The sequence below is a fragment of the Acipenser ruthenus genome, chromosome 57 (assembly GCF_902713425.1).
Source record: "Acipenser ruthenus chromosome 57, fAciRut3.2 maternal haplotype, whole genome shotgun sequence".
NCBI lineage: Eukaryota > Metazoa > Chordata > Actinopteri > Acipenseriformes > Acipenseridae > Acipenser > Acipenser ruthenus.
This window is the reverse complement of record NC_081245.1, coordinates 2,781,921-2,925,804: the sequence shown is the minus strand read 5'-3', so window position 1 is coordinate 2,925,804 and position 143,884 is coordinate 2,781,921. Positions and strand designations below refer to the sequence as shown.

General features: G+C 44.6%; 10 protein-coding genes and 1 pseudogene across 12 annotated transcripts in view; 9 read left to right on the top strand and 2 right to left on the bottom strand.

Annotated features, from left to right (window-relative positions):
- LOC131724799 (zinc-binding protein A33-like) overlaps positions 1-3,761 on the bottom strand; it is a 6,555-nt gene extending 2,794 nt beyond the window's left edge. Inside the window, exons 1-2 of the mRNA XM_059017575.1 lie at positions 3,296-3,761; positions 1-31 (exon numbers count right to left, since the gene is read on the bottom strand). The exon at positions 1-31 is cut by the window's left edge and continues 65 nt beyond it. Of these exons, the coding sequence (XP_058873558.1) occupies positions 1-31; positions 3,296-3,697 (433 nt within the window). The 5' untranslated portion in view covers positions 3,698-3,761. The remainder of the gene's footprint in view (positions 32-3,295) is intronic.
- A 7,857-nt stretch (positions 3,762-11,618) lies between these two features.
- Positions 11,619-15,737, bottom strand: LOC117407703 (zinc-binding protein A33-like). Its single transcript, XM_059017571.1, has 6 exons — positions 15,003-15,737; positions 14,416-14,511; positions 14,092-14,322; positions 13,695-13,717; positions 13,491-13,609; positions 11,619-12,865 (listed from the first exon to the last, which is right to left on the bottom strand). The coding sequence occupies exons 1-6, from the start codon at positions 15,405-15,407 to the stop codon at positions 12,330-12,332; spliced, it is 1,410 nt and encodes a 469-aa protein (XP_058873554.1). The 5' UTR covers positions 15,408-15,737; the 3' UTR covers positions 11,619-12,329.
- Positions 15,738-21,778: 6,041 nt separating this feature from the next.
- LOC131724879 (E3 ubiquitin-protein ligase TRIM35-like) lies at positions 21,779-26,761 on the top strand (annotated as a pseudogene).
- A 3,945-nt stretch (positions 26,762-30,706) lies between these two features.
- LOC117407722 (zinc-binding protein A33-like) lies at positions 30,707-35,691 on the top strand. The gene is made up of 6 exons (XM_059017568.1): positions 30,707-31,038; positions 32,715-32,810; positions 32,904-33,134; positions 33,508-33,530; positions 33,616-33,734; positions 34,474-35,691. Exons 1-6 carry the CDS (start codon positions 30,874-30,876, stop codon positions 35,046-35,048), a joined length of 1,209 nt encoding a protein of 402 aa, XP_058873551.1. The 5' UTR covers positions 30,707-30,873; the 3' UTR covers positions 35,049-35,691.
- Positions 35,692-47,571: 11,880 nt separating this feature from the next.
- On the top strand, positions 47,572-51,079 carry LOC131724798 (zinc-binding protein A33-like). The gene is made up of 6 exons (XM_059017567.1): positions 47,572-48,070; positions 48,498-48,593; positions 48,687-48,917; positions 49,097-49,119; positions 49,205-49,323; positions 49,950-51,079. Exons 1-6 carry the CDS (start codon positions 47,669-47,671, stop codon positions 50,492-50,494), a joined length of 1,416 nt encoding a protein of 471 aa, XP_058873550.1. The 5' UTR covers positions 47,572-47,668; the 3' UTR covers positions 50,495-51,079.
- A 4,208-nt stretch (positions 51,080-55,287) lies between these two features.
- On the top strand, positions 55,288-58,239 carry LOC117967287 (E3 ubiquitin-protein ligase TRIM35-like). The gene is made up of 5 exons (XM_059017566.1): positions 55,288-55,501; positions 57,244-57,339; positions 57,433-57,663; positions 58,038-58,060; positions 58,146-58,239. Exons 1-5 carry the CDS (start codon positions 55,337-55,339, stop codon positions 58,222-58,224), a joined length of 594 nt encoding a protein of 197 aa, XP_058873549.1. The 5' UTR covers positions 55,288-55,336; the 3' UTR covers positions 58,225-58,239.
- Positions 58,240-62,387: 4,148 nt separating this feature from the next.
- Positions 62,388-67,269, top strand: LOC117407723 (zinc-binding protein A33-like). Its single transcript, XM_059017565.1, has 6 exons — positions 62,388-62,682; positions 64,319-64,414; positions 64,508-64,735; positions 65,109-65,131; positions 65,217-65,335; positions 66,079-67,269. The coding sequence occupies exons 1-6, from the start codon at positions 62,518-62,520 to the stop codon at positions 66,615-66,617; spliced, it is 1,170 nt and encodes a 389-aa protein (XP_058873548.1). The 5' UTR covers positions 62,388-62,517; the 3' UTR covers positions 66,618-67,269.
- Positions 67,270-78,298: 11,029 nt separating this feature from the next.
- LOC131724796 (zinc-binding protein A33-like) lies at positions 78,299-81,631 on the top strand. Its single transcript, XM_059017564.1, has 6 exons — positions 78,299-78,731; positions 79,159-79,254; positions 79,348-79,578; positions 79,758-79,780; positions 79,866-79,984; positions 80,612-81,631. Exons 1-6 carry the CDS (start codon positions 78,330-78,332, stop codon positions 81,154-81,156), a joined length of 1,416 nt encoding a protein of 471 aa, XP_058873547.1. The 5' UTR covers positions 78,299-78,329; the 3' UTR covers positions 81,157-81,631.
- An 11,715-nt stretch (positions 81,632-93,346) lies between these two features.
- On the top strand, positions 93,347-96,886 carry LOC117967292 (zinc-binding protein A33-like). Its single transcript, XM_034914742.2, has 6 exons — positions 93,347-93,779; positions 94,207-94,302; positions 94,396-94,626; positions 94,806-94,828; positions 94,914-95,032; positions 95,660-96,886. The coding sequence occupies exons 1-6, from the start codon at positions 93,378-93,380 to the stop codon at positions 96,202-96,204; spliced, it is 1,416 nt and encodes a 471-aa protein (XP_034770633.2). The 5' UTR covers positions 93,347-93,377; the 3' UTR covers positions 96,205-96,886.
- Positions 96,887-101,831: 4,945 nt separating this feature from the next.
- LOC117967294 (uncharacterized) lies at positions 101,832-105,694 on the top strand. Its single transcript, XM_034914746.2, has 2 exons — positions 101,832-101,970; positions 103,639-105,694. Exon 2 carries the CDS (start codon positions 103,651-103,653, stop codon positions 104,446-104,448), a length of 798 nt encoding a protein of 265 aa, XP_034770637.2. The 5' UTR covers positions 101,832-101,970; positions 103,639-103,650; the 3' UTR covers positions 104,449-105,694.
- Positions 105,695-109,646: 3,952 nt separating this feature from the next.
- On the top strand, positions 109,647-140,120 carry LOC117962880 (uncharacterized). 3 transcript variants are annotated; one of them, XR_009320317.1, is made up of 2 exons: positions 109,647-109,955; positions 111,597-111,637. XR_009320317.1 is itself a non-coding variant. In XM_059017577.1 (2 exons), the coding sequence occupies exon 2, from the start codon at positions 139,050-139,052 to the stop codon at positions 139,854-139,856; it is 807 nt and encodes a 268-aa protein (XP_058873560.1). In that variant the 5' UTR covers positions 109,647-109,955; positions 139,038-139,049; the 3' UTR covers positions 139,857-140,120. The 3 variants fall into 3 exon arrangements, 1 of the variants encoding a protein (XP_058873560.1); XR_009320318.1 differs by lacking the exon at positions 111,597-111,637 and adding an exon at positions 110,807-110,876; XM_059017577.1 differs by lacking the exon at positions 111,597-111,637 and adding an exon at positions 139,038-140,120.
- The last annotated feature ends 3,764 nt before the right edge of the window (positions 140,121-143,884 follow it).

The following is a 143,884-nucleotide window of genomic DNA, read 5'->3' as shown; positions in this document are numbered from 1 at the left end:
GCAAGGGCTGCAGCGCAGTCTTGAGTTCTCCCTGAAATGCAATGAAATCCAGAGCTTGCACATCACTGTTAACACATGCCTGGCTAGTAGCAATATGAATGCAGTGTGTGAGAAATCTCCTGTGTGAGGGTTTATAAGGGTTCAGGTGTGAATTCATTATTGCACACAGACACGCTCCCCTCCCCATTCCTATACAGCACCACCCCCACTCTGCACCCAGGATCTCTCTCTCTCTCTCTCTCTCTCTCTCTCTCTCTCTCTCTCTCTCTCTCTCTCTCTCTCTCTCTCTCTCTCTCTCTCTCTCTCTCTCTCTCTCTCTCTCTCTCTCTCTCTCTCTCTCTCTCTCTCTCTCTCTCTCTCTCTCTCTCTCTCTCGGCTTCCAAGCCGTAGGCTTTGGAAGCCTATTGTTTTTGTTAGGATTATTATTATTATGCTATACATGTTGAGGGATAGTCCATGATTAGCTGTTGTTAATATGAAGCTGATTGGTTGTGTGGTTTTAGCAACCACATTGATTAATGACATAAAATTACCATAAAATTGAAACCGCTTATCTGATTGAAACTAAAATTGGAATAAACCATCTCAGTATGGTCATCTGTTACGCTTGGTCAAGGGAAGTTGCTACTGTGAAAATCATGGCGTCCACGCTGCATGACATCATCAACATACGCAACTGGCTATAAAACTACGTATAACTTCTTATCGGCTGCACCAGAATGTACAAAATTTGACACGGATGTAGAGGACTATGGGATGTTGTGTCGTGGTCAATATGCTGCCTTTTGTAACATAGTGTGGCAGCCATATTGGATTTAATGAAAAGTTTGGACAATATTCAAGTCTTCTTCTCATGAACGGTAAATAGTACAGCTGTGAAAAAAATTGTACATAGTGCGCTCATGTCCACGATTGATTCTACTTAAGGAAAAATGGATCAGTCACATGGTGTGGCAGCTATGTTGGATTTTGCATAAAACATTTAAATAACAACTCCTCACGAGCCCTTTGGCTGATTTACACGAATCTTGGGTATACGTTATCTTTGTGCTGTCCTCTAAAAACGTTAGTCAGGAAAAGTTCATACATCAACAAACATGACCGCTATGAGCCAATCAATATGGGTGACATGCCAGTTTTGCATATATTTCACCTTGAAATTACACATTCCCACCACTGGGGACAGCTGTTAACACGGTACAGTCAACAAGCTAGGGAAAAAATCTTTCTTAAAACGGCAATTTTTTTTGCTGATGTTTAAAGAACAGTTTTACTAACTCATGTAACTTAATTACAGTGGAAAGGATGATATTAATTCACACGTACACACAGTATGCAGTATATAAAGACACATACTGTGAACTACTGTTGCAGCTGCATCCACGCAAAAAATAAATAACCTGCACTCTGCTTTTTAAACCAGAAGACAATCGAAACAAACACAAAAATACATAATAAATGAGCTTTACAAGTCACATGAATTCAGTTTGCTTAAAAATCGTTATATAATTATTTTTAGGACTGAACTGTGGTCAAACACAGTCACAAATTCTGAATCTGTTGCAACAAAGCCGCGCGTGTAACCCAAAGACGCATGGGGGGGGGGGGGGCGGCTTTGGGGCCGTATATTTCATTGAAATATTTATTTATGGTAATTAAATGTATAGACAGAACGCTTCACAATCGCTTGCTCTTTAAAATAACGTTGTAACTGTAATTATTAGTTATTCATGGAGAATCCCCCCAAAAGCAGACATTTTAGTATAATTCGAGTTTACCAGCTTCTCAGCCGTAATGCTGTTTGTTTACTTATAACCTCGTGGACATGCAGGCAATACTGATACACACAAAGAATTTGAAAAAAATTACGGTCTTCTCAGGCTGTACAAAAATGTTCTGCAATCGCATTTTTTTACAACGCTGTCGTAGCTGAACAGAAGCCAAAAAAATACAATACTGTTCACTTTTTATTTTATTTCATAACTACAGTGACAGATACAATTATTAAGACTAAATTGATAAAACAACAAATCGCAAATTCTGAATATGTGGCAACGAAGCCAGGCACCCCAGATAGACAATTGTTACACTATTATCACTTTCTATTGCTTTACGAATGCACATTAAATGATAGTGGCATTAAAATATACAAGACCCAGTACTGTCTCTCTGGGTTCCGTTCCAGCTTCTTCTCTGCTCTGTCCTGTTTATAATTCCTTAGGATTTGAGTGGTGTTACTCATAAATCGTGCACAAGTCATTGTATTTATCTTGCTCTTATTGTATTATTACTTGTACTGTAATACTTGAAATGTATTTGCTTACGATTGTAAGTCACCGTGGATAAGGGCGTCTGCTAAGAAATAAATAATGAATAAATAAATAAATAAATTAATTAATAATAATAATAATAATAATAATAATAATAATAATAATAATAATAATAATAATAATAATAATAATAATGTCCTAGTAGCGGTTTGGTCACAATTAAATATGGTGAATTGTGTATTTGCCAGGCACCCCTGATAGCCAATCATTACACTATCACTTTCTATTGCTTAAAAAATGCACATTAATTCATAGTGGTATTAAAATATACAAGAACCAATACATGCTGTAGACTTTATTTTATATTGCAAAATGAAGAATAGGTCACCACACGCATACGCAAACTCAAACAGAGCCATTTCGAATTTAGAACAATGTTAGCCTCTTATATGCATTATTTGCAAAGTATATGACTGCATACTATTTAGAATTTTGTTTGCATCCAAATAAAATTTAAATTGGCTACTAACCAATGATTCCAATATTTGTGCCAAAATTAACACAGTTGTGATGATAACGCTTCATTTATAATAACCAATGCGCTTAAATTTCACGATAACTGCTTGGAAGCCGTAAAGTTGCCCGCAACTGTAGTTTTCAATGATATTGTAATATTATTATTTGTTTATTTAGCAGCCGCCTTTATCCAAGGCGACTTACAGAGACTAGGGTGTGTGAACTATGCATCAGCTGCAGAGTCACTTACAACTACGTCTCACCCGAAAGACGGAGCACAAGGAGGTTAAGTGACTTGCTCAGGGCCACACAATGAGGTGAGGTGGGATTTGAACCAGGGACCTTTTGGTTACAAGCCCTTTCCTTTAACCACTGGACCACAGACTTTGTTTTTCGCTAAGACTTGTTGGATCTTGTTGTTTAAACTGCCTCATTATAATAACTCTGTATAATATGCTGTGAAAAGAGAATACTGTGTTTACATTTTCACATGAATATTGTTTCCATACCTTATATTCCTGTGCAGCCTCCTGAACAGGAATGAACGTGTGTTTTGCATGTTTCTTTGAAGTTTGACACACAAGACAGACAGCCTCTTTATCATCCACACAGAACAGCTTCAGTTTTTCATCATGCAGACTGCATATTCCAGTAGGTGCTGGAGGATTCTGACTGTGTTCCTTTAAGAAGGACTCCACAATATTCCTGAGCTTGAAATCCACAGGAAGCTCCTCCACTGAACTTCTCCTCCTGCACACGGGACACTCCCGAGCTCTCTTCTCTTTCCAGCACAGATCCAGAAATGCTTTACAGAAGCTGTGGTTACAATGAAGAGTTACAGGATCCTTGAAAATCTCACAGCACACAGCACAGGAAAGATCTGCCTCCAGAGCAGAAGTGTTTGCTGCCATTTCTGCACAAAGCCGCTCCTGCCTTGCTCTCTGTAAGGACTCCTTTTAAAGTCCAGAACCTCGAACTTTGTCCCTGCAGATTAGAATCACGAGTCAGCAGTCATGAGGCTACATTAGCAGCACTACCTTACCACTGACTTTAAACTGCAGAGAAGTTTATTTTGTAGAATTGCTGAGTCTGCACTCTTTTCATTAACATGTCTAATACAATGTGGTGAAATGCAGCAGTCATGTATGGAACACCTCCACACAAGAGCTGTAGTTTATAATGAAAATAAAAACTCCTCGAAAAGCAAAAAAACTACATTGCAAAAAACACTATGTTACTGCAGAAGTTAGGGTTGAACCCATTGCCACAGAAGGAAGGAAATGTGATGTTGGTGTTTTAATTAGTGCTCTAAGCTTTGATTAACTAATCCAAACTACAACCCTGTGAGCTCCACACTGGCTATGATGTGCTGAACCACAGCTAAACTCCCACCACAGTGGAGAGAAAGACTCACCCCGATGAGGGAGCAGGGCTGGTCTGTTCAGAGTGCTAATCTAGGGGAGGTGGGGATGTCTTCACTGTGTCTCTGTGCAGGGCTGGTCTGTTCAGAGTGCTAATCTAGGGGAGGTGGGGATGTCTTCACTGTGTCTCTGTGCAGGGCTGGTCTGTTCAGAGTGCTAATCTAGGGGAGGTGGGGATGTCTTCACTGTGTCTCTGTGCAGGGCTGGTCTGTTCAAAGTGCTAATCTAGGGGAGGTGGGGATGTCTTCACTGTGTCTCTGTGCAGGGCTGGTCTGTTCAGAGTGCTAATCTAGGGGAGGTGGGGATGTCTTCACTGTGTCTCTGTGCAGGGCTGGTCTGTTCAGAGTGCTAATCTAGGGGAGGTGGGGATGTCTTCACTGTGTCTATGTGCAGGGCTGGTCTGTTCAGAGTGCTAATCTAGGGGAGGTGGGGATGTCTTCACTGTGTCTCTGTGCAGGGCTGGTCTGTTCAGAGTGCTAATCTAGGGGAGGTGGGGATGTCTTCACTGTGTCTCTGTGCAGGGCTGGTCTGTTCAGAGTGCTAATCTAGGGGAGGAGGGGATGTCTTCACTGTGTCTCTGTGCAGGGCTGGTCTGTTCAGAGTGCTAATCTAGGGGAGGTGGGGATGTCTTCACTGTGTCTCTGTGCAGGGCTGGTCTGTTCAGAGTGCTAATCTAGGGGAGGTGGGGATGTCTTCACTGTGTCTCTGTGCAGGGCTGGTCTGTTCAGAGTGCTAATCTAGGGGAGGTGGGGATGTCTTCACTGTGTCTCTGTGTGTCATCATGTAAAGAAAGCATCTCGATTCATCGACACACAGTGAATCTGTACAGCCCTGGCTAGGACTACAGCACCCAGCATTCCTCTGTGTCCGTGGCAGTGATGAGGCATGCTGGGATCTGTAGTTCTTTATGCCGTGGTCTTGGTTCTTACCTGGCTGTGTGTGTCAGTGTCTCTGCAGGGGCTCAGGCAGCGTCTCTCTCTTCAGATCCAGGTGTATGTGAGTCTCCTCCTGCCTCTCTCTCTCTTATAGAGTCTGTACAGAGCCGAGCAGCTCCATCTCTCCCACACAGGGACTAGAACCCTAATCCCCTCCAAGATCCACTTCCTTTACCCTCCCTCCCACATACCACAGAGAGAGAGAGTCCTGAGACAGGCAGGGCAGTAATGGGGAGGGGAATCACTCAGTCAATGTGAACACTTTATTCCTTGACTTTCACTCTCCACTGCTGACTATATAAGCAGGCATTGTGTTTCCCATTGAATTGCCTCCTCACACTGTCTGCTTATAGACAGCGATGATTCTATTACAGCACCAAGGTCTTTCTACTGGCACGCCTGTGCTGATCCAAGCCCTTCTGAAAGATGCATTATATGTAGGGCTTCTGTTTTTCGGGTTTTATAAATTGTATTTTTCGGTGCTTATTTTGAGCGATTTTCGAGTTTTATGTAAATTGTTTTTTTTTCGGGGCTTTCCTTTTTGATAAACTGCATGAAATTAATTTTCATTTCTTTCCTTTGCTGTTTTCCTCAGCGAAATCCCTCTGGTCTCGGCACATTCTTCTGGGGTTTTTGTCTGGAGCCATTTTGCCACAATCCTGTTTTAAACTCTCTGTATCTTAACTGTAATACAGTTTGAAATCCCGCTAACAAGCCTCCATCCTGATTGTAATCTCGTTTTTAATCTCGCAAGCGGAGTCTCCAATAGAAATGGAGGAATCTGCTGTCACTCAGTAGTTGGGTCGGGTTTAAAGTATTCAGAACGAATCACTGATAGATGTAAGTCAGGAAGGCGGGACATTGGCCAGCAGCACTGAGAAATGCATTTATTATTATTTTTGTAGTAGGTTTTATTTTTTAATGGGAAAAGGGTAAAGTCAACGTGAATTGATGAAACATTTCCACAGTTTTTCCGATGTTTTCCGGTGTTTATTGGCTAGCCACAGATTTCATTTATTTTGTATAGGAGGTGTTTTATTGGATTTATCGGTGAAAACCGAAAATCAGAAGCCCTAATTCTAAGCAGCACGTGATGTTCGTTTCTTTAGTATTTGGAAATAATCTTTTTGCTTCACCTTTGAAAACGTCGCGGCCCCACGAGTCTCTTTCTCCTCCTTGGCACTTTTCTGTCGGAGTGTAGACTTTGCGGTGGTACTCGGTATAAATAACTAGGACCTCTTATCTACACCGCCCCCGCTTGTTCTGATTTGATGTAGTTTTGCTTTGTGTCATTTGTTTCTGTGTCAATACCTGGAAATCTGCGAAGCTGTACAGGAATTGTTTTATGATACACGGTGCGGTACAGAGTTCAACATTCATTAAAGAGACGGCACACACCACCAAGCAGCCCTTAAATTAACATTCCAATAATTAGTTATAAATTCCTATGAAGAATGGACTTGTGTAACACAGTTGTATAGCAAAATATAAGTATTAAATTCATATACAATAATTACGCTGGTGGAGGACGACCTCTCACCTGCGCAAAGGTGTGCAAATGGGAGTAGTACTGAACCTCCAAGTGGTGACGACAGACGCTTCCAGCCTGGGCTGTGGAGCGGTCTAGGAAGGCAGAGGAGTCCCCGGATCCTGGCCGGACCGCTGGACATCCCTGCACAGGAACATGCTGGAGTTGCCAGCGGTATTCCTTGCTCTCCAACACTTCCTCCCAGTGCTGAGCAGCACACATGTGCTGATCCGGACAGACAGCACAACGGTGGTAGCATATGTCAACCACCAGGGAGGCCTACGGTCCCCGGGTTTGCATCGTATAGCTTTCAAGCTATTGAGATGGGCTCAGAGGAACCTGCTGTCCCTGCGAGCGACGCACATTCCAGGAGCGGTGAGCTGGGCAGCGGACCTTTCCCTTTCTAGAGATTCGCTTGTGTTTTCCCTGCTCCCCGCACATCGACCCAATGTTAATGCTATACAAAGTGTTTCTAGTATTGACGCTAACGACTATTTATGTTGCTTTACTACACCTAGTGTGTGTTAAACTGTCTATATTAAGCTGCTACTAGTGCTAATGTGCCTTCTGGAGTTTACCTTTATTTTAATGTAAAAAGGCGTTTTTTGAAGGAATGTAAGGTCATTTCCCGCAGTACCTAATTAATGAAAGTTACCGTAATATAAAATAAGGCATTTTACCGTCACCATTTTTACTGTTAAAAATACAGATTTATTTTAGTGTACTTCACACAAAAGCAGTTCATTCTAAATGGTGCCAGTTTTTTTCCCCAAAACAAATTCCCTGAACTGTGAGTGACCTTTACGAGAATTGCTTCCAACTGTTCATATATGCAGTATCAGTCCTCACCTTTGAACTTGACCAATATACGGGATCATGTTGCCAGGAAAGTCTAATCTTATCTTTGCTTTATATTGAATGGCAATGACCTTCAGAACTGATCACGTGCTGAGCGTCACAAGAATTGATGAAGAAATGTGACACCAACAGGAATCCACAATCTCAATAACACTGAGGTGGCAAAATGTCATTGTGATTTTTGTAAAGGTCTGTGTCTATGGATTATATTTGGATATGATAGCCATGGCAGAGTGGCAGCTTGGTGGTAGTTTACAGCATCTGAACATATCCACCCTCAGAGTGACTTTTTCACAACTGGATAGGCATTATGATGTATGAAAATGTATGAAACGACCAGTCTGGACTTTTGTGGCTATCATTGCACATACGCTAGATCAAGGAAACACATGTGTTGACATGATCAGACTATTAAATGTCATGATTTCCATTACACGAGAGTAGATGTTAAAACTTCATGCTGATTTGAACTCGGCTCTCGCCAAGATAAGCACCAACTAAGACGTAGCTTGACAGTAAACTAATGTGATCCACATGTGTCTCCATCCATTTACGTTTCCATCCATATGATGATGTAGATATCCTTCTGTCTGGTGTTAATGGCTGAAGTGTAATGCTGGCTCCAGGGATCAGCTTATTTTGCCTTCCTGGCGCATCAGCACACACAGCGGCTGCGATGCTGGCTCCGGGGATCAACCAAAGTGCGGCCTCCCCAGCGCATCAGCATGACAACCGTCTGGATTGAGCTAAGTAGGGTACATCTCTGGGGTTTTCAAGTGGGCACCTTCCATCCTCAGTGTTTCGTCGACTAGCCCACGACACCTCAAGAGGGCTCGACGGTGATTCTGGCGTCCCAGCATCACCCCCCTCCATCCCCCACTCAACTCAGCCCAGCTTACTTACCTGTACATCAGCGTTTCTTTCTTTCTATTGTGCTTGAGATCCCCAGCCAGAATCTTTCCGTCTCAACCACAGCCAGATGCTGCTCCTCTCTGCTGCTTCAGATAAGTTCTTCACTGTGTGACGCAACTCTCAAAATAGTCTTGGAACTGAAATGTGGTCATTTAAATATGAAATCGCACCCTGTTTTTTGACATTTTTCCAACACTGTTGGATTTATTTTGTTATAAATTCAACAGACATATGGAGGATTTGTGCCAAAATTAAATAAATAAAATTCGATACTAGGGAGAATCTATATTTGGTTGACTGGGTTCATAAATATTAAATATAGTTTGACAAAAAAAAAAATGTATATTTACAATCCTTGAGATAACATAACAGTTTGAACCATTAGCATTGTTTAGCCATCAGTATCAATCTAATTTAATTTCATCTAAAAAAAAAAAATAGTCAGTTGGAGTCACCCATTGTTTTTTACAACATCAAAAAAGAGAGGCTCGAACGAGTGGTATTTGTGGAACTAATCCGTGGTATTTATTCAGCACAGAGCAAAACACTGTTTGCCCAATTTCTCTTCGAGAAATAGAACCTCACATAACCTTATTAATCTAGCAGCAATATTTGGGTACCCCACACAGAGCCCCTCTCAAATAAATGAAAAGACCAAAGAATGGAAATTGGTTGTGCCAACAAAATCTTTATCATCAACAACAACACTAAAACCCACAATTGCAGCAGTGCATTTACACACAATCCTAACCATATATCTTGCACAATAGAATTGCTTATTTATTGTCCCCAGCGACACCTAGAGGAGAGATAGAGAAACGTCCATCCAATTAATAAATATTTGGCTGCTCCACCCATCAAAGCTCAGAAGGGCAGTCAACCACCACCTGTGAAAATAAACAAAAAGAAACCACACGTGAATTAAAGTAAATATATTAAGTGCAACTATAAACAAAATCACACCAAACATAAGTGCACAATTCAAAAAGAAAACACAACCCAGCACCTTACTTGACTAAACATTCAATGCTCTGTAGAGCAGAGCAGCTACAATAGCGACGCTCTCCCTCGCAGCTCCTATAGACACCCACTAAAAGCTAGCTAAACGCTGCACGATACTATTAAAACTGTAAAGACAAATCAAAACGTGCGTACACAAACTAAAACAAACAAGGGACAATAATAAGCAAAAACAATGTGCAAGATAAACACAGGGAAAGACAACTAGCAGAAACAGTGGCTGGCGGCGTTCCACTTCCTACAATAACAAAAGAAATCTTGTTAAGCCACACCACCACAACAAATCTAACACAGCAGTTACATTGAAAACACAGTTTACATTACCTCGGGAGAGTCCGGAATACTGACGTCCAAAAGTATATCCGCCGACTCGCCCTACAATATACCAATAACAATACCATAAAACCAGGACACCAAAAGAGTACTGCACATAAAAATTAAGAGGGAGCAAAACAATAGTGCAACCGGCTTACCTCGTCACAGGGGGACCCACGGGAACACAGGAACACCAAAACACAGCTGCACATCGACTACCTGGTTCTCTTGCACCCTTATGGTGCCGATATTTATAATGCCAACAATTAACACTTCCTGGTTCCCGCGGTCCCACCTGTTACATACAGATATTCTGTCTGGAGACACACGGCTTGATGAACTTAACAAATAGCAAACATGTAGAATTAACAAAGAAACCACTTGAAGTGTTAATTATCTCACGTGTTTGCATTAAAAGGGGCGCTATTTAAATTGCAATGCGGGGATACAGAGCAATGAACCTGTAAGCAATGGAGCGAGTCGCGTTGCTTTTATCTGGGAGTAATTCTTCAGAGTGAAAGACAGATTGAAGTCAGTGTCGTTGTAAATGGATTTGTTTAGATGTTGTTTTTATTTGAGTTGTTTTCTCTCTTAGTAGTTTCATCCCAACCTCCTTTATAAACGTCTTGCGTCCCTCCTCGCCTTCCTTTATAAACGTCTTCAGTTTCTTTTTTTCAATTACAAAATATTCAACTCAAAATGTAACAATCAACAGCGATCAATGGAAAAGCTATTTTCTACTGGAAGCTAAAAATGAAACCGGTAGTTTGTCATGCCGTGGCAAGAAACACAGTTATACACCCATTAAAACAGACGCAAGATCACCTTGTTAATCTGCCTTCATTAACGATTGAACGCCTCTTCTGAGTTCTTACCGAAAACATAAAATGTCACATTCTACTTGAATCCATACTAAAAAAAAATATCTCCCATTCCAAATCCAGTCCCAGCATGAGGGTATAATGGAAATGATGGTGCCTCACTGGCCTGGGCTGCTGCAGTCACAGTTATAAAAGGGCAGAGTGAATAGAAAACACGACACAGAGACAGCACCACTACAAACACACTTTAGAGCGCGATTTCTATGGTTTAATTCAATTAAAATCAGCGGCATACAGAGCGGGACTGGTTCTTACTGCCAGTAAATAGAAACGCAGCGAGGTTATGATTTGTTTATTGAGAGATGTATTGACACATGTTAACAGTGAAATATCCTTTCTTCTGGACGGTTTAAATGTGGTTCTGGAAGTTACAGAGATTCATTTGTAATGTTTTCCCATCCCACACAGTTAAACACACAGTTATCACAGCGAAACCAGGGAAGAGACACGTCTTCACACAGAGACACAGAGACAGGAGGGGCTGGGATGGGTTACCTGGCTCAAGCACTAGATGGCGCTAGCTCTTTGAGAGAGATTGTGAAATAATTAACTGTATAATCCACCAAGTATGTAGTAAAAAAATAAAATGAAATTAATATTTGTTACAAGTCACTGGATCTTTGTCTCTTGTAGCAGCACTGCTTCGCTCTCAGAAAACAAGGAGGCACTCCGGTCTGAATGAGTTTGAACCTTGAAGTGCTTCTTCATGTCGCTGTCTTCACCCTTCAACACAGCCGTGAGACTTTCACTGATGAGCCACGGAGTGGCTTCTCTACACCTGGAGACGCGCGTCACCGCCAAGCGCCGCCTCACTAACTTTCCTAACCGCACTGCGCCCCCTGGTGGCAGTGACCTGTCAGTACTCCTTTAACTTCTTATGCGAATGCTTTCGGATTCCTTCACACAGCTGCTGTGAGCGAGATCCACACGGAGATGGACAGACACCCCACACGAGGTCCAAATTAAAATATACACTTTTTATTATTATTAAAAAAATCATTCATGAAATCAAAGGGAGGGCAGCGAACCGATCCTTTGTGATCCGGGAGCAGTGATTTGCGGGACCGTTTCACAGCGGCCACAAAATACACACATCCACACGATCACAATGTGCAGCTTCCAAGTTATTACAGCGATACATTTACCAATTAAATGATACAATATCCTGATCGATTCAACAACGCCGCTGACCAGCCCAGCAATCATTATTCATTCATTCATTCAGCATTGAGGGAGTTATTATTGCCAGAGCTTGCAAAGCTGTAGATGGTATAACACATCAATAGAGCATTGTGTTTAATTGAATATTATTCCAGAATGCATATTCTTTATTCAGTGTTGTTCTTTAACCAGTTCATGTTCTAGTTTTTGTAATTGTATTTCTACATGGATTCGAGGAGCAAAGACCAAACACCCGCGTCACGTGACGAGGGAGAGGGGTGGAGGAGGGTGAACATGTTCTGTTAGAATATATTTAATAGTTTTCTAAACATCGTTACATTTGTCACTTTGATCATCATTTTCTATTTAAAATGTTTCCGTTCCTTTTCAGTATTAATAGATAGTTATTATTATTATTATTATTATTATTATTATTATTATTATTATTATTATTATTATTATTATTATTATTATTATTATTCATCCCTATTGTTTATGCTGAAGACATTGGGCTAGTCCACTTTTATAACTGTCTTCACAGAGCACACTCTGAGAGGGGCAGAGCCAGGCCAGAAACATGGAAACATTCTCTCAGTAAATCTGTGTTTAAAAGTGTAGAGAGGTTTTCTCATATCACTGGAGTCAAAGAATGCCACCTCCCCCCCGTCACAGTCCAGCTGAACTCTGATCTTCTGGGGTTTCTTCTCCACAGTGAGTCGTGTCGGTGGTGAGGTCCATCCCCAGTACTGATCCCCACCCATCAGGTATATAACCCAGTATCCCGCTTCTGGGTTCAGAGGGATGATCCCTTTCCTCTGGCTGGACTCTTTTGTCACACCCAGATACCATTGATTATTGCTTCCCAGTTCCACGTCCCAGCAGTGTTTCCCTGAAGTGAACCCCTCAGAGCCCAGCACACCAGTATAGTTAAGACACCGTTCTGGGTTGTCAGGAAGCTGCTGTCTCTCATCGCCGCGTCTCACACTTATTAGATCCTCAGACAGTATCAGATCAGGGTGTGCTGTGTTGGGATCCAGAGTCACTGGAGCTGAGAGAGGAAACGAGAGACAGGGTTAGAAATGAGAACATCTACCTGCAAGCACTTTAATAAATCACATGCTAAGAATTGTAGATTTCTTTACAATAAACATCTCAAATATTATTATTCAATATCAAACATAACTTTTAAAAGCAGCTGTTTAAAATGTACCCGTCAAAATGACTACTGCTGGCGGTTATAGTGTTAAATGAGATGCATTTAAATCTAAATCACAGAGCTCTAGAACAGAACACTGGGACACTGCTCAGCACTAACATTCTTAGAGCTCTGGGAGCATTCCAAGACAATGGGCTGAACTCAGAGAAGTCTGTGTTCTACTGCAGTGGTTACTTTACAAGGAGTTTCAATGCAGACCAACATGGGATCAGAAAGCCTTTTGCTCTCTTGGAATGCTCTTCCAGCTCACCTCAATACTATGAGCAGCTCACAGTGTTTAATATTGAACTGAGAGATGATCACTCTGATGGATACAAGTGTATTTGCTGCAGGTGTGTGCATTTCATTGTGTATTATTATTGATTGTAGAGAGCTGTATCTTGCTGCTTAGAAACATTGTGGATTGTGGTTATATGCACCCCCCCTCCTCCTTTGTGATGCTCCCCACAGGACTCACTGTATTGAACAATCCCCAGCATCTTCTCCCACACTTTGTACTTCAGAGAGCCCAGGTGCTCGGCTACATCTATCAGCGCTCCTGAAACACACTGTGGATCCTGCAGTGTGCACTCGGCTCTGCAATCATATTCAGGAGTTAGTGCTGCTCTGTGTTTGCATTCAATACAATACAAGAGAGGAAGACAGGCCACATCTTACATACCTTCTCTGTGTGTCTTTGTTCTTCTGAAACAAACAAGGACATGAATTGAGACATTATTAAAACACAAATACCACTTTGATAGAAAACAGCAACACCGCTGTCCAGCTTTACATTTTGAACTCAGTGTTTATCCATTAACATATTCTCTGGAGCACCAAACCAATGAGACCCCTCTGCTGGTTTGTGGGGCTGGAGGAGGGGCATTTGCTGCCTGTTTTACCCATTTGTGGGGTAAACTTAAGAACAAACAGCAATACACACCATGCTTGAAAAATGAATGTTAAAAATGAAGTTCAAATGTGTACTGACATAAATGCTTGTAAAGTCCCATTCATAGTGTAGTAGTGAGTGTGCATTCACAATAAGATCATGTCACACACAGTTAAACAATGACTACCTGCAGGAAGAAGATGTCTTCAGCTTCCAGCTCCTCTTCTATCACTCTGATTTTGTCTGAAAGGGATGAGATTTCTCTTGTAAGTTTTTCAATCTTCTTTTTCATGATTCTTCCCTTTTGTATCCTTTCCCTCCTCAGTGCAGCTATCCTGGCCTTTTCTTCATCTCGTAGAAACTGGTGAAGTTTCTCAAACTCCTCCTTTATCTGCCTCTCTGTTTGCTGGGCTTGTTTCTATACAAGAAAAGGATCATTTTAGAGTTAGTTTGGGTGTCCAGTGAAAATGTATGTTGTGTATTGTTTCAATCACTAATCTAGTTCTCTTACCTTGATGTGCTCTGCTGTTTTATCACATTCATTTTTAACTTTATTAAAGGATCCCAGCTTGTCCCTCAAGGGCTTCAGCGCAGTCTTGAGTTCTTCCTGAAATGCAGTGAAACCCAGAGCTTGCACATCACTGTTAACACATGCCTGGGTAGTAGCAATATGAATGCAGTGTGTGAGAAATCCCCTCAGCACTGGGGTTGCCACTGGGGGCTCTCATAGCAACAAACCCCCCGCTCTGGAGATTCTCTGATAGGGGCTGTGTGAGGGTTTATAAGGGTTCAGGTGTGAATTCATTATTGCACACAGACACGCTCCCCTCCCCATTCCTGTACAGCACCACCCCCACTCTGCACCCAGGATCTCTCTCTCTCTCTCTCTCTCTCTCTCTCTCTCTCTCTCTCTCTCTCTCTCTCTCTCTCTCTCTCATAGGGTCTGTGTTAGTTTTAATGATATTGTAATAGGATTTGTTTTTTGCTCAGACTTGTTGGATCTTGTTGTTTAAACTGCCTCATTATAATAACTCTGTATAATATGCTGTGAAAAGAGAATACTGTGTTTACATTTTCACATGAATATTGTTTCCATACCTTATAACCCTGTGCAGCCTCCTGAACAGGACGGAGCTTGTGATTCTCATGTTTCTTTGAAGTTTGACACACAAGACAGACAGCCTCTTTATCATCCACACAGAACAGCTTCAGTTTCTCATCATGCAGACTGCAGAGTATTCCAGTAGGTGCTGGAGGATTCTGACTGCGTTCCTTTAAGAAGGACTCCACAATATTCCTGAGAGCAAAATTGAGTGGAAGATCCTCCACTGAACTCCTCCTCCTGCATATGGGACACTCCCGAGCTCTCTTCTCTTTCCAGCACAGATCCAGACATGCTTTACAGAAGCTGTGGTTACAATGAAGAGTTACGGGATCCTTGAAAATCTCACAGCACACAGCACAGGAAAGCTCTGCTTCCAGAGGAGAAGTGTTTGCTGCCATTTCTGCACAAAGCCACTCCTGCCTTGCTCTCTGGAAGGACTCCTTTCAAAGTCCAGAACCTCAAACTTTGTCCCTGCAGATTAGAATCACGAGTCAGCAGTCATGAGGCTCCATTTGCAGCACTAATTTACCACTGACTTTAACCTGCAGATAACTGATGACTGAGATTCCTGAGTCTGCACTCTTTGCATTAACATGTCTAATACAATGTGGTGAAATGCAGCAGTCATGTATGGAACACCTCCACACAAGAGCTGTAGTTTATAATGAAAATAAAAACTTCTCGAAAAGCAAAAAACTGCATTAATGCAGAAGTTACGGTTGGACTCATCACCACAGAAGCAAGGAAATGGTATACAATATGCCTGTAATATACCTATAGATTTGTTTTCTAATCATTACCAGTCTTTATTTAGTCCGTTGTGAATTTCATTGAAAAGAGAGAAAGGTTGATGAAGAGAACACTGTTAAGTGGCTGAGGTACTCGCTCACTGTCGTATACAGAAGGTGAATTACGTGCTCTGAATGGCTGAAACATCCAAAGCAATCTATAATATAAATTTACAAAACATGTGTTTTAATTAGTACTGTAAGCATTTGATCAACTAATCCAAACTACAGAGCGGGTCTTGGGTTATTCTGAACCAATGAACAACAAATCTAAACATTCTCAACGAATGCCCAATTGTTTGGGGAGGCGGAGCGTTAGGATTTGATTAGCTCAGTTTAGCCGCTCTCTCATATGCTGTGATAATATTATCCAGTGTCTACCTAATAACCAGCTCTGTGTTGCACACGGATGGGCTGTGTTCTTTGGTTGAGCATCCCATCCATGTGTCCTTATGAGAAGCGACAAACAGGAGAAGAGTTCCTGGAAACGCTGTGGAGTTAATTATTATGCAGCCTCTCCTTAATGATACTTTGATCTGAGTTCAAGACCAAGCAAAGAGCTTTTCACAAGGGAGCAGCACTGGAACACTGAACCCATGACGAGTTCAGCTTCAGCACAGCAATTCATTTTTTTAGGGACTCTCATGAGAACAGGGAGTCTTTTATTCAGATGCCTTCATTGTGACACGCATCGGACCTGGACTCATACTCTCACACTCACCTCATGAAATGTTACACAGCATACATCAGGCAATGGTGTGAACAGGTTTTCACAACAGGGAGAAAAACTTCCATATTTATGTGAAGGAAGCTTCCAGGACCAATATTTTCACATCGTACAAGAAAAACACAAATGATTGTTTAGTATAGTTAACAAAATAAAGACATACATGCTAGTTTCAAATTGTGCATTTAACAGTGATCAGAGATTAGTATATTGAAGAGCTTGTTTAGCTAATCTTATTGTCGCTTGGTTTGTATCAGTTTTGTGATTGGGTGTCACTTCACTGTTCTGAGAAGCAGCTGCTCATTTACAGGGTCTTCATGTTGACACAGTCACAGCACGGTTCAGTGTCTTAACTGAATCAACCTGATTCAGAAATCTACTGTACTGCTGCCCTTGCAAACAAAAAAATAGTGCTTGTGAGGGACGACCCAGAGGTGTGAGATCGCTGCTGAAAGCACAACAGAATCCAACAGCTAAACTTTCATTTCAGGATCAGCTGAAATGTAGCTCTTAGGACAAAGTTGGAATCAAAATCAGCTCCAAGTCATTTTCAAGGGAATCCATTAATCAGAAGTCATGCCCAGCACCCTTCTCAAGGCACAGTGCAGGTGCTCGGATGATGTTATCTGTGTAAGATAATGGCTCCAGATTTCGCAGTGCATTGTTCATGTTCTGGGATATCACAGGCTAGGCTAGGTAATAAAATGCTAAATAAACAAGATAAGGTTTACTGGAAACGTTGTGAAGTTAATCATTATTATAACATGGCTTTGGGAAACTTATCACAGACTAAAAAAAGAAAAATAAACTATCTTTCAAAGTCTGTTTGAAATGTATCCGGGTATGAATAGGAAATCTGAACAGACAGCGAGTCGGGTGCGAGATCGTGAAGGATTAGGGTGTAAGTTTGTGAAGGGTTAGGGTGCGAGATTGTGAAGGGTTAGGGTTAGGGTGCGAGATTGTGAAGGGTTAGGGGTGTGAGATTGTGAAGGGTTAGGGGTGCGAGATTGTGAAGGATTAGGGTTAAGGTTAGGGTGTAAGTTTGTGAAGGGTTAGGGTGCGAGATTGTGAAGGGTTAGGGTTAGGGGTGTGAGATTGTGAAGGGTTAGGGGTGCGAGATTGTGAAGGATTAGGGTTAAGGTTAGGGTGTAAGTTTGTGAAGGGTTAGGGTGCGAGATCGTGAAGGATTAGGGTTAGGGGTGCGAGATCGTGAAGGGTTAGGGTTAAGGTTAGGGTGTGAGATTTCTGTCACAGACGGTTCTGGCATGTCCCTTTTGTGCTATAAGTCAAGGGTGTGCGGTTCTTTGATGGACCCAAATTCAGTTAAAATGTGTTTGCTCACTGACGATGGGAATGAGAATGCAGAGATGGGAGCCCAGCTCACAAGATTGAAGTTTCTGCAGGTATCAGGCTTGTAAAGACTGTCACTCACACCTGAGAGCAGAAACTGACCCAAGACTGTCACAGCTACTAGAAGTAGGCTGATCTTTGGGAAATTAATTGAACATTTGTGAAACTGCAACAAATATTGTAATGACTGTAAAGTGTTTTAAAGAATATAAAACCAGTAGAAAATATTATTAGCAGATCTGTGTAAGGCCTGTGAAGAGGGGGTCATTGCATTGAAGGTCAGGCTGACCTGATTAAAGTTCCAAACCTCCCTTATCAGGCAAAATTAGACTCAGAGTCTCAAAACATTCTGATCCAGCGAGAGCAGAATAGCAGAATCTATGGAGCACAGTTATTATACAAGAAGCAATCAAACTAGATTTGACTATAGTAAGAAAAAGCAAAAGTATTTAAATAAATAAGAAACCTAATATAATAACATTAAGTAGATGTATGAACAGTCCTAAGTTTAAATATTCAAGATTACATTTTCTGCTAATTAAAAATTAACCTCTTGCCTTCTGTGTATATCAATGGTGTAAAATAGAATTGCAGTTTATAAGTGATTGCTATATTGAAGTATCTGACTTAAAACGACATGTTATAAAGTCATTTATAGTATAAACTGTAACGAACAGTAAACTTGTTGAAGGAATACAAGTAATGTTGTAATCTCGTTCTCAGCTGCTCGTGGTACAGGCGGTGCTGAAGATGGCTCGTTTGGTTGATGGGCTGAATGGCCTCCTCTCGTTTGTAAACTTTATTATGTTCTTATCCACCCCCAAAAACTCCGTCTTTCAGTTTCTCTCTGTCCGCTGCATTCACTGTTGCTCTGGACTCCAGTAAAAACAGTTCAAGAAAAACACATTGCTTTAGTAAAGGAAAAAAATGAGCGACCCCACTTCCCTTTCTCGCCCTCTCAAACTCTCCTCTGCCGCTGCTGTAGTTTGAAAGGGCTCCGTGCTCGCTCGTGCTTTCACTTTAGTGCCCCTTCTCCATATCACGTGCAGAGTCCTTTCATCTGAAGCGAGGGGCGTGTCCCGAGGAGCAACACCTGGCCACGTGATTAACAAAGACAGCAGGTGTGTTTAATAAGGGGCGAGGGGCGGGGGGAGCAAACCACCGGCGTAGATTTAGCTAGGGACGGTAGGGACATGTCTCCAGTTTCAATTTATTTTATGCATATAGCGCCTTTCATAGCACAGTCTCTCAAAGCACTTTACATGTCGGGTGAGACAGAGAGAAGCCTGCAATATCACGAAGTAGAAAATTACAACAATAAATAACACGACTAATAACTAATAACAGCAATAATAATATTAATTATTATGAAGCTCTCGTCATATTCTTAACGGAGGCAGTCCTGGTAAGCAAGCTAGGGGAGGAGGGGTTTCGTGTGCAGGGGTCACTGAGTGAAGTTTCAGCTTTAGTGACGCCCGGAACAAAAGTCCTCCTGTCTCATGCCCCTCCCTTCTTAGAAAACGAGACTTACACTTTATAGTAAGGAGCTGCTTATCAAAGCTGTATAAATATATAATAGATGCTTAATAACTATGTTATAGAGTGTTAATAAAACATTATAAATGGTTTATTACCATGCAATAGCCATAGACTGAATTACATTTAAACATCTCAAACTGGAATAGAGTGAGGGTTAGGTTAAGGGTTAGCCACCAAGTCTACTTTGGAATGTTTAAACGTAATTTCAGACTGAGGGAAGACACGTGACACGTGCCTTAACACAGAGAGAGAGGAGTATGGGCTACCAAGGGCTTTACAATGCTTCCTTATGCTTTACCAGACCTCTCTGTGCTTTACAATGCTGCCCTATGCTTTACCAGACCTCTCTGTGCTTTACAATGCTTCCCTAGGCTTTACCAGACCTCTCTGTGCTTTACAATGCTTCCCTATGCTTTACCACACCTCTCTGTGCTTTACAATGTTTCCCTAGGCTTTACCAGACCTCTCTGTGCTTTACAATGCTTCCCTATGCTTTACCAGATCTCTCTGTGCTTTACAATGCTTCCCTATGCTTTACCATACTTTATGCTTTACTATGCTGTGCTGTGGTTTTACTGTGGGACACTTTTATAAGGGTGAGTTTACCCTGTTTTTTAATATGCTATATTGTGCTTGTGACGGAGCACTGCTTATGAAAACTCTAGCGAGGGCGATTATTAATTAAAACTTTCCATGCCTCACGATGTTCTGTGTGGATTCACTGTTCATTTGTAAAAAAAAACACATGTTCTGTTCTGAAAATATTTCTGAGAAATATACAAATCCACCATTTAGTGTATTTATTGTTCTGTGTGTTCGGCGATGCACTGCAGGTTTGTGTGACAGGTGCCCATTGTGAACAGACCAGCCCTCCACAGAGACACAGTGAAGACATCCCCACCTCCCCTAGATTAGCACTCTGAACAGACCAGCCCTGCACAGAGACACAGTGAAGACATCCGCACCTCCCCTAGATTAGCACTCTGAACAGACCAGCCCTGCACAGAGACACAGTGAAGACATCCCCACCTCCCCTAGATTAGCACTCTGAACAGACCAGCCCTGCACAGAGACACAGTGAAGACATCCCCACCTCCCCTAGATTAGCACTCTGAACAGACCAGCCCTGCACAGAGACACAGTGAAGACATCCCCACCTCCCCTAGATTAGCACTCTGAACAGACCAGCCCTGCACAGAGACACAGTGAAGACATCCCCTCCTCCCCTAGATTAGCACTCTGAACAGACCAGCCCTGCACAGAGACACAGTGAAGACATCCCCACCTCCCCTAGATTAGCACTCTGAACAGACCAGCCCTGCACAGAGACACAGTGAAGACATCCCCACCTCCCCTAGATTAGCACTCTGAACAGACCAGCCCTGCACAGAGACACAGTGAAGACATCCCCTCCTCCCCTAGATTAGCACTCTGAACAGACCAGCCCTGCACAGAGACACAGTGAAGACATCCCCACCTCCCCTAGATTAGCACTCTGAACAGACCAGCCCTGCACAGAGACACAGTGAAGACATCCCCACCTCCCCTAGATTAGCACTCTGAACAGACCAGCCCTGCACAGAGACACAGTGAAGACATCCCCTCCTCCCCTAGATTAGCACTCTGAACAGACCAGCCCTGCACAGAGACACAGTGAAGACATCCCCTCCTCCCCTAGATTAGCACTCTGAACAGACCAGCCCTGCACAGAGACACAGTGAAGACATCCCCACCTCCCCTAGATTAGCACTCTGAACAGACCAGCCCTGCACAGAGACACAGTGAAGACATCCCCACCTCCCCTAGATTAGCACTGTGAACAGACCAGCCCTGCACAGAGACACAGTGAAGACATTCCCTCCTCCCCTAGATTAGCACTCTGAACAGACCAGCCCTGCACAGAGACACAGTGAAGACATCCCCACCTCCCCTAGATTAGCACTCTGAACAGACCAGCCCTGCACAGAGACACAGTGAAGACATCCCCACCTCCCCTAGATTAGCACTCTGAACAGACCAGCCCTGCACAGAGACACAGTGAAGACATCCCCACCTCCCCTAGATTAGCACTCTGAACAGACCAGCCCTGCACAGAGACACAGTGAAGACATCCCCACCTCCCCTAGATTAGCACTCTGAACAGACCAGCCCTGCACAGAGACACAGTGAAGACATCCCCACCTCCCCCAGCACATCATAGCCAGTGTGGAGTTCACAGGGTTGTAGTTTGGATTAGTTGATCAAAGCTGAGAGCACTAATTAAATCACATGTTTTGTAAATTAAAAACACCAACGTCACATTTCCTTCCTTCTGTGGCAATGAGTTCAACCGTAACTTCTGCATTAATGTAGTTTTTTTGCTTTTCGAGGAGTTTTTATTTTCATTATAAACTACAGCTCTTGTGTGGAGGTGTTCCATACATGACTGCTGCATTTCACCACATTGTATTAGACATGTTAATGCAAAGAGTGCAGACTCAGCAATTCTACAAAATAAACTTCTCTGCAGGTTAAAGTCAGTGGTAAGGTAGTGCTGCTAATGGAGCCTCATGACTGCTGACTCGTGATTCTAATATGCAGGTCCTTACAGAGAGCAAGGCAGGAGCGGCTTTGTGCAGAAATGGCAGCAAACACTTCTCCTCTGGAGGCAGATCTTTCCTGTGCTGTGTGCCGTGAGATTTTCAAGGATCCCGTAACTCTTCATTGTAACCACAGCTTCTGTAAAGCATGTCTGGATCTGTGCTGGAAAGAGAAGAGAGCTCGGGAGTGTCTCGTGTGCAGGACGAGGAGTTCAATGGAGGAGCTTCCTGTGGATTTCAAGCTCAGGAATATTGTGGAGTCCTTCTTAAAGGAACGCAGTCAGAATCCTCCAGCACCTACTGGAATACTCTGCAGTCTGCATGAGGAAAAACTGAAGCTGTTCTGTGTGGATGATAAAGAGGCTGTCTGTGTTGTGTGTCAAACTTCAAAGAAACATGAGAATCACAAGCTCCGTCCTGTTCAGGAGGCTGCACAGGATTATGAGGTATGGAAACAATATTCATGTGAAAATGTAAACGCGGTATTCTCTTTTCACAGCATATTATACAGAGTTATTATAATGAGGCAGTTTAAACAACAAGATCCAACAAGTCTGAGCGAAAAACAAATCCTATTACAATATCATTGAAACTAACAGAGAGAGAGATCCTGGGTGCAGAGTGGGGGTGGTGCTGTACAGGAATGGGGAGGGGAGCGTGTCTGTGTGCAATAATGAATTCACACCTGAACCCTTATAAACCCTCACACAGCCCCTATCAGAGACAGGCAGGGCAGGAATGGGGAGGGGAATCACTCAGTCAATGTGAACACTTTATTCCTTGACATTCACTCTCCACTGCTGACTATATAAGCAAGCATTGTGTTTCCTATTGAATTGCCTCCTCACACTGTCTGCTTATAGACAGCGATGATTCTATTACAGCACCAAGGTCTTTCTACTGGCACGCCTGTTCAGATCCAAGCCCTTCTGAAAGATATATTACATCACACACTCTTTCAGAGCCCATCCTTGCACTGACTTCTTCAGAGAAGTCTAAGGGCATTGTCAGTTAACTATTCTCTACTGTGACATAACTGGGGTGATGTGACTTTTGATTTCCGCATGATAAATAACTGACTCTTCAAGATATTAGATTCATGCACAGTGCACTGTGTCTCCTCTCTTACCCCCTGTGTCTCCTCTCTTACCCCCTGGCTCTCCTCTCTTACCCCCTGGCTCCTCTTTTGCCCCCTGTCTCTCCTCTCTTACCCCCTCTCTCCTCTCTTACCCCCCTCTCTCCTCTCTTATCCACTGTGTATCCTCTCTTACACCCTCTCTCCTCTCTTACACCCTCTCTCTCCTATGAGGCTGATAAGGCTGTGGCTGCCCGCTTCTGCCTCATCTCCATTCTTAAATATCAGTCAGTCAGAATCTTTATTGATGCGTCACAAATCTCCAGAGCGGGGGTTTTGTTGCTATGAGAGCCCCCAGTGGCAGCCCCAGTGCTGAGGGGATTTCTCACACACTGCATTCATATTGCAACTAGCCAGCCATGTGTTAACAGTGATGTGCAAGCTCTGGGTTTCATTGCATTTCAGGGAGAACTCAAGACTGCGCTGAAGCCCTTGCAGGACAAGCTGAAAACCTTTAATGAAGTTATAAAAGAATGTGATAAAACAGCAGAGCACATCAAGGTAAGAGAACTAGATTAGTGATTGAAACAATACACCACATACATTTTCACTGGACACCCAAACTAACTCTAAAGTGATCCTTTTCTTGTATAGAAACAAGCCCAGCAAACAGAGAGGCAGATAAAGGAGGAGTTTGAGAAACTTCACCAGTTTCTACGAGATGAAGAAAAGGCCAGGATAGCTGCACTGAGGAGGGAAGAGGAACAAAAGGGAAGAATCATGAAAGAGAAGATTGAAAAACTTACAAGAGAAATCTCATCCCTTTCAGACACAATCAGAGTGATAGAAGAGGCGATGGAAGCTGAAGACATCATCTTCCTGCAGGTAGTGATTGTTTAACTGTGTGTGACATGTTCTTATTGTGAATGCACACTCACTACTACACTATGAATGGGACTTTTCAAGCATTTATTTCAGTACACATTTGAACTTCATTTTTAACATTCATTTTTCAAGCATGGTTTGTATTGCTGTTTGTTCTTAAATTTACCCCACAAATGGGTAAAACAGGCAGCAAATGCCCCTCCTCCAGCCCCACAAACCAGCAGAGGGGTCTCATTGGTTTGGTGCTCCAGAGAATATGTTAATGGATAAACACTGAGTTCATAATGTAAAGCTGGACAGCGGTGCTGCTGTTTTCTATCAAAGTGGTATTTGTGTTTTAATAATGTCTCCATTCATGTCCTTGTTTGTTTCAGAAGTACAAAGACACACAGAGAAGGTATGTAAGATGTGGCCTGTCTTCCTCTCTTGTATTGTATTGAATCCAAACACAGAGCAGCACTAACTCCTGAATATGATTGCAGAGCCGAGTGCACACTGCAGGATCCACAGTGTGTTTCAGGAGCGCTGATAGATGTAGCCGAGCACCTGGGCTCTCTGAAGTACAAAGTGTGGGAGAAGATGCTGGGGATTGTTCAATACAGTGAGTCCTGTGGGGAGCATCACAAAGGAGGGGGGGTGCACATAACCACAATCCACAATGTGTGTAAGCAGCAAGATACAGCTCTCTACAATCAATAATAATTCACAATGAAATGCACACACCTGTAGCAAATACACTTGTATCCATCAGAGTGATCATCTCTCAGTTCAATATTAAACACTGTGAGCTGCTCATAGTATTCAGGTGAGCTGGAAGAGCATTCCAAGAGAGCAAAAGGCTTTCTGATCCCATGCTGGTCTGCATTGAAACTCCTTGTAATGAAACCACTGCAGTAGAACACAGACTTCTCTGAGTTCAGCCCATTGTCTTGGAATGCTCCCAGAGCTCTAAGAATGTTAGTGCTGAGCAGTGTCCCAGTGTTCTGTTCTAGAGCTCTGTGGTTTAGATTTAAATGGATCTGATTTAACACTATAACCGCCAGCAGTAGTCATTTTGACGGGTACATTTTAAACAGCTGCTTTTAAAAGTTATGTTTGATATTGAATAATAATATTTCAGATGGTGTATTATAAAGAAAACTATGCAATTCTTAGCATGTAATTTATTAAAATGCTTGCAGGTAGATGTTCTCATTTCTAACCCTGTCTCTCATTTACTCTCTCAGCTCCAGTGACTCTGGATCCCAACACAGCACACCCTAGACTGATACTGACTGAGGATCTAACAAGTGTGAGTCTCAACAAGGAGAGACAGCAGCTTCCTGACAACCCAGAGCGGTTTGATTTCTGGCCTTGTGTGCTGGGCTCTGAGGGGTTCACTTCACTGAAACACTGCTGGGACATGGAACTGGGGAGCAATACTGACTGGGCTCTGGGTGTGACTAAAGTGTCCAGCAAGAGGAAAGGGAAATTCTCTACAAGCCCAGGAGCAGGATACTGGATTATATCCCTGGAGAAGGGGGAGTACAGGGCATGGACCTCACCACCGACACGACTCACTGTGGAGAAGAAACCCCAGAAGATCAGAGTTCAGATGGACTGTGACGGGGGGGGAGGTGGCATTCTTTGACTCCAGTGATATGAGAAAACCTCTCTACACTTTTAAACACAGATTTACTGAGAGAATGTTTCCATGGTTCTGTTCTGCTGCTCTCAGAGTGTGCCCTGTGAAGACAGTTATAAAAATGGACTAGCCCAATGTGTTCAGCATAAACAATAAGGATGAATAATAATAATAATAATAATAATAATAATAATAATAATAATGAATGTCTATTAATATTGAAAAAGAACGGAAACATTTTAAATAGAAAATGATGATCAAAGTGACAAATGTAACGATGTTTAGAAAACTATTAAATATATTCTAACAGAACATGTTCACCCTCCTCCACCCCTTTCCCTCGTCACGTGACGCGGGTGTTTGGTCTGTGCTCCTCGAATCCATGTAGAAATACAATTACAAAAACTAGAACATGAACTGGTTAAAGAACAACACTGAATAAAGAATATGCATTCTGGAATAATATTCAATTAAACACAATGCTCTATTGATGTGTTATACCATCTACAGCTTTGCAAGCTCTGGCAATAATAACTCCCTCAATGCTGAATGAATGAATGAATAATGATTGCTGGGCTGGTCAGCGGCGTTGTTGAATCGATCAGGATATTGTATCATTTAATTGGTAAATGTATCGCTGTAATAACTTGGAAGCTGCACATTGTGATCGTGTGGATGTGTCTTTTGTGGCCGCTGTGTAACGGTCCCGCAAATCACTGCTCCAGGATCACAAAGGATCGGTTTACTGCCCTCCCTTTGATTTAATGAATGATTTTTTTTAATAATAAAAAGTATATATTTTAATTTGGACCTCATGTGGGGTGTCTGTCCATCTCCGTGTGGATCTCGCTCACAGCAGCTGTGTGAAGGAATCCGAAAGCATTTGCATACTAAGTTAAGGGAGTACTGACAGGTCACTGCCACCAGGGGGCGCAGTGCGGTTAGGAATGTTAATGAGGCGGCGTTTGGCGGTGACGCGCGTCTCCAGGTGTAGAGAAGCCACTCCGTGGCTCATCAGTGAAAGTCTCACGGCTGTGTTGAAGGGTGAAGACAGCGACATTAAGAAGCACTTTAAGATTCAAACCCGTTCAGACCGGAGCGCCTCCTTGTTTTCTGAGAGTGAAGCAGTGCTGCTACAAGAGTCAAAGATCCAGTGACTTGTAACAAATATAATTTTTTTTTTTTTTACTACATACTTGGTGGATTATAGAGTGAATTATTTGACACACACACTCTCTCTCTCTCTCTCTCTCTCTCTCTCTCTCTCTCTCGAAGATCTAGCAGCTAGCGCCATCTAGTGCCTGAGCCAGGTAACCCATCCCAGCCCCTCCTGTCTCTGTGTCTCTGGGTGAAGACGTGTCTCTTCCCTGGTTTCTCTATGATAACTGTGTGTTTAACTGTGTGGGATGGCAAAACATTACAAATGAATCTCTGTAACTTCCAGAACCACATTTAAACCGTCCAGAAGAAAGGATATTTCACTGTTAACATGTGTCAATACATCTCTCAATAAACAAATCATAACCTCGCTGCGTTTCTATTTACTGGCAGCAAGAACCAGTCCCGCTCTGTATGCCGCTGATTTTAATTGAATTAAACCATAGAAATCGCGCTCTAAAGTGTATTTGTAGTGGTGCTGTCTCTGTGTCGTGTTGTTTTCTATTCACTCTGCCCTTTTATAACTGTGAATGCAGCAGCCCAGGCCAGTGAGGCACCATCATTTCCATTATACCCTCATGCTGGGACTGGATTTGGAATGGGAGATGTTTATTTTTAGTGTGGATTCAAGTAGAAAGTGACATTTTATGTTTTCGGTAAGAACTCAGAAGAGGCGTTCAATCTTTAATGAAGGCAGATTAACAAGGTGATCTGTCAGGACTGCCCAGTCCCTGACCACATTCCGGCGCCTCCTTAAGACTCACCTCTTCAAAGAGCACCTGTAGAACTCCTCTGTTTGTATCCTGGGACACTATCACCATTCATGTAAATGCGCTTTATTTTGCTCTTATCTGCCTCCTATTTTACTGCATTTAATCCTGTACTTCAGAATACTGTAATCTGCCAAGTGTTTAAACCTGTAGTACTTTGTATTTAATCACATCCTGATGTAACTATCACTATTTAATCATATCCTGATGTAACTATCACTATTATCTGCTGTATTGAATTGTGGTTTGTCACACTTGTACTTTGCTTGAACAAAAGTTATTGTATTTCTTGCTCTTATTGTATTACTTGTATTGTAACACTTGAAATGTATTTGCTTACGATTGTAAGTCGCCCTGGATAAGGGCGTCTGCTAAGAAATAAATAATAATAATAATAATAATAATAATAATAATAATAATAATAATAATAATAATAATAATAATAATAATAATCTTGCGTCTGTTTTAATGGGTGTATATCTGTGTTTCTTGCCACGGCATGACAAACTGCCGGTTTCATTTTTAGCTTCCAATAGAAAATAGCTTTTCCATTGATCGCTGTTGATTGTTACATTTTGAGTTGAATATTTTGTAATTGAAAAAAAGAAACTGAAGACGTTTATAAAGGAAGGCGAGGAGGGACGCAAGACGTTTATAAAGGATGTCGAGGAGGGACGCAAGACGTTTATAAAGGATGTCGAGGAGGGACGCAAGACGTTTATAAAGGATGTCAAGGAGGGACGCAAGACGTTTATAAAGGAAGGCGAGGAGGGACGCAAGACGTTTATAAAGGAAGGCGAGGAGGGAAGCAAGACGTTTATAAAGGAAGGCGAGGAGGGACGCAAGACGTTTATAAAGGAAGGCGAGGAGGGACGCAAGACGTTTATAAAGGAAGGCGAGGAGGGACGCAAGACGTTTATAAAGGAAGGCGAGGAGGGACGCAAGACGTTTATAAAGGAAGGCGAGGAGGGACGCAAGACGTTTATAAAGGAAGGCGAGGAGGGACGCAAGACGTTTATAAAAGGAAGACGAGGAGGGATGCAAGACGTTTATAAAGGAAGGCGAGGAGGGATGCAAGACGTTTATAAAAGGAAGGCGAGGAGGGACGCAAGACGTTTATAAAGGAAGGCGAGGAGGGACGCAAGACGTTTATAAAGGAGGGAGAGATGAAACTACTAAGAGAGAAAACAACTCAAATATAAACAACATCTAAACAAATCAATTTACAACGACACTGACTTCAATCTGTCTTTCACTCTGAAGAATTACTCCCAGATAAAAGCAACGCGACTCGCTCCATTGCTTACAGGTTCATTGCTCTGTATCCCCGCATTGCAATTTAAATAGCGCCCCTTTTAATGCAAACACGTGAGATAATTAACACTTCAAGTGGTTTCTTTGTTAATTCTACCTGTTTGCTATTTGTTAAGTTCATCAAGCCGTGTGTCTCCAGACAGGATATCTGTATGTTTTGAATTCAGCAGCGTGTCGTGTAGTGACTGCATCCTCCTCACAGTGAGAGGAAAGCCATCAGTTTTTATTAAGGAACGTAGAGCTACAAAATATCCGAGCTCGATTGAATCCAGCCCCTGGTTAAACGATGCTAATTATAGCTTAACAGACAGGTAGAGAGATCAGAAATAAATGTAACAATCTACCAACCCCGTATTAATAAGAAACAGCTGCTACCCAATGCCAAGCTGTACCGCGCTGTCTTTAAAACAGTAACTTTGTCTCCCAACGCGTCTCCACACGAATGAACGAAAGACGGAACTCTCCCGGTTAGCACGGGTGTGTGTGACGTGTTTTCAAGTGTGATCTGTGTTACTGTAGAGACCAGCACAATTTATACAGTGTGAATAGACCTATTAAACGCGTCGAACACAATGAAAGCATTTTAGTGCCGAAGATCGATGTATTGTATTTGTGTTTATTTTAAAAAGACCTCTAAGGACAGTGCATCTGATCTGCAGCGTAGTTCACACGTGGTCTTGTTGCTTGAATCTTACATGAATATTTTTAGACTTTGTGCCTCTGTGTTATTCCTCATTATGAAACTCACTTGGTCTGTGCATATTTTGATGGTGAAATGCACGCATAATGACGAGTTTGTATGTATTTAAATATTGCCCGAAGGTCTGCCTTTCTCCAGCGTTGTTCGACATTGTGTGAGAATACGCTGTGCTCCAGCAAGTTTGAAATTAGCATCAACAGGTAGTTTATTTGTTTTACCGGCGGACGAGGAGGGCTTATCGACGCGCATCACAGGTGGTCAACTATGTGAGCCCCCCCCCACCCCGTGTTTCCCAGCAGTGTTTCCCTGAAGTGAATGTAATTGAATACCCCTGTGTTATGAGGTGAGTGTGAGAGTATGAGTCCAGGTCCGATGCGTGTCACAATGAAGGCATCTGAATAAAAGACTCCCTGTTCTCATGAGAGACCCTAATAAAATGAATTGCTGTGCTGAAGCTGAACTCGTCATGTGTTCAGTGTTCCAGTGCTGCTCCCTTGTGAAAAGCTCTTTGCTTGGTCTTGTAACTCAGATCAAGGTATCATTAAGGAGAGGCTGCATAATGATTAACTCCACAGCGTTTCCAGGAACTCTTCTCCTGTTTATATCGCTTCTCATAAGGACACATGGATGGGATGCTCAACCAAAGAACACAGCCCATCCGTGTGCAACACAGAGCTGGTTATTAGGTAGACACTGGATAATATTATCACAGCATATGAGAGAGCGGCTAAACTGAGCTAATCAAATCCTAACGCTCCGCCTCCCCAAACGATTGGGCATTCGTTGAGAATGTTTAGATTTGTTCTTCATTGGTTCAGAATAACCCAAGACCCGCCCTATAGTTTGGATTAGTTGATCAAATGCTTACAGTACTAATTAAAACACATGTTTTGTAAATGAAAAAAACAACCCCACATTTCCTTGCTTCTGTGGTGATGAGTTCAACCCTAACTGCTGCATTAACATAGTTTTCTGTGATGAATTTCCTTGCTTTTTTGAGGAGTTTTTATTTTCATTATAAACTACAGCTCTTGTGTGGAGGTGTTCCATACATGACTGCTGCATTTCACCACATTGTATTAGACATGTTAATGCAAAGAGTGCAGACTCAGGAATCTCAGTAATCAGTTATCTGCAGGTTAAAGTCGATTGTAAATTAGTGCTGTTGATGGAGCCTCGTGACTCGTGATTCTAATCTGCAGGGACAAAGTTCGAGGTTCTGGACTTTGCTGTGAGATTTTCAAGGATCCTGTAACTCTTCATTGTAACCACAGCTTCTGTAAAGCATTTGTGGATCAGTGCTGGAAAGAGAAGGAAACTCGGATCGTCCACCCAATTTCACGCTCAGGAATATTATGGCTTCTAAAGCACATACTGGAATACTCTGCAGTCTGCATGATGAGAAACTGAAGCTCTTCTGTGTGGATGATAAAGAGGCTGTCTGTGTTGTGTGTCAAACTTCAAAGAAACATGAGAATCACAAGCTCCGTCATGTTCAGGAGGCTGCACAGGATTATAAGGTATAGAAACAATATTCATGTGAAAATGTAAACGCGGTATTCTCTTTTCACAGCATATTATACAGAGTTATTATAATGAGGCAGTTTAAACAACAAGATCCAACAAGTCTGAGCGAAGAACAAATCCTATTACAATATCATTGAAACTGAGAGAGAGATCCTGGGTGCAGAGTGGGGGAGGTGCTGTACAGGAATGGGGAGGGGAGCGTGTCTGTGTGCAATAATGAATTCACACCTGAACCCTTATAAACCCTCACACAGCCCCTATCAGAGACAGGCAGGGCAGGAATGGGGAGGGGAATCACTCAGTCAATGTGAACACTTTATTCCTTGACTTTCACTCTCCACTGCTGACTATATAAGCAAGCATTGTGTTTCCTATTGAATTGCCTCCTCACACTGTCTGGTTATAGACAGTGATGATTATATTACAGCACCAAGGTCTTTCTACTGGCACGCCTGTTCAGATCCAAGCCCTTCTGAATGATATATTACATCACACACTCTTTCAGAGCCCATCCTTGCACTGACTTCTTCAGAGAAGTCTAAGGGCATTGTCAGTTAAGCATTCTCTACTGTGACATAACTGGGGTCATGTGACTTGATTTCCGCATGATAAATAACTGACTCATCAAGATATTAGATTCATGCACGGTACACTGTCTCTCCTCTCTTATCCCTGTGTAGGGACCTTGGAATAGACACCCCCAAGTATTTTTGCTTGGGTTATTATACCGAGTAGTCCTGTGGAGGAAAGTAACCTGAAACTCTTATCTAATAATATAAGGTAGTTATGACGGCCTCCAGCCACTAGGGAGCAACAGCAGGTGCACTGGAGGTTGGGTTAGTACATTAGACCTGATAGTGCAGTGTAGGTGAGTGAATAAGAGTGAGACTGCTTGTAAAACACATATCATTGTTATCTGTTTCAGAAATTAAAGCTGGATAATTGAACAGCAGTGGTACCGTGCTTTGTGTCTTAGTTTTAAGCATTGGGAAGAAACTCACAGTAGAGAGCCATTCAAGTAAACATCCAGATCAGCTATATATAACACAAACTTGCCCCACCCACCATGTGTTTTACCCCCCTCTCCTCTCTTACCCCCTGTCTCTCCTCTCTTACCCCCTCTCCTCTCTTAACCCCTGTCTCTCCTCTTACCCTCCTCTCCTCTCTTACCCCTTGTCTCTCCTCTCTTACCCCGTGTCCCTCCTCTCTTATCCCGTCTCTCCTCTCTTACCCGTGTCTCTCCTCTCTTATCCACTGTCTCTCCTCTCTTATCCACTGTCTCTCCTCTCTTATCCCTTGTCTCTCCTCTCTTACGCCCTGCCTCTCCTCTCTTACACCCTGCCTCTCCTCTCTTACACCCTGCCTCTCCTCTCTTACACCCTGCCTCTCCTCTCTTACACCCTCTCTCTCCTCTGAGGCTGATAGGTATGTGGCTGCCCGCTTCTGCCTGATCTCTATTCTTAAATATCGGAAGCACGTTTGAATCTGCCAGTCAGTCACAATCTTTATTGATGTGTCACAAATCTCCAGAGCAGGGGGTTTGTTGCTATGAGAGCCCCCAGTGGCAACCCCAGTGCTGAGGGGATTTCTCACACACTGCATTCATATTGCTACTAGCCAGGCATGCGGTAACAGTGATGTGCAAGCTCTGGGTTTCATTGCATTTCAGGGAGAACTCAAGACTGCGCTGAAGCCCTTGCAGGACAAGCTGGGATCCTTTAATAAAGTTAAAAACGGGTGTGATAAAACAGCAAAGCACATCAAGGTAAGAGAACTAGATTAGTGATTGAAACAATACACAACATACATTTTCACTGGACACCCAAACTAACTCTAAAGTGATCCTTTTCTTGTATAGAAACAAGCCCAGCAAACAGAGAGGCAGATAAAGGAGGAGTTTCAAAAACTTCACCAGTTTCTACGAGATGAAGAAAAGGCCAGGATAGCTGCACTGAGGAGGGAAGAGGAACAAAAGGGAAGAATCATGAAAGAGAAGATTGAAAAACTTACAAGAGAAATCTCATCTCTTTCAGACACAATCAGAGTGATAGAAGAGGAGATGAAAGCTGAAGACATCATCTTCCTCCAGGTAGTGATTGTTTAACTGTGTGTGACATGTTCTTATTGTGAATGCACACTCACTACTACACTATGAATGGGACTTTTCAAGCATTTATGTCAGTACACATTTGAACTTCATTTTTAACATTCATTTTTCAAGCATGGTTTGTATTGCTGTTTGTTCTTAAGTTTACCCTACAAATGGGTAAAACAACCAGCAAATGCCCCTCCTCCAGCCCCACAAACCAGCAGAGGGGTCTCATTGGTTTGGTGCTCCAGAGAATATGTTCATGGAAAACACTGAGTTCAAAATGTAAAGCTGGACAGCGGTGCTGCTGTTTTCTATCAAAGTGGTATTTGTGTTTTAATAATGTCTCAATTCATGTCCTTGTTTGTTTCAGAAGTACAAAGACACACAGAGAAGGTATGTAAGATGTGGCCTGTCTTCCCCTCTTGTATTGTATTGAATGCAAACACAGAGCAGCACTAACTCCTGAATATGATTGCAGAGCCGAGTGCACACTGCAGGATCCACAGTGTGTTTCAGGAGCGCTGATAGATGTAGCCGAGCACCTGGGCTCTCTGAAGTACAAAGTGTTGGAGAAGATGCTGGGGATTGTTCAATACAGTGAGTCCTGTGGGGAGCATCACAAAGGAGGGGGGGGGGGTGCATATAACCACAATCCATAATGTGTGTAAGCAGCATGATACAGCTCTCTACAATCAATAATAATACACAATGAAATGTACACACCTGTAGCAAATACACTTGTATCCATCAGAGAGATCATCTCTCAGTTCAATATTAAACACTGTGAGCTGCTCATAGTATTGAGGTGAGCTGGAAGAGCATTCCAAGAGAGCAAAAGGCTTTCTGATCCCATGCTGGTCTGCATTGAAACTCCTTGTAAAGTAACCACTGCAGTAGAACACAGATTTCTCTGAGTTCAGACCATTGTCTTGGAATGCTCCCAGAGCTCTAAGAATATTAGTGCTGAGCAGTGTCACAGTGTTCTGTTCTAGAGCTCTGTAATAGAACTCTGTGAGCAGCTACAATTCTCACTGACCAGAGTTCCGGAGCCAGAGTTCTACTCAAATCATCCAGCCGGGCATCAGTTCAGCATTTTTATACTGTACACCCTCTCAGCCAATCAGGGCTGGGTTTACACACGCTGTGAATGGATCTGATTTAAACAGGTTCAGATGCTGTTTCTTTGATATTTTTAAGGGGATTTCCGTTTTTAAAAGTTATGTTTGATATTGAATAATAATATTTGACAAAAATATACAATTCTTAGCATGTAATTTATTAAAATGCTTGCAGGTAGATGTTCTCATTTCTAAACCTGTCTTTCATTTCCTGTCAGCTCCAGTGACTCTGGATCCCAACACAGCACACCCTGCCCTGATACTGTCTGAGGATCTAACAAGTGTGAGACTCAGTGATGAGAAACAGCACCTTCCTGACAACCCAGAGCGGTTTGATCCCTATGCTTGTGTGCTGGGCTCTGAGGGGTTCACTTCAGGGAAACACTGCTGGAACGTGGAACTGGGAAGCAGTACTTACTGGTATCTTGGTGTGACTAAAGTGTCCAGCCAGAGGAATGCGATATACCCCTGGAACCCAGAAGCGGGATACTGGGTTATATCCCTGGAGGATGGGGATCAGTACTGGGGATGGACCTCACCACCGACACGACTCACTGTGGAGAAGAAACCCCAGAAGATCAGAGTTCAGCTGGACTGTGACGGGGGGGAGGTGGCATTCTTTGACTCCAGTGATATGAGAAAACCTCTCTACACTTTTAAACACAGATTTACTGAGAGAATGTTTCCATGTTTCTGGACTCTCTGTTCTGCTCCTCTCAGTGTGTGCCCTGTGAAGACAGTTATAAAAGTGGACAAGCCCAATGTGTTCAGCATAAACAATAGTGATGTGTAATAATAATAATAATAATAATAATAATAATAATAATGACTATCTATTAATATTGAAATGGAACGGAAACATTTTAAATAGAAAATAATGATCAAAGTGACATATGTAACGATGTTTAGAAAACTATTAAATATATTCTAACAGAACATGTTCACCCTCCTCCACCCTTCTCCCTCGTCACGTGACGCAGGTGTTTGGTCTGAGCGCCTCGAATCCATGTAGAAATACAATTACAAAAACTAGGACATGAACTGGTTAAAGAACAACACTGAATAAAGAATATGCGTTCTGGAATAATATTCAATTAAACACAATGCTCTATTGATGTGTTATACCATCTACAGCTTTGCAAGCTCTGTAAATAATAACTCCCTCAATGCTGAATGAATGAATGAATAATGATTGCTGGGCTGGTCAGCGGCGTTGTTGAATCGATCAGGATATTGTATCATTTAATTGGTAAATGTATCGCTGTAATAACTTGGAAGCTGCACATTGTGATCGTGTGGATGTGTGTCTTTTGTGGCCGCTGTGAAACGGTCCCGCAAATCACTGCTCCCGGATCACAAAGGATCGGTTCGCTGCCCTCCCTTTGATTTAATTAATGATTTATTTTAATAATAAAAAGTATATATTTTAATTTGGACCTCGTGTGGGGTGTCTGTCCATCTCCGTGTGGATCTCGCTCACAGCAGCTGTGTGAAGGAATCCGAAAGCATTCGCATACGAAGTTAAGGGAGCACTGACAGGTCACTGCCACCAGGGGGCGCAGTGCGGTTAGGAAAGTTAGTGAGGCGGCGCTTGGCGGTGACACGCGTCTCCAGGTGTAGAGAAGCCACTCCGTGTCTCACGGAATAAAGAAAATAAAGAAAAGGAGACTCTCACTCTCTAAACTAGGAGGTCTATCCTTGCCTGTTCTTGAGAAATATTTTTTCACTGCAAGGCTGTCGGTGCAACACTGGATTTTCAAAAAATACATAAAATAAACCTCCAGCAAGGATTGCAGTGAGCGTGTCTGCCCCCTGCAGATCCACACAGTGTTTAAATACAGGGTAACACTTTGGAATTTAAGTGTGGTTAAGATCAATAAAACACCCAGATCACAAAGTAGAAATCCAACAATTGTACAGCAATTTAAAAGAGTCCTCCCCTGGTTTCTCATCAGAGTCAGTCCCCTTACAGACTCGTCACTCCAGTGCTCACACAGAGCACTCTATCCCGGTCAGGCGGGCGGTGTTGCGCGCTAGTCCCCTTTTTAAAGTCCAGGCAATCCAATCGTGATCGCCGGCACCTGCCGACCGACTGCTTTACCTGAACAAACTCAGGTGTGCGTTGATAATGCTAATGGGCAGTCAGCAAGGTCCATTACAGTACACTGCAATTACAAACTCGATGTGATGATTATTATTGTGACAGACAGTACACTGCAATTACAAACTCGATGTGATGATTATTATTTTGACAGTACACTGCAATTGTAATAAGTGTGTATTTTTAATATACCGGATTGGATGTCATTAGCGGCACGTTAATGGCTTTGTCTTCACGGTTTGGTTTGTTCTCCACTAGGATTATTTTTGCTCTGCTTGTCGCTGAATTGATCGGATGTGTAGCGGGGTGCCACGTTACGCACGCAGGCAGCAGGTCACTATAAACCAGCTCCACACGCCAGTGAATGCTGGCTCAGAAATGATCTCGACTGCGCCGCCCCTTCGGTTTGCAGGAGGAGCCCCGAAGCAGCAGATTCAGAATGATATCGACACGGTTAAACACTGAAGCTCCTCATGCAAACACGTTCAAGAATATAAAGGAAGTCTCCCCACACAGAGCCTGATCAATTCAATGAACACCCCGCAGCCAGACATTACAATACAAAAACACACACGTGTTTCTGAAGATCCGCAGCGTCAATACTGAGAACCCGAACACGAATAAAAGCAGACACGATCACAAATCAAAACAGGTCAGGCAGCTGTAGTACCGCTGTGCTCCACTAGGTGGAGTAGCTTGGCTCACCGATAGGAACACGGTGTATTTTTTTGTCAATTAGCGTGTGTTTGCTCCCCCCTCCCCCCACCCCTTATTAAACACACCTGCTGTCTTTGTTAATCATGTGGCCAGGTGTTGCTCATCAGGACACGCCCTTCGCTTCAGATGAAAGGACTCTGCACGTGATATGGAGAAGGGGCACTAAAGTGAAAGCACGAGCGAGCACGGAGCCCTTTCCAACTACAGCAGCGGTAGAGGAGAGTTTGAGAGGGCGAGAAAGGGAAGTGGGATCGCTCCTTTTTTTCCTTTACCAAAGCAATGTGTTTTTCTTGAACTGTTTTTACTGGAGTCCAGTGCAACAGTGAATGCAGCGGACAGAGAGAAATTGAAAGACGTAGTTTTTTGGGGGTGGATAAGAACATAAGAAAGTTTACAAACGAGAGGAGGCCATTCAGCCCATAAACCAAACGAGCCATCTTCAGCACCGCCTGTACCACGAGCAGCTGAGAACGATAGGTTGCGGATGCAACCCCGGTTCCCTGAAAGAGAAAATAACCATCAAGGTATGGGACATTGCCGTCAGGCAGTAGGGATTGGCTGAGCTTTATGTCAAAGCTGCCGATAGGCCTCCGCGCAAGCTGCCATGTAAGCCCGCCCCCTTGGGAGCTTACTATACGCAGCGCGCGGAGAGTCACTTCCTCTTTTGCCCTTCAGGCCGTGAAGGCCTCCAGAGCGACCTCGCGGCTTGATGGTTATTTTCTCTTTCAGGGAACCGGGGTTGCATCCGCAACCTATCGTTCCCTTTCAAGTCGAAAATAACCATCAAGGTATGGGAACAGTGTACCCAAGCCGTCGCGAGGGAGGATTCTCGGCAGTAGGACAGACTTACGTCATAACGCAACTGCGTAGGCAGTACATCTACACATATGCGGAGCTGCGCCTCAGCGTCTATGCTCGCAATGACACCTGTCCCAAGGTGGAATAGTCACACCATATTGTCACCTACTCTAGACGTCCGCAACCTGAGGCGTCATAGAGTGCAACACAGATGCTCCAAATGACGGAGCAGAGGATTCCAGCACATTTAGCCTGTAAAACCTCATGAAAGTATGCGGCGTAGCCCAACTGGCTGCCGCGCAAATATCAGACACCGGCACCCCTCGAAAGAGGGACCAGGATGTCGCCATACCCCTGGTAGAATGCGCCTTCAACTGCCCTGGTGGTGGAAGGCCTGCAGATTCATACGCTAATTTAATAGCATCCACTATCCAGTGGGAAAGGCGCTGTTTAGACAGCGGCTGACCCAAAGATCTAGAACCATGGCATATGAACAACTGTTCTGTCTGCCTCACAGTCCTTGTGCGGTCAATATAACACCTCAATGCCCTCACAGGGCAGAGCATGTGTAACCGCTCTTCCTCTGGGGAAGAAAAAGGAGGAGGATGGAACGCCATCAACTTGACTGACTGGTTCATGTGGAACGGGGATATAACCTTTGGTAAAAAGGCCGGATTAGGGCGCATGGAGACCTTAGAACCGTCTCCTGCAAAACGAGTACAAGAAGGATGCACTGACAGTGCATGTAACTCGCTCACGCGTTTTGCTGATACTACAGCCAGCAAAAACACAGTCTTAATAGATATGAGCTTCATATCCACGCTGTGGAGAGGCTCAAACGGTGCCTTGGCAAGGGCTTCCAGCACCACATCAAGGCTCCACAACGGTAAACTGGTCGTTCTTGGAGGCCGCAAGCGTCTTGCGCCTTTCAGAAACTGAGATGCCAAAAAATGGCAACCAGGTGATAACCCGTCAATGCGTACGTGGCAAGCCGAAATAGCGGCCAAATACACTTTAAGTGTAGAGGGAGACTTACCCTCGTCTAACAGCTTCTGCAGAAACTGTAATATCACTGCCATAGGGCAGGAGACCGGGTCATGGCCCTCAGCCAGACACCAACTCTGAAATAATTGCCACTTATACGTATATTGCGACCGAGTAGAGGGCGCTCTCGCACTTTGAATGGTCGATATAACCGCCGTCGAAAGCCCTAAGGCTGACAGGCGCTCCCGCTCAGGGGCCAAGCCCATAGCTGCATGAGCTTGGGGTTCGGATGCCATAGCCCTCCTTGGGCTTGGGACAACAGGTCCGCTCGCAGAGGGAGCTCCCTCGGGCGACCGTGCAACAACTGCACTAGACTCGGGAACCATATCCTCCGAGGCCACCGAGGAGCGATCAGAATCACTGTCGCTTGCTCTACCCTGACCTTCTCCAAGAAGGCGGGGAGCATCGAAATCGGTGGAAATGCGTACAGGAGCCCTGGCGGCCATTCGTGAGCCAGTGCATCGACTCCTAGGGGGCTGTCGAGGTCCTTCACCGAGAACCATAGGGGGCAGTGCGTGGTCTCTCGCGAAGCGAAGAGATCGACTTGCGCTGTGCCGAACCAGTCCCAAATGCGCTCTACCACCCGAGGGAGAAGACGCCATTCGCCCGCAAGAGGACCTCCTCTGGACAGGAGATCCGCTGCGTAATTGACTCTGCCCGGCAGATGAACTGCACGCAGAGAGGCTAACCGCGGTTGAGCCCAGAGCAACAGCCGCGTTACCATCCGGTGAAGACCTGGGGACCGCAATCCGCCCTGGCGATTGATATACGCCACTACTGTGGTGTTGTCTGACCGCACTAACACGTGCTTGTCTAGAAGCACTGGCAAGAAGTGCCGAAGGGCGAGGTCCACTGCTCTGAGTTCCAGAGCGTTGATGTGGGCTGACCTCCAGGGTCCTGACCACACTCCACGGGTCCCTGTCCCGTTCCAGACTGCTCCCCAACCTTGGTTGGAAGCGTCGGTTGTGATAACTTCCCTTCGGAAGATGGGACCCAAGCGCACGCCCTGGCGGATGTTCGACTGAACTTTCCACCAGCGTAATGCTTCCCAGCAGGTTCGGGATACCCTCAGCCTGCGGTGCTTGTCTCTCCGCGGGTGCAACGCGAAGGCATTGAACCAGGCCTGCAGAGGTCTCTGGTGTAGTAAGCCCAAAGGAAGGGCTTGCGAGGCGGCAGCCATCAACCCCAGCATGCGCTGACAGAGCTCCATGCTGACTGTTTCTCTCAACCTGAATAGGGAGAGACACCGCTCTAATGAGGCAACTCTTTGTGTCGATAGGGTCGCTTCCATGGACACTGAGTCCAGATGCAGACCCAAAAACTCGGTCTGTTGGCTGGGCACGAGGCGGCTCTTGTCTGGATTGACCTTCAGACCTAGCCGCTGAAGATGGTCTGTAACCATCACTGTGTGCTGTGCCAACTGCTCCTTTGACTGCGCGCAGACGAGCCAGTCGTCCAGATAGTTCAGCAGTCGAACGCCTTGAACCCGCAAGGGGGCTAAAATGGCGTCCATACACTTCGAAAAGGTTCGAGGAGCTAGAGACAGGCCGAATGGCAGGACACAAAACTCGTAGACCCTGCTCTGAAATGCGAAACGTAGGTACTTCCTGTGACCCGGACAGATGGGAACGTGAAAGTACGCATCTGTGAGGTCTACGGTGGTAAACCAGTCGCCCTGCCGGACAGACTGGACAATGTGCCTGTGCGTGAGCATCTTGAACGACAACACCCGTAGGTATTTGTTCAGTACACGCAGGTCTAGAATAGGGCGGAGCCCGCCGTCCTTCTTTGGCACAAGGAAGTATTTGGAGTAGAACCCCTGGTCGGTCAGAGCAGGGTCTACTTGTTGAATGGCACGCTTCTTGAGCAATGCCTGTATTTCTGCATTTAGAGCTGAGGACTGAACCGAGTCCTTCACTGCAGTTACCACCACTCCCCTGAAGGGGGGGGGGGTTTAACCGGAATTGAAGGGTGTACCCGGTGAGTATAGTTTTGCGCACCCAGATGTCGTTGGTGCATTGTTGCCAGAACAGGAGCTGTGGAACAGTGTAGGGGTGGGTTAACGGCTGCCGGGGTTTCTCAGGGCTGCTTAGGCTGCGCTCGCTCACGAGGGGCCTGACCAGAGCCACGAGGGCGTGGTCTGCTACCTCCTCTGGGGCGCCACCCTCCGCGCTGCGGTCTTGCAAACGCGGGTTGGCTGCGTGCTGCAACCCCCGAAGGGGCGGTTTTACTGCCCTGTGGGTGCGCCTGCTGCTGCGGCAGCGCCCTGCGCCATTGGCGCTCCTGCGGCCGCCTTGGCTGGAAAGGCTTGCTTGGCCACATCTTAGCCAACTGCTGCGACGCCTCACGCGCCTTGACGGAGCGTTGCAGCATCTCCTCCACCGCTGGGCCAAACGTGTGCCCCGGGGATATAGGAGCATCTAGCAATGGGGCCTTATCAGGCTCCTGTACCCTGGCCTGTGAGAGCCATAGCTGCCTCCTTGCTACTACGAGGGAAGCAATGCTCCTGCCCTGTGCTCGCGCATTTAGCTGAGCCAGCCTGACCAAGAGCTGTGCAACTGCACCCAGCTCGGTTCTGAGCCCGACGGATGGGGACTCAGGCAGGTCGCGAATCAGCGCCGCCTGGTAGACTGTCAGGAGGCTGGCCACGTTGGACAGTCTAACTGCCTCTGTAGCCGCGGCATAACCCTTTTTTAGGTGGGCCTCCGTAATCCTACACTGCCTGTTAGGGCAGGAAGGGTCCTTAGCCAGCCCCGAAAGTGTCGGCGTCTTTACTAGCGCGGCGAACGCGGCGCCCACTGGCGGAAACAACGCCAGCCCAGCTTCGCTCGCCCCGTGCATGGTGAAGGCCGAAGCCTTGCGAGAAGTCGCAGGGGTGGAGGCCGGTGCTCCCCAGGTGGACTGCACCTCCTTAATAAAATCCGGGAATGCCGGGAGCATCCTGGACTGAAGGGGCAGAGCCGATGGCAATTCAAATAGAGAGCGACGTGTTGGCTCTGATGCAGGCCAGTCCATGCCCAGATGACGGGCTGCCCTCTCCACCACTGACCAGATAGGGTCATTAGTATCCAGCACTTCAGGGTCGTCCTGCCCAGAGTGCTGGGATGCCACCTCAGGCTCTGTGTCTTCAAAGAGCGGGTCTGCATCAGATGCGTCCCTTGAGACAGCATCGGCGTCCCACTCTACTTCCTGGGGAACTGGTGGAGGAACCATCGGCTGACTAGCGCTGGGTCCGGTAACCATCTCTGAGGCCCGAGGCGCCACATTCGCTAGAGTCATGAGGAGGGATTGTTGTCCCATCATGAGCTCCATAAACTGCGACATCTTGGAGGTGAGCTCAGCCACCCCAGATGTGTCTTGATGCCGTCTACCCCTTCGAGGGGAGCGGGAGTGCCTTCTCCGGCGAGGCGATCGAGATCTGGATCGCGACTCCCGACGGGGGCGAGCCCCGCGAGAGGAGGGGCTGCGGGAACGTTCCCGAGCACGCCTAATTGGAGACCTTTGACCAGCTGTAAGCTGGGAAGATGGGCTCATAGGCTGAGACGTTGCCGGCAGCGACACGATAGACGATGGTGGGGCCGAGACGGTGTGGGACGAGCCCGAGGATGGGGAACGACCTCCCACCGCCTTCCTAGCTCTATGGCGCAGGGTGCATGTTTGAAACCCCGCACATAGCTGGCAGTATGCCCTGTCTGCCAGGGCAGATGCTGCATGGTCCGGCCCTAAACATGCGACGCAGTCCTCGTGAGGGTCGCTGGCAGGCAACTTGGCCTGACAGGTCACACAACGGTGGAACCCAGACATATTGACGTCAATGACGAAGAGCCGAGGTGCGCGCGTCGAGCGCCGAAGCGCTGGGCACCAAGCGTCAAGCACCTGAAGTGCGTGCGTCGAGCGCCGCCGCGTCGAGCGCCGAGGCGTCGAGGGTGCGTGCGTCGAGCACCGAGCGCCGAAGCGTCGAGCACCGAGGTGCGTGCGTCGACGTCAAGGGTGCGCGTGTTGAGGCGTCGAGCGCCGAGCACCGAGCGTCGAGCGCCGAAGCGTCGAGCACCGAGGTGCGTCGAGGGTGCGTGCACCGAGCGTCGAGGGTGCGTGCATCGAGCGTCGAGCACCGAGCGTCGAGCACCGAGCGTTGAGCGCCGAGCGTCGAGCGCCGAGCGTCGCGCATCGAGCGTCGAGGCGCGTGCGTCGAGCGTCGAGGGTGCGTGCGTCGAGGCGCCAAGCGCCGAGCACCGAGCGTCGAGCACCGAAGCGTCGAGCGTCGAGCACCGAGCGTTGAGCACCGAGCGTCGAGCACCGAGGTGCGTCGAGGGTGCGTGCACCGAGCGTCGAGCACCGAGCGTCGAGCACCGACGTTGATGGAACGTGCACCGAGCGTCGAGCACCGAGCGCCGAAGCGTCGAGCGTCGAGCACTGAGCCCCAAGTGCAGAAGCACTAAGCACCAAGCGCAGAAGCGCTGCACAAAGCGCCGAAGCGCTGCACCAAGCGCACAAGCGCTGACACTAAAAGCGCCGGAGCGCGAGCGCCGAAGCGCGAGCGCCGAAGCGCGAGCGCCGAAGCGCGAGTACCGAGCGTGGAACGCTAGCACAGACGCCTAAGCGTCAGCTGACCCGCCAAGCGGAGACGCAAAGTGCTGGTACAGTGTCTGATGCTGTGCAATACCTACCTGAGCGTCGAGAGTCGAGCGCGTGCATCGAGGGTGCGTGCATCGAGGCGCCAAGCGCCGAGCACCGAGCGTCGAGCGCCGAAGCGTCGAGCGTCGAGCACCGAGCGTCGAGCACCGAGGTGCGTCGAGGGTGCGTGCACCGAGCGTCGAGCGTCGAGCACTGAGCGTCGAGCACCGAGGTGCGTCGAGGGTGCGTGCACCGAGCGTCGAGCGTCGAGCACTGAGCGTCGAGCACCGAGCGTCGAGCGTCGAGCGCCGAGCGTCGCGCATCAAGCGTCGAGGCGCGTGCGTCGAGCGTCGAGGGTGCGTGCGTCGAGGCGCCAAGCGCCGAGCACCGAGCGTCGAGCACCGAGCGTCGAGCACCGAGGTGCGTCGAGGGTGCGTGCACCGAGCGTCGAGCACCGAGCGTCGAGCACCGACGTTGATGGAACGTGCACCGAGCGTCGAGCACCGAGCGCCGAAGCGTCGAGCGTCGAGCACTGAGCCCCAAGTGCAGAAGCACTAAGCACCAAGCGCAGAAGCGCTGCACAAAGCGCCAAAGCGCTGCACCAAGCACACAAGCGCTGACACTAAAAGCGCCGGAGCGCGAGCGCCGAAGCGCGAGTACCGAGCGTGGAACGCTAGCACAGACGCCTAAGCGTCAGCTGACCCGACAAGCGGAGACGCAAAGTGCTGGTACAGTGTCTGATGCTGTGCAATACCTACCTGAAGGTGCTGGGGATTTTGCACGTTGGTGGTTGTCTTCCTCTGTAAGTGAAGGGAAAAACTTTTTTTATTTATTTATTTATTTATTTATTTATTTTTTTTGTGGACGCTGCAGAAGGAAAGGGAGTGTAGTGCAATACCACGTGGCGGGAACGCGCCGCGGGGGGGGACACTGCAGAGCAGACTACCCGCACACACACACGGTTAGCCTAAGCTAGACCGAGGATGCAATTGCGCGTGGCCAAGGCCAACGCAACACGCGTCCGACACACAATGTAAATATATATAACAATATAATTACACAAAAAATATAATATATATAGAAAATATATATATACAAAAAACCCACACAGTAAATATAAGGAACAGAGGAAAGACGGGGAGACCACGAAGAACGCAATGCCGAAGCAAAGCGAAAAGGAATATATAATGTAGACACAAAATATATCCTAAAATAATACAAATACACAATAATAATAATAATAATAACTGAAATAAACTCGGAGAAGGGGATAAACCAGCTTCTCAAGCCTAAGCTTAGTGAGTACAATCAGTCAAAATAGCTCTAAGTCCTACCGCTACCGATGCTGAAGGCAAAAGAGGAAGTGACTCTCCGCGCGCTGCGTATAGTAAGCTCCCAAGGGGGCGGGCTTACACGGCAGCTTGCGCGGAGGCCTATCGGCAGCTTTGACATAAAGCTCAGCCAATCCCTACTGCCTGACGGCAATGTCCCATACCTTGATGGTTATTTTCGACTTGAAAGGGAACGAGGTTACAACATTACTTGTATTCCTTCAACAAGTTTACTGTTAGTTACAGTTTATACTATAAATGACTTTATAACATGTCGTTTTAAGTCAGATACTTCAATATAGCAATCACTTATAAACTGCAATTCGATTTTACACCATTGATATACACAGAAGGCAAGAGGTTAATTTTTAATTAACAGAAAATGTAACCTTGAATATTTAAACTTAGGACTGCTCATAAATCTACTTAATGTTATTATATTAGGTTTCTTATTTATTTAAATACTTTTGCTTTTTCTTACTATATTCAAACCTAGTTTGATTGCTTCTTCTATATTAACTGTGCTCCATAGATTCTGCTATTCTGCTCTCGCTGGATCAGAATGTTTTGAGACTGTGAGTCTAATTTTGCCTGATAAGGGAGGTTTGGAACTTTAATCAGGTCAGCCTGACCTTCAATGCAATGAACTCCTCCTCACAGGCCTTACACAGATCTGCTAATAATATTTTCTACTGGTTTTATATTCTTTAAAATACATTATAGTCATTACAATATTTGTTGCAGTTTCACAAATGTTCAATTAGTTTCCCAAAGATCAGCCTGCTTCCAGTAGCTGTGACAGTCTTGGGTCAGTTTCTGCTCACAGGTGTGGGTGATAGTCTTTTAAAAGCCTGATACCTGCAGAAACTTCAATCTTGTGAGCTGGGCTCCCATCTCTGCGTTCTCATTCCCATCATCAGTGAACAAACACATTTTAACTGAATCTGGGTCCATCAAAGAACCGCACACCCTTGACTTATAGCACAAAAGGGACATGCCAGAACCGTCTGTGACAGAAATCTCGCACCCTAACCTTAACCCTAACCCTTCACAAACTCACACCCCTAACCCTAATCCTTCACGATCTCGCACCCCTAACCCTAACCCTTCACAATCTCGCACCCTAACCCTTCACAAATTTACACCCTAATCCTTCACGATCTCGCACCCGACTCGCTGTCTGTTCAGATTTCCCATTATTCATACCCGGATACATTTCAAACAGACTTTGAAAGATAGTTTATTTTTCTTTTTTTAGTCTGTGATAAGTTTCCCAAAGCCATGTTATAATAATGATTAACTTCACAACGTTTCCAGTAAACCTTATCTTGTTTATTTAGCATTTTATTACCTAGCCTAGCCTGTGATATCCCAGAACATGAACAATGCACTGCGAAATCTGGAGCCGTTATCTTACACAGATAACATCATCCGAGCACCTGCACTGTGCCTTGAGAAGGGTGCTGGGCATGACTTCTGTTTAATGGATTCCCTTGAAAATGACTTGGAGCTGATTTTGATTCCAACTTTGTCCTAAGAGCTACATTTCAGCTGATGCTGAAATGAAAGTTTAGCTGTTGGATTCTGTTGTGCTATCAGCAGCGATCTCACACCTCTGGGTCGTCCCTCACAAGCACAATCTGGCTGGGACTATTTTTTGTTTGCAAGGGCAGCAGTACAGTAGATTTCTGGATCGGGTTGATTCAGTTAAGACACTGAACCGTGCTGTGACTGTGTCAACATGAAGACCCTGTAAATGAGCAGCTGCTTCTCAGAACAGTGAAGTGACACCCAATCACAAAACTGATACAAACCAAACAACAATAAGATTAGCTAAACAAGCTTTTCAATATATAATATCCGATCACTGTTAAATGCACAATTTGAAACTAGCATGTATGTATTTATTTATTTATTTTGTTAACTATACTAATCAATCATTTGTGCTTTTCTTGTACGATGTGAAAATCTTTGTCCTGGAAGCTTCCTTCACATAAATATGGACGTTTGTCTCCCTGTTGTGAAAACCTGTTCACACCATTGCCTGATGTATGCTGTGTAACATTTCATGAGGTGAGTGTGAGAGTATGAGTCCAGGTCCGATGCGTGTCACAATGAAGGCATCTGAATAAAAGACTCCCTGTTCTCATGAGAGTCCCTAATAAAATGAATTGCTGTGCTGAAGCTGAACTCGTCATGGGTTCAGTGTTCCAGTGCTGCTCCCTTGTGAAAAGCTCTTTGCTTGGTCTTGATGATAATGATTATGATTAACTAATGATTAACTTCAGAGCATAATGATTAACTTCACAGTGTTTCCAGGAACTCTTCTCCTGTTTATGTCACTTCCCATAAGGACACATGGATGGAATGCTCAACCAAAGAACACAGCCCATCCGTGTGCAACACAGAGCTGGTTATTAGGTAGACACTAGATAATATTATCACAGCATATGAGAGAGCGGCTAAACTGAGCTAATCAAATCCTAACGCTCTGCCTCCCCAAACGATTGGGCACTCGTTAAGAATGTTTAGATTTGTTGGATCATTCAGCCAATCGGAGCACACAATGTAAATTAAACCCAAACGCCACATTTCCTTGATTTTGTGGCAATGAGTTCTACCTTAATTTCTGCATTAACGTAGTTTTCTGCGAATAATTTTTAGGTTAAAGTCAGTGGTAAATTAGTGCTACTTATGAAGCCTCATGACTCCTGACTCATGATTCTAATCTGCAGGGACAAAGTTCGAGGTTCTGGACTTTGAAAGGTGTCCTTACAGAGAGCAAGGCAGGAGTGGCTTTGTGCAGAAATGGCAGCAAACTCTTCTTATCTGGAGGCAGATCTTTCCTGTGCTGTGTGCCGTGAGATTTTCAAGGATCCTGTAACACTTTATTGTAACCACAGCTTCTGTAAAGCATGTGTGGATCAGTGGTGGAAAGTGAAGGAAGCTCAGGAGTGTCCAGTGTGTAGGACGAGGAGTTCAATGAAGTATCTTGTCAATTTTGCTCTCAGGAATATTGTGAAATCCTTCTTAAAAGAACGCAGTCAGAATCATCCAGCACCTACTGGAATACTCTGCAGTCTGCATGATGAGAAACTGAAGCTGTTCTGTGTGGATGATAAAGAGGCTCTCTGTGTTGTGTGTCAAACTTCAAAGAAACATGAGAATCACAAGCTCTGTCCTGTTCAGGAGACTGCACAGCGTTATAAGGTATGGAAACAATATTCATGTGAAAATGTAAACACAGTATTCTCTTTTCACAGCATATTATACAGAGTTATTATAATGAGGCAGTTTAAACAACAAGATCCAGCAAGTCTGAGTGAAAAACAAATCCTATTACAATATCATTGAAACTAACAGAGAGAGAGAGATCCTGGGTGCAGAGTGGGGGTGGTGCTGTACAGGAATGGGGAGGGGAGAGTGTCTGTGTGCAATAATGATTTCACACCTGAACCCTTATAAACCCTCACACAGCCCCTATCAGAGAATCTCCAGAGTTGGGGGTTTGTTGCTATGAGAGCCCCCAGTGGCAACCCCAGTGCTGAGGGGATTTCTCACACACTGCATTCATATTGCTACTAGCCAGGCATGTGGTAACAGTGATGTGCAAGCTCTGGGTTTCACTGCATTTCAGGGAGAACTCAAGACTGCGCTGAAGCCCTTGCAGGACAAGCTGAAAACCTTTAATGAAGTTAAAAACGAGTGTGATAAAACAGCAAAGCACATGAAGGTAAGAGAACTAGATTAGTGATTGAAACAATACACAACATACATTTTCACTGGACACCCAAACTAACTCTAAAGTGATCCTTTTCTTGTATAGAAACAAGCCCAGCAAACAGAGAGGCAGATAAAGGAGGAGTTTGAGAAACTTCACCAGTTTCTACGAGATGAAGAAAAGGCCAGGATAGCTGCACTGAGGAGGGAAGAGGAACAAAAGGGAAGAATCATGAAAAAGAAGATTGAAAAACTTACAAGAGAAATCTCATCCCTTTCAGACACAATCAGAGTGATAGAAGAGGAGATGAAAGCTGAAGACATCTTCTTCCTGCAGGTAGTGATTGTTTAACTATGTGTGACATGTTCTTAATGTGAATGTACACTCACTACTACACTATGAATGGGACTTTACAAGCATTTATGTTAGTACACGTTTGAACAGTGCTGCTGTTTTCTATCAAAGTGGTATTTGTGTTTTAATAATGTCTCAATTCATGTCCTTGTTTGTTTCAGAAGTACAAAGACACACAGAGAAGGTATGTAAGATGTGGCCTGTCTTCCTCTCTTGTATTGTATTGAATGCAAACACAGAGCAGCACTAACTCCTGAATATGATTGCAGAGCCGAGTGCACACTGCAGGATCCACAGTGTGTTTCAGGAGCGCTGATAGATGTAGCCGAGCACCTGGGCTCTCTGAAGTACAAAGTGTGGGAGAAGATGCTGGGGATTGTTCAATACAGTGAGTCCTGTGGGGAGCATCACAAAGGAGGGGGGGGGGTGCATATAACCACAATCCACAATGTGTGTAAGCAGCAAGATACAGCTCTCTACAATCAATAATAATACACAATGAAATGTACACACCTGTAGCAAATACACTTGTATCCATCAGAGAGATCATCTCTCAGTTCAATATTAAACATTGTGAGCTGCTCATAGTATTGAGGTGAGCTGGAAGAGCATTCCAAGAGAGCAAAAGGCTTTCTGATCCCATGCTGGTCTGCATTGAAACTCCTTGTAAAGAAACCACTGCAGTAGAACACAGACTTCTCTGAGTTCAGCCCATTGTCTTGGAATGCTCCCAGAGCTCTAAGAATGTTAGTGCTGAGCAGTGTCCCAGTGTTCTGTTCTAGAGCTCTGTGATTTAGATTTAAATGGATCTGATTTAACACTAGAACCGCCAGCAGTAGTCATTTTGACGGGTACATTTTAAACAGCTGCTTTTAAAAGTTATGTTTGATATTGAATAATAATATTTGGGTTGGTGTATTATAAATAAATATACTATTCTTAGCATGTGATTTATTAAAGTGCTTGCAGGTAGATGTTCTCATTTCTAACCCTGTCTCTCGTCTCCTCTCTCAGCTCCAGTGACTCTGGATCCCAACACAGCACACTGTGTTATGATACTGTCTGAGGATCTAACAAGTGTGAGACGCAGCGATGAGAGACAGCAGCTTCCTGACAACCCAAAGCGTTTTGATATCTATGGTTGTGTGCTGGGTTCTGAGGGGTTCACTTCAGGGAAACATTGCTGGGACGTGGAACTGGGGGGCAATACTAACTGGTATCTGGGTGTGACTAAAGAGTCCAGCCAGAGGAAAGGGAGATTCACCTGGAACCCAGAAGCAGGATACTGGATTATATCCCTGAAGTATGGGGATCAGTACTGGGCATGGACCTCACCACAGACACGACTCACTGTGGAGAAGAAACCCCAGAAGATCAGAGTTCAGCTGGACTGTGACGGGGGGGAGGTGGCATTCTTTGACTCCAGTGATATGAGAAAACCTCTCTACACTTTTAAACACAGATTTACTGAGAGAATGTTTCCATATTTCTGTCCTGGCTTTCCTAGCTCTGCCCCCCTCAGAGTGTGCCCTTTGAAGACAGTTAGAAAAGTGGACTAGCCCAATGTGTTCAGCATAAACAATAGGGATGTATAATAATAATAATAATAATAATAATAATAATAATCTATTAATATTGAAAAGGAACAGAAACATTTTAAATAGAAAATGATGATCAAAGTGACAAATGTAACGATGTTTAGAAAACTATTAAATATATTCTAACAGAACATGTTCACCCTCCTCCACCCCTCTCCCTCGTCACGTGACGTGGGTGTTTGGTCTTTGCTCCTCGAATCCATGTAGAAATACAATTACAAAAACTAGAACATGAACTGGTTAAAGAACAACACTGAATAAAGAATATGCGTTCTGGAATAATATTCAATTAAACACAATGCTCTATTGATGTGTTATACCATCTACAGCTTTGCAAGCTCTGTAAATAATAACTCCCTCAATGCTGAATGAATGAATAATGATTGCTGGGCTGGTCCGCTGCGTTGTTGAATCGATCAGGATATTGTATCATTTAATTGGTAAATGTATCGCTGTAATAACTTGGAAGCTGCACATTGTGATCGTGTGGATGTGTGTCTTTTGTGGCCTCTGTGAAATGGTCCCGCAAATCACTGCTCCAGGATCACAAAGGATCGGTTCGCTGCCCTCCCTTTGATTTAATGAATGATTTTTTTTTAATAATAAAAAGTGTATATTTTAATTTGTGTATATTTTAACCTCGTGTGGGGTGTCTATCCATCTCCGTGTGGATCTCGCTCACAGCAGCTGTGTGAAGGAATCCGAAAGCATTTGCATACTAAGTTAAGGGAGTACTGACAGGTCGCTGCCACCAGGGGGCGTAGTGCGGTTAGGAAAGTTAATGAGGCGGCGCTTGGCGGTGACGCGCGTCTCCAGGTATAGAGAAGCCACTCCGTGGCTCATCAGTGAAAGTCTCACGGCTGTGTTGAAGGGTGAAGACAGCGACATTAAGAAGCACTTTAAGATTCAAACCCGTTCAGACCGGAGCGCCTCCTTGTTTTCTGAGAGTGAAGCAGTGCTGCTACAAGAGTCAAAGATCCAGTGACTTGTAACAAATATATATATTTTTTTTTTACTACATACTTGGTGGATTATAGAGTGAATTATTTGACACTCTCTCTCTCTCTCTCTCTCTCTCTCTCTCTCTCTCTCTCTCTCTCTCTCTCTCTCTCTCTCTCGAAGAGCTAGCAGCTAGCGCCATCTAGTGCTTGAGCCAGGTAACCCATCCCAGCCCTTCCTGTCTCTGTGTCTCTGGGTGAAGACGTGTCTCTTCCCTGGTTTCTCTATGATAACTGTGTGTTTAACTGTGTGGGATGGCAAAACATTACAAATGAATCTCTGTAACTTCCAGAACCACATTTAAACCGTCCAGAAGAAAGGATATTTCACTGTTAACATGTGTCAATACATCTCTCAATAAACAAATCATAACCTCGCTGCGTTTCTATTTACTGGCAGCAAGAACCAGTCCCGCTCTGTATGCCGCTGATTTTAATTGAATTAAACCATAGAAATCGCGCTCTAAAGTGTGTTTGTAGTGGTGCTGTCTCTGTGTCGTGTTGTTTTCTATTCACTCTGCCCTTTTATAACTGTGACTGCAGCAGCCCAGGCCAGTGAGGCACCATCATTTCCATTATACCCTCATGCTGGGACTGGATTTGGAATGGGAGATGTTTATTTTTAGTGTGGATTCAAGTAGAAAGTGACATTTTATGTTTTCGGTAAGAACTCAGAAGAGGCGTTCAGTCGTTAATGAAGGCAGATTAACAAGGTGATCTGTCAGGACTGCCCAGTCCCTGACCACATTCCGGCGCCTCCTTAAGACTCACCTCTTCATAGAGCACCTGTAGAACTCCTCTGTTTGTATCCTGGGACACTATCACCATTCATGTAAATGCGCTTTATTTTGCTCTTATCTGCCCCTATTTTACTGCATTTAATCCTGTACTTCAGAATACTGTAATCTGCCAAGTGTTTAAACCTGTAGTACTTTGTATTTAATCACATCCTGATGTAACTATCACTATTTAATCATATCCTGATGTAACTATCACTATTATCTGCTGTATTGAATTGTGGTTTGTCACACTTGTACTTTGCTTGAACAAAAGTTATTGTATTTCTTGCTCTTATTGTATTACTTGTATTGTAACACTTGAAATGTATTTGCTTACGATTGTAAGTCGCCCTGGATAAGGGTGTCTGCTAAGAAATAAATAATAATAATAATAATAATAATAATAATCTTGCGTCTGTTTTAATGGGTGTATAACTGTGTTTCTTGCCACGGCATGACAAACTGCTGGTTTCATTTTTAGCTTCCAGTAGAAAATAGTTTTTCCATTGATCGCTGTTGATTGTTACATTTTGAGTTGAATATTTTGTAATTGAAAAAAAGAAACTGAAGACGTTTATAAAGGAAGGCGAGGAGGGACGCAAGACGTTTATAAAGGATGTCGAGGAGGGACGCAAGACGTTTATAAAGGAAGGCGAGGAGGGACGCAAGACGTTTATAAAGGAAGGCGAGGAGGGACGCAAGACGTTTATAAAGGAAGACGATGAGGGACGCAAGACGTTTATAAAGGAAGGCGAGGAGGGACGCAAGACGTTTATAAAGGAAGGCGAGGAGGGATGCAAGACGTTTATAAAGGAGGGAGGGATGAAACTACTAAGAGAGAAAACAACTCAAATATAAACAACATCTAAACAAATCCATTTACAACGACACTGACTTCAATCTGTCTTTCACTCTGAAGAATTACTCCCAGATCAAAGCAACGCGACTCGCTCCATTGCTTACAGGTTCATTGCTCTGTATCCCCGCATTGCAATTTAAATAGCGCCCCTTTTAATGCAAACACGAGTGATAATTAACACTTCAAGTGGTTTCTTTGTTAATTCTACATGTTTGCTATTTGTTAAGTTTATCAAGCCGTGTGTCTCCAGACAGGATATCTGTATGTTTTGAATTCAGCGGCGTGTCGTGTAGTGACTGCATCCTCCTCACAGTGAGAGGAAAGCCATCAGTTTTCATTAAGGAACGTAGAGCTACAAAATATCCGAGCTCGATTGAATCCAGCCCCTGGTTAAACGATGCTAATTACAGCTTTACAGACAGGTAGAGAGATCAGAAATAAATGTAACAATCTACCAACCCTGTATTAATAAGAAACAGCTGCTACCCAATGCCAAGCTGTAGCGCGCTGCCTTTAAAACAGTAACTTTGTCTCCCAACGCGTCTCCACACGAATGAACGAAAGACGGAACTCTCCCGGTTAGCACGGGTGTGTGTGACGTGTTTTCAAGTGTGATCTGTGTTACTGTAGAGACCAGCACAATCTATACAGTGTGAATAGACCTATTAAACGCGTCGAACACAATGAAAGCATTTTAGTGCCGAAGATCGATGTATTGTATTTGTGTTTATTTTAAAAAGACCTCTAAGGACAGTGCATCTGATCTGCAGCGTAGTTCACACGTGGTCTTGTTGCTTGAATCTTACATGAATATTTTTAGACTTTGTGTGCCTCTGTGTTATTCCTCATTATGAAACTCACTTGGTCTGTGCATATTTTGATGGTGAAATGCACGCATAATGACGAGTTTGTATGTATTTAAATATTGCCCGAAGGTCTGCCTTTCTCCAGCGTTGTTCGACATTGTGTGAGAATACGCTGTGCTCCAGCAAGTTTGAAATTAGCATCAACAGGTAGTTTATTTGTTTTACCGGCGGACGAGGAGGGCTTATCGCACGAGCATCACAGGTGGTCAACTATGTGAGCCCCCCCCCCCCCCCCCCCCCCGTGTTTCCCAGCAGTGTTTCCTTGAAGTGAATGTAAATGAATACCACTGTGTTATGAGGTGAGTGTGAGAGTATGAGTCCAGGTCCGATGCGTGTCACAATGAAGGCATCTGAATAAAAGACTCCCTGTTCTCATGAGAGCCCCTAATAAAATGAATTGCTGTGCTGAAGTTCAACTCGTCATGTGTTCAGTGTTCCAGTGCTGCTCCCTTGTGAAAAGCTCTTTGCTTGATCTTGTAACAAGGTATCATTAAGGAGAGGCTGCATAATGATTAACTCCACAGCGTTTCCAGGAACTCTTCTCCTGTTTATGTCACTTCCCATAACACATGGATGGTATGCTCAACCAAAGAACACAGCCCATCCGTGTGCAACACAGAGCTGGTTATTAGGTAGACACTGGATAATATTATCACAGCATATGAGAGAGCGGCTAAACTGAGCTAATCAAATCCTAACGCTCCGCCTCCCCAAACGATTGGGCATTCGTTGAGAATGTTTAGATTTGTTGTTCATTGGTTCAGAATAACCCAAGACCCGCCCTGTAGTTTGGAATAGTTGATCAAATGCTTACAGTACTAATTAAAACACATGTTTTGTAAATTAAAAACAGCAACGTCACATTTCCTTGCTTCTGTGGTGATGAGTTCAACCCTAACTGCTGCATTAACATAGTTTTCTGCGATGAATTTCCTTGCTTTTCGAGGAGTTTTTATTTTCATTATAAACTACAGCTCTTGTGTGGAGGTGTTCCATACATGACTGCTGCATTTCACCACATTGTATTAGACATGTTAATGCAAAGAGTGCAGACTCAGGAATCTCAGTAATCAGTTATCTGCAGGTTAAAGTCGGTGGTAAATTAGTGCTGTTGATGGAGCTTCATGACTCGTGATTCTAATCTGCAGGGACAAAGTTCGAGGTTCTGGACTTTGCTGTGAGATTTTCAAGAATCCTGTAACTCTTCATTGTAACCACAGCTTCTGTAAAGCATTTCTGGATCATTGCTGGAAAGAGAAGGAAACTCGGATCGTCCACCCAATTTCACGCTCAGGAATATTATGGCTTCTAAAGCACATACTGGAATATTCTGCAGTCTGCATGAGGAAAAACTGAAGCTGTTCTGTGTGGATGATAAAGAGGCTGTCTGTGTTGTGTGTCAAACTTCAAAGAAACATGAGAATCACAAGCTCCGTCCTGTTCAGGAGGCTGCACAGGATTATAAGGTATGGAAACAATATTCATGTGAAAATGTAAACACAGTATTCTCTTTTCACAGCATATTATACAGAGTTATTATAATGAGGCAGTTTAAACAACAAGATCCAACAAGTCTGAGCGAAAAACAAATCCTATTACAATATCATTGAAACTAACAGAGAGAGAGAGATCCTGGGTGCAGAGTGGGGGTGGTGCTGTACAGGAATGGGGAGGGGAGCGTGTCTGTGTGCAATAATGAATTCACACCTGAACCCTTATAAACTCTCACACAGCCCCTATCAGAGACAGGCAGGGCAGGAATGGGGAGGGGAATCACTCAGTCAATGTGAACACTTTATTCCTTGACTTTCACTCTCCACTGCTGACTATATAAGCAAGCATTGTGTTTCCTATTGAATTGCCTCCTCACACTGTCTGCTTATAGACAGTGATGATTCTGTTACAGCACCAAGGTCTTTTTACTGGCACGCCTGTGCTGATCCAAGCCCTTCTGAAAGATATATTAAATCACACACTCTTTCAGAGCCCATCCTTGCACTGACTTCTTCAGAATAGTCTAAGAGCGTTGCAATTAAGCATTCTCTACTGTGACATAACTGGGGTCATGTGACTTTTGATTTCCGCATTATAAATAACTGACTCATCAAGATATTAGATTCATGCACGGTACACTGTCTCTCCTCTCTTACCCCTGTGTAGGGACCTTGGAATAGACACCCCCAAGTATTTTTGCTTGGGTTATTATAGTGAGTAGTCCTGTGGAGGAAAGTAACCTGAAACTCTTATCTAATAATATAAGGTAGCTATGACGGCCTCCAGCCACAAGGGAGCAACAGCAGGTGCACTGGAGGTTGGGTTAGTACATTAGACCTGATAGTGCAGTGTAGGTGAGTGAATAAGAGTGAGACTGCTTGTAAAACACATATCATTGTTATCTGTTTCAGAAATTAAAGCTGGATAATTGAACAGCAGTGGTACCGTGCTTTGTGTCTTAGTTTTAAGCATTGTGAAGAAACTCACAGTAGAGAGCCATTCAAGTAAACATCCAGATCAGCTATATATAACACAAACTTGCCTCGCCCACCAATTGTGTTATCCCCTCTCCTCTCTTACCGTCCTGTCTCTCCTCTCTTACCCCCTGTCCCTCCTCTCTTACCCATGTCTCTCCTCTCTTACCCCCTGTCTCTCCTCTCTTATCCCCTGTCTCTCCTCTCTTACCCCCCTGTCTCTCCTCTCTTACCCCGTGTCTCTCCTCTCTTACACCCTCTCTCCTCTCTTACCCCGTATCTCCTCTCTTATCCCCTGTCTCTCCTCTCTTACCCCCTCTCTCCTCTCTTACACCCTCTCTCCTCTCTTACCCTGTCTCTCCTCTCTTATCCCCTGTCTCTCCTCTCTTACCCCGTCTCTCCTCTCTTAACCCATGTCTCTCCTCTTACCCCTTGTCTCTCCTCTCTTACCCCTTGTCTCTCCTCTCCTACCCCTCTCTTACCCCCTGTCTGATAGGTCTGTGGCTGCACGCTTCTGCCTCATCTCTATTCTTAAATATCAGAAGCTCGTTTGAATGTGCCAGTCAGTCAGAGTCTTTATTGATGCATCACAAATCTCCAGAGCGGGGGGTTTGTTGCTATGAGAGCCCACAGTGGCAACCCCAGTGCTGAGGGGATTTCTCACACACTACATTCATATTGCGACTAGCCAGGCATGTGTTAACAGTGATGTGCAAGCTCTGGGTTTCATTGCATTTCAGGGAGAACTCAAGACTGCGCTGAAGCCCTTGCAGGACAAGCTGGAATTCTTTAATAAAGTTAAAAAAGAGTGTGATAAAACAGCAAAGCACATCAAGGTAAGAGAACTAGATTAGTGATTGAAACAATACACAACATACATTTTCACTGGACACACAAACTAACTCTAAAGTGATCCTTTTCTTGTATAGAAACAAGCCCAGCAAACAGAGAGGCAGATAAAGGGGGAGTTTGAGAAACTTTGCCAGTTTCTACGAGATGAAGAAAAGGCCAGGATAGCTGCACTGAGGAGGGAAGTGGAACAAAAGGGAAGAATCATGAAAGAGAAGATTGAAAAACTTACCAGAGAAATCTCATCCCTTTCAGACACAATCAGAGTGATAAGAGAGGAGATGAAAGCTGAAGACATCTTCTTCCTGCAGGTAGTGATTGTTTAACTGTGTGTGACATGTTCTTATTGTGAATGCACACTCACTACTACACTATGAATGGGACTTTACAAGCATTTATTTCAGTACACATTTGAACTTCATTTTTAACATTCATTTTTCAAGCATGGATTGTATTGCTGTTTGCTCTTAAGTTTGCCCCACAAATGGGTAAAACAGGCAGCAAATGCCCCTCCTCCAGCCCCACAAACCAGCAGAGGGGTCTCATTGGTTTGGTGCTCCAGAGAATATGTTCATGGATAAACACTGAGTTCAAAATGTAAAGCTGGACAGCGGTGCTGCTGTTTTCTATCAAAGTGGTATTTGTGTTTTAATAATGTCTCAATTCATGTCCTTGTTTGTTTCAGAAGTACAAAGACACACAGAGAAGGTATGTAAGATGTGGCCTGTCTTCCTCTCTTGTATTGTATTGAATCCAAACACAGAGCAGCACTAACTCCTGAATATGATTGCAGAGCCGAGTGCACACTGCAGGATCCACAGTGTGTTTCAGGAGCACTGATAGATGTAGCCGAGCACCTGGGCTCTCTGTAGTACAAAGTGTGGGAGAAGATGCTGGGGATTGTTCAATACAGTGAGTCCTGTGGGGAGCATCACAAAGTAGGGGGGGGGGGTGCATATAACCACAATCCACAATGTGTGTAAGCAGCAAGATACAGCTCTCTACAATCAATAATAATTCACAATGAAATGCACACACCTGTATCAAATACACTTGTATCCATCAGAGAGATCATCTCTCAGTTCAATATTAAACACTGTGAGCTGCTCATAGTATTGAGGTGAGCTGGAAGAGCATTCCAAGAGAGCAAAAGGCTTTCTGATCCCATGCTGGTCTGCATTGAAACTCCTTGTAAAGAAACCACTGCAGTAGAACACAGACTTCTCTGAGTTCAGCCCATTGTCTTGGAATGCTCCCAGAGCTCTAAGAATATTAGTGCTGAGCAGTGTCCCAGTGTTCTGTTTTAGAGCTCTGTAATAGAACTCTGTGAGCAGCTACAATTCTCACTGACCAGAGTTCCGGAGCCAGAGTTCTACTCAAATTATCCAGCCGGGCATCAGTTCAGCATTTTTATACTGTACACCCTCTCAGCCAATCAGGGCTAGGTTTACACACGTTGTGAATGGATCTGATTTAAACAGGTTCAGATGCTGTTCCTTTGATATTTTTAAGGGGTTTTCCGTTTTTAAAGTTATGTTTGATATTGAATAATATTTGAGAAAAATATACAATTCTTAGCATGTAATATATTAAAATGCTTGCAGGTAGATGTTCTCATTTCTAAACCTGTCTCTCGTTTCCTCTCTCAGCTCCAGTGACTCTGGATCCCAACACAGCACACCCTGATCTGATACTGACTGAGGATCTAACAAGTGTGAGACTCAGTGATGAGAAACAGCAGCTTCCTGACAACCCAGAGCGGTTTGATCCCTATGCTTGTGTGCTGGGCTCTGAGGGGTTCACTTCAGGGAAACACTGCTGGGATGTGGAACTGGGGAGCAATACTTACTGGTATCTGGGTGTGACTAAAGAGTCCAGCCAGAGGAAAGCGATATTCACCTGGAACCCAGAAGCAGGATACTGGGTTATATCCCTGGAGAAGGGGGATCAGTACTGGGGATGGACCTCACCACCGACACAACTCACTATGGAGAAGAAACCCCAGAAGATCAGAGTTCAGCTGGACTATGACGGGGGGGAGGTGGCATTCTTTGACTCCAGTGATATGAGAAAACCTCTCTACACTTTTAAACACAGATTTACTGAGAGAATGTTTCCATGTTTCTGGACTCTCTGTTCTGCCCCCTTCAGATTGTGCCCTGTGAAGACAGTTATAAAAGTGGACTAGCCCAATGTGTTCAGCATAAACAATAGGGATGAATAATAATAATAATAATTATAATAATAATAATAATGATAATAATAATAATTACTATCTCTTAATATTGAAAAGGAACTGAAACATTTTAAATAGAAAATGATGATCAAAGTGACAAATGTAACGAGGTTTAGAAAACTATTAAATATATTCTAACAGAACATGTTCACCCTCCTCCACCCCTCTCCCTCGTCACGTGACGCGGGTGTTTGGTCTGAGCGCCTCGAATCCATGTAGAAATACAATTACAAAAACTAGAACATGAACTGGTTAAAGAACAACACTGAATAAAGAATCTGCGTTCTGGAATAATATTCAATTAAACACAATGCTCTATTGATGTGTTATACCATCTACAGCTTTGCAAGCTCTGTAAATAATAACTCCCTCAATGCTGAATGAATGAATGAATAATGATTGCTGGGCTGGTCCGCGGCGTTGTTGAATCGATCAGGATATTGTATCATTTAATTGGTAAATGTATCGCTGTAATAACTTGGAAGCTGCACATTGTGATCGTGTGGATGTGTGTCTTTTGTGGCCGCTGTGAAACGGTCCCGCAAATCACTGCTCCAGGATCACAACGGATCGGTTCGCTGCCCTCCCTTTGATTTAATGAATGATTTTTTTTTTAATAATAAAAAGTGTATATTTTAATTTGTGTATATTTTAACCTCGTGTGGGGTGTCTATCCAGCTTCGTGTGGATCTCGCTCACAGCAGCTGTGTGAAGGAATCCGAAAGCATTCGCATACGAAGTTAAGGGAGTACTGACAGGTCACTGCCACCAGGGGGCGCAGTGCGGTTAGGAAAGTTAGTGAGGCTGCGCTTGGCGGTGACGCGCGTCTCCAGGTGTAGAGAAGCCACTCCGTGGCTCATCAGTGAAAGTCTCACGGCTGTGTTGAAGGGTGAAGACAGCGACAGTAAGAAGCACTTTAAGGGTCAAACTCGTTCAGACCGGAGCGCCTCCTTGTTTTCTGAGAGCGAAGCAGTGCTGCTACAAGAGACAAAGATCCAGTGACTTGTAAGAAATATTAATTTTATTTTATTTTTTTACTACATACTTGGTGGATTATACAGTTAATTATTTCACAATCTCTCTCTCAAAGAGCTAGCGCCATCTAGTGCTTGAGCCAGGTAACCCATCCCAGCCCTTCCTGTCTCTGTGTCTCTGTGTGAAGACGTGTCTCTTCCCTGGTTTCGCTATGATAACTGTGTGTTTAACTGTGTGGGATGGCAAAACATTACAAATGAATCTCTGTAACTTCCAGAACCACATTTAAACCGTCCAGAAGATAGGATATTTCACTGTTAACATGTGTCAATACATCTCTCAATAAACAAATAATAACCTCGCTGCGTTTCTATTTACTGGCAGTAAGAACCAGTCCCGCTCTGTATGCCGCTGATTTTAATTGAATTAAACCATAGAAATCGCGCTCTAAAGTGTGTTTGTAGTGGTGCTGTCTCTGTGTCGTGTTGTTTTCTATTCACTCTGCCCTTTTATAACTGTGACTGCAGCAGCCCAGGCCAGTGAGGCACCATCATTTCCATTATACCCTCATGCTGGGACTGGATTTGGAATGGGAGATATTTTTTTTTAGTATGGATTCAAGTAGAACGTGACATTTTATGTTTTCGGTAGGAACTCAGAAGAGGCGTTCAATCGTTAATGAAGGCAGATTAACAAGGTGATCTTGCGTCTGTTTTAATGGGTGTATAACTGTGTTTCTTGCCACGGCATGACAAACTGCTGGTTTCATTTTCAGCTTCCAGTAGAAAATAGCTTTTCCATTGATCGTTGTTGATTGTTACATTTTGAGTTGAATATTTTGTAATTGAAAAAAAGAAACTGAAGACGTTTATAAAAGGAAGGCGAGGAAGGACGCAAGACGTTTATAAAGGAAGGCGAGGAGGGACGCAAGACCTTTATAAAGGAGGGAGGGATGAAACTACTAAGAGAGAAAACAACTCAAATATAAACAACATCTAAACAAATCCATTTACAACGACACTGACTTCAATCTGTCTTTCACTCTGAAGAATTACTCCCAGATAAAAGCAACGCGACTCGCTCCATTGCTTACAGGTTCATTGCTCTGTATCCCCGCATTGCAATTTAAATAGCGCCCCTTTTAATGCAAACACGTGAGATAATTAACACTTCAAGTGGTTTCTTTGTTAATTCTACATGTTTGCTATTTGTTAAGTTCATCAAGCCGTGTGTCTCCAGACAGGATATCTGTATGTTATGAATTCAGCGGCGTGTCGTGTAGTGACTGCATCCTCCTCACAGTGAGAGGAAATCCATCAGTTTTCATTAAGGAACGTAGAGCTACAAAATATCCGAGCTCGATTGAATCCAGCCCCTGGTTAAACGATGCTAATTACAGCTTTACAGACAGGTAGAGAGATCAGAAATAAATGTAACAATCTACCAACCCCGTATTAATAAGAAACAGCTGCTACCCAATGCCAAGCAGTAGCGCGCTGCCTTTAAAACAGTAACTTTGTCTCCCAACGCGTCTCCACACGAATGAACGAAAGACGGAACTCTCCCGGTTTTCTGTGATGAATTTCCTTGCTTTTCGAGGAGTTTTCATTTTCATTATAAACTACAGCTCTTGTGTGGAGGTGTTCCATACATGACTGCTGCATTTCACCACATTGTATTAGACATGTTAATGCAAAGAGTACAGACTCAGGAATCTCAGTAATCAGTTATCTGCAGGTTAAAGTCGGTGGTAAATTAGTGCTGTTGATGGAGCCTCGTGACTCGTGATTCTAATCTGCAGGGACAATGTTCGAGGTTCTGGACTTTGCTGTGAGATTTTCAAGGATCCTGTAACTCTTCATTGTAACCACAGCTTCTGTAAAGCATTTGTGGATCAGTGCTGGAAAGAGAAGGAAACTCGGATCGTCCACCCAATTTCACGCTCAGGAATATTATGGCTTCTAAAGCACATACTGGAATATTCTGCAGTCTGCATGATGAGAAACTGAAGCTGTTCTGTGTGGATGATAAAGAGGCTGTCTGTGTTGTGTGTCAAACTTCAGAGAAACATGAGAAGCACAAGCTCCGTCCTGTTCAGGAGGCTGCACAGGATTATAAGGTATAAAAACAATATTCATGTGAAAATGTAAACACAGTATTCTCTTTTCACATCATATTATACAGAGTTATTATAATGAGGCAGTTTAAACAACAAGATCCAACAAGTCTGAGCGAAGAACAAATCCTATTACATTATCATTGAAACTGAGAGAGAGATCCTGGGTGCAGAATGTTGGTGGTGCTGTACAGGAATGGGGAGGGGAGCGTGTCTGTGTGCAATAATGAATTCACACCTGAACCCTTATAAACCCTCACACAGCCCCTATCAGAGACAGGCAGGGCAGGAATGGGGAGGGGAATCACTGTGTCAATGTGAACACTTTATTCCTTGACTTTCACTCTCCACTGCTGACTATATAAGCAAGCATTGTGTTTCCTATTGAATTGCCTCCTCACACTGTCTGCTTATAGACAGTGATGATTATATTACAGCACCAAGGTCTTTCTACTGGCACGCCTGTTCAGATCCAAGCCCTTCTGAATGATATATTACATCACACACTCTTTCAGAGCCCATCCTTGCACTGACTTCTTCAGAGAAGTCTAAGGGCATTGTCAGTTAAGCATTCTCTACTGTGACATAACTGGGGTCATGTGACTTTTGATTTCCGCATGATAAATAACTGACTCATCAAGATATTAAATTCATGCACGGTACACTGTCTCTCCTCTCTTACCCCTGTGTAGGGACCTTGGAATAGACACCCCCAAGTATTTTTGCTTGGGTTATTATACCGAGTAGTCCTGTGGAGGAAAGTAACCTGAAACTCTTATCTAATAATATAAGGTAGTTATGACGGCCTCCAGCCACTAGGGAGCAACAGCAGGTGCACTGGAGGTTGGGTTAGTACATTAGACCTGATAGTGCAGTGTAGGTGAGTGAATAAGAGTGAGACTGCTTGTAAAACACATATCATTGTTATCTGTTTCAGAAATTAAAGCTGGATAATTGAACAGCAGTGGTACCGTGCTTTGTGTCTTAGTTTTAAGCATTGTGAAGAAACTCACAGTAGAGAGCCATTCAAGTAAACATCCAGATCAGCTATATATAACACAAACTTGCCCCAACCACCATGTGTTTTACCCCCCTCTCCTCTCTTACCCCCTGTCTCTCCTCTCTTACCCCCTCTCCTCTCTTAACCCCTGTCTCTCCTCTTACCCTCCTCTCCTCTCTTACCCCTTGTCTCTCCTCTCTTACCCCGTGTCCCTCCTCTCTTATCCCGTCTCTCCTCTCTTACCCGTGTCTCTCCTCTCTTATCCACTGTCTCTCCTCTCTTATCCCTTGTCTCTCCTCTCTTACGCCCTGCCTCTCCTCTCTTACACCCTGCCTCTCCTCTCTTACACCCTGCCTCTCCTCTCTTACACCCTCTCTCTCCTCTGAGGCTGATAGGTATGTGGCTGCCCGCTTCTGCCTGATCTCTATTCTTAAATATCGGAAGCACGTTTGAATCTGCCAGTCAGTCACAATCTTTATTGATGTGTCACAAATCTCCAGAGCAGGGGGTTTGTTGCTAAGAGAGCCCCCAGTGGCAACCCCAGTGCTGGGGGGATTTCTCACACACTGCATTCATATTGCTACTAGCCAGCCATGTGTTAACAGTGATGTGCAAGCTCTGGGTTTCATTGCATTTCAGGGAGAACTCAAGACTGCGCTGAAGCCCTTGCAGGACAAGCTGGGATCCTTTAATAAAGTTAAAAACGAGTGTGATAAAACAGCAAAGCACATCAAGGTAAGAGAACTAGATTAGTGATTGAAACAACACACAACATACATTTTCACTGGACACCCAAACTAACTCTAAAGTGATCCTTTTCTTGTATAGAAACAAGCCCAGCAAACAGAGAGGCAGATAAAGGAGGAGTTTCAAAAACACCAGTTTCTACGAGATGAAGAAAAGGCCAGGATAGCTGCACTAAGGAGGGAAGAGGAACAAAAGGGAAGAATCATGAAAGAGAAGATTGAAAAACTTACAAGAGAAATCTCATCCCTTTCAGACACAATCAGAGTGATAGAAGAGGAGATGAAAGCTGAAGACATCATCTTCCTGCAGGTAGTGATTGTTTAACTGTGTGTGACATGTTCTTATTGTGAATGCACACTCACTACTACACTATGAATGTGACTTTACAAGCATTTATGTCAGTACACATTTGAACTTCATTTTTAACATTCATTTTTCAAGCATGGTTTGTATTGCTGTTTGTTCTTAAGTTTACCCTACAAATGGGTAAAACAACCAGCAAATGCCCCTCCTCCAGCCCCACAAACCAGCAGAGGGGTCTCATTGGTTTGGTGCTCCAGAGAATATGTTCATGGAAAACACTGAGTTCAAAATGTAAAGCTGGACAGCGGTGCTGCTGTTTTCTATCAAAGTGGTATTTGTGATTTAATAATGTCTCAATTCATGTCCTTGTTTGTTTCAGAAGTACAAAGACACACAGAGAAGGTATGTAAGATGTGGCCTGTCTTCCTCTCTTGTATTGTATTGAATGCAAACACAGAGCAGCACTAACTCCTGAATATGATTGCAGAGCCGAGTGCACACTGCAGGATCCACAGTGTGTTTCAGGAGCGCTGATAGATGTAGCCGAGCACCTGGGATCTCTGAAGTACAAAGTGTTGGAGAAGATGCTGGGGATTGTTCAATACAGTGAGTCCTGTGGGGAGCATCACAAAGGAGGGGGGAGGGGGGTGTGCATATAACCACAATCCATAATGTGTGTAAGCAGCATGATACAGCTCTCTACAATCAATAATAATACACAATGAAATGTACACACCTGTAGCAAATACACTTGTATCCATCAGAGAGATCATCTCTCAGTTCAATATTAAACACTGTGAGCTGCTCATAGTATTGAGGTGAGCTGGAAGAGCATTCCAAGAGAGAAAAAGGCTTTCTGATCCCATGTTGGTCTGCATTGAAACTCCTTGTAAAGTAACCACTGCAGTAGAACACAGATTTCTCTGAGTTCAGCCCATTGTCTTGGAATGCTCCCAGAGCTCTAAGAATATTAGTGCTGAGCAGTGTCACAGTGTTCTGTTCTAGAGCTCTGTAATAGAACTCTGTGAGCAGCTACAATTCTCACTGACCAGAGTTCCGGAGCCAGAGATCTACTCAAATCATCCAGCCGGGCATCAGTTCAGCATTTTTATACTGTACACCCTCTCAGCCAATCAGAGCTGAGTTTACACACGCTGTGAATGGATCTGATTTATACAGGTTCAGATGCTGTTTCTTTGATATTTTTAAGGGGATTTCCGTTTTTAAAAGTTATGTTTGATATTGAATAATAATATTTGACAAAAATATACAATTCTTAGCATGTAATTTATTAAAATGCTTGCAGGTAGATGTTCTCATTTCTAACCCTGTCTTTCATTTCCTGTCAGCTCCAGTGACTCTGGATCCCAACACAGCACACCCTGCCCTGATACTGTCTGAGGATCTAACAAGTGTGAGACTCAGTGATGAGAAACAGCAGCTTCCTGACAACCCAGAGCGGTTTGATCCCTATGCTTGTGTGCTGGGCTCTGAGGGGTTCACTTCAGGGAAACACTGCTGGGACGTGGAACTGGGAAGCAGTACTTACTGGTATCTTGGTGTGACTAAAGAGTCCAGCCAGAGGAATGCGATATACCCCTGGAACCCAGAAGCGGGATACTGGGTTATATCCCTGGAGGATGGGGATCAGTACTGGGGATGGACCTCACCACCGACACGACTCACTGTGGAGAAGAAACCCCAGAAGATCAGAGTTCAGCTGGACTGTGACGGGGGGGAGGTGGCATTCTTTGACTCCAGTGATATGAGAAAACCTCTCTACACTTTTAAACACAGATTTACTGAGAGAATGTTTCCATGTTTCTGGACTCTCTGTTCTGCTCCTCTCAGTGTGTGCCCTGTGAAGACAGTTATAAAAGTGGACTAGCCCAATGTGTTCAGCATAAACAATAGGGATGAATAATAATAATAATAATAATAATAATAATAATAATAATAATAATAACTATCTATTAATATTGAAAAGGAACGGAAACATTTTAAATAGAAAATGATGATCAAAGTGACAAATGTAACGATGTTTAGAAAACTATTAAATATATTCTAACAGAACATGTTCACCCTCCTCCACCCTTCTCCCTCGTCACGTGACGCGGGTGTTTGGTCTGAGCGCCTCGAATCCATGTAGAAATACAATTACAAAAACTAGAACATGAACTGGTTAAAGAACAACACTGAATAAAGAATATGCGTTCTGGAATAATATTCAATTAAACACAATGCTCTATTGATGTGTTATACCATCTACAGCTTTGCAAGCTCTGTAAATAATAACTCCCTCAATGTTGAATGAATGAATGAATAATGATTGCTGGGCTGGTCAGCGGCGTTGTTGAATCGATCAGGATATTGTATCATTTAATTGGTAAATGTATCGCTGTAATAACTTGGAAGCTGCACATTGTGATCGTGTGGATGTGTGTCTTTTGTGGCCGCTGTGAAACGGTCCCGCAAATCACTGCTCCAGGATCACAAAGGATCGGTTCGCTGCCCTCCCTTTGATTTAATGAATGATTTTTTTTAATAATAAAAAGTGTATATTTTAATTTGTGTATATTTTAACCTCGTGTGGGGTGTCTATCCATCTCCGTGTGGATCTCGCTCACAGCAGCTGTGTGAAGGAATCCGAAAGCATTCGCATAAGAAGTTAAGGACTACTGACAGGTCACTGCCACCAGGGGGCACAGTGCGGTTAGGAAAGTTAGTGAGGCGGCGCTTGGCGGTGACGCGCGTCTCCAGGTGTAGAGAAGCCACTCCGTGGCTCACGGAATAAAGAAAATAAAGAAAAGGAGACTCTCACTCTCTAAACTAGGAGGTCTATCCTTGCCTGTTCTTGAGAAATATTTTTTCACTGCAAGGCTGTCGGTGCAACACTGGATTTTCAAAAAATACATAAAATAAACCTCCAGCAAGGATTGCAGTGAGCGTGTCTGCCCCCTGCAGATCCACACAGTGTTTAAATACAGGGTAACACTTTGGAATTTAAGTGTGGTTAAGATCAATAAAACACCCAGATCACAAAGTAGAAATCCAACAATAGTACAGCAATTTAAAAGAGTCCTCCCCTGGTTTCTCATCAGAGTCAGTCCCCTTACAGACTCGTCACTCCAGTGCTCACACAGAGCACTCTATCCCGGTCAGGCGGGCGGTGTTGCGCGCTAGTCCCCTTTTTAAAGTCCAGGCAATCCAATCGTGATCGCCGGCACCTGCCGACCGACTGCTTTACCTGAACAAAACTCAGGTGTGCGTTGATAATGCTAATGGACAATCAGCAAGGTCCATTACAGTACACTGCAATTACAAACTCGATGTGATGATTATTATTGTGACAGACACTGCAATTGTAATAAGTGTGTATTTTTAATATACCGGATTGGATGTCATTAGCGGCACGTTAATGGCTTTGTCTTCACGGTTTGGTTTGTTCTCCACTAGGATTATTTTTGCTCTGCTTGTCGCTGAATTGATCGGATGTGTAGCGGGGTGCCACGTTACGCACGCAGGCAGCAGGTCACTATAAACCAGCTCCACACGCCAGTGAATGCTGGCTCAGAAATGATCTCGACTGCGCCGCCCCTTCGGTTTGCAGGAGGAGCCCCGAAGCAGCAGATTCAGAATGATATCGACACGGTTAAACACTGAAGCTCCTCATGCAATCACGTTCAATTCCTCAAGAATATAAAGGAAGGCTCCCCACACAGAGCCTGATCAATTCAATGAACACCCCGCAGCCAGGCATTACAATACAAAAACACACACGTGTTTATGAAGATCCGCAGCGTCAATACTGAGAACCCGAGCACGAACAAAAGCAGACACGATCACAAATCAAAACAAGAAAACACGACGCTGCGTTAGATCAGGCAGCTGTAGTACCGCTGTGCTCCACTAGGTGGAGTATCTTGGCTCACCAATAGGAACACGGTGTATTTTTTTGGTCAATTAGCGTGTGTTTGCTTCTCCCTCCCCCCCTCCCCTTATTAAACACACCTGCTATCTTTGTTAATCACGTGGCCAGGTGTTGCTCATCAGGACACGCCCCTCGCTTCAGATGAAAGGACTCTGCACGTGATATGGAGAAGGGGCACTAAAGTGAAAGCACGAGTGAGCACGGAGCCCTTTCCAACTACAGCAGCGGTAGATGAGAGTTTGAGAGGTCGAGAAAGGGAAGTGGGGTCGCTCCTTTTTTTCCTTTACTAAAGCAATGTGTTTTTCTTGAACTGTTTTTACTGGAGTCCAGTGCAACAGTGAATGCAGCGGACAGAGAGAAATTGAAAGACGTAGTTTTTTGGGGGTGGATAAGAACATAAGAAAATTTACAAACGAGAGGAGGCCATTCAGCCCATAAACCAAACGAGCCATCTTCAGCACCGCCTGTACCACGAGCAGCTGAGAACGATAGGTTGCGGATGCAACCCCGGTTCCCTGAAAGAGAAAATAACCATCAAGGTATGGGACATTGCCGTCAGGCAGTAGGGATTGGCTGAGCTTTATGTCAAAGCTGCCGATAGGCCTCCGCGCAAGCTGCCATGTAAGCCCGCCCCCTTGGGAGCTTACTATATGCAGCGCGCGGAGAGTCACTTCCTCTTTTGCCCTTCAGGCCGTGAAGGCCTCCAGAGCGACCTCGCGGCTTGATGGTTATTTTCTCTTTCAGGGAACCGGGGTTGCATCCGCAACCTATCGTTCCCTTTCAAGTCGAAAATAACCATCAAGGTATGGGAACAGTGTACCCAAGCCGTCGCGAGGGAGGATTCTCGGCAGTAGGACAGACTTACGTCATAACGCAACTGCGTAGGCAGTACATCTACACATATGCGGAGCTGCGCCTCAGCGTCTATGCTCGCAATGACACCTGTCCCAAGGTGGAATAGTCACACCATATTGTCACCTACTCTAGACGTCCGCAACCTGAGGCGTCATAGAGTGCAACACAGATGCTCCAATGACGGAGCAGAGGATTCCAGCACATTTAGCCTGTAAAACCTCATGAAAGTATGCGGCGTAGCCCAACTGGCTGCCGCGCAAATATCAGACACCGGCACCCCTCGAAAGAGGGCCCAGGATGTCGCCATACCCCTGGTAGAATGCGCCTTCAACTGCCCTGGTGGTGGAAGGCCTGCAGATTCATACGCTAATTTAATAGCATCCACTATCCAGTGGGAAAGGCGCTGTTTAGACAGCGGCTGACCCAAAGATCTAGAACCATGGCATATGAACAACTGTTCTGTCTGCCTCACAGTCCTTGTGCGGTCAATATAACACCTCAATGCCCTCACAGGGCAGAGCATGTGTAACCGCTCTTCCTCTGGGGAAGAAAAAGGAGGAGGATGGAACGCCATCAACTCGACTGACTGGTTCATGTGGAACGGGGATATAACCTTTGGTAAAAAGGCCGGATTAGGGCGCATGGAGACCTTAGAACCGTCTCCTGCAAAACGAGTACAAGAAGGATGCACTGACAGTGCATGTAACTCGCTCACGCGTTTTGCTGATACTACAGCCAGCAAAAACGCAGTCTTAATAGATATGAGCTTCATATCCACGCTGTGGAGAGGCTCAAACGGTGCCTTGGCAAGGGCTTCCAGCACCACATCAAGGCTCCACAACGGTAAACTGGTCGTTCTTGGAGGCCGCAAGCGTCATGCGCCTTTCAGAAACTGAGATGCCAAAAAATGGCAACCAGGTGATAACCCGTCAATGCGTACGTGGCACGCCGAAATAGCGGCCAAATACACTTTAAGTGTAGAGGGAGACTTACCCTCGTCTAACAGCTTCTGCAGAAACTGTAATATCACTGCCATAGGGCAGGAGACCGGGTCATGGCCCTCAGCCAGACACCAACTCTGAAATAATTGCCACTTATACGTATATTGCGACCGAGTAGAGGGCGCTCTCGCACTTTGAATGGTCGATATAACCGCCGTCGAAAGCCCTAAGGCTGACAGGCGCTCCCGCTCAGGGGCCAAGCCCATAGCTGCATGAGCTTGGGGTTCGGATGCCATAGCCCTCCTTGGGCTTGGGACAACAGGTCCGCTCGCAGAGGGAGCTCCCTCGGGCGACCGTGCAACAACTGCACTAGACTCGGGAACCATATCCTCCGAGGCCACCGAGGAGCGATCAGAATCACTGTCGCTTGCTCTACCCTGACCTTCTCCAAGAAGGCGGGGAGCATCGAAATCGGTGGAAATGCGTACAGGAGCCCTGGCGGCCATTCGTGAGCCAGTGCATCGACTCCTAGGGGGCTGTCGAGGTCCTTCACCGAGAACCATAGGGGGCAGTGCGTGGTCTCTCGCGAAGCGAAGAGATCGACTTGCGCTGTGCCGAACCAGTCCCAAATGCGCTCTACCACCCGAGGGAGAAGACGCCATTCGCCCGCAAGAGGACCTCCTCTGGACAGGAGATCCGCTGCGTAATTGACTCTGCCCGGCAGATGAACTGCACGCAGAGAGGCTAACCGCGGTTGAGCCCAGAGCAACAGCCGCGTTACCATCCGGTGAAGACCTGGGGACCGCAATCCGCCCTGGCGATTGATATACGCCACTACTGTGGTGTTGTCTGACCGCACTAACACGTGCTTGTCTAGAAGCACTGGCAAGAAGTGCCGAAGGGCGAGGTCCACTGCTCTGAGTTCCAGAGCGTTGATGTGGGCTGACCTCCAGGGTCCTGACCACACTCCACGGGTCCCTGTCCCGTTCCAGACTGCTCCCCAACCTTGGTTGGAAGCGTCGGTTGTGATAACTTCCCTTCGGAAGATGGGACCCAAGCGCACGCCCTGGCGGATGTTCGACTGAACTTTCCACCAGCGTAATGCTTCCCAGCAGGTTCGGGATACCCTCAGTCTGCGGTGCTTGTCTCTCCGCGGGTGCAACGCGAAGGCATTGAACCAGGCCTGCAGAGGTCTCTGGTGTAGTAAGCCCAAAGGAAGGGCTTGCGAGGCGGCAGCCATCAACCCCAGCATGCGCTGACAGAGCTCCATGCTGACTGTTTCTCTCAACCTGAATAGGGAGAGACACCGCTCTAATGAGGCAACTCTTTGTGTCGATAGGGTCGCTTCCATGGACACTGAGTCCAGATGCAGACCCAAAAACTCGGTCTGTTGGCTGGGCACGAGGCGGCTCTTGTCTGGATTGACCTTCAGACCTAGCCGCTGAAGATGGTCTGTAACCATCACTGTGTGCTGTGCCAACTGCTCCTTTGACTGCGCGCAGACGAGCCAGTCGTCCAGATAGTTCAGCAGTCGAACGCCTTGAACCCGCAAGGGGGCTAAAATGGCGTCCATACACTTCGAAAAGGTTCAAGGAGCTAGAGACAGGCCGAATGGCAGGACACAAAACTCGTAGACCCTGCTCTGAAATGCGAAACGTAGGTACTTCCTGTGACCCGGACAGATGGGAACGTGAAAGTACGCATCTGTGAGGTCTACGGTGGTAAACCAGTCGCCCTGCCGGACAGACTGGACAATGTGCCTGTGCGTGAGCATCTTGAACGACAACACCCGTAGGTATTTGTTCAGTACACGCAGGTCTAGAATAGGGCGGAGCCTGCCGTCCTTCTTTGGCACAAGGAAGTATTTGGAGTAGAACCCCTGGTCGGTCAGAGCAGGGTCTACTAGTTGAATGGCACGCTTCTTGAGCAATGCCTGTATTTCTGCATTTAGAGCTGAGGACTGAACCGAGTCCTTCACTGCAGTTACCACCACTCCCCTGAAGGGGGGGGGGTTTTAACCGGAATTGAAGGGTGTACCCGGTGAGTATAGTTTTGCGCACCCAGATGTCGTTGGTGCATTGTTGCCAGAACAGGAGCTGTGGAACAGTGTAGGGGTGGGTTAACGGCTGCCGGGGTTTCTCAGGGCTGCTTAGGCTGCGCTCGCTCACGAGGGGCCTGACCAGAGCCACGAGGGCGTGGTCTGCTACCTCCTCTGGGGCGCCACCCTCCGCGCTGCGGTCTTGCAAACGCGGGTTGGCTGCGTGCTGCAACCCCCGAAGGGGCGGTTTTACTGCCCTGTGGGTGCGCCTGCTGCTGCGGCGGCGCCCTGCGCCATTGGCGCTCCTGCGGCCGCCTTGGCTGGAAAGGCTTGCTTGGCCACATCTTAGCCAACTGCTGCGACGCCTCACGCGCCTTGACGGAGCGTTGCAGCATCTCCTCCACCGCTGGGCCAAACGTGTGCCCCGGGGATATAGGAGCATCTAGCAATGGGGCCTTATCAGGCTCCTGTACCCTGGCCTGTGAGAGCCATAGCTGCCTCCTTGCTACTACGAGGGAAGCAATGCTCCTGCCCTGTGCTCGCGCATTTAGCTGAGCCAGCCTGACCAAGAGCTGTGCAACTGCACCCAGCTCGGTTCTGAGCCCGACGGATGGGGACTCAGGCAGGTCGCGAATCAGCGCCGCCTGGTAGACTGTCAGGAGGCTGGCCACGTTGGACAGTCTAACTGCCTCTGTAGCCGCGGCATAACCCTTTTTTAGGTGGGCCTCCGTAATCCTACACTGCCTGTTAGGGCAGGAAGGGTCCTTAGCCAGCCCCGAAAGTGTCGGCGTCTTTACTAGCGCGGCGAACGCGGCGCCCACTGGCGGAAACAACGCCAGCCCAGCTTCGCTCGCCCCGTGCATGGTGAAGGCCGAAGCCTTGCGAGAAGTCGCAGGGGCGGAGGCCGGTGCTCCCCAGGTGGACTGCACCTCCTTAATAAAATCCGGGAATGCCGGGAGCATCCTGGACTGAAGGGGCGGAGCCGATGGCAATTCAAATATAGAGAGCGACGTGTTGGCTCTGATGCAGGCCAGTCCACGCCCAGATGACGGGCTGCCCTCTCCACCACTGACCAGATAGGGTCATTAGTATCCAGCACTTCAGGGTCGTCCTGCCCAGAGTGCTGGGATGCCACCTCAGGCTCTGTGTCTTCAAAGAGCGGGTCTGCATCAGATGCGTCCCTTGAGACAGCATCGGCGTCCCACTCTACTTCCTGGGGAACTGGTGGAGGAACCATCGGCTGACTAGCGCTGGGTCCGGTAACCATCTCTGGGGCCCGAGGCGCCACATTCGCTAGAGTCATGAGGAGGGATTGTTGTCCCATCATGAGCTCCATAAACTGCGACATCTTGGAGGTGAGCTCAGCCACCCCAGATGTGTCTTGATGCCGTCTACCCCTTCGAGGGGAGCGGGAGTGCCTTCTCCGGCGAGGCGATCGAGATCTGGATCGCGACTCCCGACGGGGGCGAGCCCCGCGAGAGGAGGGGCTGCGGGAACGTTCCCGAGCACGCCTAATTGGAGACCTTTGACCAGCTGTAAGCTGGGAAGATGGGCTCATAGGCTGAGACGTCGCCAGCAGCGACACGATAGACGATGGTGGGGCCGAGACGGTGTGGGACGAGCCCGAGGATGGGGAACGACCTCCCACCGCCTTCCTAGCTCTATGGCGCAGGGTGCGTGTTTGAAACCCCGCACATAGCTGGCAGTATGCCCTGTCTGCCAGGGCAGATGCTGCATGGTCCGGCCCTAAACATGCGACGCAGTCCTCGTGAGGGTCGCTGGCAGGCAACTTGGCCTGACAGGTCACACAACGGTGGAACCCAGACATATTGACGTCAATGACGAAGAGCCGAGGTGCGCGCGTCGAGCACCGAAGCGCTGGGCACCAAGCGTCAAGCACCTGAAGTGCGTGTGTCGAGCGCCGCCGCGTCGAGCGCCGAGGCGTCGAGGGTGCGTGCGTCGAGCACCGAGCGCCGAAGCGTCGAGCACCGAGGTGCGTGCGTCGACGTCAAGGGTGCGCGCGTTGAGGCGTCGAGCGCCGAGCGTCGAGCGCCGAAGCGTCGAGCGTCGAGCGTCGAGCGCGTGCGTCGAGGGTGCGTGCGTCGAGGCGCCAAGCGCCGAGCACCGAGCGTCGAGCGCCGAAGCGTCGAGCACCGAGCGTCGAGCACCGAGGTGCGTCGAGGGTGTGTGCACCGCGCGTCGAGCGTCGAGTGTCGAGCGCCGAGCGTCGCGCATCGAGCGTCGAGGCGCGTGCGTCGAGCGTCGAGGGTGCGTGCGTCGAGGCGTCGAGCACCGAAGCGTCGAGCGCCGAAGCGTCGAGCGTCGAGCACCGAGCGTCGAGCACCGAGCGTCGAGCACCGAGGTGCGTCGAGGGTGCGTGCACCGAGCGTCGAGCGTCGAGCACCGAGCGTCGAGCACCGAGCGTCGAGGCGTCGAGCACCGAGCGTCGAGCACCGAGCGCCGAAGCGTCAAGCGTCGAGCACTGAGCCCCAAGTGCAGAAGCACTAAGCACCAAGCGCAGAAGCGCTGCACAAAGCGCCGAAGCGCTGCACCAAGCGCACAAGCGCTGACACCAAAAGCGCCGGAGCGCGAGCGCCGAAGCGCGAGTACCGAGCGCGGAACGCTAGCACAGACGCCTAAGCGTCAGCTGACCCGCCAAGCGGAGACGCAAAGTGCTGGTACAGTGTCTGATGCTGTGCAATACCTACCTGAAGGTGCTGGGGATTTTGCACGTTGGTGGTTGTCTTCCTCTGTAAGTGAAGGGAAAAACTTTTTTTTTTTTTTTTTTTTGTGGACGCTGCAGAAGGAAAGGGAGTGTAGTGCAATACCACGTGGCGGGAACGCGCCGCGGGGGGGGGGGGGGGGGGAGGACACTGCAGAGCAGACTACCCGCACACACACACGGTTAGCCTAAGCTAGACCGAGGATGCAATTGCGCGTGGCCAAGGCCAACGCAACACGCGTCCGACACACAATGTAAATATATATAACAATATAATTACACAAAAATATAATATATATAGAAAATATATATACAAAAAACCCACACAGTAAATATAAGGAACAGAGGAAAGACGGGGAGACCACGAAGAACGCAATGCCGAAGCAAAGCGAAAAGGAATATATAATGTAGACACAAAATATATCCTAAAATAATACAATACAATAATAATAATAATAATAACTGAAATAAACTCGGAGAAGGGGATAAACCAGCTTCTCAAGCCTAAGCTTAGTGAGTACAATCAGTCAAAATAGCTCTAAGTCCTACCGCTACTGATGCTGAAGGCAAAAGAGGAAGTGACTCTCCGCGCGCTGCGTATAGTAAGCTCCCAAGGGGGCGGGCTTACATGGCAGCTTGCGCGGAGGCCTATCGGCAGCTTTGACATAAAGCTCAGCCAATCCCTACTGCCTGACGGCAATGTCCCATACCTTGATGGTTATTTTCGACTTGAAAGGGAACGAGGTTACAACATTACTTGTATTCCTTCAACAAGTTTACTGTTAGTTACAGTTTATACTATAAATGACTTTATAACATGTCGTTTTAAGTGAGATACTTCAATATAGCTATCACTTATAAACTGCAATTCTATTTTACACCATTGATATACACAGAAGGCAAGAGGTTAATTTTTAATTAACAGAAAATGTAACCTTGAATATTTAAACTTAGGACTGCTCCTAAATCTACTTAATGTTATTATATTAGGTTTCTTATTTATTTAAATACTTTTGCTTTTTCTTACTATATTCAAACCTAGTTTGATTGCTTCTTGTATATTAACTGTGCTCCATAGATTCTGCTATTCTGCTCTCGCTGGATCAGAATGTTTTGAGACTGTGAGTCTAATTCTGCCTGATAAGGGAGGTTTGGAACTTTAATCAGGTCAGCCTGACCTTCAATGCAATGAACTCCTCCTCACAGGCCTTACACAGATCTGCTAATAATATTTTCTACTGGTTTTATATTCTTTAAAATACATTATAGTCATTACAATATTTGTTGCAGTTTCACAAATGTTCAATTAGTTTCCCAAAGATCAGCCTGCTTCCAGTAGCTGTGACAGTCTTGGGTCAGTTTCTGCTCACAGGTGTGGGTGATAGTCTTTTAAAAGCCTGATACCTGCAGAAACTTCAATCTTGTGAGCTGGGCTCCCATCTCTGCGTTCTCATTCCCATCATCAGTGAACAAACACATTTTAACTGAATCTGGGTCCATCAAAGAACCGCACACCCTTGACTTATAGCACAAAAGGGACATGCCAGAACCGTCTGTGACAGAAATCTCACACCCTAACCTTAACCCTAACCCTTCACAATCTCACACCCCTAACCCTAATCCTTCACGATCTCGCACCCCTAACCCTAATCCTTCACGATCTCGCACCCTAACCCTTCACAAACTTACACCCTAATCCTTCACGATCTCGCACCCGACTCGCTGTCTGTTCAGATTTCCCATTATTCATACCCGGATACATTTCAAACAGACTTTGAAAGATAGTTTATTTTTCTTTTTTTAGTCTGTGATAAGTTTCCCAAAGCCATGTTATAATAATGATTAACTTCACAACGTTTCCAGTAAACCTTATCTTGTTTATTTAGCATTTTATTACCTAGCCTAGCCTGTGATATCCCAGAACATGAACAATGCACTGCGAAATCTGGAGCCGTTATCTTACACAGATAACATCATCCGAGCACCTGCACTGATTGATTGCACGGGTTGATTCAGTTAAGACACTGAACCGTGCTGTGACTGTGTCAACATGAAGACCCTGTAAATGAGCAGCTGCTTCTCAGAACAGTGAAGTGACACCCAATCACAAAACTGATACAAACCAAACGACAATAAGATTAGCTAAACAAGCTTTTCAATATATAATATCCGATCACTGTTAAATGCACAATTTGAAACTAGCATGTATGTATTTATTTATTTATTTTGTTAACTATACTAATCAATCATTTGTGCTTTTCTTGTACGATGTGAAAGTATTTGTCCTGGAAGCTTCCTTCACATAAATATTGAAGTTTTTCTCCCTGTTGTGAAAACATGTTCACACCGTTGCCTGATGTATGCTGTGTAACATTTCATGAGGTGAGTGTGAGAGTATGAGTCCAGGTCCGATGCGTGTCACAATGAAGGCATCTGAATAAAAGACTCCCTGTTCTCATGAGAGTCCCTAATAAAATGAATTGCTGTGCTGAAGCTGAACTCGTCATGGGTTCAGTGTTCCAGTGCTGCTCCCTTGTGAAAAGCTCTTTGCTTGGTCTTGATGATAATGATTATGATTAACTAATGATTAACTTCAGAGCATAATGATTAACTTCACAGTGTTTCCAGGAACTCTTCTCCTGTTTGTCGCTTCCCATAAGGACACATGGATGGGATGCTCAACCAAAGAACACAGCCCATCCGTGTGCAACACAGAGCTGGTTATTAGGTAGACACTAGATAATATTATCACAGCATATGAGAGAGCGGCTAAACTGAGCTAATCAAATCCTAACGCTCCGCCTCCCCAAACGATTGGGCACTCGTTAAGAATGTTTAGATTTGTTGGATCATTCAGCCAATCGGAGCACACAATGTAAATTAAACCCAAACGCCACATTTCCTTGATTTTGTGGCAATGAGTTCAACCTTAATTTCTGCATTAACGTAGTTTTCTGCGAATAATTTTTAGGTTAAAGTCAGTGGTAAATTAGTGCTACTTATGAAGCCTCATGACTCCTGACTCATGATTCTAATCTGCAGGGACAAAGTTTGAGGTTCTGGACTGAAAGGTGTCCTTACAGAGAGCAAGGCAGGAGTGGCTTTGTGCAGAAATGGCAGCAAACTCTTCTTATCTGGAGGCAGATCTTTCCTGTGCTGTGTGCCGTGAGATTTTCAAGGATCCTGTAACACTTTATTGTAACCACAGCTTCTGTAAAGCATGTGTGGATCAGTGGTGGAAAGTGAAGGAAGCTCAGGAGTGTCCAGTGTGTAGGACGAGGAGTTCAATGAAGTATCTTGTCAATTTTGCTCTCAGGAATATTGTGAAATCCTTCTTAAAAGAACGCAGTCAGAATCATCCAGCACCTACTGGAATACTCTGCAGTCTGCATGATGAGAAACTGAAGCTGTTCTGTGTGGATGATAAAGAGGCTCTCTGTGTTGTGTGTCAAACTTCAAAGAAACATGAGAATCACAAGCTCTGTCCTGTTCAGGAGACTGCACAGCGTTATAAGGTATGGAAACAATATTCATGTGAAAATGTAAACACAGTATTCTCTTTTCACAGCATATTATACAGAGTTATTATAATGAGGCAGTTTAAATAACATGATCCAACAAGTCTGAGCGAAAAACAAATCCTATTACAATATCATTGAAACTAACAGAGAGAGAGAGATCCTGGGTGCAGAGTGGGGGTGGTGCTGTACAGGAATGGGGAGGGGAGAGTGTCTGTGTGCAATAATGATTTCACACCTGAACCCTTATAAACCCTCACACAGCCCCTATCAGAGAATCTCCAGAGTTGGGGGTTTGTTGCTATGAGAGCCCCCAGTGGCAACCCCAGTGCTGAGGGGATTTCTCACACACTGCATTCATATTGCTACTAGCCAGGCATGTGGTAACAGTGATGTGCAAGCTCTGGGTTTCACTGCATTTCAGGGAGAACTCAAGACTGCGCTGAAGCCCTTGCAGGACAAGCTGAAAACCTTTAATGAAGTTAAAAACGAGTGTGATAAAACAGCAAAGCACATGAAGGTAAGAGAACTAGATTAGTGATTGAAACAATACACAACATACATTTTCACTGGACACCCAAACTAACTCTAAAGTGATCCTTTTCTTGTATAGAAACAAGCCCAGCAAACAGAGAGGCAGATAAAGGAGGAGTTTGAGAAACTTCACCAGTTTCTACGAGATGAAGAAAAGGCCAGGATAGCTGCACTGAGGAGGGAAGAGGAACAAAAGGGAAGAATCATGAAAAAGAAGATTGAAAAACTTACAAGAGAAATCTCATCCCTTTCAGACACAATCAGAGTGATAGAAGAGGAGCTGGAAGCTGAAGACATCTTCTTCCTGCAGGTAGTGATTGTTTAACTATGTGTGACATGTTCTTAATGTGAATGTACACTCACTACTACACTATGAATGGGACTGTACAAGCATTTATGTTAGTACACGTTTGAACAGTGCTGCTGTTTTCTATCAAAGTGGTATTTGTGTTTTAATAATGTCTCAATTCATGTCCTTGTTTGTTTCAGAAGTACAAAGACACACAGAGAAGGTATGTAAGATGTGGCCTGTCTTCCTCTCTTGTATTGTATTGAATGCAAACACAGAGCAGCACTAACTCCTGAATATGATTGCAGAGCCGAGTGCACACTGCAGGATCCACAGTGTGTTTCAGGAGCGCTGATAGATGTAGCCGAGCACCTGGGCTCTCTGAAGTACAAAGTGTGGGAGAAGATGCTGGGGATTGTTCAATACAGTGAGTCCTGTGGGGAGCATCACAAAGGAGGGGGGGGGGGTGCATATAACCACAATCCACAATGTGTGTAAGCAGCAAGATACAGCTCTCTACAATCAATAATAATACACAATGAAATGTACACACCTGTAGCAAATACACTTGTATCCATCAGAGAGATCATCTCTCAGTTCAATATTAAACATTGTGAGCTGCTCATAGTATTGAGGTGAGCTGGAAGAGCATTCCAAGAGAGCAAAAGGCTTTCTGATCCCATGCTGGTCTGCATTGAAACTCCTTGTAAAGAAACCACTGCAGTAGAACACAGACTTCTCTGAGTTCAGCCCATTGTCTTGGAATGCTCCCAGAGCTCTAAGAATGTTAGTGCTGAGCAGTGTCCCAGTGTTCTGTTCTAGAGCTCTGTGATTTAGATTTAAATGGATCTGATTTAACACTAGAACCGCCAGCAGTAGTCATTTTGACGGGTACATTTTAAACAGCTGCTTTTAAAAGTTATGTTTGATATTGAATAATAATATTTGGGTTGGTGTATTATAAATAAATATACTATTCTTAGCATGTGATTTATTAAAGTGCTTGCAGGTAGATGTTCTCATTTCTAACCCTGTCTCTCGTCTCCTCTCTCAGCTCCAGTGACTCTGGATCCCAACACAGCACACTGTGTTATGATACTGTCTGAGGATCTAACAAGTGTGAGACGCAGCGATGAGAGACAGCAGCTTCCTGACAACCCAAAGCGTTTTGATATCTATGGTTGTGTGCTGGGTTCTGAGGGGTTCACTTCAGGGAAACATTGCTGGGACGTGGAACTGGGGGGCAATACTAACTGGTATCTGGGTGTGACTAAAGAGTCCAGCCAGAGGAAAGGGAGATTCACCTGGAACCCAGAAGCAGGATACTGGATTATATCCCTGAAGTATGGGGATCAGTACTGGGCATGGACCTCACCACAGACACGACTCACTGTGGAGAAGAAACCCCAGAAGATCAGAGTTCAGCTGGACTGTGACGGGGGGGAGGTGGCATTCTTTGACTCCAGTGATATGAGAAAACCTCTCTACACTTTTAAACACAGATTTACTGAGAGAATGTTTCCATATTTCTGTCCTGGCTTTCCTAGCTCTGCCCCCCTCAGAGTGTGCCCTTTGAAGACAGTTAGAAAAGTGGACTAGCCCAATGTGTTCAGCATAAACAATAGGGATGTATAATAATAATAATAATAATAATAATAATAATAATAATAATAATAATAATAATCTATTAATATTGAAAAGGAACAGAAACATTTTAAATAGAAAATGATGATCAAAGTGACATATGTAACGATGTTTAGAAAACTATTAAATATATTCTAACAGAACATGTTCACCCTCCTCCACCCTTCTCCCTCGTCACGTGACGTGGGTGTTTGGTCTGAGCGCCTCGAATCCATGTAGAAATTACAAAAACTAGAACATGAACTGGTTAAAGAACAACACTGAATAAAGAATATGCATTCTGGAATAATATTCAATTAAACACAATGCTCTATTGATGTGATATACCATCTACAGCTTTGCAAGCTCTGTAAATAATAACTCCCTCAATGCTGAATGAATGAATGAATAATGATTGCTGGGCTGGTCCGCGGCGTTGTTGAATCGATCAGGATATCATTTAATTGGTAAATGTATCGCTGTAATAACTTGGAAGCTGCACATTGTGATCGTGTGGATGTGTGTCTTTTGTGGCCGCTGTGAAACGGTCCCGCAAATCACTGCTCGCGGATCACAAAGGATCGGTTCGCTGCCCTCCCTTTGGTTTAATTAATGATTTATTTTAATAATAAAAAGTATATATTTTAATTTGGACCTCGTGTGGGGTGTCTGTCCATCTCCGTGTGGATCTCGCTCACAGCAGCTGTGTGAAGGAATCCGAAAGCATTCGCATACGAAGTTAAGGGAGTACTGACAGGTCACTGCCACCAGGGGGCGCAGTGCGGTTAGGAAAGTTAGTGAGGCGGCGCTTGGCGGTGACGCGCGTCTCCAGGTGTAGAGAAGCCACTCCGTGGCTCACGGAATAAAGAAAATAAAGAAAAGGAGACTCTCACTCTCTAAACTAGGAGGGCTATCCTTGCCTGTTCTTGAGAAATATTTTTTCACTGCAAGGCTGTCGGTGCAACACTGGATTTTCAAAAAATACATAAAATAAACCTCCAGCAAGGATTGCAGTGAGCGTGTCTGCCCCCTGCAGATCCACACAGTGTTTAAATACAGGGTAACACTTTGGAATTTAAGTGTGGTTAAGATCAATAAAACACCCAGATCACAAAGTAGAAATCCAACAATAGTACAGCAATTTAAAAGAGTCCTCCCCTGGTTTCTCATCAGAGTCAGTCCCCTTACAGACTCGTCACCCCAGTGCTCACACAGAGCACTCTGTCCCGGTCAGGCGGGCGGTGTTGCGCGCTAGTCCCCTTTTTAAAGTCCAGGCAATCCAATCGTGATCGCCGGCACCTGCCGACCGACTGCTTTACCTGAACAAAACTCAGGTGTGCGTTGATAATGCTAATGGGCAGTCAGCAAGGTCCATTACAGTACACTGCAATTACAAACTCGATGTGAGGATTATTATTGTGACAGACAGTACACTGCAATTACAAACTCGATGTGATGATTATTATTGTGACAGACACTGCAATTGTAATAAGTGTGTATTTTTAATATACCGGATTGGATGTCATTAGCGGCACGTTAATGGCTTTGTCTTCACGGTTTGGTTTGTTCTCCACTAGGATTATTTTTGCTCTGCTTGTCGCTGAATTGATCGGATGTGTAGCGGGGTGCCACGTTACGCACGCAGGCAGCAGGTCACTATAAACCAGCTCCACACGCCAGTGAATGCTGGCTCAGAAATGATCTCGACTGCGCCGCCCCTTCGGTTTGCAGGAGGAGCCCCGAAGCAGCAGATTCAGAATGATATCGACACGGTTAAACACTGAAGCTCCTCATGCAATCACGTTCAATTCCTCAAGAATATAAAGGAAGGCTCCCCACGCAGAGCCTGATCAATTCAATGAACACCCCGCAGCCAGGCATTACAATACAAAAACACACACGTGTTTATGAAGATCCGCAGCGTCAATACTGAGAACCCGAGCACGAATAAAAGCAGACACGATCACAAATCAAAACAAGAAAACACGACGCTGCGTTAGATCAGGCAGCTGTAGTACCGCTGTGCTCCACTAGGTGGAGTATCTTGGCTCACCGATAGGAACACGGTGTATTTTTTTGGTCAATTAGCGTGTGTTTGCTTCTCCCTCCCCCCCTCCCCTTATTAAACACACCTGCTATCTTTGTTAATCACGTGGCCAGGTGTTGCTCATCAGGACACGCCCCTCGCTTCAGATGAAAGGACTCTGCACGTGATATGGAGAAGGGGCACTAAAGTGAAAGCACGAGTGAGCACGGAGCCCTTTCCAACTACAGCAGCGGTAGATGAGAGTTTGAGAGGTCGAGAAAGGGAAGTGGGGTCGCTCCTTTTTTTCCTTTACTAAAGCAATGTGTTTTTCTTGAACTGTTTTTACTGGAGTCCAGTGCAACAGTGAATGCAGCGGACAGAGAGAAATTGAAAGACGTAGTTTTTTGGGGGTGGATAAGAACATAAGAAAATTTACAAACGAGAGGAGGCCATTCAGCCCATAAACCAAACGAGCCATCTTCAGCACCGCCTGTACCACGAGCAGCTGAGAACGATAGGTTGCGGATGCAACCCCGGTTCCCTGAAAGAGAAAATAACCATCAAGGTATGGGACATTGCCGTCAGGCAGTAGGGATTGGCTGAGCTTTATGTCAAAGCTGCCGATAGGCCTCCGCGCAAGCTGCCATGTAAGCCCGCCCCCTTGGGAGCTTACTATACGCAGCGCGCGGAGAGTCACTTCCTCTTTTGCCCTTCAGGCCGTGAAGGCCTCCAGAGCGACCTCGCGGCTTGATGGTTATTTTCTCTTTCAGGGAACCGGGGTTGCATCCGCAACCTATCGTTCCCTTTCAAGTCGAAAATAACCATCAAGGTATGGGAACAGTGTACCCAAGCCGTCGCGAGGGAGGATTCTCGGCAGTAGGACAGACTTACGTCATAACGCAACTGCGTAGGCAGTACATCTACACATATGCGGAGCTGCGCCTCAGCGTCTATGCTCGCAATGACACCTGTCCCAAGGTGGAATAGTCACACCATATTGTCACCTACTCTAGACGTCCGCAACCTGAGGCGTCATAGAGTGCAACACAGATGCTCCAAATGACGGAGCAGAGGATTCCAGCACATTTAGCCTGTAAAACCTCATGAAAGTATGCGGCGTAGCCCAACTGGCTGCCGCGCAAATATCAGACACCGGCACCCCTCGAAAGAGGGCCCAGGATGTCGCCATACCCCTGGTAGAATGCGCCTTCAACTGCCCTGGTGGTGGAAGGCCTGCAGATTCATACGCTAATTTAATAGCATCCACTATCCAGTGGGAAAGGCGCTGTTTAGACAGCGGCTGACCCAAAGATCTAGAACCATGGCATATGAACAACTGTTCTGTCTGCCTCACAGTCCTTGTGCGGTCAATATAACACCTCAATGCCCTCACAGGGCAGAGCATGTGTAACCGCTCTTCCTCTGGGGAAGAAAAAGGAGGAGGATGGAACGCCATCAACTCGACTGACTGGTTCATGTGGAACGGGGATATAACCTTTGGTAAAAAGGCCGGATTAGGGCGCATGGAGACCTTAGAACCGTCTCCTGCAAAACGAGTACAAGAAGGATGCACTGACAGTGCATGTAACTCGCTCACGCGTTTTGCTGATACTACAGCCAGCAAAAACGCAGTCTTAATAGATATGAGCTTCATATCCACGCTGTGGAGAGGCTCAAACGGTGCCTTGGCAAGGGCTTCCAGCACCACATCAAGGCTCCACGACGGTAAACTGGTCATTCTTGGAGGCCGCAAGCGTCTTGCGCCTTTCAGAAACTGAGATGCCAAAAAATGGCAACCAGGTGATAACCCGTCAATGCGTACGTGGCAAGCCGAAATAGCTGCCAAATACACTTTAAGTGTAGAGGGAGACTTACCCTCGTCTAACAGCTTCTGCAGAAACTGTAATATCACTGCCATAGGGCAGGAGACCGGGTCATGGCCCTCAGCCAGACACCAACTCTGAAATAATTGCCACTTATACGTATATTGCGACCGAGTAGAGGGCGCTCTCGCACTTTGAATGGTCGATATAACCGCCGTCGAAAGCCCTAAGGCTGACAGGCGCTCCCGCTCAGGGGCCAAGCCCATAGCTGCATGAGCTTGGGGTTCGGATGCCATAGCCCTCCTTGGGCTTGGGACAACAGGTCCGCTCGCAGAGGGAGCTCCCTCGGGCGACCGTGCAACAACTGCACTAGACTCGGGAACCATATTCTCCGAGGCCACCGAGGAGCGATCAGAATCACTGTCGCTTGCTCTACCCTGACCTTCTCCAAGAAGGCGGGGAGCATCGAAATCGGTGGAAATGCGTACAGGAGCCCTGGCGGCCATTCGTGAGCCAGTGCATCGACTCCTAGGGGGCTGTCGAGGTCCTTCACCGAGAACCATAGGGGGCAGTGCGTGGTCTCTCGCGAAGCGAAGAGATCGACTTGCGCTGTGCCGAACCAGTCCCAAATGCGCTCTACCACCCGAGGGTGAAGACGCCATTCGCCCGCAAGAGGACCTCCTCTGGACAGGAGATCCGCTGCGTAATTGACTCTGCCCGGCAGATGAACTGCACGCAGAGAGGCTAACCGCGGTTGAGCCCAGAGCAACAGCCGCGTTACCATCCGGTGAAGACCTGGGGACCGCAATCCGCCCTGGCGATTGATATACGCCACTACTGTGGTGTTGTCTGACCGCACTAACACGTGCTTGTCTAGAAGCACTGGCAAGAAGTGCCGAAGGGCGAGGTCCACTGCTCTGAGTTCCAGAGCGTTGATGTGGGCTGACCTCCAGGGTCCTGACCACACTCCACGGGTCCCTGTCCCGTTCCAAACTGCTCCCCAACCTTGGTTGGAAGCGTCGGTTGTGATAACTTCCCTTCGGAAGATGGGACCCAAGCGCACGCCCTGGCGGATGTTCGACTGAACTTTCCACCAGCGTAATGCTTCCCAGCAGGTTCGGGATACCCTCAGCCTGCGGTGCTTGTCTCTCCGTGGGTGCAACGCGAAGGCATTGAACCAGGCCTGCAGAGGTCTCTGGTGTAGTAAGCCCAAAGGAAGGGCTTGCGAGGCGGCAGCCATCAACCCCAGCATGCGCTGACAGAGCTCCATGCTGACTGTTTCTCTCAACCTGAATAGGGAGAGACACCGCTCTAATGAGGCAACTCTTTGTGTCGATAGGGTCGCTTCCATGGACACTGAGCCCAGATGCAGACCCAAAAACTCGGTCTGTTGGCTGGGCACGAGGCGGCTCTTGTCTGGATTGACCTTCAGACCTAGCCGCTGAAGATGGTCTGTAACCATCACTGTGTGCTGTGCCAACTGCTCCTTTGACTGCGCGCAGACGAGCCAGTCGTCCAGATAGTTCAGCAGTCGAACGCCTTGAACCCGCAAGGGGGCTAAAATGGCGTCCATACACTTCGAAAAGGTCAAGGAGCTAGAGACAGGCCGAATGGAAGGACACAAAACTCGTAGACCCTGCTCTGAAATGCGAAACGTAGGTACTTCCTGTGACCCGGACAGATGGGAACGTGAAAGTACGCATCTGTGAGGTCTACGGTGGTAAACCAGTTGCCCTGCCGGACAGACTGGACAATGTGCCTGTGCGTGAGCATCTTGAACGACAACACCCGTAGGTATTTGTTCAGTACACGCAGGTCTAGAATAGGGCGGAGCCCGCCGTCCTTCTTTGGCACAAGGAAGTATTTGGAGTAGAACCCCTGGTCGGTCAGAGCAGGGTCACTAGTTGAATGGCACGCTTCTTGAGCAATGCCTGTATTTCTGCATTTAGAGCTGAGGACTGAACCGAGTCCTTCACTGCAGTTACCACCACTCCCCTGAAGGGGGGGGGGGGGGGTTTTAACCGGAATTGAAGGGTGTACCCGGTGAGTATAGTTTTGCGCACCCAGATGTCGTTGGTGCATTGTTGCCAGAACAGGAGCTGTGGAACAGTGTAGGGGTGGGTTAACGGCTGCCGGGGTTTCTCAGGGCTGCTTAGGCTGCGCTCGCTCACGAGGGGCCTGACCAGAGCCACGAGAGCGTGGTCTGCTACCTCCTCTGGGGCGCCACCCTCCGCGCTGCGGTCTTGCAAACGCGGGTTGGCTGCGTGCTGCAACCCCCGAAGGGGCGGTTTTACTGCCCTGTGGGTGCGCCTGCTGCTGCGGCGGCGCCCTGCGCCATTGGCGCTCCTGCGGCCGCCTTGGCTGGAAAGGCTTGCTTGGCCACATCTTAGCCAACTGCTGCGACGCCTCACGCGCCTTGACGGAGCGTTGCAGCATCTCCTCCACCGCTGGGCCAAACGTGTGCCCCGGGGATATAGGAGCATCTAGCAATGGGACCTTATCAGGCTCCTGTACCCTGGCCTGTGAGAGCCATAGCTGCCTCCTTGCTACTACGAGGGAAGCAATGCTCCTGCCCTGTGCTCGCGCATTTAGCTGAGCCAGCCTGACCAAGAGCTGTGCAACTGCACCCAGCTTGGTTCTGAGCCCGACGGATGGGGACTCAGGCAGGTCGCGAATCAGCGCCGCCTGGTAGACTGTCAGGAGGCTGGCCACGTTGGACAGTCTAACTGCCTCTGTAGCCGCGGCATAACCCTTTTTTAGGTGGGCCTCCGTAATCCTACACTGCCTGTTAGGGCAGGAAGGGTCCTTAGCCAGCCCCGAAAGTGTCGGCATCTTTACTAGCGCGGCGAACGCGGCGCCCACTGGCGGAAACAACGCCAGCCCAGCTTCGCTTGCCCCGTGCATGGTGAAGGCCGAAGCCTTGCGAGAAGTCGCAGGGGCGGAGGCCGGTGCTCCCCAGGTGGACTGCACCTTCTTAATAAAATCCGGGAATGCCGGGAGCATCCTGGACTGAAGGGGCGGAGCCGATGGCAATTCAAATAGAGAGCGACGTGTTGGCTCTGATGCAGGCCAGTCCACGCCCAGATGACGGGCTGCCCTCTCCACCACTGACCAGATAGGGTCATTAGTATCCAGCACTTCAGGGTCGTCCTGCCCAGAGTGCTGGGATGCCACCTCAGGCTCTGTGTCTTCAAAGAGCGGGTCTGCATCAGATGCGTCCCTTGAGACAGCATCAGCGTCCCACTCTACTTCCTGGGGAACTGGTGGAGGAACCATCGGCTGACTAGCGCTGGGTCCGGTAACCATCTCTGGGCCCGAGGCGCCACATTCGCTAGAGTCATGAGGAGGGATTGTTGTCCCATCATGAGCTCCATAAACTGCGACATCTTGGAGGTGAGCTCAGCCACCCCAGATGTGTCTTGATGCCGTCTACCCCTTCGAGGGGAGCGGGAGTGCCTTCTCCGGCGAGGCGATCGAGATCTGGATCGCGACTCCCGACGGGGGCGAGCCCCGCGAGAGGAGGGGCTGCGGGAACGTTCCCGAGCACGCCTAATTGGAGACCTTTGACCAGCTGTAAGCTGGGAAGATGGGCTCATAGGCTGAGACGTCGCCGGCAGCGACACGATAGACGATGGTGGGGCCGAGACGGTGTGGGATGAGCCCGAGGATGGGGAACGACCTCCCACCGCCTTCCTAGCTCTATGGCGCAGGGTGCGTGTTTGAAACCCCGCACATAGCTGGCAGTATGCCCTGTCTGCCAGGGCAGATGCTGCATGGTCCGGCCCTAAACATGCGACGCAGTCCTCGTGAGGGACGCTGGCAGGCAACTTGGCCTGACAGGTCACACAACGGTGGAACCCAGACATATTGACGTCAATGACGAAGAGCCGAGGTGCGCGCGTCGAGCGCCGAAGCGCTGGGCACCAAGCGTCAAGCACCTGAAGTGCGTGCGTCGAGCGCCGTCGCGTCGAGCGCCGAGGCGTCGAGGGTGCGTGCGTCGAGCACCGAGCGCCGAAGCGTCGAGCACCGAGGTGCGTGCGTCGAGCACCGAGCGCCGAAGCGTCGAGCACCGAGGTGCGTGCGTCGACGTCAAGGGTGCGCGCGTTGAGGCGTCGAGCGCCGAAGCGCCGAGCACCGAGCGTCGAGCGCCGAAGCGTCGAGCGTCGAGCACCGAGCGTCGAGCACCGAGGTGCGTACAGGGTGCGTGCACCGAGCGTCGAGCACCGAGCGTCGAGCACCGAGCGTCGAGCGCCGAGCGTCGAGCACCGAGCGTCGAGCACCGAGCGTCGAGCGCCGAGCGTCGAGGGTGCGTGCATCGAGGCGCCAAGCGCCGAGCACCGAGCGTCGAGCACCGAGCGTCGAGCACCGAGCGTCGAGCACCGAGCGTCGAGCACCGAGCGTCGAGCGCCGAGCGTCGAGGGTGCGTGCATCGAGGCGCCAAGCGCCGAGCACCGAGCGTCGAGCACCGAGCGCCGAGCACCGAGCGTCGAGCACCGAGCGTCGAGCACCGAGCGTCGAGCGCCGAGCGTCGAGGGTGCGTGCATCGAGGCGCCAAGCGCCGAGCACCGAGCGTCGAGCACCGAGCGTCGAGCACCGAGCGTCGAGCACCGAGCGTCGAGCACCGAGCGTCGAGGGTGCGTGCATCGAGGCGCCAAGCGCCGAGCACCGAGCGTCGAGCACCGAGCGTCGAGCACCGAGCGTCGAGCACCGAGCGTCGAGCGCCGAGCGTCGAGGGTGCGTGCATCGAGGCGCCAAGCGCCGAGCACCGAGCGTCGAGCACCGAGCGTCGAGCACCGAGCGTCGAGCACCGAGCGTCGAGCACCGAGCGTCGAGCACCGAGCGTCGAGGGTGCGTGCACCGAGCGTCGAGCGTCGAGCACCGAGCGTCGAGCACCGAGCGTCGAGCACCGAGCGTCGAGCACCGAGGTGCGTCGAGGGTGCGTGCACCGAGCGTCGAGCGTCGAGCACCGAGCGTCGAGCACCGACGTTGATGGAACGTGCACCGAGCGTCGAGCACCGAGCGCCGAAGCGTCGAGCGTCGAGCACTGAGCCCCAAGTGCAGAAGCACTAAGCACAAAGCGCAGAAGCGCTGCACAAAGCGCCGAAGCGCTGCACCAAGCGCACAAGCGCTGACACCAAAAGCGCCGGAGCGCGAGCGCCGAAGCGCGAGTACCGAGCGTGGAACGCTAGCACAGACGCCTAAGCGTCAGCTGACCCGCCAAGCGGAGACGCTAAGTGCTGGTACGGCGTCTGATGCTGTGCAATACCTACCTGAAGGTGCTGGGGATTTTGCACGTTGGTGGTTGTCTTCCTCTGTAAGTGAAGGGAAAAACTTTTTTTTTTTTTTTTTTTTTGTGGACGCTGCAGAAGGAAAGGGAGTGTAGTGCAATACCACGTGGCGGGAACGCGCCGCGGGGGGGGACACTGCAGAGCAGACTACCCGCACATACACACGGTTAGCCTAAGCTAGACCGAGGATGCAATTGCGCGTGGCCAAGGCCAACGCAACACGCGTCCGACACACAATGTAAATATATATAACAATATAATTACACAAAAATATAATATATATAGAATATATATATACAAAAAACCCACACAGTAAATATAAGGAACAGAGGAAAGACGGGGAGACCACGAAGAACGCAATGCCGAAGCAAAGCGAAAAGGAATATATAATGTAGACACAAAATATATCCTAAAATAATACAATAATAATAATAATAATAATAACTGAAACAAACTCGGAGAAGGGGATAAACCAGCTTCTCAAGCCTAAGCTTAGTGAGTACAATCAGTCAAAATAGCTCTAAGTCCTACCGCTACTGATGCTGAAGGCAAAAGAGGAAGTGACTCTCCGCGCGCTGCGTATAGTAAGCTCCCAAGGGGGCGGGCTTACATGGCAGCTTGCGCGGAGGCCTATCGGCAGCTTTGACATAAAGCTCAGCCAATCCCTACTGCCTGACGGCAATGTCCCATACCTTGATGGTTATTTTCGACTTGAAAGGGAACGAGGTTACAACATTACTTGTATTCCTTCAACAAGTTTACTGTTAGTTACAGTTTATACTATAAATGACTTTATAACATGTCGTTTTAAGTGAGATACTTCAATATAGCAATCACTTATAAACTGCAATTCTATTTTACACCATTGATATACACAGAAGGCAAGAGGTTAATTTTTAATTAACAGAAAATGTAACCTTGAATATTTAAACTTAGGACTGCTCCTAAATCTACTTAATGTTATTATATTAGGTTTCTTATTTATTTAAATACTTTTGCTTTTTCTTACTATATTCAAACCTAGTTTGATTGCTTCTTGTATATTAACTGTGCTCCATAGATTCTGCTATTCTGCTCTCGCTGGATCAGAATGTTTTGAGACTGTGAGTCTAATTCTGCCTGATAAGGGAGGTTTGGAACTTTAATCAGGTCAGCCTGACCTTCAATGCAATGAACTCCTCCTCACAGGCCTTACACAGATCTGCTAATAATATTTTCTACTGGTTTTATATTCTTTAAAATACATTATAGTCATTACAATATTTGTTGCAGTTTCACAACAGTAGCTGTGACAGTCTTGGGTCAGTTTCTGCTCACAGGTGTGGGTGATAGTCTTTTAAAAGCCTGATACCTGCAGAAACTTCAATCTTGTGAGCTGGGCTCCCATCTCTGCGTTCTCATTCCCATCATCAGTGAACAAACACATTTTAACTGAATCTGGGTCCATCAAAGAACCGCACACCCTTGACTTATAGCACAAAAGGGACATGCCAGAACCGTCTGTGACAGAAATCTCACACCCTAACCTTAACCCTAACCCTTCACAATCTCACACCCCTAACCCTAATCCTTCACGATCTCGCACCCCTAACCCTAATCCTTCACGATCTCGCACCCTAACCCTTCACAAACTTACACCCTAATCCTTCACGATCTCGCACCCGACTCGCTGTCTGTTCAGATTTCCCATTATTCATACCCGGATACATTTCAAACAGACTTTGAAAGATAGTTTATTTTTCTTTTTTTAGTCTGTGATAAGTTTCCCAAAGCCATGTTATAATAATGATTAACTTCACAACGTTTCCAGTAAACCTTATCTTGTTTATTTAGCATTTTATTACCTAGCCTAGCCTGTGATATCCCAGAACATGAACAATGCACTGCGAAATCTGGAGCCATTATCTTACACAGATAACATCATCCGAGCACCTGCACTGATTGATTGCACGGGTTGATTCAGTTAAGACACTGAACCGTGCTGTGACTGTGTCAACATGAAGACCCTGTAAATGAGCAGCTGCTTCTCAGAACAGTGAAGTGACACCCAATCACAAAACTGATACAAACCAAACGACAATAAGATTAGCTAAACAAGCTTTTCAATATATAATATCCGATCACTGTTAAATGCACAATTTGAAACTAGCATGTATGTATTTATTTATTTATTTTGTTAACTATACGAATCAATCATTTGTGCTTTTCTTGTACGATGTGAAAGTATTTGTCCTGGAAGCTTCCTTCACATAAATATTGAAGTTTTTCTCCCTGTTGTGAAAACATGTTCACACCGTTGCCTGATGTATGCTGTGTAACATTTCATGAGGTGAGTGTGAGAGTATGAGTCCAGGTCCGATGCGTGTCACAATGAAGGCATCTGAATAAAAGACTCCCTGTTCTCATGAGAGTCCCTAATAAAATGAATTGCTGTGCTGAAGCTGAACTCGTCATGGGTTCAGTGTTCCAGTGCTGCTCCCTTGTGAAAAGCTCTTTGCTTGGTCTTGATGATAATGATTATGATTAACTAATGATTAACTTCAGAGCATAATGATTAACTTCACAGTGTTTCCAGGAACTCTTCTCCTGTTTGTCGCTTCCCATAAGGACACATGGATGGGATGCTCAACCAAAGAACACAGCCCATCCGTGTGCAACACAGAGCTGGTTATTAGGTAGACACTAGATAATATTATCACAGCATATGAGAGAGCGGCTAAACTGAGCTAATCAAATCCTAACGCTCCGCCTCCCCAAACGATTGGGCACTCGTTAAGAATGTTTAGATTTGTTGGATCATTCAGCCAATCGGAGCACACAATGTAAATTAAACCCAAACGCCACATTTCCTTGATTTTGTGGCAATGAGTTCAACCTTAATTTCTGCATTAACGTAGTTTTCTGCGAATAATTTTTAGGTTAAAGTCAGTGGTAAATTAGTGCTACTTATGAAGCCTCATGACTCCTGACTCATGATTCTAATCTGCAGGGACAAAGTTTGAGGTTCTGGACTGAAAGGTGTCCTTACAGAGAGCAAGGCAGGAGTGGCTTTGTGCAGAAATGGCAGCAAACTCTTCTTATCTGGAGGCAGATCTTTCCTGTGCTGTGTGCCGTGAGATTTTCAAGGATCCTGTAACACTTTATTGTAACCACAGCTTCTGTAAAGCATGTGTGGATCAGTGGTGGAAAGTGAAGGAAGCTCAGGAGTGTCCAGTGTGTAGGACGAGGAGTTCAATGAAGTATCTTGTCAATTTTGCTCTCAGGAATATTGTGAAATCCTTCTTAAAAGAACGCAGTCAGAATCATCCAGCACCTACTGGAATACTCTGCAGTCTGCATGATGAGAAACTGAAGCTGTTCTGTGTGGATGATAAAGAGGCTCTCTGTGTTGTGTGTCAAACTTCAAAGAAACATGAGAATCACAAGCTCCGTCCTGTTCAGGAGACTGCACAGCGTTATAAGGTATGGAAACAATATTCATGTGAAAATGTAAACGCGGTATTCTCTTTTCACAGCATATTATACAGAGTTATTATAATGAGGCAGTTTAAACAACAAGATCCAGCAAGTCTGAGTGAAAAACAAATCCTATTACAATATCATTGAAACTAACAGAGAGAGAGAGATCCTGGGTGCAGAGTGGGGGTGGTGCTGTACAGGAATGGGGAGGGGAGAGTGTCTGTGTGCAATAATGATTTCACACCTGAACCCTTATAAACCCTCACACAGCCCCTATCAGAGAATCTCCAGAGTTGGGGGTTTGTTGCTATGAGAGCCCCCAGTGGCAACCCCAGTGCTGAGGGGATTTCTCACACACTGCATTCATATTGCTACTAGCCAGGCATGTGGTAACAGTGATGTGCAAGCTCTGGGTTTCACTGCATTTCAGGGAGAACTCAAGACTGCGCTGAAGCCCTTGCAGGACAAGCTGAAAACCTTTAATGAAGTTAAAAACGAGTGTGATAAAACAGCAAAGCACATGAAGGTAAGAGAACTAGATTAGTGATTGAAACAATACACAACATACATTTTCACTGGACACCCAAACTAACTCTAAAGTGATCCTTTTCTTGTATAGAAACAAGCCCAGCAAACAGAGAGGCAGATAAAGGAGGAGTTTGAGAAACTTCACCAGTTTCTACGAGATGAAGAAAAGGCCAGGATAGCTGCACTGAGGAGGGAAGAGGAACAAAAGGGAAGAATCATGAAAAAGAAGATTGAAAAACTTACAAGAGTAATCTCATCCCTTTCAGACACAATCAGAGTGATAGAAGAGGAGATGAAAGCTGAAGACATCTTCTTCCTGCAGGTAGTGATTGTTTAACTATGTGTGACATGTTCTTAATGTGAATGTACACTCACTACTACACTATGAATGGGACTGTACAAGCATTTATGTTAGTACACGTTTGAACAGTGCTGCTGTTTTCTATCAAAGTGGTATTTGTGTTTTAATAATGTCTCAATTCATGTCCTTGTTTGTTTCAGATGTACAAAGACACACAGAGAAGGTATGTAAGATGTGGCCTGTCTTCCTCTCTTGTATTGTATTGAATGCAAACACAGAGCAGCACTAACTCCTGAATATGATTGCAGAGCCGAGTGCACACTGCAGGATCCACAGTGTGTTTCAGGAGCGCTGATAGATGTAGCCGAGCACCTGGGCTCTCTGAAGTACAAAGTGTGGGAGAAGATGCTGGGGATTGTTCAATACAGTGAGTCCTGTGGGGAGCATCACAAAGGAGGGGGGGGGGGTGCATATAACCACAATCCACAATGTGTGTAAGCAGCAAGATACAGCTCTCTACAATCAATAATAATACACAATGAAATGTACACACCTGTAGCAAATACACTTGTATCCATCAGAGAGATCATCTCTCAGTTCAATATTAAACATTGTGAGCTGCTCATAGTATTGAGGTGAGCTGGAAGAGCATTCCAAGAGAGCAAAAGGCTTTCTGATCCCATGCTGGTCTGCATTGAAACTCCTTGTAAAGAAACCACTGCAGTAGAACACAGACTTCTCTGAGTTCAGCCCATTGTCTTGGAATGCTCCCAGAGCTCTAAGAATGTTAGTGCTGAGCAGTGTCCCAGTGTTCTGTTCTAGAGCTCTGTGATTTAGATTTAAATGGATCTGATTTAACACTAGAACCGCCAGCAGTAGTCATTTTGACGGGTACATTTTAAACAGCTGCTTTTAAAAGTTATGTTTGATATTGAATAATAATATTTGGGTTGGTGTATTATAAATAAATATACTATTCTTAGCATGTGATTTATTAAAGTGCTTGCAGGTAGATGTTCTCATTTCTAACCCTGTCTCTCGTCTCCTCTCTCAGCTCCAGTGACTCTGGATCCCAACACAGCACACTGTGTTATGATACTGTCTGAGGATCTAACAAGTGTGAGACGCAGCGATGAGAGACAGCAGCTTCCTGACAACCCAAAGCGTTTTGATATCTATGGTTGTGTGCTGGGTTCTGAGGGGTTCACTTCAGGGAAACATTGCTGGGACGTGGAACTGGGGGGCAATACTAACTGGTATCTGGGTGTGACTAAAGAGTCCAGCCAGAGGAAAGGGAGATTCACCTGGAACCCAGAAGCAGGATACTGGATTATATCCCTGAAGTATGGGGATCAGTACTGGGCATGGACCTCACCACAGACACGACTCACTGTGGAGAAGAAACCCCAGAATATCAGAGTTCAGCTGGACTGTGACGGGGGGGAGGTGGCATTCTTTGACTCCAGTGATATGAGAAAACCTCTCTACACTTTTAAACACAGATTTACTGAGAGAATGTTTCCATATTTCTGTCCTGGCTTTCCTAGCTCTGCCCCCCTCAGAGTGTGCCCTTTGAAGACAGTTAGAAAAGTGGACTAGCCCAATGTGTTCAGCATAAACAATAGGGATGTATAATAATAATAATAATAATAATAATAATAATAATAATAATAATAATAATCTATTAATATTGAAAAGGAACAGAAACATTTTAAATAGAAAATGATGATCAAAGTGACAAATGTAACGATGTTTAGAAAACTATTAAATATATTCTAACAGAACATGTTCACCCTCCTCCACCCCTCTCCCTCGTCACGTGACGTGGGTGTTTGGTCTTTGCTCCTCGAATCCATGTAGAAATACAATTACAAAAACTAGAACATGAACTGGTTAAAGAACAACACTGAATAAAGAATATGCATTCTGGAATAATATTCAATTAAACACAATGCTCTATTGATGTGTTATACCATCTACAGCTTTGCAAGCTCTGTAAATAATAACTCCCTCAATGCTGAATGAATGAATAATGATTGCTGGGCTGGTCCGCGGCGTTGTTGAATCGATCAGGATATTGTATCATTTAATTGGTAAATGTATCGCTGTAATAACTTGGAAGCTGCACATTGTGATCGTGTGGATGTGTGTCTTTTGTGGCCGCTGTGAAACGGTCCCGCAAATCACTGCTCCCGGATCACAAAGGATCGGTTTACTGCCCTCCCTTTGATGTAATGAATGATTTTTTTTTAATAATAAAAATTATATATTTTAATTTGGACCTCGTGTGGGGTGTCTGTCCATCTCCGTGTGGATCTCGCTCACAGCAGCTGTGTGAAGGAATCCGAAAGCATTCGCATACGAAGTTAAGGGAGTACTGACAGGTCGCTGCCACCAGGGGGCGCAGTGCGGTTAGGAAAGTTAGTGAGGCGGCGCTTGGCGGTGACACGCGTCTCCAGGTGTAGAGAAGCCACTCCGTGGCTCACGGAATAAAGAAAATAAAGAAAAGGAGACTCTCACTCTCTAAACTAGGAGGTCTATCCTTGCCAGTTCTTGAGAAATATTATTTGGCTGCAAGGCTGTCGGTGCAATACTGGATTTAAAAAAATATTAATGCAGAATGTACCCACCACATGAGACCATTTGGGAAAATGAAGACATCTTCACATCTCCTGGTCCCACAAAAAAGTGTTTAAACATTTAAAATAAATTGTATTCTGCAGACACTAAATATCTGGTATAATGTTTGCATTTTTTTAGGATTAGACAATAATTTAAAACAGGAGAACAAAGATATTTCGTCCACAAAATAGAAAGGATGGCATCAACACACTGCAGGACATCTCCGGATGGCATACAGTTATCCTTTGACACGCCCAGTCAAGCACAACACAAGAGCAAAGGAACTCCGTTCAATACAAGAGCAAAGGAACTCCGATCAATACAAGAGCAAAGGAACTCCGATCAATACAAGAGCAAAGGAACTCCGATCAATACAAGAGCAAAGGAACTCCGATCAATACAAGAGCAAAGGAACTCCGTTCAATACAAGAGCAAAGGAACTCCGTTCAATACAAGAGCAAAGGAACTCCGATCAATACAAGAGCAAAGGAACTCCGATCAATACAAGAGCAAAGGAACTCCGATCAATACAAGAGCAAAGGAACTCCGTTCAATACAAGAGCAAAGGAACTCCGTTCAATACAAGAGCAAAGGAACTCCGTTCAATACAAGAGCAAAGGAACTCCGTTCAATACAAGAGCAAAGGAACTCCGTTCAATACAAGAGCAAAGGAACTCCGATCAATACAAGAGCAAAGGAACTCCGATCAATACAAGAGCAAAGGAACTCCGTTCAATACAAGAGCAAAGGAACTCCGTTCAATACAAGAGCAAAGGAACTCCGTTCAATACAAGAGCAAAGGAACTCCGTTCAATACAAGAGCAAAGGATCTCCAATCAATACAAGAGCAAAGGAACTCCGATCAATACAAGAGCAAAGGAACTCCGTTCAATACAAGAGCAAAGGAACTCCGTTCAATACAAGAGCAAAGGAACTCCGTTCAATACAAGAGCAAAGGAACTCCGTTCAATACAAGAGCAAAGGAACTCCGTTCAATACAAGAGCAAAGGAACTCCGTTCAATACAAGAGCAAAGGAACTCCGTTCAATACAAGAGCAAAGGAACTCCGTTCAATACAAGAGCAAAGGAACTCCGTTCAATACAAGAGCAAAGGAACTCCGTTCAATACAAGAGCAAAGGAACTCCGTTCAATACAAGAGCAAAGGAACTCCGTTCAATACAAGAGCAAAGGAACTCCGTTCAATACAAGAGCAAAGGAACTCCGTTCAATACAAGAGCAAAGGATCTCCGTTCAATACAAGAGCAAAGGAACTCCGTTCAATACAAGAGCAAAGGAACTCCGTTCAATACAAGAGGAAAGGAACTCCGTTCAATACAAGAGCAAAGGAACTCCGTTCAATACAAGAGCAAAGGAACTCCGTTCAACACAAGAGCAAAGGAACTCCATTCAATACAAGAGCAAAGGAACTCTGTTCAATACAAGAGCAAAGGAACTCCGTTCAATACAAGAGCAAAGGATCTCCGTTCAATACAAGAGCAAAGGAACTCCGTTCAATACAAGAGCAAAGGAACTCCGTTCAATACAAGAGCAAAGGAACTCCGTTCAACACAAGAGCAAAGGAACTCCATTCAATACAAGAGCAAAGGAACTCTGTTCAATACAAGAGCAAAGGAACTCCGATCAATACAAGAGCAAAGGAACTCCGATCAATACAAGAGCAAAGGAACTCCGATCAATACAAGAGCAAAGGAACTCCGTTCAATACAAGAGCAAAGGAACTCCGTTCAACACAAGAGCAAAGGAACTCCATTCAATACAAGAGCAAAGGAACTCTGTTCAATACAAGAGCAAAGGAACTCCGTTCAATACAAGAGCAAAGGATCTCCGTTCAATACAAGAGCAAAGGAACTCCGATCAATACAAGAGCAAAGGAACTCCGTTCAATACAAGAGCAAAGGATCTCCGTTCAATACAAGAGCAAAGGAACTCCGTTCAATACAAGAGCAAAGGAACTCCGTTCAATACAAGAGCAAAGGATCTCCGTTCAATACAAGAGCAAAGGAACTCCGATCAATACAAGAGCAAAGGAACTCCGTTCAATACAAGAGCAAAGGAACTCCGTTCAATACAAGAGCAAAGGATCTCCGTTCAATACAAGAGCAAAGGAACTCCGTTCAATAGAAGAGCAAAGGAACTCCGTTCAATACAAGAGCAAAGGATCTCCGTTCAATACAAGAGCAAAGGAACTCTGTTCAATACAAGAGCAAAGGAACTCCGTTCAATACAAGAGCAAAGGATCTCCGTTCAATACAAGAGCAAAGGAACTCCGTTCAATACAAGAGCAAAGGAACTCCGATCAATACAAGAGCAAAGGAACTCCGATCAATACAAGAGCAAAGGAACTCCGATCAATACAAGAGCAAAGGAACTCCGTTCAATACAAGAGCAAAGGAACTCCGTTCAACACAAGAGCAAAGGAACTCCATTCAATACAAGAGCAAAGGAACTCTGTTCAATACAAGAGCAAAGGAACTCCGTTCAATACAAGAGCAAAGGATCTCCGTTCAATACAAGAGCAAAGGAACTCCGATCAATACAAGAGCAAAGGAACTCCGTTCAATACAAGAGCAAAGGATCTCCGTTCAATACAAGAGCAAAGGAACTCCGTTCAATACAAGAGCAAAGGAACTCCGTTCAATACAAGAGCAAAGGATCTCCGTTCAATACAAGAGCAAAGGAACTCCGATCAATACAAGAGCAAAGGAACTCCGTTCAATACAAGAGCAAAGGAACTCCGTTCAATACAAGAGCAAAGGATCTCCGTTCAATACAAGAGCAAAGGAACTCCGTTCAATAGAAGAGCAAAGGAACTCCGTTCAATACAAGAGCAAAGGATCTCCGTTCAATACAAGAGCAAAGGAACTCCGTTCAATACAAGAGCAAAGGAACTCCGTTCAATACAAGAGCAAAGGATCTCCGTTCAATACAAGAGCAAAGGAACTCCGTTCAATACAAGAGCAAAGGAACTCCGTTCAATACAAGAGCAAAGGAACTCCGATCAATACAAGAGCAAAGGAACTCCGTTCAATACAAGAGCAAAGGAACTCCGTTCAATACAAGAGCAAAGGAACTCCGATCAATACAAGAGCAAAGGAACTCCGATCAATACAAGAGCAAAGGAACTCCGATCAATACAAGAGCAAAGGAACTCCGATCAATACAAGAGCAAAGGAACTCCGATCAATACAAGAGCAAAGGAACTCCGTTCAACACAAGAGCAAAGGAACTCCGTTCAATACAAGAGCAAAGGAACTCCGATCAATACAAGAGCAAAGGAACTCCGATCAATACAAGAGCAAAAAAAAAAAGAAAGTCTTTAGAAAAAAGAGAAGGTGACCACATATTGCATCATTATCGTAACCGGTTTATATTTCAGGTTTAAATAAAATAAATATAGAATATAAAATAAACACAACATGCTTAGTTATTATTTGCAACCGGTTACATTTACTATGCGAGATCAAATACATTGTCTGTGCGCACGTTTTGTCAAACCATCACGTTTTAAAACAACGTAATAACCGTGGTATATTTACAGCTACGTCACATTTTTCAAATCATTTTAAACACCGGTCTCATGATTTTCAAAAGAGGCTAAACATATTGCAAAGCACTTTCAGATGCCTTCAAATGGTTTATACGAAAAGAGTTATCGTATCCACTTTGTACACCTTGAAAATATAAATAAAGTGATTTGGTTATAGGAATTAGCATTTGAAATGAACTTCGCGACCATGTTGTTATTTCTTTTTTAAAAAGTGCAGGATGTCAAAAAATAACAACAATACGCACATCCTACTTAAATAGTTGTAGCAGCACATAGGAACATGTAACACACGCTCAAACGCAACTTGAGTTCCCCTTTCAACAGTTGTAGCAACAACTTGAGTTCCCCTTTCAACAGTTGTAGCAACATCTTGAGTTACCCTTTATGTAGTAATTTATTGTGAAACATAAGTAAGAGTAGCCTGCTTATTTTTCATATTAACTTTTATATGTGTTGTTGTATTTGAGAATATACAGTGTATATCTCAGTAGTAACATATTTACTTACTTTTAATTGTTTTATTTAAAAAAAAATCATTCAGCCCCAGATGAATTAGAATGCTACTCCGTTTACTTTTCAGACTGGAGTTTCTTCTTTATAATACAATTATTGTAATAAAAAAATGACTGTATATTATTCTATGTGTGATGATAATCAAATAGCTCAACATTTAAAAAAAAAAAACACTAACCAAAGCCGCATTAGTACTTCCCCTCCTTTCTAATAATTTCAAAGACGAAAACCACAAGTTTTTTTTTCTTCTTCCGTAATTACAGTATAGAACATAAGAACATAAGAAAGTTTCCAAACGAGAGGAGGCCATTCAGCCCATCTTGCTCGTTTGGTTGTTAGTAGCTTATTGATCCCAGAATCTCATCAAGCAGCTTCTTGAAGTATCCCAGGGTGTCAGCTTCAACAACATTACTGGGGAGTTGGTTCCAGACCCTCACAATTCTCTGTGTAAAAAAGTGCCTCCTATTTTCTGTTCTGAATATATATATATATATATATATATATATATATATATATATATATATATATATATATATTCTCTGTACAGCTTGTCTTGTATCACTGACCTCACCGAGTACAGGAAGAAAAACTACTTTCTCTGCCGTGTGACTGAAGTGACCCTCCACTTGAACCCGTGTTGAACAAGACGCCTCTGCACTGAGTAAGTACTGTACACTCCAAGACAAGTGTTTGACTTTAAAACATTTATTTGTCACACTTTTTAAAAAACGTCACTGCGTGTATTATTCTAAATGTGTTTATAAAATAAGCACCACAGGTTGTTTCATGCTTAAACTGTTGTGTTTCTGATTTGTTCTTAATCGTTTAACACGGTGTCACGCCTGATTCCGTGTAAACGCTGCTGTTTAGGAATAGAACACTTCTATTGTATTAGAGACACACACACACGCACGCACGCACGCACGCACACACACACACACACACACACACACACACACACACACACACGGAATTTGCCTCCTCATATACTGTAACATTTTTAATTTGGTATTTGCATTGCACAGATCAGCATTACCTCAACCTGCTCTGTATATGCAGATAGCTGGACATCTAGGCTTTTTACGTTTAAATGCGATATCTGCGTTTCCTAAAAAAAAAATTAAAACCCCACACAGCACCTCTACACACTGCGTTGCCCATAAAATAACTGAAGTAACTGCGTATATTTTGTTTTTTTAATATAAAAGTATGCCTGGTTTTAAAGACAAGTCTAGTGCAGTTGTGTATGTGTTTGCAATAATACGTATGTTTGTGCCTCAATTGATTTACCTACAAACAAAATAATTATTCACCTCAACGCTTTATAATATTAGATATTATAGATATGAATGCTTTCCAATATGCATTTAACTGCACTTCATTAGTAAATTATGCGGTTTATTATTATTATTATTATTTTTACATTTTTTAATTTAATTTGAATGTGAATCTTGTGCACAGATCTGTTCACAGATCTCGCGGGAAAGCGCTCCTCAGGCATTTGATTGGAATGTTACCGACTTCTCTCGTCCACTCTGGCAGGTCACTGGACATCCTCTGCTTTTGACCAATTCTGAGGACTCGTTTATTAGTCCCGTTCGAATAGTACTTAAATGTAGGTTTTATTTTGTTTTTAAAATGACTCTAGCGTGTATTAAATCTATGTCTTGTAAGTAATGCACTACAGAAATTATTTAGTTTATGTTATAATACTTGAGATTGGTTTGAACAGATTGTAACGTTGAACCAGATAATTTGATGTAAAAACAAACCCAGTAGACGAAGACACGTGACTGAGACACTCAAATTATCATATCAAGTCTAGTTGGGACAGGTTGTAAAATATTTTGGGGGGTTGATTGTGAATGCAAAGAAAGATTATTCTTTTATATATTTAAACCAATATGTGGATACCGACGAGCAGCATAATGTAACTTTAGAACTACATTTCCCATCACCCCATCATCATTACGTGAACAGGAGGGTGATGGGAAATGTAGTTGTTGGAAACGGCACTGTAGAATGAAATTGTATCGTGTAAAAAAAACTGTGGCCAGGATGTCGAAAAAAAAACACCTAGACAGCAATTGTGCTATATGGTAACACACACACACAAAAACAAACTTGAGATCCCTTTTAAATATATCTGATATATAAACAATCATGAAATAAGAACATTTAAATGCAGTTTCTTATGCAGTTTTAAAAATCAATAGGATTTGTTTTCGCTGGATCACTGAAAAGAAACAAGAAATGTTCATTGCTTACAGTGCAATCACATTGTAATTGTATTCTGATATGGGTCTCCTCTATTTTATATATTTACCAGCTCCAGTCAAAGATGTTGAAGATCCTCTTCTTGGTGTCCTTGGCGCTGCTGGCTGCTTCCCACATCCAGTCTGTAAAGAGTTCCTCTTCGGGTGGTTCTGATGCTGGTGTCCAGAAGCCCTGTGCCCGCCTCTTCCACCCGGAGACTGGGGAGCAGCTGGAGCTGCCGTCCCTCCCAGAGAAGAAGAAGCTGCTGGGAGGAGCTGCTGCTGGGAGTGAAGGAGCCTTCAGCTTCAGCTCCTTCATTGTGATGGACGGGTGTCTGCTCTCTCTGTGGGTTGCAGGTTCCCAAGAATGGGGCCTGGAGTCTCGCTCCTTCCCGATTGGGGCTTACCTCAACCAGCTGCCTGGTGCTGGGGTCTCCCTGACCAGCTACCAGTGCACCTGCGACCAGGAGAACAAAGTCATGGCCAGCTTCAGGGACTTCAAAAAGAGGCACATTGCAGATAAAAATGAAAATGGTCACGGTAACTTCTGCTCACAGAAAATACATCGTAGACGTATATATGAACATGGAAGATGCAAATACTTAAACACTTTTGTGTTTGCTGACGATAACGATATAATCAATGTGTGTAGAAATCAAGGTGTCCGGATTTCCAGTAATTTGTATAAAAGCAGGAATCGGTTCAGAATTGTGGTTTGTAGAAATGCGAACCAAAATCGTAGACCCCCAAACTGTACCTACAGAGCTGAAAATGCAAACAGGAGGCTGTATATCATTGTAGGCTGTGATAGCAACAGGCTGCCTGTACATTTTCAGAGAACAAGCAACCGCCCTCCTGTATTTGGAATCACTGGAAGAGTTTAAACTCTACTGTGAAGAACCAGCTCTCTCCGCACTGCTTATTGCTTTAAGAAACCAAGACACGTAGCCTGCTGTTAAATTCCTCTTGTGTGGCAGGAAACTAATGGGAAGAGAAATGCAAGATTAAAGTGGAACTCTAGTTGTTTTGTATGTGTGCATGTTAGTTTTCACTTTTAAATTGCAGTCTACAGTGCTTTGTTTCCAAGATAGCTTTCTGATAGGATGTGAAGTCATCTTGGAAACAGAGCACAATGCAATTTAATAGTGTAAAAAAGTGGTCAGGATGTACAAAAAAACACACACTTTACCTTTAAATGGTTGTAGCAACACATCAGAACATGTTATACAAAACAAGTTGAGTTCCCCTTTAAAGCACTCCACAATAGAATTGACTCTGCATTGTACTGTACTGATGAGCAAGCAGGTTGCTATTGAAGCTCATACAGGTATACAGTTAGTTGTGCTTGTATATTTATACATATAGACAGGAGATGAATCCCTGTTTTTGAATATAGGGCCCTATGTGCTTATGGAATCAGCACTGTATCACTCCAGTAAAGCCACAACTCTGTGAGATTAGCATCCACAGCACCCTCCTGTGGGCATTTTAATAGTGCACCTCACTGTCCTGAGCAGCTGTGACACATTAGAAATTAGCTTATTGAGACACGTGTACTTCAAAGGGGAAATCAAGTTTTAGTTATTCTGAGTGTTACATGTTCCCATAAGTTAATACAACAAAGGTGTGTATATTGTTTTTATTATTTATTTGACATCCTGACCACTTTTGTACTCTATTGAATTGCAGACAACAGTGCTCCGTTTCCAAGATGGCTTCACATGCACCCTTCAGAAGAACTTCAGAACTACATTTCCCCATAATCCTGCTGCTCATGTATGGATGATGGGGGTGATGGGAAATGTAGTTCTTATGTTCTTCTGAAGGGAAGCCATCTTGGAAACAAAAGAACACTATATACTGCAATTTAATAATGTTAAACCACACACACCTTACTTAAACAGGAACATATAACAGAAAAAAACAACTTGAGTTCCCCTTTAACTTCATACCAGTTCTGTAAACTTGCAAAACATGACACAAACCCACAGTGACAAGTGAAGAGAAATAGTCTCCATCTTGTCTTGACCAGAGATGTGATTATTTGAATGAATGTGTGATGAATTGACCCTCTTTGATAATTCCTTTCCTGATGTTGAGATATTGAGAATGGAAATGCAAGACGGTGTTTCTCTTGTAACCCCTGCTATTTTAACGCAATAAAAGCTTCTGCTGCATCAAACACTTGATATGACTGTGTTTTTAATCTATATAACTCTAGCATACACTTAGGAGGATTTGACATTGACTACAATACATTTTGTTTTATAAATACACGTCTATTGCATCATTCCAGTTATTTTGGTCACTGATTGATATTCAGTTGAATAATCATTGCTGGAATAAATACCTCGCACTCATCCCGCACTTTGTTCTTCACAACTCGCCTCTGTGGGCGATGGCCGGTGTCTCCTGCTTCGACCAACGGCCAGGGAGGTGATCATAAGAACATAAGAAAGTTTACAAATGAGAAGAGACCATTCAGCCCATCTTGCTCGTTTGGTTGTTAGTAGCTTATTGATCCCAGAATCTCATCAAGCAGCTTCTTGAAGGATCCCAGGGTGTCAGCTTCAACAACATTACTGGAGAGTTGGTTCCAGACCCTCACAATTATCTGTGTAAAAAAGTGCCTCCTATTTTCTGTTCTGAATGCCCCTTTTTCTAATCTCTATTTGTGACCCCTGGTCCTTGTTTCTTTTTTCAGGTCAAATAAGTCCCCTGGGTCGACATTGTCTATACCTTTTAGGATTTTGAATGTTTGAATCAGATCGCCACTTAGTCTTCTTTGTTCAAGACTGAACAGATTCACCTGTCTCCATATGACATGCCTTTTAAACCCGGGATAATTCTGGTTGCTCTTCTTTGCACTCTTTCTAGAGCAGCAATATCCTTTTTGTAACGAGGTGACCAGAACTGAACACAATATTCTAGGTGAGGTCTTACTAATGCATTGTAAAGTTTTAACATTACTTCCCTTGATTTAAATTCAACACTTCTCACAATATATCCGAGCATCTTGTTGGCCTTTTTTATGAGCTGCTGCTGGGAGTGAAGGAGCCTTCAGCTTCAGCTCCTTCACTGTGATGGACGGGTGTCTGCTCACTCTGTGGGTTGGGGCCTGGAGTCTCGCTCCTTCCCGAGTGGGGCTTACCTCAACCAGCTGCCTGGTGCTCGGGAAACAGGGAGCCTGTCCAGCTACCAGTGCACCTGCGACCAGGAGAAAAACCAAGTCATGGGCGATTACAAAGAATTCCAAAATATGCACATTGCAAGTACAAATAAAAATGGTAGCGGTAACTTCTGCACACAGATAATTAATCAAAGACAAATATCTGAAAATGGAGCATGCAAAGAGAAGAACACTTTTATAAATCACTAATATTATAAACGTAAACAAAGTGTGTAGAAATGAAGACGTCAAGATTCACAATAATTTGTGTAAAAGCAAGGAACGATTCAGAATTGTGGATTGTAAAAATGCAGACCAAAACCGTAGACCCCCAAAATGCATCTACAGAGTTCAAAATGCAAACCGGAGGCTGTATATCATTGTAGGCTGTGATAGCAACAGGCTGCCTGTACATTTTCAGAGAACAAGCAACCGCCCTCCTGTATTTGGAATCACTGAAAGAGTTTAAACTCTAGTGTGAAGAACCAGCTCTCTCCGCACTGCTTATTGTTTTAGGAAACCAAGACAAGTAGCCTGCTGTTAATTTGTGGCAGGAAGTTAATAGGAGGAGGCAACTTTTCAAAAAAAACTTGTGGTTTTTGGTCTTTGAAATTATTAGAAAGGAGGGGAAGTACTAATGCGGCTTTGTTTAGTGTTTTAGTTTTTTTTTAATGTTGAGCAATTTAAACGGTAATATGATTATCATCACACATAGAATAATATACAGTCATCATTGTTTTTTTTATTACAATAATTGTATTATAAAGAAGAAACTGCAATCTGAAAAGTACACGGAGTAGCATTCTAATTCATCTGGGGCTGAATGAATGTTTCTTTTAACCCTCTATTGCACGCATTATGATTAACTGGAAAAAAAACTGTTGGTATTTTAACTTTACTGTACCCAAGGATTAATTATATAACTTAATATTACACATTTGACCTTTGATCTTTTTTGGGATGAATGTCATTTATACATGACAATGTGCAACTACGAATCATAATAAACACAAGAATGATATTATAAAAAGTTAATTTATTGTACTGAAAATGTAATGTACAAATAAATGTAAACATGCACATATAATTTATTCTAGAAGTAATGCATATATTTTTTAATTCATAGATTAAAAAGCATCACTTTTCAAACATCAAATGAACATATTGAACACACAATTTAATTACAGCTGTTTTGTGTTATATATTTTTATTATATTGTATTATTATTTTATTGATATTTTCAAAAGTTAAGACACACCTTAGCTTTCATGGAACACCAAGAAACAGTTTTTCTTTGGTGTGGAACATAATTGTACTGCACATGTTTGGCATTTCACCCTTGTTTGATCATCACATCCCGAATTTCTGCATCTTCCTTGTTTCTCTCCAAAGTGAGGCCAGTGAGCGGTTCCATCTTTCCTGATGTCTGCATTAGGCATTACAGTTTTGGGGTGATGACGTTTCTTTTCGTGTTTCTTGTTATTTGCCACATTCATCATTTCCAGCTACACTTTCCTCGTCACTGCTATCACTGCTGTTATTGTGTTCTTCAGGAAGAACATAAGACTCTTCTGTTCTTTCCTCATCTGAACTCACACTAGCATCACTATCATCGCTATTTTCAGGAACTGTACCATTTCTAATCAGCCTACCATAAAATTTGTTGACATCCACCTATGGTACAGAGAATCACATTGTTTAAAACTAACAAAAGACTTAATCAAAATGTTAATTATTTCAGTGAATGTCATTTATAAATGATGCACAGTTTTTTAATATGTGTTTACTTAAAAATTATCCCAAAAATGAATTCTACTCTGTCACAACACATTAAGAAACGAAACATATTTTTAAAATGGGGTTTATGTAACATTTTACCCCTCAAAATGAACTTACCATGGTGCTTTGACAGGTGGCAGAGGTTGAGTGTACTTCCTCATTTACCAGTCAAGATGATCACATGACTAATCCCAGAGGTTTTATTAGATAGAAGGGGAGTCGTGTAATTAATAGGGTACAATACAATATAAAACATTTTTTTAGTACTGCAAGGGATTGTTTCTCAGTGTCATTTGTGCATAACACAATTAAAAGTAAGTAAATATGTTACTACTGAGAAGTACACTGTATATTCTCAAATACAACAACACATATAAAAGTTCATATGAAAAATTAGCAGGCTACTCTTACTTATGTTTAATAATAAACTACTACATAAAAGGGAACTCAAGATGTTGCTACAACTGTTTAAAGGGGAACTCAAGTTGCGTTTGAGCGTGTGTTACATGTTCCTAAAAGCTGCTACAACTATTTAAGTAGGATGAGCGTATTGTTGTTATTTTTTTGACATCCTGCACTTTTTAAAAAAGAAATAACAACATGGTCGCGAAGTTCATTTCAAATGCTAATTCCTATAACCAAATCACTTTATTTATATTTTCAAGGTGTACAAAGTGGATACGATAACTCTTTTCGTATAAACCATTTGAAGGCATCTGAAAGTGCTTTGCAATATGTTTGGCCTCTTTTGAAAATCATGAGACCGGTGTTTAAAATGATTTGAAAAATGTGAAGCAGCTGTAAATATACCACGATTATTACGTTGTTTTAAAAGGTGATGGTTTGACAAAACGTGCGCACAGACAATGTATTTGATCTCGCATAGTAAATGTAACCGGTTGCAAATAATAACTAAGCATGTTGTGTTTATTTTATATTCTATATTTAATTTATTTAAACCTGAAATATAAACCGGTTCCGATAATGATGCAATATGTGGTCACCTTCTCTTTTTTCTAACGACTTTCTTTAATTTTGGCAATCGTGTTGTGCAACGTGTTTTTCTCGTTGCTTCAGAAAAGCAACCTCAGTGTTTTTTGGGTGGGATGGGTGCAAGAATTACAGTATAAAACATAAGAACATAAGAAAGTTTCCAAACGAGAGGAGTCCATTCAGCCCATCTTGCTCGTTTGGTTGTGCTTCTTGAAGGATCCCAGGGTGTCAGCTTCAACAACATTACTGGGGAGTTGGTTCCAGACCCTCACAATTCTCTGTGTAAAAAAGTGCCTCCTATTTTCTGTTCTGAATATATATATATTCTCTGTACAGCTTGTCTTGTATTACTGACCTTACCGAGTACAGAAAGAAAAACTACTTTCTTTGCCGTGTGACTGAAGTGACCCTCCACTTGAACCCGTGTTGAACGAGCCACCTCTGCACTGAGTAAGTACTGTACACTCCAAGACGAGTGTTTGACTTTAAAACATTTATTTGTCACACTTTTTAAAAAACGTCACTCTGTGTATTATTCTAAATGTGTTTATAAAATAAGCACCACAGGTTGTTTCAAGCTTAAACTGTTGTGTTTCTGATTTGTTCTTAATCGTTTAACAGGGTGTCACGCCTGATTCCGTGTAAACGCTGCTGTTTAGGAATAGAACACTTCTATTGTATTAGACACACACACACGCACGCACGCACGCACGCACGCACACACACACACGGAATTTGCTTCCTCATATACTGTAACATTTTTAATTTGGTTTTTCATTGCACAGATCAGCATTATCTCAACCAGCTCTGTATATGCAGATGGCTGGACATCTAGGCTTTTTACGTTTAAATGCGATATCTGCGTTTTCTAAAAAAAAAAAAAAACCCACACAGCATCTCTACACACTGCGTTGCCCATAAAATAACTGAAGTAACTGCGTATATTTTGTTTTCTTAATATAAAAGTATGCCTGGTTTTAAAGACAAGTCTACTGCAGTTGTGTATGTGTTTGCAATAATACGTATGTTTGTGCCTCAATTGATTTACCTACAAACAAAATAATTATTCACCTCAACGCTTTATAATATTAGATATTATACATATGAATGCTTTCCAATATGCATTTAACTGCACTTCATTAGTAAATTACGCGGTTTTTTTTTTATTATTTTTTTTATATATTTTTTTAATTTAATTTGAATGTGAATCTTGTGCACAGATCTGTTCACAGATCTCGCGGGAAAGCGCTCCTCAGGCATTTGATTGGAATGTTACCGACTTCTCTCGTCCACTCTGGCAGGTCACTGGACATCCTCTGCTTTTGACCAATTCTGAGGACTCGTTTATTAGTCCCGTTCGAATAGTACTTGAGTGTAGGTTTTATTTTGTTTTTAAAATTACTCTAGCGTGTATTAAATCTATGTCTTGTAAGTAAAGTACTACATAAATTATTTAGCTTATGTTATAATACTTGAGATTGGTTTGAACAGATTGTAACGTTGAACCAGATAATTTGATGTAAAAACAAACCCAGTAGACGAAGACACGTGACTGAGACACTCAAATTATCATATCAAGTCTAGTTGGGACAGGTTGTAAAAGATTTTGGGGGGTTGATTGTGAATGCAAAGAAAGATTATTCTTTTATATATTTAAACCAATATGTGGATACCGTCGAGCAGCATAATGTAACATTAGAACTACATTTCCCATCACCCCATCATGCTTACGTGAACAGGAGGATGATGGGAAATGTAGTTGTTGTAAACGGCACTGTAGACTGAAATTGTATCGTGTAAAAAAAACAAAGTGGCCAGGATGTCGAAAAAAAAAACACCTAGACAGCAATTGTGCTATATGGTAACACACACACACAAAAACAAACTTGAGTTCCCTTTTAAATATATCTGATATATAAACAATCATGAAATAAGAACATTTAAATGCAGTTTCTTATGCAGTTTTAAAAATCAATAGGATTTGTTTTCGCTGGATCACTGAAAAGAAACAAGAAATGTTCATTGCTTACAGTGCAATCACATTGTAATTGTATTCTGATATGGGTCTCCTCTATTTTATATATTTACCAGCTCGAGTCAAAGATGTTGAAGATCCTCTTCTTGGTGTCTTGGCGCTGCTGGCTGCTTCCCACATCCAGTCTGTAAAGAGTTCCTCTTCGGGTGGTTCTGATGCTGGTGTCCAGAAGCCCTGTGCCCGCCTCTTCCACCCGGAGACTGGGGAGCAGCTGGAGCTGCCGTCCCTCCCAGAGAAGAAGAAGCAGCTGCTGAGGGGAGCTGCTGCTGGGAGTGAAGGAGCCTTCAGCTTCAGCCACGTCACAACATGGAATCAGAACCTCTGTCTCCAGTAACCTTGGTCACTCTGTTTCCTATGGGGTGCAATCCGCTTGCAGTTACAGGAAATCACCACGAAGCAGCAGGCAGTCAGGCAGGTAATCCACAGAAAAAAACTTTAAAAAACAGTCCAAGTGTCCCACTGTGCAAGAAAAATCCTCAAAAAACATATCAGTGAAATTTCACTGAGGCTTAGAGACCACCAGAGGGCGCCACAAACAAAGAAAAAATAAACTGACTCTGCGGTGCTTCCCTGATTGTAATGTGTCTCAGTAAATTAAACAAACCAAAAAGTCTCAATCCAAACAAAAACACGCACAGAACAAAAAATAATAAAGATTAATAGAAAAATACCAGTTCCAATAATAAGGAAACCAGCCAGCTGCTGCCAAATCAGCGCCCCTGCCTCACTGCCCCAGTTTGCAGCTAAACAAAGGCTGTACAGCATTTACATCCCCAGAACTTACTTATATAGGCTACTGTTAATCTTTTAACACCCAGCTTGTTTCCCTATATGTATATATATATGAAGAGTATCATATGAAAACGAGTTCCAGTTCCACACATTTCAAGATATTGCTATAGATTTACTCCTGGAGGGGTAGGCTTATTATCACAGTGTAAAAATCTTCATGCGAAACACTGCGATAATTCACTAGTAACTTGTTTGTTTTATTGTTTCTACTAACATCCATCCATTATCATAACCGCTTAATCCTTTAGAGGGTCTAACCCGGCAGACACAGGGCAATGCAAGGCAGGACTACACCCTGGACAGGACGCCAGTCCATCACAGGACACCACACACACACACGCACGCACGCACGCACGCACACATTGTGGAAGGAAACCCTACTGATATAGGAATATTATTTTAGATAAAAACATCAATTGACCAAAAACAGTGAAAATGGATATAGAGCATTTTGGAATGAATCTCACCAAAACTCATGTTTCCCTTACTCCCACTGATTGACTGCTTCCTTCCTTTCATTTCTCTATCCACACACACACACACACACACACACACACACATGCCCTGACACGCACACACACACAGACACACACACACACGCACACGCGCATGCGCGCACGCACGCATGCACACACACACACACACACACACACACACAGAGACACACCCTCACACACACACACACACACACACACACACACACACACACAGTAAAATGGGCAGCGCCGTTTACAAACACTCCAAAAAAACAAACCAAATAAACACCAGCACCCCTCACTCACTCAAAATCATAAATGCAGTGACATGTTTGAATAGTGTGACAAAGAAGTATTTTAAAATTAAACACTTGATTTTAGAGTGTAGTTGCCACTTTCTTTTCTTCCATTCTACCGCTCTCTCGTTTACTTTTACCTGTCCTTTTAATCTCAAATGAATCTCTCAGATCACAGCAATACACCTATTCAAATTCCAGGGAGTTCTAAAAAGACTCTAAAAGACTCTTAACAGGGACCATGGAAAGATGACAGACAACACGCAACCACTGCTTAGCTCGTAATGACTCACTTGGACACAATAGCCAAGCGTGCCTTAACTGAACTAATCAGAGAGTGTCTCTCCCACGGACACATCAATAAAACAGGAAGCCCTGCAATATAATTGCATTCTTATTAAATAGTTTAAAAGTCACACAGGTGACACTAGCTTACGGGAATTGTACTGCTCTGTGTTTCCTCTTATCAGTTTGCTCTTTCTTGTTTGCTTTAGGCATCTACAGAAGCATCCTAGTGGCAATGAAGAAAAAAAACCTTGCAGGACATTTTATAAAGGCCCTGCTTAGGGGAGAGGCAAGGCCCCGCTTAGGGGAGAGGCAAGGCCCAGCTTAGGGGAGAGGCAAGGCCCCGCTCAGGAGAGGCAAGGCCGCGCTCAGGAGAAAGGCAAGGCCCCGCTCAGGAGAGGCAAGGTCCAGAGATATTTTTTTATTTTTTCTGTCTCATTGGCACACTTCTGCAGAGATCCATTTCTTTACTAATACCTCTTGGAGTAAAAAGTTTGCTTTATCCTTCCAATCATTATCTGTTTGTTAATATCACTACTGTATGTCTAATTCACGTTTATAAAACTGTATAAAATATATTGTAAATACAAATGTCACAAGTGACGAATTTGAAATGGGTTTTTGTGTATTGTTGTTTTTTTTATTTTTTTACTAGAATCTGCTTATCTCAACCCCCACTTGGTTTGATGTGGTTGTGGCTGACTGTGAGGTAGAACATTTTCCCCCCAGCAACTGGAAGTCCCGCCTGGTTAGCGCTCCAGCCAATGGCCATCCAGGCAGGACTATATAAGGGCTGGATTTGAGAGCAGAAGAGGAACACGGAAGACATGAGGACCCAGGGAGATCCAGGAGGACCCAGGAGGAGTGTGTGCAGACAGAGCGCACAGCCTTGGGGAAATCTACTGAGGAAGATTTACTGTTTGGAATAGCTTGGGAAAATGATGATTTGGCAACAAGGACTTTGTTGTGGGGACAGAATAACACTGGGACCATATTCAGGAATGGGTTTGGAGTTTTTTTTTTCTTGTTTCTTTCTGTTGTGTCGGGAGGTTGGCTGTATTTTTTGACTTGTTTTGTTGTGTTTTTTTTCTCTGGCTATTGTATACCATCATTGGTGGGTAACAATCATTTTATCATTTAAGGATTTCACTAACACGTTTTTTTGGATTTACAACAAATAGCAATTTATTTTTGGACACTTGTTTCTCTTTTTGTTTTCCTTGGTGAAGCAAGGGATGGGTTCAATTGCTCGGGGTCCCAGTGTGTAGTCCAGGACGTTTGGGTCCCCCACGGATCCTTGATGGGGGAAATCATTTTCCTCGATTTCTGGAACAGGGGAAAGGACAATTAATCGTCAAGTTCCAAGCTAATCGTTCTATATTGTGCTAGTGATTGACTGAAGTAAAGAAGGTATAACTGTTCTAATTTCACAACAGCACATGTAGTCGTTGATGACTAAAACACCCTTCATGGAAACATTTTTGATAATGCTTCCTGTGGACAAATAAACACATTAATAGTCAATTCCTATGTGACTAAGGAATAATTTCAGAGACAAACTTTACCATTATATATATATATATATATATATATATATATATATATATATATATATATATATATATATATATATATATATATATATTCTTTTTACTGAAAAAATTCTCATTAAAAATAATTGGCGACTCCAAATTAAATTATATATATATATATATATATATATATATATATATATATATATATATATATATATATATATATTATTTTTAATGAGAAATCTTTTCGACACCATGTTTGTTAAAAAAATAAATGTAACCCCTTGTGACAGGGTGACTGGGGGGTGACGTCAGGCAGAGGCAGGAAGGTAAATAATCTGACACCAAATACTGCAGATTTCCAAACAAAAAGACGCGGTGCAGCATTTTTATTAACAAAAACAAATAAAATATTCAAACAAAAACACTGTGCTCACAGAGCAAAATAAATAGTTAAACAGAACAAAATCACGAACACAAAAATAAATAATAATACAGGTCAGGCTGGGCTGTATCCTTCACTGTTCCTGTAACTGTTTTTAATTTTAGTTTTCACACTCTCTCGTTCCTCTCGCTCTCTCTGCTCCTAAAACACCCACCCCGAGTGCCGAGAGCTGTAGGCTTTTATATTAGTGACCGAGGCATTACCTATCTATTATTTAATAATCCCCCGGTCACATTCTGCACGGGTTTTCTAATTATTCCTGGCAGAGGACGAGCACCAATCTCGCCTCTGCCAGAATACGTTTACATAAAACAAAACAAAACAATAACAAAACCCACGGCGCTCGCCGTCATTTAAAATACATAACTAAACACAGAAATAATAACAGAACACACGGCGCCTCGCCGTCATAAATAATAAATACATAAACAAACACAAAATAACACAGGGGCGGAGGGGGAACCCCCGTTCTGAAAATAAATAAACAAATGAATGTACAGGGCACCTCGCCCTGTTACACCCCTTCTCTGTGGAGGCCCTTGTGATAACCTGTGCTACAGGCATATTTTTTTTTTAATTTGGGACTCTCCTGGCTTGCATATAAATTACTCTGTTCCTTTTCAGGTACCCCTGGTAAACTATACAGTGCCTATAGAAAGACTACACGCCCTTGAACTTTTTTCACATTTTATTGAGTTTCATGCATTTAAATGAGGATTTTTCCCACTTATCTATACACCATACTCTACATTGTTAAGGGGGGAAAAGTTTTTATTGAGAAAAAAATTATATATTAAAAATACAAAACTGAAAGATCATAATTGGATAAGTCTCCACCCCCCTGAGTTAATACTTGGTGGAAGCACCTTTGACAGCAATTACAGCTGTGAGTGTTGGGATAGGTCTCTACCAACTTTGCATACCTAGATTTGGCAATATTTGACCATTCTTCTTTACAAAACTGTTCAAGCTCTGTCAAGTTCCTTGGGAAGCGTTGATGGACAGCAATCTTCAAGTCATGCCACAAATTTCCGATTGGATTTAGGTCGGGGCTTTGACTGGGCCACTCAAGGACATTTACCTTTTTGTTCCTTAGCCACTCCAGTGTAGCTTTGGCTGTGTGCTTTGGGTCGTTGTCATGCTGAAAGGTGAACTTCCGTCCCAGTTTCAGCTTTCTTGCAGAAGGCAGCAGGTTTTCCTCAAGGACTTCTCTGCTTCACAGTAGGGATGGTGTTCTTTGGGTGATGCGCTGTGTTGGGTTTGCGCCAAACATAACGCTTTGCATTTAGGCCAAAAAGTTCAATTTTAGTTTTGTCAGACCACAAAACTTTTTGCCACATGGCTACAGAATCTCCTGAGTGTTTTTTTGCATACTTCAAACGGGATTCAAGGTGGGCTTTCTTGAGTAAAGGCTTCCTTCCTGAAAGCGTAGCGTTTCAGCTCTCACCTGCTACTTCCTGAGCCTGTGCTTCTGGTCTGTGACGTCACCACACCTCACCACTGCATGCCATCCTTCACAGTTGGGTGAATGCAGTTTATCAAAGTCTCAGATTCTGAATAAGATGCTCAGTAACCCCCAGCAGTACCATGATTTCTTTACCCATCGTGATGTGGAGTGTGGTGATGTTCCACGCAGAATTTCAAGTGGTCTAGTTGAGATAGCATGGTACCTTCCTTGTGGAGAGACAAACCTGGACATCTTTCCAGAACCTGTAGCTGTTGCCAACCTTCGTGGAGACATTAGTTCATTTGACAAACAATTTTCCTTCTAATGTCACATATCATTGGCAGTCTTTGTTTTTTTATAATATCACAGAGATTGAGGGCCATCCCTTGTTAGAAAAACAAGGAGCCAAATTGTTTTAGGTTAAAAATTGTTCAGAGAAGACACAGGAAAATAATGATCCTCTGAATAACTTGGAATAAGTATTAAAATTTAAAAAAAAAAAAACATCAAATTATTTTAAAGAAGCAGATGAATGAAGCAGACATTGTGAAGAAACTGCACTCAACTATGAAGGACGTCCTTGGAAACCCACAAAACATGACATTAGAAGGAACATTCAAAGCTGCACTTAACTTAGGGATTGCTGTAGATGAAGAATGTACTAAATGTCAGAAAGCTAAGGAAAGTGCTGAAGAAATAACATCTGGAATCAAAGATGTGGTGCAATATAAAGAGAAGCACTTACCTTTACCTTACCGGGCAGCAGTGTGGAGTAGTGGTTAGGGCTCTGGACTCTTGACCGGAGGGTCGTGGGTTCAATCCCAGGTGGGGGGACACTGCTGCTGTACCCTTGAGCAAGGTACTTTACCTAGATTGCTCCAGTAAAAACCCAACTGTATACATGGGGAATTGTATGTTAAAATAATGTGATTTCTTGTAACAATTGTAAGTCGCCCTGGATAAGGGCGTCTGCTAAGAAATAAATAATAATAATAATACAAGGGAAAATTTGTAGGCATTGGCTAAAATAGAAAAGGAGGAATGCAGTCTATGGAAAGCAGAAGACCAGTCTATTGAAGCCTATAAGACAAGACTGCAAACAGAGAAACAGAACCTACGCCAAAAACAAATCGGGTCAAATAAAACTAAAGCAATGGAGTGTTTCATCACTGCCATATCCAATGAAAGCAAAGAAGAACAATCCTATTTTTTAAAGTGGTTGAGAATCAACTTGGATGCTACAGCAAGAACAAGACTTTCAGTTCTTCGTGACGAATACAAAAAAACAAGTTGCAATTTCTCAGAGAATAAAGTATTGCATTTCTGGATGAACAAATATCAAACAGCTCTTTAGGAATCGAGCATTTCATGCGTGAGATGGTGCAGCTTTACGAAGCAGTGAGCTACCTTCCTGAGAATGCTAAATACAGTCAGCAGTTTAAACATCTTCCCGGTCTGGGTGCTGATCTGCTGTTGGATGGCTTCCCTCTTGAGCTGGTGGATGGAGATACATCAAACATCCCCCTGAAATGGGTGAGTGGTGTTCTAACTGAACTCCATAAGAAAGTCCAACACAAGAGCAGGATGCTGGTTGTCACAGTGCTGGGAGTCCAAAGCACTGGGAAGTCTACTCTCCTCAACACCATGTTTGGGGTTCATTTTGCAGTCAGCAGTGGCAGATGCACAAGAGGTGCTTTCATGATATTTATTAGAGTAAAATCTTATAAAAGAGCTGAATTGTGAGTTTAACTTGGTAATTGACAATGAAGGTCTCAAATGTCCAGAAATGGTGTCAATTTAGTGGAATGCTACAGAGTCACCTTTGAGAGCAACATTAAAGCTCTTAGGATTGAAATTGAAAACTTTTTGACAAACATGTTGACAGCAGCTATTGACTTTCAAAAAGGAATGCAGAAGGTACATGAAATCAATTTGAAACACAAAGCCATGTGTGACAGGGTGACTGAGCGGTGTGACGTCACGGCAGAAGCAGGAAGGGAAAAAATACTGACACCACCAGGCAAGTACTGCAGTTTAAAGTGACGTTTGCCGTTTTTATTAAGCCAAACAACAAAAATAAAATATTTAAACAAAAAGACTTTGCTCACAGAGCGAAAGTAAAAGGTTTAAATATAAACAAGTCTCGAACACAAGTAATAAGAAAACCCAGGTCAGGCTGAGCAAATGCCTTTACTGTTCCTGGAGTTTTAAGTTTAGTTTCGTTTCGTTTTTGCTCTTCAATCGCCGTCTCTCCACTCTCGTTCCTCTCTCCTTGCAACACCCACCCGGAGCTAGAGAGCTGCAGCCTTTTTATATCAATCTGCACGAGTTTATTAATTACTTCTGTGGATGAGACTACCCATCCACGCTACAAACAAATCGGCTACGCCGTCAAAATACAAAACAATAACAAAATATGCGGTGCTTCGCCGTCATATAAATTACAATACAAAATTATAATAAACAAATACAAAATAACACAGGGGTGGAGGGGTACCCCGTTCTAAAAATAAACAAACAAAACAATGTACAGGGCACCTCGCCCTGTTACACCATGTTAGAAGAGGAAGTATTGAAGCTGCTTTCAAAGTGCAGGGAAAGGAATTGAAAGAAGAATTTGAAAACATGTGGAAAACAACAGTGTCTGCATTGAACTTTAAAGGTTTAGAGGAGCAAAACATTGTATTAAATGTTAACAGCCAACAGAGAAAACATTTAGAAAGACACGTAGGTCTTGTTAACATAGTGTTAAATGAGACCACAGATTTGACTAAAGTTGGAAATGTACAGTTTAATGTAATTGATGAACACTTCAATTGTGCAGGGCCCCAGCAATCAATTCCTGTTCATGGTAAGGAAGAAGCAAATATGAAGTCACAGTCTGTAATACACTGGAGAGAGTTCATATTAGACAAGAAAGGCAGTCAAACCTACATTAAGACCTACACCAGAGAGCTGTTAGAAATGATAGATGACAAGCTGAAGGATATTGACAATACCAAAGCCATGTTTGAAGTTGATCTAAAGCTGCACATCTGTGGATTTGCTGCCAGAGAATTCCAGAGAGATGCACAAAGATTTCATTGCAGCCAATGATCCTCAGAAACATCTGGAAAAGTCTAAACTGCCGTACTTTTGTGACTTCATAGATCTTTACCATGAGAAAGATCAGTGCAAGCAGAAGGCAGAAAAATTTACAAAGCGCTGCCTTGAGCCTGCAGTAAGGGATTATGTCATTAAAACCCATTGGGATGGACATTGTAGATGAAATGGTGACTGGTACTTTGTCAAGACTTTGTCAAGACTTGGATATTTGACTATTTGCGAGCAGTTCTCTAAAGATGGAATCTTTCAGAATTAGAAGTGAAACGCCTTGAAAAAATAAGAAAGGAAATAAAAGCAGCTATTATGAAAGAAAGTATCTCAAAACATGGAAGCAAACCCATTATTGAAAATATCTGCAGTACTCTAAACCGTGATATTGTGATTTCCATTCCAGCCCCAGGAGGAGCTGTTCAAGAGGATGTTTGGTTGTGGAAAGCAGTGTCCATTCTGCAAGGTGCCCTGTGAGGCAGGAGGAATGTACCACACACAACACCATGCATCAGTGCATCGACCACAAGGGCTGGGAACATACAGATATGTAACCAGCAAGAAACTAACAGAGAATGTGTGTACGTCTGATGTATTCAGTGAAAGGAAATTTCAGAACAGTGACACAAAGTGGGAGTCTCATCCCTATAAAGACTATCGGGAATTCTACCCCGAGTGGTACATTGCCCTGGATCCCAGTATTGAAGCCTCTGACTACTGGAAGTACGTGCTGACTACATTCAATAAACAATTTGCAGTGGAGTATAAATCACAGCCTGCTGATGTTCCTGAAGAATGGAAACACATAACACAGGAACAGGCACTGAAGAGTATAAATGAGCTGTTTAAAATTAAATTAGTACAGTAAATTAGATTGAATCGCCAGGCTGTCAGCAGAAACGGAATCAAAGGATATCTTTAAATAAACATAAATGTTTTTAATGATAGAATACAAATGTTAGGTAAGGGCTTGGTGGAAATTCTCTTTGATCTCAGGTAGGGGATTCTAAGTTTCCAATATTGTTTTTTCACGTCAATATTGAAAACTATTCCCTCAAGGATGTTTATTTAACCTCCTCAGTCTAAATGTACAATATACTATACATTTTTAATTTGATTTTTGCATTGCACAGATCAGTAGTATGGCAGCCAGGTCTGTATGTGCAGTTAGCTAGCAGACACAGGGCAATGCAAGGCAGGACTACACCCTGGACGGGATGCCAGTCCATCACAGGGCACCACACACTCACTCACTCACATAGAGGGCAATTTAGACTGACCAATCAACCTTAACAGCATGTCTATGGACTGTCGGAGAAAACCCACAATGCGAACACGGGGAGAACATGCAAACTCCACACAGACAGACCCCTAGGCCGGAATCGAACCCAGGACCCTGGAGCTGTGCCGCCCCTAAGAAGAAATAATAATAAAATAATAAAATAGACTAGCTACCTACAAGATGAACAGGCTCCAAACCACAAAACCAGAAGGTGAGTCTATCTCCTTCATTCTCACAGCATGTTCAAAACTATTCAGCTAACCACATGAAACAGAACGTCTGGCCATCTAAAAACAAAGGTTAAAGAAACCGCAGTGCTGCTCATCTTGAAAGTAGAATACGAGTGAGAGAATGAGAGGTGTTAGGACTAAAAGAAAGAACAAGCAAAAACACATGATCTTGAACACAAAGGGCAGCAGTGTGGAGCACTGGTTAGGGGGGCTCTGGACTCCTGACCTTGAGTGGGGGTTCAATCCCTGTTAGGATTGATACAGACAGAGCTAGCTACTGTAGATAGACCCTTGAGCAAGCAGGCAAGAACTTTACCTCTTATATTGCTCTAGTGAAAATCCAACTGTATAAAAGGGTAATTGTAGGTGCAGGGCACCACACACACACACACAGGCAGGCACACACACACACAGGGAGGCACACACACACACAGGGAGGCACACACACAAACAGGCACGTACACATACAGACAGGCACACAGACAGAGGCAGGAACACACACACACACACACAGACACACACACACAGAGACAGGTGCACACAGGCGCACACACACAGAGACAGGCGCACACACTCAGAGTCACACACACACATACAGATAGACACAGACAGAGACACACATGCACAAACAGGCACACACACACAAACAGACAGGCACACACACACAGACAGGCACGCACACAGAAAGACACACACACACACACACAGACAGACACACACACATACACACAAACAGGCACGCAAACAGAAAGACACACAGAGACAAACACAGACAGGCACACACACACAATCACACACACAAGAACACAAACACAAACAGACACACACATGCACACACAGTCGTGCGCACAAACACACACAGAGGCACACACACAGAGACAGGCACGCACACACACAAGCAGGCACACAGACAGAGAGGCAGGAACACACACACACAGAGGCAGACACACACAGAGGCAGGCACACACAGATAGGTGTACACACACACACAGACAGCCAGACACACACAGATAGGCACACACACAGAGACAGGCAGACACACAGATAGGCAAGCACACACAAACACAGACGGACAAACACAGACAGATAGGCGCACACACACACACAGGCACACACACACACACAGACAGACAGGCACACACAGACACACACTGTCACACACACTCAGACAGACAGGCACACACAGACACACACGGTCGCACACACAGAGACATGCGCGCACACACAGACGATAGGCACACACACACAGGCAGGGACACACTCACAGACAGGCGCACACACACAAAGACAGGCACACACACACAGACAGGCAGGCACACATAGGCAGGCAAACACACACACAGACATAGGCAGGCACACACACAGAGACAGGCAGGGAAACACACACAGATAGGCACACACACAGCAAGGTACACACACACAGACAGGCTCACACACAGCAAGGTACACACACACACACAGACAGGCACAAACACAGACAGGCGCACACACACACACAGGCAGGCACACAGACAGAGAGGCAGGCACACACACACACAGGCATGCAGAGACACACAGAGACAAACACAGACAGGCACACGCACACAAACAAACAGGCACACAGACTCACAGACAGGCAAATACACACACAGAGAAGCACACACACAGAGAGGCAGGCACACACACACAGACAAGCGCACACACACACAGACAGACAGGCAAACACACACACACAAACACACACACAACCAGGCACACACACACAAACAGGCAAACACACACAGACAGGCACACACACAGAAACAGGCACACATACTCACCGACAGGGACATACACACAGACAGGCACACACACAGAGACAGACACACACACAGACAGGCACACACACACACAGGCACACACAGGCACACACAAGAACACATACACACAAACAGACACACATGCACACAGTCAAGCACACACATGCACACACAGTCGTGCGCACAAACACACAGGCACACACACACACACACACAGAGGCACACACACAGAGACAGGCACACACACAGACAGGCACGCACACAGAAAGACACACAGAGACACACACACAGACAGGCACACACACAGAGACAGGTGGACATAAGCGTGCACACACACAGGCACGCACACATATAGATAGGCACACACACAGACACACAGGCAGGCACACACACAGACAAGCGCACACACACACACAAGCAGGCACACAGACAGAGGCAGGAACACACACACAGAGGCAGACACACACATATATAGGTATACACACATACAGATAGACAAGCACACACACATAGATGGACAAACACAGACAGATAGGCACACACATACACAGACAGGCAGGCACACACATACACAGACAGGCACACACTCACACACACACACACACACACAAACAGGCACACACAGACACACACGGTCGCACACACACAGAGACATGCGCGCGCACACACACACAGACAGGCGCGCACACACACAGAGACAGGCACACACACATACACACAGGCACACACTCACAGACAGGCACACACACACAAAAACAGGCACACACACACAAAGACAGGCACACACACACACAGACAGGCAAAAACACACACACAGACAGGCACACACACACACACACACATACACAGACAGACACACACAGACAGGCACACACACACACACAGCCAGGCATACACACACAGGAACACACACACAGACATATGCAGGCACACACACAGAGACAGGCATGCACACACACAGACAGACAGGAAAACACACACAGATAGGCACACACACACAGACAGGCACAAACACAGACAGGTGCACACACACACACACACACAGAGGCAGGTACACACACACAGACAGGCAAACACACACACATACGCACACACACAACCACGCACACAGACACACACAGCTAGGCACACACACATAGAAGAGGCACACACACAGGCACAGACAGGCACACACACAGACACACACTCACACACACAGACAGGCAGGCACACACACACAGACAGACAGGCACACACACACACACAGACAGGCACACAGACACACAGACACACACAGAGACAGGCACACACACACAGACAGGCACACACACACATAGAAGAGGCACACACACAGACACAGACAGGCACACACACAGGCACACACACACATACAGACAGACAAACACACACACAGACAGGCACACACAGAAAGGCGCACACACACACACACACGATAGGCACAGACACACATACAGGCACACACACACACACTTTGACAGGCACACACACAGACAGGCACAGACACATACACACAGGCACACACACAGACAGGCACACACACACTTTGACAGGCACACACACACACATACAGACACACACAGACAGGCACACACACACAAACAGACACACACAGAGACAGGAACACACACACAGACAGGCACACACACACACACAGACACTCACAGACAGGTACACACACACAGACAGGCAAACACACACACACACACACACACACACAACCAGGCACACAGACACACACAGCCAGGCACACACACATAGAAGAGGCACACACACAGGCACAGACAGGCACACACACAGACACACACTCACACACACACAGACAGGCAGGCACACACACAAACACAACCAGGCACACACACACACACACACAAACAGGCACAGACAGGCACACACAGACACACACTCACACACACAGACAGGCAGGCACACAGACACACAGACATACACACACACAGACACACACAGAGACAGGCACACACACACATAGACAGGCACACATACATAGAAGAGGCACACACACAGACACAGACAGGCACACACACAGACACACACACACAGACACACACAGAGACAGGTACACACACACATAGACAGGCACACACACAAAGAAGAGGCACACACACAGACAGACAGGCACACAAAGACACACACGGTCGCACACACAGAGAGACATGCGTGCACACATACACAGACAGGCGTGCACACACACAGAGACAGGCACACACACATACACACAGGCACACACTCACAGACAGGCGCACACACACAAAGACAGGCACACACACACACAGACAGGGAAACACACACACACAGACAGGCACACACACACACATACACAAACAGACACACACAGACAGGCACATACACACAGGAACACACACACAGACATAGACAGGCACAAACACAGGCAGGCAGGCACACACACACACACACAGAGGCAGGTACGCACACATAGAGAGGCAGGCACACACAAACAGGCACACAAACAGAAAGACACACAGAGACAAACACAGACAGACACACACACAAGCACACACTCACACTCACAGACAGGCAGGCACACACACACACAGACAGGCACACAGACACACAGACACACACAGAGACAGGCACACACACACAGACAGGCACACACACACATAGAAGAGGCACACACACAGACACAGACAGGCACACACACAGGCACACACACACACATACAGACAGACAAACACACACACAGACAGGCACACACAGAAAGGCGCACACTCACACACACACGATAGGCACAGACACACACACAGGCACACACACAGACAGGCACACACACACTTTGACAGGCACACACACACACATACAGACACACACAGACAGGCACACACACACAAACAGACACACACAGAGACAGGAACACACACACAGACAGGCACACACACACACACAGACACTCACAGACAGGTACACACACACAGACAGGCAAACACACACACACACACACACACACACAACCAGGCACACAGACACACACAGCCAGGCACACACACATAGAAGAGGCACACACACAGGCACAGACAGGCACACACACAGACACACACTCACACACACACAGACAGGCAGGCACACACACAAACACAACCAGGCACACACACACACACACACAAACAGGCACAGACAGGCACACACAGACACACACTCACACACACAGACAGGCAGGCACACAGACACACAGACATACACACACACAGACACACACAGAGACAGGCACACACACACATAGACAGGCACACATACATAGAAGAGGCACACACACAGACACAGACAGGCACACACACAGACACACACACACAGACACACACAGAGACAGGTACACACACACATAGACAGGCACACACACAAAGAAGAGGCACACACACAGACAGACAGGCACACAAAGACACACACGGTCGCACACACAGAGAGACATGCGTGCACACATACACAGACAGGCGTGCACACACACAGAGACAGGCACACACACATACACACAGGCACACACTCACAGACAGGCGCACACACACAAAGACAGGCACACACACACACAGACAGGGAAACACACACACACAGACAGGCACACACACACACATACACAAACAGACACACACAGACAGGCACATACACACAGGAACACACACACAGACATAGACAGGCACAAACACAGGCAGGCAGGCACACACACACACACACAGAGGCAGGTACGCACACATAGAGAGGCAGGCACACACAAACAGGCACACAAACAGAAAGACACACAGAGACAAACACAGACAGACACACACACAAGCACACACTCACACTCACAGACAGGCAGGCACACACACACACAGACAGGCACACAGACACACAGACACACACAGAGACAGGCACACACACACAGACAGGCACACACACACATAGAAGAGGCACACACACAGACACAGACAGGCACACACACAGGCACACACACACACATACAGACAGACAAACACACACACAGACAGGCACACACAGAAAGGCGCACACTCACACACACACGATAGGCACAGACACACACACAGGCACACACACACACACTTTGACAGGCACACACACACAGACAGGCACAGACACATACACACAGGCACACACTTTGACAGGCACAGACAGGCACACACACACACTTTGACAGGCACACACACACACATACAGACAGACACACACAGACAGGCACACACACACAAACAGGCACACACAGAGACAGGAACACACACACACAGACAGGCACACACACACACAGACACTCACAGACAGGCACATACACAAAGACAGGCACACACACACACACACACACAGAGAGGCAGGCACACACAGGCAGGTAGGCAAGCACACACACACACAACCAGGCACACACACACAGAGCCAGGCACACACAGACAGGCACACACAAAGAGAGGCACACACACACAAACAGGCACACACACACACAAACAGGCACACACATCCACACAGTCAGGCACACACACACACGCACAGGCACACACACAGAGACAGGCACACACACACACACACATAAGCACACACACAGACAGGCAGGCACACTCACAGACAGGCACACACACACACACACACACACACACAGGCAGGCAGGCAAACAAACACACACACAGCCAGGCACACATAGACAGGAACACACACACAGACAGGAACACACCCACAGACAGGCACACATACAGACACACACAGACAGAGACAGGCACACCCACATACAAACAGGCACACCCACACACAAACAGGCACACACACACAAACAGGCACACACAAACAGACACACACACCGACAGTCACACACACACACAGAGGCAAGGAGAGGCAAGGCCCCGCTCAGGAGAGAGGCAAGGCCCCGCTCAGGAGAGAGGCAAGACCCCGCTTATGAGAGAGGCAAGACACCCGCTTAGGAGAGAGGCAAGACCCCCGCTTAGGAGAGAGGCAAGGCCCCGCTCAGGAGAGAGGCAAGGCCCCGCTTAGGAGAGAGGCAAGACCCCGCTTAGGAGAGAGGCAAGACACCCGCTTAGGAGAGAGGCAAGACACCCGCTCAAGAGAGAGGCAAGGCCCCGCTCAGGAGAGAGGCAAGACCCCGCTTAGGAGAGAGGCAAGACACCCGCTTAGGAGAGAGGCAAGACACCCGCTCAGGAGAGAGGCAAGGCCCCGCTCAGGAGAGAGGCAAGGCCCCGCTCAGGAGAGAGGCAAGGCCCTGCTCAGGAGAGAGGCAAGGCCCCGCTCAGGAGAGAGGCAAGACACCCGCTCAGGAGAGAGGCAAGACACCCGCTCAGGAGAGAGGCAAGGCCCCGCTCAGGAGAGAGGCAAGGCCCCGCTCAGGAGAGAGGCAAGGCCCCGCTCAGGAGAGAGGCAAGGCCCCCGCTCAGGAGAGAGGCAAGACCCCCGCTCAGGAGAGAGGCAAGGCCCCGCTCAGGAGAGGCAAGGCCCCGCTCAGGAGAGAGGCAAGGCCCCGCTCAGGAGAGAGGCAAGGCCCCCGCTCAGGAGAGAGGCAAGGCCCCCGCTCAGGAGAGAGGCAAGGCCCCGCTCAGGAGAGAGGCAAGACCCCCGCTTAGACGCAAAGTCCAGAGATATTTTTTCCTTGTCTTAGGTCTCATTGGCACGCTTCCATAGAAATCCATTTCTTTACTAATACCTCTTGGAGTAAAAAGGTTGCTATATCCTTCTAATCATTATCTGTTTGTTAATGTCACTACTGTATGTCTAATTCACTTTTATAAAACTGTATAAAATATATTGTTAGTACATATATATGTGCAGACATCACTTGGACCATGGAATGGGAATCACAAGCATTCACAAACAAGTTCCTTGTGACAAACCCCTCTAGTCTACCTGCCAGCTTTGAACTGCCACGGCAAGAGCAGTCCCTGCTAAACAAGCTCAAGACAGGCCAAGACCCCTGTGCAGCCATCCAGCAGCACTGAGGCTTCAGTGCAAACCCTTTGTGCACTTGTGGAGAGACACAAACAATGTTGCACATCATCGAGGAGTGCCCCCTTTACAAACTAAGAGGTGGATTCATAACTTTGAACTCAGCAAACCAGGAGGCAATTACTTGGCTTTGCGGATTTGCAGTTGCTAAATAAATAAAGAACATGAGAATGTTTACAAACGAGAGGAGGCCATTCAGCCCATCTTGCTCGTTTGGTTGTTAGTAGCTTATTGATCCCAGAATCTCATCAAGCAGCTTCTTGAAGGATCCCAGGGTGTCAGCTTCAACAACATTACTGGGGAGTTGGTTCCACACCCTCACAATTCTCTGTGTAGAAAAAAGTGCCTCCTATTTTCTGTTCTCTTGGCCTTTCTATCTTCCTTTTTGACTTGTGTTTGCAGTTCCAAGTACTCTTTCTGTGTGCTTTGTTTTTGGTCCCTTTTAAACGCTCTGTAAAGTGCCTTTTTTCGCTGAATATTTTCTTTAATTGATCTATTAAACCATTTTGGCCATTTTGTTTTAGATTTAGATTTGTCTACTTTTGGGATGTAATTGTTTTGCGCCTCTAGTACTACATTTTTAAAAAACAGCCATCCTTTTTCTGTGGAGGTTTTCTCTATTTTACTCCAATCTACTTCTGTTAGTCTCTGTTTCATACCTTCATAGTTGTTAAATGCTTAATAATGCAATACTACAAATTCCTTCCTCACCATACCCTAATGCAGGGGTGGCCAACCCTGGTCCTGGAGAGCCTCAGGGATTCATGTCCAAAGTTACCATTTGTTCCAGCTACTTAGCAGTTAGTGATTTAGAAATACCTATAAAACCCATCCCTACCATATCACTGTTCACTGATATCTGTGCTTGCTGACATGCGTTTTTAGTGTGGGTTGCTCTTGTTGTTTTTATTATGACTGTTTTATGTTTGCTGTAATGATGCTGCCTCTTGGCCAGGTCGCTATTGTAAATGAGAATTGGTTCTCAATTGATTAACCTGGTAAATAAAGGTCTAATGAATAAAATCATTTATATCAATACAACTTTATAATCTGTAGTATTTTGTTCTTCACCTGCTTTATTCCAGTGCACTTGTATATTATCCTGGTGTAGCTATCATTGACACTGTTATCTGCTCTAATGAACTGCCCTGACATTGAGTCATGTGCACTGTGTTTTGTATCTGCTCTTATTAGGACTGAAGTCATTGTATTCTGTATCTTGCTCTTACATTGTAAAGAGATTCTTGAGTAAGGGGATTTTCTGCTAATAAATAAATAATAATATCACCTTGAACTGCCTTTGAACTCTATGATCCCCCACCATCCCCCTCATTTTTAGATGGCGAGGCGTTCTGTTTTATGTGGTTAGCTAAGTAGTTTTGAACATGCTGTGAGAACGAAGGAGATAGACTCACCTTCTGGTTTTGTGGTTTGGAACCTGTTCATTTTGCACTTAGCTAGTCAAGAAGAAGGTGGTCTCTTGATAAGTTCTGCACAGGATTCGGACTACATGGAAACTTTCTTGTGGTTTCAAATGTTCTTTTTGATGAAGACGTCTCACTATATTTTACAACACATGATATTATTATTATTATTATTATTATTATTATTATTATTATTATTATTATTATTATTTCTTAGCAGATTTCTTTACCCGAGTGAATTACAGTTGTCATACAAATACCTAACCCGGCAGACACAGAGCGCAAGGCAGGACTACAGCCTGGACGGGACGCCAGCCCATCGCAGGACATCACACACACTCACACACTCACACAGAAGGCAAATTAGAGTGACCAATCAACCTGAACAGCAGGTCTTTGGACTGTGGGTGGATACCGGAGTACCATGAGAAAACCTACAATGCAAACACGGGGAGAACATGCAAACTCCACACAGACAGACCCCTGAGGCCAGAATCGAATCCAGCGCCCTGGAGCTGTGCCACCCATAAGGAGAAATAATAATAAAATAGACTAGCTACCTACAAGATGAACAGGCTCCACACCAAAAAAAGAGAAGTTGAGTTTACCTCCTTCATTCTCACAGCATGTTCAAAACTATTCAGCTAACCACATGAAACAGAACGCCTGGCCAACTGAAAACAATGGTTAAAGAAACCGCAGTGCTGCTCATCTTGAAAGTAGAATACGAGTGAGAGAATGAGAGGTGTTAGGACTAAAAGAAAGAACAAGCAAAAACACATGATCTTGAACACAAAGGGCAGCAGTGTGGAGCACTGGTTAAGGGGTCTCTGGACTCCTGACCTTGAGTGGGGGTTCAGTCCCTGTTAGGATTGATACAGACAGAGCTAGCTACTGTAGATAGACCCTTGAGCAAGCAGGCAGGAACTTTACCTCTTATATTGCTCTAGTAAAAATCCAACTGTATAAAAGGGTAATTGTAGGTGCAGGTCACCACACACACACACACAGGCAGGCACACACACACACACACACAGACAGGCACACACACACACGCACACACACACAAGCACACACACACCGGCAGGCACACACACACACAGGGAGGCACACACACAGACAGGCGTGCACACACTCAGAGTCACACACACACATACAGATAGACAGAGACAGACAGACACACACACGCACGCACAAACAGGCACACACACACAAACAGACAGGCACACACACAGACAGGCACGCACACAGAAAGACACACATACACACACACACAGACAGACAGACACACACACACACAAACAGGCATGCAAACAGAAAGACACACAGAGACAAACAGAAAGACACACACACAAGCACACACACACAGAGGCAGGCACACACAGATAGGTGTACACACACACAGACAGCCAGACACACACAGATAGGCACACACACAGAGACAGGCACACACACAGATAGGCAAGCACACACACAGATAGGCAAACACACACACACAGACGGACAAACACAGACAGATAGGCACACACACACACACACAGGCACACACACACACACACAGACAGACAGGCACACACAGACACACACGGTCGCACACACAGAGACATGCACGCACACACAGACGATAGGCACACACACACAGGCAGGGACACACTCACAGACAGGCGCACACACACAAAGACAGGCACACACACACACAGGCAGGCACACAGAAAGACACACAGGGACACACACAGACACTCACACAGAGAGGTGCACACACACAGAGGCACACACACACACAGACAGGCGCACACACAGACAGGCGCACACACACTCAGAGAGTCACACACACACACATACAGGCACACAGACAGGCAAATACACACATATAGGTATACACACACATACAGATAGGCACACACAGATAGGCAAACACACACAGACAGGCAAACACACACAGATAGGCACACACACAGGCACAGACAGACACACACACACACACAGACAGGCACACACACACACACACACACAAAAGGGCACACACACAGACAGGCACACAAACACATAGTCGCACACACACAGAGAGACAGGCGCACAGACACACACAATAGGCACACACACATAGAGACAGGCACACACACACAGACAGACTGTCTATCTGTCAATATACTACCAAACTGTATTTAAAGAAAATATAAATATATATAAACAATACACACACCTTACTTCAACACTTGTTGCAACATATGGTATTCTGATCTTGAACACAAAGAGCAGCAGTGTGGAGCACTGGTTAGGGGGGCTCTGGACTCCTGACCTTGAGTGGGGGTTCAATCCCAGTTAGGATTGATACAGACAGAGCTAGCTACTGTAGATAGACCCTTGAACAAGCAGGCAGGTACTTTACCTCTTATATTGCTCTAGTGAAAATCCAACTGTATAAAAGGGTAATTGTAGGTGCAGGGCACCACACACACAGACACACACACACACACGCACACACACACACACACAGGCAGGCACACGCACACACACACACACACACACACAAGGGCACACACACAGACAGGCACACAAACATAGTCGCACACACACAGAGAGACAGGCGCACAGACACACAAACAGTCACACACACACACACACAGGCACACACACAGAAAGGCACACACACACAGACAGACAGGCACACACATACACACAGACAAACACACACACAGACAGGAACACACACACAGGTACACACACACATACAGACAGACACACACACAGACAGGCACACACACAGGCAGACACACAGAGACAGGCACACACACACACACAGTCGCACACACAGAGAGACATGCGTGCGCACACACACAGACAGTCACACACACACACAGACAGGCATGCAGACACACATATGCAGGCAAACACACACACAGGCAGGCACACACACAGAGACAGGCATGCACACACACAGACAGGCAGGCAAGCACACACACACAGATAGGCTCACACGCACAATAACACAGACAGGCACAAACACAGACAGGCGCACACACACACACACAGGCAGGCACACAGACAGAGAGGCAGGCACACACACAAACAGGCACACACACACACAGGCAAACACACACAGCCAGGCACACACACACACACACAGCCAGGTACACACACACACACAGACAGGCACAAACACACACAGGCAGGCACACAGACAGAGAGGCAGGCACACACACACACACACACACACACACACACACACACACACACAGAGGCAGGTACGCATACAAACAGGCACACAAACAGAAAGACACACAGAGACACTCACAGACAGGAACACACACACACAAACAGGCACACACACACAGACAGACACACACAGATACAGACAGGCACACACACACAGACAGACAGGCACACACACACAGACAGACAGGCACACACACACACATACACAGATAGGCATACACACAGACATCTGTACTGTAAAAGGGAAATCAAGTTGTTTTTTGTGTGAATGTTACATGTGGAAAGAGAGCACCACTGACTGCAATTTAATACACACACCTTACTTCAAAAGTTGTCACAGCATATGGGATCCTGATCTTAAACACAAAGGGCAGCAGTGTGGAGTACTGGTTACAGGGGCTCTGGACTCCTGACCGGAGGGTCTTGTGTGGGGGTTCAATCCCAGGTGGGGCGCACACTGCTGCTGTACCCTTGAGCAAGCAGGCAGGTACATTACCTCCTAGATTGGTAGATGGATTTTTACTTGAGCAATCTAGGAGGTAAAGCATCTGCCTGCTTGCTAAAGGGTCTAACTATCTAACTGTATAAAATAGTATTTGTATAAATTGTAAATCGCTCTGGAAAAGGGTGTCTGATAAGAAATCATCCATCCATTATCATAACTGCTTAAACCTTTAGAGGGGTAAACCGGAGCCTAACCCAGCAGACACAGGGCGAAAGGCAGGACTACACCCTGGACGGGACGCCAGCCCATCGCAGGGCACCACACACACACACACACACACACACACACACACACACACACACACACACACACACACGGCAATTTAGAGTGACCAATCAACCTGAACAGCAGGTCTTTGGACTGTGGGAGGAAACCGGAGTACCCAGAGAAAACCCACAATGTGAACACATTGGGGAGAAACAGTATATATGAAGAGCTTCATCCCAAAATGCTCTTATCCATTTGAGCTGTTTTTAATAAATTGATGTTTTTTTTATTTTATTTTAGATAGGCTTCTATTAATTCCTATGTTAGCAGGAACAATAAAACAAACAAGTTACAAGAATTTTGCATGAAGATTTTTACTCTACGTGATGATAAGGCTACTCCTCCAGGAGTAAATCTATAGCAATATCTGGAAATGTGTGGAATTGGCATTTAACTCATTTTGGTGTGAAACTCTTCATATATTAAAACATACAAGTATAAGAAGAATAAGAAAACCACAACAAGACGCCTCTTTCAAACCGTCCCTCCCTCTCAACTCTAATGAATAAAAACCACAGGCTTTTTTACACTCAAGTTACAGTATATATTCTCAGTGCAGCTTGTCTTGTATCAAACTTCATTGAGCATAGGAACTGCTTTCTTTGCCGTGTGACTGAAGTGACCCTCCACTTGAACCCGTGTTGAAAGAGACTCCTCTGCACTGAGTAAGTACTGTACACTGAGACATTTTTTAAAAACGTCACCGCGTTTATGATTCTAAATAAACCTTGTGGTGTTTATTTTATAAACTTTTGACCTTATTTATGATTTGTAATACTCACTGATTATACGCCTCTATTTTCAAAAGGAGCAACGGGCTCGCAAAGCACTTCGTGAGTAGTTTTCAACCCCTGCAATTGATTTCAAGTTCCTTAACATAAGGCAATTTGGCAACTAAATAGCCTGGATTTCTATGTGATATATATCCAGCTGTCTTCAGGATCATTCAATGTAACTCAATGTTCTTTAAAAAAGCAAATGTCCATAATGTTTTCTTTGCATAAATCCATGCAAACATGAAACACTGTAAGACGATCAGTGTTAGATATCGCCAAAACATTTCTGTCCAAAGTTAATTGCATTTTAATGTTTAGGGTGTGAATAATTTTGAACCCGTTGAACCTCTTTTTTTAATAAAAACATGCCCATTTGTTGGAGAAATATATTTTTGCAAAGTCCAATACTGCATGTCTGAATATATTCATATTTTCATTAATTTGTGCAACAAATATTGAATCTACACTTGCATTTATTTTGCTAAAACCCATTATAGTCTATGAAGGGTGTGAATAATCCTGGAGGCACTACTTTTTAAAAACAAATGACAGGGCTAGGTCTATAGTTTAAAGACTTTTTTGTAACCCTGTGCAGCTTCTAAGAAATACCATCATGAGTTATTATGCATTAGTTATTATTCCCTTTCTAAAACAGCGGTGCAAATCTATTGTTGTATGAATAGGGCAGCAGTGTGGAGTAGTGGTTAGTGCTCTGGACTCTTGACCGGAGGGTTGTGGGTTCAATCCCAGGTCGGAGACACTGCACCTGTACCCTTGAGCAAGGTACTTTACCTAGATTGTTCCAGTAAAAACCCAATTGTATAAATGGGTACAACTGTATGTAAAAATAATGTGATATAATTGTATCGCCCTGGATAAGTGCATCTATTAATATTAATACTATTTTAATTAAAGTATTACTTACAGTCTTCATACAAAGAGGGGGGGAGTGGATGCCATACTGTGCATACAGAATTGTGTTAAACAGTTAAGCATTAGAAACTTGTGCAGTGCAGCATTTCATTTTATAAAATGGAATGAGTGATTCCATGGGTGTCGTACGGGACATTCACACAGCTTTTTGGTTGCCGTATCAGAAACTGCTTTTAAATTAAGAAGTCAAAAATGTTTTAGACAAAGTATATTACCAATGTGTAAACTAAGAGTATTAATATAATTAGAATACATGGTCATTATTATGAAATATTTGTTAAAATGTAGGGTGTATTACTTACAGTCTTCACACAACGAGGGGGTGAGGGGCTGCGATGTGTTTCCAGCCATACTGTTGATACAGAATCCATTGGACCTAGAACCAAACGTTTTGTAGTCAATGAGACAAGCTTAGATTAGCCAAACATTATGACATATTCCTATGTTAACTGGGACACATATAGTTACATTGAAAATATTTTTTTCAGAGAGTTATCATCATTTTTAACTATTCAAATATGTCTTCCAAAAGTAAAAAGGATTTAAAAAATATTCAAAGATCTATTTTATTTTTTTCACAATGCAATGTTATTTGTAAATATTTAAATATCTGCAGTTCCTAGAAATCAATGTGAACCTGCTCTGTTAATGGCAGCGGGTGTCATTTTGTATTGTTGTGATGAAAGGCTGACAAAGACAGGAGTAAACCTGCTTTGAATTCAGGAGACTATTTCAGCTTCAATCACTTGTTTGTTTCAGTGACATATTTGAAAAATTTCATCACAGGTCTGGTTCATGTTTTTATTCAAATAACAATAATAACAATAATAATTGAAAAAAAATAATTTTAATGAAGAGTTATTTTTTGAGCGATACATTCATTTTGTCTGGCAACATACAGTAGTGGTTAGGGGTGCTCTGTACTCCTGACGGAGGGTCTTGCGTGGGTTCAATCCCAGGTGGAGTAGTGGTTAGGGGGGCTCTGTACTCCTGACCAGAGGGTCTTGTGTGGGTTCAATCCCAGGTGGAGTAGTGGTTAGGGGAGCTCTGTACTCCTGACCGGAGGGTCTTGTGTGGGTTCAATCCCAGGTGGAGTAGTGGTTAGGGGAGCTCTGTACTCCTGACCGGGGGGTCTTGTGTGGGTTCAATCCCAGGTGGAGTAGTGGTTAGGGGGGCTCTGTACTCCTGACCAGAGGGTCTTGTGTGGGTTCAATCCCAGGTGGAGTAGTGGTTAGGGGGGCTCTGTACTCCTGACCGGAGGGTCTTGTGTGGGTTCAATCCCAGGTGCAGTAGTGGTTAGGGGGGCTCTGTATTCCTGACGGAGGGTCTTGTGTGGGTTCAATCCCAGGTGGAGTAGTGGTTAGGGGGGCTCTGTACTCCTGACGGAGGGTCTTGTGCGGGTTCAGTCCCAGGTGGGACACACACACTACTGTTTTACCCTTGAGCAGGCAGGCTCCTAGATTGCTCCAGTAAAAACAAACCAACTATATAAATGGATAATTGTAAAAATAATAATGTAATATCTTGTACAGTAGTTACAAGTCTCTCTGGATAATGTCGTCTGCTGTAAAATACATTAATTATAATCATTTCCTCTTGCTATGGCTGAATGAAAAGGTAGATTTTTTATTTAAAGAAGAACTCAAGTTCTTTTTTTTGTGTGTGTGTTTTTGTGTCCCATATGTTGCTACAACTGTAAGGTGTGTGTATTGTTTTCAGGGGGCCAAGCAACGGAATTGCTGGAACCCTATTGTTATTCCTCAGATTATTATTCCACCACACACTTCTTTGTGGAAAAATGGTTATAACTTTGGAACTGTTGCACGAAAACTCATGAAAATTGGTATGGTGGTAGAGGCATATAATACCATGTCCTGTATCAGTGTTCTTCACTAATTTTCCGAGGGGGCCACACATACTCATGGCTAGGCATTGTTTTAGATTTATTCAAAGTAAGTTGCTGCATTACAAAACATGGCCGCCACAGGCCAATCAAATGTCAGTTATGGGCCATATGCATATATTTCAGTATAACTTTATGGTAGAATGTAGTGGACTGATGAAACTTCACACAACAGTAGAGGACTATGAGAAGTAATAACTATGACTGAATTAAGATGATTGGGCAATATTTCAATATGTCTGCCAAACCATCTGAACAGATTTGTATGTTCCATAAAATGAACACTGTTTAATAAAAACTGATGAAAGGTAGAAGCATATGCCATATCCATACAGCCATACCTGGCTGCTAACAGCTATATTTATTATTTTTTGACATCCTGAGCACTTTTTTTACACTATTAAATTGCAGTCGTGCTATAGTGCTGTGTTTCAAAGACAGCTTCACATGTTCCCTTCAGAAGAACTTCAGAACTACATTTCTCATCACCCCCATCATGCACACATGAGCCGGAGGATGATGGGAAATGAATTCCTGAAGTTCCTCTACCATCTTGGAATCAGAGCACTGTGTACACTGCAAATTAATAAGTGTAAAAGAAGTGCTCAGGATGTCAACAAAAATCTAATAAAAACAATACGCACACCTTACTTAAACAGTTATAGTAGCAACATATGGGAACATGCAACACACACAACAACAAGCTGAGTTCCCCTTTTAAAAGACAAGATTTGATAAAAGCACAGTATGATCAAACAATGAAAGCACAACACATTTCCTAGTTTTTACAATTTTGTAATCCCTGCATCACTGCAACAACACCTACATTCAATCCTCTTTGTACTTTCTGCAGCTCCAGTCAAAGATGTTGAAGATCTTCTTCTTGGTGTCCTTGGTGCTGATGGCTGCTTCCCACATCCAGTCTGTAAAGAGTTCCTCATCGGGTGGTTCTGATGCTAGTGTCCAGAAGACCTGTGCCCGCCTCTTCCACCCGGAGACTGGGGAGCAGCTGGAGCTGCCGTCCCTCCCAGAGAAGAAGAAGCTGCTGAGGGGAGCTGCTGCTGGGAGTGAAGGAGCCTTCAGCTTCAGCTCCTTCACTGTGATGGACGGGTGTCTGCTCTCTCTGTGGGTTGCAGGTTCCCAAGAATGGGGCCTGGAGTCTCGCTCCTTCCTGAGTGGGGCTTACCTCAACCAGCTGCCTGGTGCTGGGGTCTCCCTGACCAGCTACCAGTGCACCTGCGACCAGGAGAAAAAACAAGTCACGGCCGATTACGAAGATTTTAAAAACAGCCACATTGCAGATGTAAGTCCAAATGATAACAATATGTTCTGCACAAGTGAAATAAAGACAAGATGTATAAATAGAAACGGAAAATGCAAACCAATAAACACTTTTATATTTGCTTCTGAAGATGAGGTAATCGAGGTGTGTAACAGCGAAGGTGATCATGTGTACGATAATGTGTATAAGAGCAAAAAAACATTCAAAATTGTTGTATGCAGGGAGATAAACTATAACAATACGCTGTCCGAATGTTCTTATAAAACAAACAAAATTAGATCAGTTTGTATCTGTTTAGCATGTGGGGGTAGAAAGGGTTGGAAGAAGCCTGTGCATTATAATGGTACTGAATGCAGACCTCCAGCCTTCAGGCTCACAGAGAGAGTTTAAACTCTGCTGTGAAGGATTTGCAGTCTCTACTCAGCAAAATGCTGCGATATACGCTTCAACAGCACCCCCTTGTGGGCATTATTCATTTGTCGTCCCCCTCCCTCTTCCCATATAAGGAGCTGTTCGTCCTAGATTAGAAATAGTTGTATTATCATCTTGTACCAGAATAATGATATTTGTATGAATTTGTGGTAATTGATTATCTTTGGTAATTCCTTTCCTGTTGTTGTGAATGGAAATGCAATAAGACCACATTCCTTTCCCCTGTAAACCGTTTCTATTTTAATGCAATAAAAGCTTTTACAGCAGCAAACAACATTTGATGTGACTCTCTCTCTCTGGTTCTGTGTGTGTGTGTCTGTGTGTGTCTTTGTGTCTGTCTGTATGTGTATGTGTGTGTATTATGTATGTGTGTATATGTGTGTGTGTATGTGTGTGTATGTGTGTGTGTGTCTCTGTGTCTGTGTGTCTGTCTGTCTGTGTGTGTGTATTGTGTATGTACGTGTATATATGTGTGTATGTGTTTGTATGTGTGTAAGTCTGTGTGTGTGTCTGTCTGTGTGTCTGTGTGTATCTGTGTCTGTGTCTGTGTGTATCTGTCTGTGTCTGTCTGCGTGTGTATGTGTGTGCGTGTCTGTGTATTGTGTATAAGAACATAAGAACATAAGAAAGTTTACAAACGAGAGGATGCCATTCGGCCCATCTTGCTCATTTGGTTGTTTGTAGCTTATTGATCCTAGAATCTCATCAAGCAGCTTCTTGAAGGATCCCAGGGTGTCAGCTTCAACAACATTACTGGGGAGTTGGTTCCAGACCCTCACAATTCTCTGTGTAAAAAAGTGCGACCTATTTTCTGTTCTGAATGCCCCTTTATCTAATCTCCATTTGTGACCCCTGGTCCTTGTGTCTTTTTTGAGGTCAAAAAAGTCCCCCGGGTTGACATTGTCAATACCTTTTAGGATTTTGAATGTTTGAATCAGATCGCCGTGTAGTCTTCTTTGTTCAAGACTGAATAGATTAAATTCTTTTAGCCTGTCTGCATACGACATGCCTTTTAAATCCGGGATAATTCTGGTTGCTCTTCTTTGCACTCTTTCTAGAGCAGCAGTATCCTTTTTGTAACGAGGTGACCAGAACTGAACACAATATTCTAGGTGAGGTCTTACTAATGCATTGTAGAGTTTTAACATTAGTTCCCTTGATTTAAATTCAACACTTCTGACAATATATCTGAGCATATTGTTGGCCTTTTTTATAGCTTCCCCACATTGTCTAGATGAAGACATTTCTGAGTCAACACAAACTCCTAGGTCTTTTTCATAGATCCCTTTTTCAATTTCAGTATCTCCCTGTGGCAGTGGGACCCGCCCCTTTGTGTATGTTTGTGTTTTATGTTTTATGTAGAGTGTAAATGTTGGTGTATTGTAGTTGGTACGCAGGATATAATGTGGATAATGAGCACGAGTGTTTAAAATGTATAATTGTATATTAGGAAAGGGGATTGCACTTCACTTCACGTCCATTTAAAGAATTTAATATATGAGCACAGGGGTTGCACAGATTAATTCACATGCTGGGATTCAAGTGAATAATTAATTGGTAATTGAATCCCAGCACAACAGTATATATAGATCCACTTTTCAATCACTCGGGGTTTTGTGTTCGGTGAGGTGAGAACAGGTGAGAGAGAACGGGGAAATACAAGAAAACAATTGCTACTGCGTGCTGGCAGGACCAGCACGATAGTGTTTGGTTATTTTACTCACCGTGCTTGATTGTCTGTCCATCCACTGTTTAGTGTTAGTCCGTTTTGTTTGTCTGTTTATTTTGGCCGTAAGTGCTGTGTCCTGTTTTCTGTTTAAAACTTTTATTTGTTTCAATAAACCTTCTGAACGTTGCCATTGCGTCTCTGTTTCACTCCTCACCACTCTGTCTGTGTACTGGTTTCTGGCCTGGCATCATTCACAAAGCCACCCTAGACTAAATCAAGGCATGCCTCCCCTCTAGTCGGTGCCTTGACAAATTGCGTTAGGAAGCAGTCATTTGTCATTTCCACCATTTCAATTTCGTCCGTCGTGCTCCCCACCGGGTTTTCCCATTTTATGGGGGAAGTTGAAATCCCCCATTAGTATGGCTTCTCCTTTTCTACACGCATTTCGAATGTCATTGTATAACAGATTATTTTGCTCGGCCATTGAATTTGGCTATAGCATCCTCCTATTATTATGCCCTTTGAATTTTTGTCCATTATTCTGGTTTCAAAGATACTTCATATGTTCCCTTCAGAGGAACTTCAGAACTACATTTCTCATCACCCCCATCATGCACACATGAGCTGGAGGATGATGGGAAATGAATTCCTGAAGTTCCTCTATCATCTTGAAATCAGAGCACTGTGTACACTGCAAATTAATAAGTGTAAAAGAAGTGCTCAGGATGTCAACAAAAATCAAATAAAAACAAATACGCACACCTTACTTAAACAGTTGTAGTAGCAACATATGGGAACATGCAACACACACAACAACAAGCTGAGTTCCCCTTTTAAAAAACAAGATTTGATAAAAGCACAGTATGATAAAACAATGAAAGCACAATATGTTTCCTAGTTTTTACAATTTTGTAATCCCTGCATCACTGCAACAACACCTACATTCAATCCTCTTTGTACTTTCTGCAGCTCCAGTCAAAGATTTTGAAGATCCTCTTCTTGGTGTCCTTGGTGCTGCAGGCTGCTTCCCACATCCAGTCTGTAAAGAGTTCCTCTTTGGGTGGTTCTGATGCTGGTGTCCAGAAGCCCTGTGCCCGCCTCTTCCACTCAGAGACTGGGGAGCAGCTGGAGCTGCCGTCCCTCCCAGAGAAGAAGAAGAAGCTGCTGGGGGTAGCTGCTGCTGGGAGTGAAGGAGCCTTCAGCTTCAGCTCCTTCACTGTGATGGACGGGTGTCTGCTCTCTCTGTGGGTTGCAGGTTCCCAAGAATGGGGCCTGGAGTCTCGCTCCTTCCCAAGTGGGGCTTACCTCAACCAGTTGCCTGGTGCTGGGGTCTCCCTGACCAGCTACCAGTGCACCTGCGACCAGGAGAAAAACCAAGTCACGGCCAATTACAAAGATTTTAAAAACAGGCACATTGCAGGTGAAAATGAAAAGGGTAGTGATGAATTCTGCACATGGGAAATAAACAATAGGAATATAAATTTAAATGGAGAATGCAAATACTTCAACACTTTTGAATTCACTGAAGATATCAATATAATCAATGTGTGTAGTAATCAAGGTGTCTGGATTTCCCGTAATTTGTATACAGACGTGCTCAAATTTGTTGGTACCCCTCCACAAAAAACGAAGAATGCACAATTTTCTCTGATATAACTTGAAACTGACAAAAGTAATTGGCATCCACCATTGTTTATTCCATATTTAATAGAAATCAGACTTTGCTTTTGATTTTTTATTCAACATAATATTGTAAATAAGAAATCAAATGAAAATGGCATGGACAAAAATGATGGTACCGCTAACCTAATATTTTGTTGCACAACCTTTAGAGGCAATCACTGCAATCAAACGTTTTCTGTAGCTCTCAATGAGACTTCTGCACCTGTTAACAGGTAGTTTGGCCCACTCTTCCTGAGCAAACTTCTCCAGCTGTCTCAGGTTTGATGGGTGCCTTCTCCAGACTGCAAGTTTCAGCTCTTTCCATAGATGTTCGATAGGATTCAGATCAGGACTCATAGAAGGCCACTTCAGAATAGTCCAATGTTTTGTTCTTATCCATTCTTGGGTGCTTTTAGCTGTGTGTTTTGAGTCATTATCCTGTTGGAGGACCCATGACCTGCGACTGAGACAGAGCTTTCTAACACTGGGCAGTACGTTTCGCTCCAGAATGCCTTGATAGTCTTGAGATTTCATTGTGCCCTGCACAGATTCAAAGCACCCTGTGCCAGGCGCAGCAAAGCAGCCCCAAAACATAACCGAGCCTCCTCCATGTTTCACTGTAGGTATGGTGTTCTTTTCTTTGAAAGCTTCATTT

Bases quoted from the DNA above. Each gene is read 5' to 3' on its own strand.
- LOC117407723 (XM_059017565.1), top strand. From the start codon at position 62,518: ATGGCTTCTAAAGCACATACTGGAATATTCTGCAGTCTGCATGATGAG. The intron at 64,415-64,507 runs GTAAGAGAACTA...TTTCTTGTATAG, and splicing joins AAACAGCAAAGCACATCAAG to AAACAAGCCCAGCAAACAGA. The intron at 64,736-65,108 runs GTAGTGATTGTT...TGTTTGTTTCAG, and splicing joins AAGACATCATCTTCCTGCAG to AAGTACAAAGACACACAGAG.
- LOC117407703 (XM_059017571.1), bottom strand. From the start codon at position 15,407: ATGGCAGCAAACACTTCTCCTCTGGAAGCAGAGCTTTCCTGTGCTGTG. The intron at 13,718-14,091 runs GTAGTCATTGTT...TGTTTGTTTCAG, and splicing joins AAGACATCTTCTTCCTGCAG to AAGAACAAAGACACACAGAG. The intron at 13,610-13,694 runs GTATGTAAGATG...ATATGATTGCAG, and splicing joins AACAAAGACACACAGAGAAG to AGCCGAGTGCACACTGCAGG.
- LOC117967292 (XM_034914742.2), top strand. From the start codon at position 93,378: ATGGCAGCAAACTCTTCTTATCTGGAGGCAGATCTTTCCTGTGCTGTG. The intron at 93,780-94,206 runs GTATGGAAACAA...ACTGCATTTCAG, and splicing joins AGACTGCACAGCGTTATAAG to GGAGAACTCAAGACTGCGCT. The intron at 94,627-94,805 runs GTAGTGATTGTT...TGTTTGTTTCAG, and splicing joins AAGACATCTTCTTCCTGCAG to ATGTACAAAGACACACAGAG.
- LOC131724796 (XM_059017564.1), top strand. From the start codon at position 78,330: ATGGCAGCAAACTCTTCTTATCTGGAGGCAGATCTTTCCTGTGCTGTG. The intron at 78,732-79,158 runs GTATGGAAACAA...ACTGCATTTCAG, and splicing joins AGACTGCACAGCGTTATAAG to GGAGAACTCAAGACTGCGCT. The intron at 79,255-79,347 runs GTAAGAGAACTA...TTTCTTGTATAG, and splicing joins AAACAGCAAAGCACATGAAG to AAACAAGCCCAGCAAACAGA.
- LOC117407722 (XM_059017568.1), top strand. From the start codon at position 30,874: ATGGCTTCTAAAGCACATACTGGAATACTCTGCAGTCTGCATGATGAG. The intron at 32,811-32,903 runs GTAAGAGAACTA...TTTCTTGTATAG, and splicing joins AAACAGCAAAGCACATCAAG to AAACAAGCCCAGCAAACAGA. The intron at 33,531-33,615 runs GTATGTAAGATG...ATATGATTGCAG, and splicing joins TACAAAGACACACAGAGAAG to AGCCGAGTGCACACTGCAGG.
- LOC131724798 (XM_059017567.1), top strand. From the start codon at position 47,669: ATGGCAGCAAACTCTTCTTATCTGGAGGCAGATCTTTCCTGTGCTGTG. The intron at 48,071-48,497 runs GTATGGAAACAA...ACTGCATTTCAG, and splicing joins AGACTGCACAGCGTTATAAG to GGAGAACTCAAGACTGCGCT. The intron at 49,324-49,949 runs GTGAGTCCTGTG...CTCCTCTCTCAG, and splicing joins GCTGGGGATTGTTCAATACA to CTCCAGTGACTCTGGATCCC.
- LOC117967287 (XM_059017566.1), top strand. From the start codon at position 55,337: ATGGCTTCTAAAGCACATACTGGAATATTCTGCAGTCTGCATGAGGAA. The intron at 57,340-57,432 runs GTAAGAGAACTA...TTTCTTGTATAG, and splicing joins AAACAGCAAAGCACATCAAG to AAACAAGCCCAGCAAACAGA. The intron at 57,664-58,037 runs GTAGTGATTGTT...TGTTTGTTTCAG, and splicing joins AAGACATCTTCTTCCTGCAG to AAGTACAAAGACACACAGAG.
- LOC117967294 (XM_034914746.2), top strand. From the start codon at position 103,651: ATGTTGAAGATCCTCTTCTTGGTGTCCTTGGCGCTGCTGGCTGCTTCC.
- LOC117962880 (XM_059017577.1), top strand. From the start codon at position 139,050: ATGTTGAAGATCTTCTTCTTGGTGTCCTTGGTGCTGATGGCTGCTTCC.